The 112,909-nt window shown below is 40.8% G+C and overlaps 2 protein-coding genes across 2 annotated transcripts; both read left to right on the forward strand.

Annotated features, from left to right (window-relative positions):
• Positions 1-7,620: 7,620 nt before the first annotated feature.
• LOC124286922 lies at positions 7,621-70,921 on the forward strand. The gene is made up of 3 exons (XM_046723383.1): positions 7,621-7,738; positions 57,202-57,448; positions 70,777-70,921. The coding sequence occupies exons 1-3, from the start codon at positions 7,621-7,623 to the stop codon at positions 70,823-70,825; spliced, it is 414 nt and encodes a 137-aa protein (XP_046579339.1). The 3' UTR covers positions 70,826-70,921.
• An 11,712-nt stretch (positions 70,922-82,633) lies between these two features.
• On the forward strand, positions 82,634-112,459 carry LOC124286933 (probable inactive 1-aminocyclopropane-1-carboxylate synthase-like protein 2). Its single transcript, XM_046723392.1, has 7 exons — positions 82,634-82,740; positions 83,433-83,584; positions 87,109-87,168; positions 101,499-101,569; positions 107,568-107,638; positions 111,715-111,781; positions 112,361-112,459. Exons 2-6 carry the CDS (start codon positions 83,435-83,437, stop codon positions 111,771-111,773), a joined length of 411 nt encoding a protein of 136 aa, XP_046579348.1. The 5' UTR covers positions 82,634-82,740; positions 83,433-83,434; the 3' UTR covers positions 111,774-111,781; positions 112,361-112,459.
• Positions 112,460-112,909: the final 450 nt, after the last annotated feature.

The raw sequence follows: 112,909 nt of genomic DNA on the forward strand, positions 1-112,909 counted from the left end.
CCCATTGTACTACGTTCCATTCCACCACTACCACATCCACTTATGTCCTTCCTTCCTGTCTATTCCCACTACCACATTTATATGTCTATACCACCTTTATACATCCCTGTCTACCACCACATGTCCTTTTCTTTCCATATTTTATGTCCTTTTCCATATGTCCTTTCCTTTCCTTCCATATGTCTATTTTCCCTTCATTTATATGTATGTATACCATCTCGTCTACCTTCCATATGTCTTTTATTCATATGTCTATTTTCTTCCTTTTCCTTCCACTTTCACATGTTATACTTCCTTCACATTCATATGTCTGTATACCTCCATATATCTACCTTTTTCCCTTCACCTCCTTCCATATGTCTATTTTCACTTCCCATACCACATTTATGTCCTTCCATAAGTCCTGCATACTTCCTTATGTCTATACTACTACTATTTTTGTCCATATCTCTGTCCATCCTTCTTTGTCCTGTGTCTTCCTTTCTGTGTCTGTGTCCATGTATGTCCTTCCTGTCTGTCCATATGTCTGTACCATGTGTCTGTGCTTCCATGTCATGTGTCTGTGTCCTTCCTGTCTGTGTCTGTGTCCATGTTTGTCTGTGCCTGCATGTGGGTCTTTGTCCTCATGTCCATGTGTCTGTGTGTCCTGTGTCTGGGGTCCATCTGTCTGTGTCCATGTGTCTTCATGTCTGTTGTCTGTCTCTGTGTCTGTCTCCTTGTGTCTGTCTGTCCATGTGTGTGTGTGTCGTATGTCTGTGTGTGTGTCTCTATGTCTGTCTGTGTGTGTGTGTCGTGTCTGTGTGTGTGTCTCATGTCTGTCTCATGTGTCTGTGTGTCCATGTCCTGTCCTTGTGTGTGTCCTTGTGTCCGTGTCTCTGTGTTCCATGTGTCTGTGTGTGTGTCTCTGTGTCTGTGTGTGTGTGTGTCTGTGTGTGTCTCATGTGTGTCCTGTGTCTGTGTGTCCATGTGTCTGTGTCCATGTCTGTGTGCTCTCCATGTCTGCATGTGTGTCTGTCCTTCTTCCATATGTCTGTGTCTGTCTGTGTGTCTGTCTGTCCATGTGTCTGTGTCTGTGATGTCTGTATTCTTCCCTTCTTACACATCTCATATGTCTGTATGCTTCCTTCTTACACATTCATATGTCTGTATACTTCCCTTTACACATTCATATGTCTGTATCTGTATGTCTTCCCTTCTTACACATTCATATGTCTGTATACTTCCCTTCTTACATCCATATCTCTTATACATTCTCCCCTTCTTACACATGTATCTGTATACTTCCCTTCTGATACATCCATATGTCTGTATACTTCCCTTCTGTACATTTATATATCTGTACATCCCTTCCCCATGTACATGTCCCTTATACCTGTAGGTCGTCTGTTGTACAAATATATCCCTATATACTTCCCCCTTGTACATGTTTATACCTGTAGGTCGTCTGTTGTACAAATACATCCCTATATACTTCCCCCTTGTACATTTTTATACCTGTAGGGTCGTCTGTTGTATAAATGCATCCCTATATACTTCCTCCCTTGCTATATAGGTCAACCTGGCGGAGAACTATGACATTTGGATCTGTGCATCTTATAAAGAGAAATAGCCACTTAGTTATTAACAAATATATGTCAACTACATACTGTTTTTGTTAGTTTTGAAATAGGTAGATAGGTATGTAGGTAGGTAAGTAGGTGGGTAGGTAGGTATATGGGTAGTCAGGTAGGTAGGTAGTTAGGTTGGTAGGTGTTTCGGTAGGTAGGTCGGTAGATGGGTGGGTGGGTAGGTAGGTAGGTGGGTGGGTAGGTAGGTAGGTGGATGGGTGGGTAGGTAGGTACACACACACATATATTCGCTCAATATGAATTACATGTATTGTAAAGAGATCGTCCCCAGATTGCATGTTTGTGATAATAGTTTCAAAGCACATTTCAGACAACCGGACTTGTATATATTATATTTTGGGATATTTGGGATTACGTATTTCACGGACTTGTACAGTACAACCAGAAATTATTGATAATTTAAAGATTGTAAACTCATTACTCACGTATTAAATGTGAATATTAGCAGAACATAACTCCAGATTCAAAGACAGGTGAACAGTTAGTATTTGTCACCATGGGCAGCAATGCAGGTTTCAATGCGGCTGGGCATACTAGTGATAAAAAAAAGTGGTCCATGCTGTACCAATATCGGACCACCTCAACGTTAAATCTAATTTCACCTCACCTCTTCTGTGGCTGGTATTGTTTACAACTACCGGTGGCTAAAGTCACAGTTACAATACTGCTGGTTATTCATGCAGGAAGCTGAAATACGAATTCTGTGAGATGTTGCTATACATTTCTGTATACTGCTTCTATTGCACATTGGACATGCCTCATATGCGTCTTGTGTCGTACGTTATATATGCCAATATACACCTTCTTATTGCGCATTGAACATGCCCCATGTACGTCTTGTATCGTACGTTATATATGCTAATATCCTCTTTCTTATTGCACATTGAACATGCCCCATGTACGTCTTGTATCGTACGTTATATATGCTAATATGCTTCTTCTATTGCACATTGAACATACCTCATGTAATGTCTTGAATCTTGTAATACGTTATATATGCTAATATATTTCTTCTTATTGCACATTGAACATGCCCCATGTACGTCTTGTATCGTACGTTATATATTCCAATAAACTTCTTCTATTGCACATTGAACATGCCCAATGTACGTCTTGTATCGTACGTTATATATGCTAATATGCTTCTTCTACTGCACATTGAACATGCCCCATGTACGTCTTGTATCGTACGTTATATATGCCAATACACTTCTTTTTGGTGTACATTAAACATGCCCCATATACGTCTTGTATCGTACGTTATATATGCCAATAAACTTCTTCTTGATTGCACATTGAACATGCCCCATGTACTCCTTGTATCGTACGTTATATATGGTAATATATGTCTCCTATTGCACATTGAAAATGCCCCATGTACGTCTTGTATCGTACGTTATATATGCTAATATATTTCTTCTTATTGCACATTGAACATGCCCCATGTACGTCTTGTATCGTACGTTATATATGCCAATAAACTTCTTCTATTGCACATTGAACATGCCCCATGTACGTCTTGTATCGTACGTTATATATGCTAATATGCTTCTTCTATTGCACATTGAACATGCCTCATGTACGTCTTGTATCGTACGTTATATATGCTAATCTACTTCTTCTACTGCACATTGAACATGCCCCATGTACGTCTTGTATCGTACGTTATATATGCCAATACACTTCTTTTTGGTGTACATTAAACATGCCCCATATACGTCTTGTATCGTACGTTATATATGCCAATAAACTTCTTCTTGTTTGCACATTGAACATGCCCCATGTACTCCTTGTATCGTACGTTATATATGGTAATATATGTCTCCTATTGCACATTGAAAATGCCCCATGTACGTCTTGTATCGTACGTTATATATGCTAATATATTTCTTCCTTAATATGCCCCATGTAACATCTTATATCCTTCCATTCTATGCTAATATCTTTTTCTATTATTCATTAAACATGCCTCTATGTACATCTTTGTATCATTACGTTATATATGCTATCTACTTCTTCTACTGTACATTGAACATTTCCCATGTACGTCTTGTATCATCTTATATATCCATAAACTTCTTTTATGTACATTAAACATACCATATCCATTATCCATTATATGCCAATCCTTTCTTCTGCACATTCATTTCCATATATACATCTTGTATCCATTATATATGTGTAATATATGTCTCCTATTGCACATTCTTCCCCATATTACATCTTATATCATTATATACTATATTGCTCCTTCTATTTCTTATTGCCTTGAACATCTTCCATATCGTCTTACATTACGTTATATATGCTAATCTTCTTTCTATTCATTGAACATCCATCTTGTTATACGTTATATTGCTTCTCTTCTTCTATTCATCATATAACATCTCATGTATCTTGTCCATTCGTTATATATCTTTCTTCTTTTCTATTCATATGCCCCATGTTTATCCATTATATTATATATCTATTATAGTTTCTTCTTTCTATTATTCATACCATGTTTTGTCTTGTATTTTATTCTGTCAATTTCTTCTATTGCACATTAACATGCCCCATGTACGTCTTATCCATATATATTCATAATTTTCTTCTATTGCCTATTCATATTATATTTTTGTGTCCATTATTATGCTCCTTCTTCTCTATAGATTGTATTATCCTATATATTCTATTGTACATTATCCTGTCCTTGTATTGTAGGTTTTAAGGTTCTGATGTGTGTGACCATTATTATACGAGGGACACTGCTTCACTTGCTGTGCTGGTAATGTTGAATCCACAAACGAATGTAGCCATGAGCAACCTTTCTATTCCCATTCGCTCACAGCCCCCACCCCAAACCCCATAAAACACACACACACAGAAAACATAACAAAAAAATACCACACACACTCTTTGCATTTCTTCCTCCTCCCCGAAAACTCCTCCCATTCCTACTTCCCCTTCATTCCACCTGTTCTCCTTGGGATCCACCTGGTCATCCCTTCCAGTGTTCCTTTCTCTTCATTCCACCTGTTCCTCCACCATCTTTCCAGCACCTGTTCCTTTCCCCTTTCTCCATTTCCTGTTCTCCTTCCTTCCCACCTGTTTCCCTCCTCCTTCCTCCTCCTCCTGTTCTCCTATCCCTTCCTCAAGCACCTGTCCATTCCTTATCCTTGTCCAATTCCTCCCTCCTCCTTCCTCCAGCACCTGCCTCCCTATTCCCTTCCTTCACCTGTTCCTCCCTATCTTTCCTCCCAACACCTGGTCCCTCTTCCTAATGGCCTCCTTTACACCTGAGACCTAATGTCCATGTTGTCCCCTTCCTCACTTTTCCTCCCTATCCCCTTCTTCCAAGCTGTGTCCATCTTTGTCCACCTGTCCCCTTCCCTCACTTTACCTGAGATAATGTATCCATCTTCCTCTTTGGCCTCACACGGAGATAATGTTACCTGGAGATAATGGGTCCGTGTTGTGCTGACCTCACTTATACATGAGATAATGTATCCATCTTGTGCTGGCCACACTTTTACCTGAGATAATGTATCTGTGTTGTCCATTGCTGCCTCACTTTACCTGAGATAATGCATCCATCTTGTGCTGGCCACACTTCTTACCTGAGATAATGGGTCCGTGTTGTGCTGACCACACTTTACATGAGATAATGTATCTGTGTTGTGCTGACCTCACTTTACATGAGATAATGTATCCGTGTTGTGCTGCCTCACTTTACATGAGATAATGTATCCATCTTGTGCTGGCCTCACTTTACCTGAGATAATGGGTCCGTGTTGTGCTGGCCACACTTTACCTGAGATAATGTATCTGTGTTGTGCTGACCTCATTTTACCTGAGATAATGTATCCATCTTGTGCTGGCCTCACTTTACCTGAGATAATGTATCCATCTTGTGCTGGCCACACTTTGCCTGAGATAATTTATCCGTGTTGTGCTGCCTCACTTTACCTGAGATAATGTATCCATCTTGTGCTGGTCTCACTTTACCTGAGATAATGTATCTATCTTGTGCTGGCCACACTTTACCTGGGAGATAATGTATCCATCTTGTGATGGTCTCAATTGTATCCACCTGGGACCTGGATAATGTATCTATCTTGTGCTGGCCACACTTTACCTGAGATAATGTATCCATCTTGTGATGGCCTCTAACTTACTTAAGATAATGTATCCGTCTTGTGCTTGCCTCACTTTACCTGAGAAGATGTGTCCGTGTTGTGCTGGCCTCCCACTTTACCTGAGATAATGTATCCATCTTGTGCTGGCCACACTTTACCTGGGAGATAATGTATCCTGTCTTGTGCTGGCCTCACTTTACCTGAGAAAGTGTGTCCGTGTTGTGCTGGCCACACTTTACCTGAGATAATGTATCCAAATGCCTCCGGGTTGTGCAAACCTCCCTCTGCCCTAGATACTACGTCTCTGTTGTACTGGCCTTACGTTATCCAAATGTCTCCGGGTTGTGCTAGCCTCACTCTGCCCCAGATACTGTGCCTCTGTTCTACTGGTCTTACGTTATCAAAAGGTCTCCATGTTGTGCTAGCCTCATTCTGCCCCAGATACTGTGCTTCTGTTCTACTGGTCTTACGTTATCAAAAGGTCTCCATGTTGTGCTAGCCTCACTCTGCCCCAGATACTGTGCCTCTGTTCTACTGGTCTTACGTTATCAAAAGGTCTCCATGTTGTGCTAGCCTCACTCTGCCCCAGATACTGTGCCTCTGTTCTACTGGTACATGTTATCAAACTGTCTCAGGTTGTGCTAGCCTCACTCTGCCCCAGATACTGTGCTTCTGTTCTACTGGTCTTACGTTATCAAAAGGTCTCCGGGTTGTGCAAACCTCCCTCTGCCCTAGATACTACGTCTCTGTTGTACTGGCCTTATGTTATCCAAATGTCTCCGGGTTGTGCTAGCCTCACTCTGCCCCAGATACTGTGCCTCTGTTCTACTGGTCTTACGTTATCAAAAGGTCTCCATGTTGTGCTAGCCTCATTCTGCCCCAGATACTGTGCTTCTGTTCTACTGGTCTTACGTTATCAAAGTGTCTCCATGTTGTGCTAGAATTCCTCACTCTGCCCCAGATACTGTGCCTCTGTTCTACTGGTCTTACGTTATCAAAGGTCTCCATGTTGTGCTAGCCTCACTCTGCCCCAGATACTGTGCCTCTGTTCCTACTGGTCTTACATACATCAAACTGTTTCCTGCTGTGCTTCAGCCTCTACTCTGCCCCAGATACTGTGCTTCTGTTCTACTGGTCTTACGTTATCAAAAGGTCTCCATGTTGTGCTAGCCTCATTCTGCCCCAGATAATGTGCCTCTGTTCTACTGGTCTTACGTTATCAAAAAGGTCTCCATGTTGTGCTAGCCTCATTTTGCCCCAGATACTGTGCTTCTGTTCTACTGGTCTTACGTTATCAAAAGGTCTCCATGTTGTGCTAGCCTCACTCTGCCCCAGATACTGTGCCTCTGTTCTACTGGTCTTACGTTATCAAAAGGTCTCCATGTTGTGCTACCCTCACTCTGCCCCAGATACTGTGCCTCTGTTCTACTGGTCTTACGTTATCCAAATGTCACCGTGTTGTGCTAGCCTCACTCTACCCCAGATACTGTGTGTGTTGTACTGCCTCATATCACCTAGCGTCTCCGTGCACAACTGAAGGTTGTACTTCTGTGTTGCATTACCCTGTGGTATAGAACATAAGTGTTGTTACAAGCACCACCTTAAGTAATATAGAATATTAGTATTGACAAGTAGGCTGACCAAGCTTTACCTATGACATTGTGTCTGCATCGTGCACGAGCCTCACTTTTTTCAAACATATTTACCTTTCCTTGTTTAAGTTATACAGCTGACACAACACATGATGTAAAAGTAGTTCTTACATGGCTCAGAATAGGATGGCACACATTGTATAAAGTAGGTCACAACAGCTTGCAGGAGGTGAAGTAGACACCAATCCCTCCTAGTTACACGCTGCCTGTACAGCTCCATCGATGTTGTCAGAATTCTGCCCTAAATACCTGGCGCGGGATGAAGCAGTTCGACTTTCAACCACGCGTTACTTCTTGGCTTTCTGCCATAAATATTTCCTCAGTCTCCACTTGCTGCAAGGTATGGAAAGAAATTATGTAGAAATATGTACCTCGGTATACCTGTTTACAATGTCTACCAAGCTAAATAGGCTACTCTCCCAACAAAAGAAACGTATAATGCCGACAGAGATACTACCGTTATATTTCAACGCTGAATTTCAACTGTATTTTTATGTTTATTTTGGAAACATCTTGTAGGCTTTATGAGTCAATGAAATATAGCGAAATTGCACACTGGGAATGCAGACTTATCCGTCTTTGGCACCAACTCGAGGAAAGTCGGTTTGGAGTGTCACATGGAGACGTGTGGTGGCGCTGAAGTCAATACCTCGTGTGACCACCGTGGGCATCAGAACTGCACGGCATCGCCTCGGCATCGAACGAATAAGTCTCAGAATCTCGTGTTGCCCAATCGCAGCCCACTCTGCCTGTAGTGCCTGTGTGCGAGTTGCTGAAGTGTCTGGGGCTGAGGGTTACGGCGTCGCACCCGTCTGTCAGGGCATCCCACAAATGTTCGATCGGGTTTAAGTCCGGTGATCTTGAGGGCCAGGGGAGCACATTGATGTTGTGGTTCTGGAGGAAGTCTCTGGTGTGACGTGCTGCTGTGTGGGGCCTGGCATTGTCCTGTTGAAACAACTCCCTCTGGCGATCAATGATTGGAAGGAGGTGTGGGCGTAGGATTTCGTCACAGTACCGTTGAGCTGTCAGGTTGCCCTGGATCATCACCAAATCACTTCTCCTACGGCAGGTGATCGCTCCCCACATCATAACACTTCCCCGGCCGAATCTGTCCACCTGGGGAACGCAAGCGTCGGCGAAACATTCACGTCGACGTCTGTACACCCGCATTCTTCAATCGCGTCGTTCCAATAGAAATCGTGATTCATCACTGAACCAGATTCTACGCCAATTCGGTAGGTTCCAGGCCTGAACGTTGGTGCACCATTGAACTCGATGTCGACGATGTTGTTGTCGAAGAACAGGGCCAAAATAAGGTCTTCTGGCACGTAAACCAGCCTCTCTCAACCTGTTCCTGTCGGTCTGTGCAGAAAGCCTCATCAATCCGGGTATTTTTCGAGCGGTACTGGTCGCCGTAGCTGTTCGATGACGCAGGTGATGTACCCGGATGTAGCGATCCTGCGCCGCAGTGGTCGCTCGAGGTCGCCCACTACGAGGGGCATCTGCTTCCGCATTCTGCCGGCGATATCTCTCCCAAAGCCGTGAAATGGTGCTTTGGTGAACATTCATGCGTCGGGCAACTGCACGTTGAGACTGGCCAGCTTCAAGCAAACCAATGGCGATATGACGGTTGGCTTCACTTAGACGTGGCATTTTGCGTTCGTCAACAATATTCCAAATACAGTGAATAATCGACAGACAGCGATCAACCTTTTATACCCATCATTGAGACTATCTGATCCCCAACTTTCACGTGCATTGCATGTGAATTGTGTATTCTGTGACACTACGCGCCGAAATTGAAAATCATGCTGTTAAATACGGGTATTTTCACGGATGGTGCGTTTTGTAGTGATGTTTCAAAACATAAACACCATAGGACTCATAAACAGAGCCAAACCTTTTGTAAAATGAATCATGTTTAAATATATTGCTACATGAAATTGCTATTTTCATGATGCGTTTCTTTTGTTGGAGAGTATATATATAAAGAATATGAAGTTGAAATATCTTTGGTAAACGTTTTCCGCAGGTACATTCTGTTCTTGCTTCTTCAGGCGGTCAGGGTTAGAGAGACTCTGTAGCACTATGACGTCAGACAGGAACATATGACGTCATGTATGGCACCAATAGCATAGTATCATGTACACACAATCAGGTTTGGTCACATAAAATGATTCGTTCAAGAGTAGAACATTATCATTGCTATAATTGAGTTTATATATCGCGAATACCTTGCACTTGCCACTACCACATTTATCTAAATGTTCACTGAGAGGAAGTTTTGGGTTGATCACTGTGGGATCGATGAAGGTTCATTCTTCTAGTGTTTTTACCGGTATAGTTCTCATTACAACCAGAACAGGTAATTACATAAATAACGTTTCTTGTGTCACAATTCATGTTTTGTTTAACAACAAATGTCTCACTGGATGTAATGTTAATAGAACTTCCTTCAAGAATACTTTCACAAGTATGACAACGGGAATCTCTAGTCAAACCTAGATGAAAATAAGACTTACTTAAAATACTTTTCATTTTTGACTTGGACTTAAAAATAGAAATGTGGCGTTTGACATTAGACATTGTGATTAGGGTTGGGGGCTTGATCTCAGTTATTGTTGTCACGTTTCTAAGCTCTAAACGTTTGCCAAAGTTATTTCAACGTCATCTTCTATTTTTTTATATGTGTGGAGTTTGAACATTTAGTCAAGGCGACCGACTGTACAAGTGTAACATGCGATCAACACCATACTTTCACACACACTATGTAGCCTGTACAAAGGTAACACGCAAACAACATGCAGTCAACACCATACTTTCACACACACTATGCAGCCTGTACAAAGGTAACACAGTAACAACATACAGTCAACACCATACTTTCACACACATTACGTAGCCTGTACAAAGGTAACACAGTAACAACATGCAGTCAACACCATAGTTTCACACACATGATGTAGCCTGTACAAAGGTAACACAGTAACAATGCAGCCTGTACAAAAGGTAACAGCCTGTACAGTAACACAGTAACAACATGCAGTCAACACCATACTTTCACACACATTATGCAGCCTGTACAAAGGTAACAAAGTAACAACATACAGTCAACACCATACTTTCACACACATGCAGCCTGTACAAAGGTAACACAGTAACAACATGCAGTCAACACCATACTTTCACACACATTATGCAGCCTGTACACAGGTAACACAGTAACAACATACAGTCAACACCATACTTTCACACACACTATGTAGCCTGTACAAAGGTAACACCGTAACAACATGCAGTCAACACTATACTTTCACACACATTATGCAGCCTGTACAAAGGTAACACAGTAACAACATACAGTCAACACTATACTTTCACACACATTATGCAGCCTGTACAAAGGTAACACAGTAACAACATGCAGTCAACACCATATTTTCACACACATTATGCAGCCTGTACAAAGGTAACACACAAACAACATGCAGTCAACACCATACTTTCACACACATTATGCAGCCTGTACAAAGGTAACACAGTAACAACATACAGTCAACACCATACTTTCACACACACTATGGAGCCTGTACAAAGGTAACACGCAAACAACATGCAGTCAACACCATACTTTCACACACACTATGTAGCCTGTACAAAGGTAACACAGTAACAACATGCAGTCAACACCATACTTTCACACACATTATGTAGCCTGTACCAAAGGTAACACAGTAACAACATGCAGTCAACACCATGCTTTCACACACACTATGCAGCCTGTACAAAGGTAACACAGTAACAACATACAGTCAACACCATGCTTTTCACACACACATGCAGCCTGTACAAAGGTAACACGCAAACAACATGCAGTCAACACCATACTTTCAAATACACAATGCAGCCTGTACAAAGGTAACACAGTAACAACATGCAGTCAACACTATACTTTCACACACATTATGCAGCCTGTACAAAGGTAACACAGTAACAACATACAGTCAACACCATACTTTCACACATATGCAGCCTGTACAAAGGTAACACAGTAACAACATGCAGTCAACAGCATACTTTCAAATACACAATGCAGCCTGTACAAAGGTAACACAGTAACAACATGCAGTCAACACTATACTTTCACACACATTATGCAGCCTGTACAAAGGTAACACAGTAACAACATGCAGTCAACACCATACTTTCACACACATTATGCAGCCTGTACAAAGGTAACACAGTAACAACATACAGTCAACACCATACTTTCACACACACTATGGAGCCTGTACAAAGGTAACACGCAAACAACATGCAGTCCAGCACCATGCTTTCACACACATTATGCAGCCTGTACAAAGGTAACACGCAAACAACATGCAGTCAACACCATACTTTCACACACATTATGCAGCCTGTACAAAGGTAACACGCCTGGAAACAACATGCAGTCAACACCATACTTTCCGCACACACTATGCAGCCTGTACAAAGGTAACACAGTAACAACATGCAGTCAACACCATGCTTTCACACACACTATGCAGCCTGTACAAAGGTAACACGCAAACAACATACAGTCAAACACCATACTTTCACACGCACACTATGCAGCCTGTACAAAGGTAACACACGCAAACAACATGCAGTCAACACCATACTTCACACACACTATGCAGCCTGTACAAAGGTAACACAGTAACAACATGCAGTCAACACCATACTTTCACACAGACTGTGCAGACTGTACAAAGGTACACGCTAAAACAACATGCAGTCAACACCATACTTTCACACACCATGCAGCCTGTACAAAGGTAACACAGTAACAACATGCACAGTCAACACCATACTTTCACACACATTATGTAGCCAATGTACAAAGGTAACTCGCATAAAACAACATACAGTCAACACCATACTTTCACACACATGGAGCCTGTACAAAGGTAACACGTAAACAACATGCAGTCAACACCATACTTTCACGCACATGCAGCCTATATAGTAAAGGTAACACAGTAACAACATGCAGTCAACACCATACTTTCACACACACTATGCAGCCTGTACAAAGGTAACACACAAACAACATGCAGTCAACACCATACTTCACACACACTATGCAGCCTGTACAAAGGTAACACAGTAACAACATACAGTCAAAACCATACTTTCACACACACTATGCAGCCTGTACAAAGGTAACACGCAAACAACATGCAGTCAACACCATACTTTCACACACACTATGCAGCCTGTACAAAGGTAACACGCAAAACAACATGCAGTCAACACCATACTTTCACACACATTACGTGCAGCCTGTACAAAGGTAACACAGTAACAACATGCAGTCAACACCATACTTTCACACACACCATGCAGCCTGTACGAAAGGTAACACAGTAACAACATGCAGTCAACACCATACTTTCACACACATTATGTAGCCTGTACACAGGTAACACAGTAACAACATACAGTCAACACCATACTTTCACACACACTATGTAGCCTGTTCAAAGGTAACACCGTAACAACATGCAGTCAAAACCATACTTTCACACAGACTATGCAGACTGTACAAAGGTAACACGCAAACAACATGCAGTCAACACCATACTTTCACACACATGCAGCCTGTACAAAGGTAACACAGTAACAACATGCAGTCAACACCATACTTTCACACACACATGCAGCCTGTACAAAGGTAACACAGTAACAACATACAGTCAACACCATACTTTCACACACACTATGCAGCCTGTACAAAGGTAACACGCAAACAACATACAGTCAACACCATACTTTCACACACATTATGGAGCCTGTACAAAGGTAACACGTAAACAACATGCAGTCAACACCATACTTTCACACACATGCAGCCTGTACAAAGGTAACACAGTAACAACATGCAGTGAACACCATACTTTCACACACACTATGCAGCCTGTACAAAGGTAACACACAAACAACATGCAGTCAACACCATACTTTAACACACATTATGCAGCCTGTACAAAGGTAACACAGTAACAACATACAGTCAAAACCATACTTTCACACACTATGTAGCCTGTACAAAGGTAACACGCAAACAACATGCAGTCAACACCATACTTTCACACACACTATGCAGCCTGTACAAAGGTAACACAGTAACAACATGCAGTCAACACCATACTTTCACACAGACTATGCAGACTGTACAAAGGTAACACGCAAACAACATGCAGTCAACACCATACTTTCACACACACTATGCAGCCTGTACAAAGGTAACACAGTAACAACATGCAGTCAACACCATACTTTCACACACATGCAGCCTGTACAAAGGTAACACAGTAACAACATGCAGTCAACACCATACTTTCACACACATTATGCAGCCTGTACAAAGGTAACACGCAAACAACATACAGTCAACACCATACTTTCACACACATGGAGCCTGTACAAAGGTAACACGTAAACAACATGCAGTCAACACTATACTTTCACACACATGCAGCCTGTACAAAGGTAACACAGTAACAACATGCAGTGAACACCATACTTTCACACACACTATGCAGCCTGTACAAAGGTAACACACAAACAACATGCAGTCAACACCATACTTTAACACACATTATGCAGCCTGTACAAAGGTAACACAGTAACAACATACAGTCAAAACCATACTTTCACACACACTATGGAGCCTGTACAAAGGTAACACGCAAACAACATGCAGTCAACACCATACTTTCACACACACTATGCAGCCTGTACAAAGGTAACACGCAAACAACATGCAGTCAACACCATACTTTCACACACATTACGTAGCCTGTACAAAGGTAACACAGTAACAACATGCAGTCAACACCATACTTTCACACACACTATGCAGCCTGTACAAAGGTAACACAGTAACAACATGCAGTCAACACCATACTTTCACACACATTATGTAGCCTGTACACAGGTAACACAGTAACAACATACAGTCAACACCATACTTTCACACACACTATGTAGCCTGTTCAAAGGTAACACCGTAACAACATGCAGTCAAAACCATACTTTCACACACACTATGGAGCCTGTACAAAGGTAACACGCAAACAACATGCAGTCAACACCATACTTTCACACACACTATGCAGCCTGTACAAAGGTAACACAGTAACAACATGCAGTCAACACCATACTTTCACACACATTATGCAGCCTGTACACAGGTAACACAGTAACAACATACAGTCAACACCATACTTTCACACACACTATGTAGCCTGTACAAAGGTAACACCGTAACAACATGCAGTCAACACTATGCTTTCACACACATTATGCAGCCTGTACAAAGGTAACACAGTAACAACATACAGTCAACACCATACTTTCACACATTATGCAGCCTGTACAAAGGTAACACAGTAACAACATGGCCAGTCAACACCATATTTTCACACACATTATGGAGCCTGTACAAAGGTAACACAGTAACAACATGCAGTCAACAACATACCACTCTTCACACACACTATGCAGCCTGTACAAGGTAACACGGTAACAACATGCAGGTCAACACCATACTTTCACACTATGCAGCCTGTAGCAAGGGTAACACGCAAACAACATACAGTCAACACCATGCTTTCACACACATGCAGCCCTGTACAAGGTAACACGCAAACAACATGCAGTCAACACCATACTTTCACACATTATGCAGCCTGTACAAAGGTAACACAGTAACAACATACAGTCCAACACCATACTTTCACTATGTGAAAGCCTGTACAAAGGTAACACGCAAAACAACATGCAGTCAACACCATACTTTCACACACACTATGCAGCCTGTAAACAAAGGTAACACAGTAACAACATGCAGTCAACACCATGCTCTCACACAGACTATGCAGGACTGTACATAAAGGTAACACGCAAACAACATGCAGTCAACACCATACTTTCACACACATGCAGCCTGTACAAAGGTAACACAGTAACAACATGCAGTCAACACCATACTTCCACACACACATGCAGCCTGTACAAAGGGTAACAATAAGTAACAACATACATTCAACGCACCATGCTTCCACACACACTATGCAGCCTGTTACCAAAGGTAACACGCAAAACAACATGCAGTCAACGCCATGCTTTCGCACACATGGAGCCTGTTACCGGGTAACACGTAAAACAACATGCAGTCAACACCATACTTTCACCGCCTATGCAGCCCCTGTACCAAAGGTAACACAGTAACAACAATGCAGTGAACACCATACTTTCACACACTATTATGCAGCCTGTTACAAGGTAACACAGTAACAACATGCAGTCAACACCATGCTTTAACACACATTATGCAGCCTGTACAAAGGGTAACACAGTAACAACATACAGTCAAAACCATACTTCTCACACACACTATGTAGCCTGTAAAGGTAACACGCAAACAACACGTGCAGTCAACACCATACCTTTCACTATGCAGCCTGTACCAAAGGTAACACAGTAACAACATGCGGTCAACACCATACTTTCACACAGACTATGCAGACCTGTACAAAGGTAACACCGCAAACAACATGCAGTCAACACCATGCTTTCAGCCACACACTATGCAGCCTGTACAAAGGTACACACAGTAACAACATGCAGTCAACACCATGCTTTCACACACATGTAGCCTGTACAAAGGTAACACAGTAACAACATGCAGTCAACACCATACTTTCACACACATTATGCAGCCTGTACAAGGTAACGCAAACAACATACAGTCAGCACCATGCTTTCACGCACATGGTTCTGTACGAAGGTAACACGTAAACAACATGCAGTCAACACCATATGCTTTCACACGCACATGCAGCCTGTACTAAAGGTAACACAGTAACAACATGCAGTGAACACCATACTTTCACACACACTGTGCAGCCTGTACAAAGGTAACACAGTAACAACATGCAGTCAACACCATGCTTTAACATTGCATTATGCAGCCTGTACAAGGTAACACAGTAACAACATACACAGTCAAAACCATACTTTCACACACACTATGTAGCCTGTACAAAGGTAACACGCAAACAACATGCAGTCAACACCATACTTTCACACACACACTATGCAGTCTGTACCAAAGGTAACACGCAAAACAACATGCAGTCAACACCATACTTTCACACACATTACGCAGACTGTACAAAGGTAACACCGTAACAACATGCAGTCAACACCATGCTTTCACACACATCTTTATGCAGCCTGTACAAGGGTAACACAGTAACAACATGCAGTCAACACCATACTTTCCACAGACTATGCAGACTGTACAAAGGTAACACGCAAACAACATGCGGTCAACACCATACTTTCACACACATGCAGCCTGTACAAAGGTAACACAGTAACAACATGCAGTCAACACCCATGCTTTCACACACATGCACCCTGTACAAAGGTAACACACCGGTAACAACATACAGTCAACACCATACTTTCACACACATTATGCAGCCTGTACAAAGGTAAACGCAAACAACATACAGTCAACACCATACTTTCACCACACATGGAGCCTGTACAAAGGTAACACGTAAACAACATGCAGTCAACACCATACTTTCACACACATGCAGCCTGTACAAAGGTAACATTGTAACAACATGCAGTGAACACTACTTTTCACACACACTATGCAGCCTGTACAAGGTAACTGCAAACAACATGCAGTCAACACCATACTTTAACACACATTATGCAGCCTGTACAAAGGTAACACAGTAACAACATACAGTCAAAAACCATACCTTTCATTAATACACACTATGTAGCCTGTACAAAGGTAACACGCAAACAAACATGCAGTCAACACCATGCTTTACCACACACACTATGCAGCCTGTACAAAGGTAACACGCAGTAACAACATGCAGTCAACACCATACTTTCCACACAGACTATGCAGACTGTACAAGGTAAACACGGTAACAACATGCAGTCAACACCATACTTTCACACACACACTATGCCGGCCTGTACAAAGGTAACATTGTTATAACAACATGCAGTCCAACACCATACTTTCACACATTGCACAGCCTGTACCCAAAGGTAACACAGTAACAACATGCAGTCAACACCATGCTTTCCGCACACATTATGTAGCCTGTACAAAGGTAACGCGCAAACAACATACAGTCAACACCCATACTTTCCACACATGGAGCCTGTACAAAGGTAACATCGCAAACAACATGCAGTCAACACTATGCTTTCACACACATGTAATATAATACCTGTACAAAGGTAACACAGTAACAACATGCAGTGAACACCATACTTTCACACACTGTGCAGCCTGCCAGCCGCAAAGGTGGCTAACAAACAAACAACATGCAGTCAGCACCATACTTTAACACACATTATGCAGCCTGTACAAAGGTAACACGCAGTAACAACATACAGTCAAACCATACTTTCCGCACACACTATGTAGCCTGTACAAAGGTAACACGCAAAACAACATGCGAGTCGAACACCATGCTTTCCACGCATACAATGCAGTCTGTACTGAAAGGTAACGCGCAAACAACATGCAGTCAACACCATACTTTCACACATTGCGTAGCCGGTACCATACCGAGGTAACTTTACCGTATTAACAACATGCGGTCAACACCATGCTCTCGCACACTATATAATATTGAGCGCTTACCGACAACATGCTATCAACACAGGTAACACAGTAACACCAGTAATACGTACAGTCAACACCATACTTTTGCACACTATGCGATGCCGCAGTACAGAAGGTAAACACAGTGAAACAACATGCAGTCAACAACATACTCTTTCACACACTATGCAGCCTGTACGAAGGTAACACGCAAAACAACATACAGTCAACACCATACTCACGTTATACGCACATGCAGCCTGTACAAAACGGTAACACGCAAACAACATGCAGTCAACACCAGTAACAACATGCATCAACACATTACGCTGGCAGCCTGTACAAGGTAACACAGTAACAACATAGCGAGTGAACACCATACGTTCGCACGCACTATGTAGCCTGCCACAAAGGTAACACGCAAACAACATGCAGTCAACACCATACTTTCACACACACTATGCAGCCTGTACAAAGGTAAATACAGTAACAACATGCAGTCAACACCATACTTTCCACACAGACTATGCTTAGACTGAAAATAAAAGGTAACACGCAAACAGCATGCAGTCAACACCATACTTTCACACACACTATGCAGAAGCCTGTACAAGGTACCACAGTAACAACATGCAGTCAACACCATACTTTCACGCACATGCAGCCTGTACAAAGGTAACACAGTAACAACATACAGTCAACACCATACTTTCACACACACATTATGCAGCCTGTACTAAAGGTAACACGCAAACAACATACAGTCAACACCATGCCTCTTTCACCACACATGGAGCCTGTTACCGGGTAACACGTAAACAACATGCAGTCAACACCATTAACTTTCACTGCATTGCAGCCTGTACAAAGGTAACACAGTAACAACATGCAGTGAACACCATACTTTCACACACACGTAATGCAGCCTGTACAAGGTAACACACAAACAACATGCAGTCAACACCTCATGCTTTAACACACTATGCGAGCCTGTACGAGGTAACACAGCAACAACATGCAGTCAAAACCATACTTTCACACACACACTATGCAGCCTGTACAAAGGCAACACGCAAAACAACATGCAGTCAACACCATACTTTCACACACACTATGCAGCCTGTACAAAGGTAACACAGTAACAACATGCAGTCAACACCATACTTTCACACAGATTATGCAGACTGTACCAAGGTAACACGCAAACAACATGCAGTCAACAACCATACTTTCACACACACTATGCAGCCTGTACAAAGGTAACACGTGGTAACAACATGCAGTCAACACCATACTTTCACAACACATGCAGCCTGTACAAAGGTAACACAGTAACAACATGCAGTGAACACCATACTTTCACACACTATGTAGCCTGTACAAAGGTAACACACAAACAACATACAGTCAACACCATACTTTAACACACACATGGAGCCTGTACAAAGGTAACACGTAAACAACATACAGTCAACACCATGCTTTCACATGCATGGGGCCGCAACAAAGGTAACACAGCAAACAACATGCAGTCACGCACACTTTCACACACACTGTGCAGCCTGTACAAAGGTAACACACAAACAACATGCAGTCAACACCATACTTTCACACACATTATGCAGCCTGTTACAAAGGTAACACGGTAACAACATACAGTCAAAAACCATACTTTCACACACTTATGTAGCCTGTACACAGGTAACACGCAAACAACATGCAGTCAACACCATGCTTTCACACACACTATGCAGTCTGTACAAAGGTAACACGCAGTAACAACATGCAGTCAACACCATACTTTCACACACTACGTGAAAGCCTGTACAGTTAAGGTAACACCGTAACAACATGCAGTCAACACCATACTTTCACACACGTTATGCAGCCTGTACAAAGGTAACACAGTAACAACATGCAGTCAACACCATACTTTCACACACACACCTATGCAGCCTGTACAAAAGGTAACACGCAAACAACAATGCAGTCAACACCATGCTTTCACACGCTATGCAGCCTGTACCGAGGTAACGCGCAAACGACATGCAGTCAACACCATGCTTTCCGCACACGCTATGTGGGCTGTACAAGGGTAACGCAGTAACAACGTACAGTCAACACCATGCTTTCACGCACATATGAAGCCGCAATACCAAAGGTAACACGCAAAAATAACAGTCAACACCATACCATACACTATGTAGCCTGGTACAAAGGTAACACGCAAACAACATGCAGTCAACACCATACTTTCACACACACTATGCAGCCTGTACAAAGGTAAATACAGTAACAACATGCAGTCAACACCATACTTTCACACAGACTGTGCAGACTGTACCAAAGGTAACACGCAAACAACAATGCAGTCAACACCATACTTTCACGTACATGCATGCAGCCTGTACAAAAGGTAACACAGTAACAACAATGCAGTCAACACCATACTTTCACACACATTGTGCAGCCTGTACAAAGGTAACGCGCAAAACAACATACAGTCAACACCATACTTTCCGCACACATGGGCCTGTACAAAGGTAAGGCACGTAAACAACGGCAGTCGGTCACTATGCTTTCAACACATGCAGCCTGTACAAAGGTAACGTAACAACGTACTGTGAACACCATACTTTCACACACTATGCAGCCTGTACAAAGGTAACACATAAAACAACATGCAGTCAACACCATGCTTTAACACACATTATGCAGCCTGTCGTAAAAGGTAACACAGTAAACAACATACAGTCAAAACCATACTTTCACACACACTATGTAGCCTGCAATAACAAAGGTAACACGCAAACAACATGCAGTCAACACCATACTTTCACACACTATGCAGCACTGTACAAAGGTAACACAGTAACAACATGCAGTCAACACTCCACTTCTCACACAGACTATGCAGACTGTACAAAGGTAACCACGCAAAACAACATGCAGTCAACACCATGCTTTCACGCACACCATGCAGCCTGTACAAAGGTAACACGGTAACAACATGCAGTCAACACCATGCTTTCACACACATGCACCCTGTACAAAGGTAACACAGTAACAACATGCAGTCAACACCATACTTTCACACGTTACATTGTAAGCTGGCCTGTTACCAAGGTAACACGCGCAAACAACATACAGTCAACACCATGCTTTCACGCACACATGGAGCCTGTACAAAGGTAACACGTAAAACAACATGCAGTCAACACTATACTTTCCGCACATGGAGCCTGTACAAAGGTAACACATTAACAACATGCAGTCAACACCATACTTTAACACATTATGCAGCCTGTACAAAGGTAACACAGTAACAACATGCAGTCAACGCCATGCTTTCACGCACACTATGCAGCCTGTTACAAGGTAACACGCAAACAACATGCACCAGTCAACACCATGCTTTCCGCACACACATGCAGCCTGTACAAAAGGTAACACGCAAACAACATGCAGTCAACACCATGCTTTCACACACATCATGCAGCCTGTACAAAGGTAACACAGTAACAACATACAGTCAACACCATACTTTCACACACACTATGTAGCCTGTACCGCAAGGTGCCACGCAAACAACATGCAGTCAACACCATGCTTTCACGCACACTATGCAGCCTGTACAAAGGTAACACAGTAACAACATGCAGTCAACACCATACTTTCACACACACTATGCAGCCTGTACAAAGGTAACACGCAAAAAAAATGCAGTCAACACCATGCTTTCACACACACTATGTAGCCTGTACAAAGGTAACGCACGCAAACAACATGCAGTCAACACCATGCTTTCACGCACACTATGCAGCCTGTACAAAGGTAACACAGTAACAACATGCAGTCAACACCATGCTTTCACACAGACTGTTACTTCAGACTGTACCAAAGGTAACACGCAAAACAACATGCAGTCAACACCATGCTTTCACACACATATGCAGCCTGTACAAAGGTAACACGTGCTAACAACATGCAGTCAACACCATACTTTCACGCACATTATGCAGCCTGTACAAGGTAACACGCAAACAACATACAGTCAACACCATACTTTCACACATGGAGCCTGTACAAAGGTAACACGTAAACAACATGCAGTCAACACTATACTTTCACACACATGCAGCCTGTACAAAGGTAACACGGTAACAACATGCAGTGAACACCATACTTTCACACACACTATGCAGCCTGTACAAAGGTAACACACAAACAACATGCCAGTCAACACCATACTTTAACACACATTATGCAGCCTGTACAAAGGTAACACAGTAACAACATACAGTCAAAACCATGCTTTCACACACACTATGGAGCCTGCACAAGGTAACACGCAAACAACATGCAGTCAACACCATACTTTCACACACACTATGCAGCCTGTACAAAGGTAACACGCTAACAACATGCAGTCAACACCATACTTTCACGCACACATTACGTAGCCTGTACAAAGGTAACACAGTAACAACATGCAGTCAACACCATACTTTCACACACACTATGCAGCCTGTACAAAGGTAACACAGTAACAACATGCAGTCAACACCATACTTTCACACATTATGCAGCAGCCTGTACACCAGGTAACACAGTAACAACATACAGTCAACACCATGCTTTCACACACACGCTATGTAGCCTGTTCAAGGTAACACCGCAAAACAACATGCAGTCAAAACCATGCTTTCACACAGACTATGCAGACTGTACAAAGGTAACACGCAAAACAACATGCAGTCCAACACCATACTTTCACACACATGCAGCCCTGTACAAAGGTAACACAGTAACAACATGCAGTCAACACCATGCTTTCACACATAACATGCAGCCTGTACAAAGGTAACACCAGTAACAACGCCACAGTCAACACCATGCTTTCACACATTATGCAGCCTGTACAAAGGTAACGCGCAAAACAACATACAGTCAACACCATACTTTCACACATGGAGCCTGTACAAAGGTAACACGTAAACAACATGCAGTCAACACCATACTTTCACACATGCAGCCCTGTACAAAGGTAACACAGTAACAACATGCGGTGAACACCATACTTTCACACTATGCAGCCTGTACAAAGGTAACACACAAACAACATGCAGTCAACACCATGCTTTAACATCACATTATGCAGCCTGTACAAAGGTAACACAGTAACAACATACAGTCAAAACCATACTTTCACACACACTATGTAGCCTGTACAAAGGTAACACGCAAACAACATGCAGTCAACACCATGCTTTCACACACACTATGCAGCCTGTACAAAGGTAACACAGTAACAACATGCAGTCAACACCATACTTTCACACTATGCAGACTGTACAAGGTAACACCGCAAACAACATGCAGTCAACACCATACTTTCACACACTATGCAGCCTGTACAAAGGTAACACAGTAACAACATGCAGTCAACACCATACTTTCACACACATGCAGCCTGTACAAAGGTAACACAGTAACAACATGCAGTCAACACCATACTTTCACACACATTATGCAGCCTGTACAAAGGTAATACGCAAACAACATACAGTCAAACCATACTTTCACACACATGGAGCCTGTACCAAAGGTAACACGTAAACAACATGCAGTCAACACTATACTTTCACACGCATGCAGCCTGTACAAGGTAACACAGTAACAACATGCAGTGAACACCATGCGCTTTCACGCACTATGCAGCCTGTCCAAGGTAACACACAAACAACATGCAGTCAACACCATACTTTACACACATTATGCAGCCTGTACAAAGGTAACACAGTAACAACATACAGTCAAAACCATGCTTTCACACACACTATGGAGCCTGTACAAAGGTAACACGCAAACAACATGCAGTCCAACACCATACTTTCACACACACTATGCAGCCTGTACAAAGGTAACACGCAAACAACATGCAGTCAACACCATGCTTTCACACACATTATGTAGCCTGTACTGCAAAGGTAACACAGTAACAACATGCAGTCAACACCATACTTTCACACACTATGCAGCCTGTACAAAGGGTAACACAGTAACAACATGCAGTCAACACCATGCTTTCACACATTATGTAGCCTGTACACAGGTAACACAGTAACAACAATGCAGTCAAAACCATACTTTCACACACACTATGGAGCCTGTACAAAGGTAACGCAAACAACATGCAGTCAACACCATACTTTCACACACACTATGCAGCCTGTACAAAGGTAACACAGTAACAACATGCAGTCAACACCATGCTTTCACACATTATGCAGCCTGTACAAAGGTAACACAGTAACAACATACAGTCAACACCATACTTTCACACGCTATGTAGCCTGTACAAGGTAACACCGTAACAACATGCAGTCAACACTATGCTTTCACACACATTATGCAGCCTGTACAAAGGTAACACAGTAACAACATACAGTCAACACCATACTTTCACACATTATGCAGCCTGTACAAAGGTAACACGGTAACAACATACAGTCAACACCATATTTTCACACACACATTATGGAGCCTGTACAAGGTAACACAGTAACAACATGCAGTCAACAACATGCTTTCACACACACTATGCAGCCTGTACCAAGGTAACACAGTAACAACATGCAGTCAACACCATACTTTCACACACTATGCAGCCTGTACCAAAGGTAACACGCAAACAACATACAGTCAACACCATACTTTCACACACATGCAGCCTGTACAAAGGTAACACGCAAACAACATGCAGTCAACACCATACTTTCACACACATTATGCAGCCTGTACAAAGGTAACACAGTAACAACATACAGTCAACACCATACTTTCACACACACTATGTAGCCTGTACAAAGGTAACACGCAAACAACATGCAGTCAACACCATACTTTCACACACACTATGCAGCCTGTACAAAGGTAACACAGTAACAACATGCAGTCAACACCATACTTTCACACAGACTATGCAGACTGTACAAAGGTAACACGCAAACAACATGCAGTCAACACCATGCTTTCACACATGCAGCCTGTACAAAGGTAACACGGTAACAACATGCAGTCAACACCATACTTTCACACACATGCAGCCTGTACAAAGGTAACACAGTAACAACATACAGTCAACACCATACTTTCACACACATTATGCAGCCTGTACAAAGGTAACACGCAAACAACATACAGTCAACACCATACTTTCACACACATGGAGCCTGTACAAGGTAACACGTAAAAACAACATGCAGTCAACACCATACTTTCACACACATGCAGCCTGTACAAAGGTAACACAGTAACAACATGCAGTGAACACCATACTTTCACACACACTATGCAGCCTGTACAAAGGTAACACACAAACAACATGCAGTCAACACCATACTTTAACACACATTATGCAGCCTGTACAAAGGTAACACAGTAACAACATACAGTCAAAACCATACTTTCACACACACTATGTAGCCTGTACAAAGGTAACACGCAAACAACATGCAGTCAACACCATACTTTCACACACTATGCAGCCTGTACAAAGGTAACACAGTAACAACATGCAGTCAACACCATACTTTCACACAGACTATGCAGACTGTACAAAGGTAACACGCAAACAACATGCAGTCAACACCATACTTTCACACACACTATGCAGCCTGTACAAAGGTAACACAGTAACAACATGCAGTCAACACCATACTTTTCACACATGCACCCTGTACAAAGGTTGTAACACAGTAACAACATGCAGTCAACACCATGCTTTCACACACACACTGTGTAGCCTGTACAAAGGTAACACACAAACAACATGCAGTCAACACCATACTTTAACACACATTATGCAGCCTGTACAAGGTAACACAGTAACAACATACAGTCAAAACCATACTTTCACACACACTATGTAGCCTGTACAAAGGTAACACGCAAACAACATGCAGTCAACACCATACTTTCACACACACTATGCAGTCTGTACAAAGGTAACACGCAAACAACATGCAGTCAACACCATACTTTCACACACATTACGTAGCCTGTACAAAGGTAACACCGTAACAACATGCAGTCAACACTATGCTTTCACACACATTATGCAGCCTGTACAAAGGTAACACAGTAACAACATACAGTCAACACCATACTTTCACACACATTATGCAGCCTGTACAAAGGTAACACAGTAACAACATACAGTCAACACCATATTTTCACACACATTATGGAGCCTGTACAAAGGTAACACAGTAACAACATGCAGTCAACAACATACTTTCACACACACTATGCAGCCTGTACAAAGGTAACACAGTAACAACATGCAGTCAACACCATACTTTCACACACTATGCAGCCTGTACAAAGGTAACACGCAAACAACATACAGTCAACACCATACTTTCACACACATGCAGCCTGTACAAAGGTAACACGCAAACAACATGCAGTCAACACCATACTTTCACACACATTATGCAGCCTGTACAAAGGTAACACAGTAACAACATACAGTCAACACCATACTTTCACACACACTATGTAGCCTGTACAAAGGTAACACGCAAACAACATGCAGTCAACACCATACTTTCACACACACTATGCAGCCTGTACAAAGGTAACACAGTAACAACATGCAGTCAACACCATACTTTCACACAGACTATGCAGACTGTACAAAGGTAACACGCAAACAACATGCAGTCAACACCATACTTTCACACACATGCAGCCTGTACAAAGGTAACACAGTAACAACATGCAGTCAACACCATACTTTCACACACATGCAGCCTGTACAAAGGTAACACAGTAACAACATACAGTCAACACCATACTTTCACACACATTATGCAGCCTGTACAAAGGTAACACGCAAACAACATACAGTCAACACCATACTTTCACACACATGGAGCCTGTACAAAGGTAACACGTAAACAACATGCAGTCAACACCATACTTTCACACACATGCAGCCTGTACAAAGGTAACACAGTAACAACATGCAGTGAACACCATACTTTCACACACACTATGCAGCCTGTACAAAGGTAACACACAAACAACATGCAGTCAACACCATACTTTAACACACATTATGCAGCCTGTACAAAGGTAACACAGTAACAACATACAGTCAAAACCATACTTTCACACACACTATGTAGCCTGTACAAAGGTAACACGCAAACAACATGCAGTCAACACCATACTTTCACACACACTATGCAGCCTGTACAAAGGTAACACAGTAACAACATGCAGTCAACACCATACTTTCACACAGACTATGCAGACTGTACAAAGGTAACACGCAAACAACATGCAGTCAACACCATACTTTCACACACACTATGCAGCCTGTACAAAGGTAACACAGTAACAACATGCAGTCAACACCATACTTTCACACACATGCACCCTGTACAAAGGTAACACAGTAACAACATGCAGTCAACACCATACTTTCACACACACTGTGCAGCCTGTACAAAGGTAACACACAAACAACATGCAGTCAACACCATACTTTAACACACATTATGCAGCCTGTACAAAGGTAACACAGTAACAACATACAGTCAAAACCATACTTTCACACACACTATGTAGCCTGTACAAAGGTAACACGCAAACAACATGCAGTCAACACCATACTTTCACACACACTATGCAGTCTGTACAAAGGTAACACGCAAACAACATGCAGTCAACACCATACTTTCACACACATTACGTAGCCTGTACAAAGGTAACACAGTAACAACATGCAGTCAACACCATACTTTCACACACACTATGCAGCCTGTACAAAGGTAACACCGTAACAACATGCAGTCAACACCATACTTTCACACACATTATGCAGCCTGTACACAGGTAACACAGTAACAACATGCAGTGAACACCATACTTTCACACACACTATGCAGCCTGTACAAAGGTAACACAGTAACAACATGCAGTCAACACCATACTTTCACACACTATGCAGCCTGTACAAAGGTAACACGCAAACAACATACAGTCAACACCATACTTTCACACACATGCAGCCTGTACAAAGGTAACACGCAAACAACATGCAGTCAACACCATACTTTCACACACATTATGCAGCCTGTACAAAGGTAACACAGTAACAACATACAGTCAACACCATACTTTCACACACACTATGTAGCCTGTACAAAGGTAACACGCAAACAACATGCAGTCAACACCATACTTTCACACACACTATGCAGCCTGTACAAAGGTAACACAGTAACAACATGCAGTCAACACCATACTTTCACACAGACTATGCAGACTGTACAAAGGTAACACGCAAACAACATGCAGTCAACACCATACTTTCACACACATGCAGCCTGTACAAAGGTACCACAGTAACAACATGCAGTCAACACCATACTTTCACACACATGCAGCCTGTACAAAGGTAACACAGTAACAACATACAGTCAACACCATACTTTCACACACATTATGCAGCCTGTACAAAGGTAACACGCAAACAACATACAGTCAACACCATACTTTCACACACATGGAGCCTGTACAAAGGTAACACGTAAACAACATGCAGTCAACACCATACTTTCACACACATGCAGCCTGTACAAAGGTAACACAGTAACAACATGCAGTGAACACCATACTTTCACACACACTATGCAGCCTGTACAAAGGTAACACACAAACAACATGCAGTCAACACCATACTTTAACACACATTATGCAGCCTGTACAAAGGTAACACAGTAACAACATACAGTCAAAACCATACTTTCACACACACTATGTAGCCTGTACAAAGGTAACACGCAAACAACATGCAGTCAACACCATACTTTCACACACACTATGCAGCCTGTACAAAGGTAACACAGTAACAACATGCAGTCAACACCATACTTTCACACAGACTATGCAGACTGTACAAAGGTAACACGTAAACAACATGCAGTCAACACCATACTTTCACACACACTATGCAGCCTGTACAAAGGTAACACAGTAACAACATGCAGTCAACACCATACTTTCACACACATGCACCCTGTACAAAGGTAACACAGTAACAACATGCAGTCAACACCATACTTTCACACACATTATGTAGCCTGTACAAAGGTAACACGCAAACAACATACAGTCAACACCATACTTTCACACACATGGAGACTGTACAAAGGTAACACGTAAACAACATGCAGTCAACACTATACTTTCACACACATGGAGCCTGTACAAAGGTAACACAGTAACAACATGCAGTCAACACCATACTTTAACACACATTATGCAGCCTGTACAAAGGTAACACAGTAACAACATGCAGTCAACACCATACTTTCACACACACTATGCAGCCTGTACAAAGGTAACACGCAAACAACATACAGTCAACACCATACTTTCACACACATGCAGCCTGTACAAAGGTAACACGCAAACAACATGCAGTCAACACCATACTTTCACACACATCATGCAGCCTGTACAAAGGTAACACAGTAACAACATACAGTCAACACCATACTTTCACACACACTATGTAGCCTGTACAAAGGTAACACGCAAACAACATGCAGTCAACACCATACTTTCACACACACTATGCAGCCTGTACAAAGGTAACACAGTAACAACATGCAGTCAACACCATACTTTCTCACACTATGCAGCCTGTACAAAGGTAACACAGTAACAACATGCAGTCAACACCATACTTTCACACACATGCAGCCTGTACAAAGGTAACACAGTAACAACATGCAGTCAACACCATACTTTCACACACATTATGTAGCCTGTACAAAGGTAACACGCAAACAACATACAGTCAACACCATACTTTCACACACATGGAGCCTGTACAAAGGTAACACGTAAACAACATGTAGTCAACACCATACTTTCACACACATGCAGCCTGTACAAAGGTAACACAGTAACAACATGCAGTGAACACCATACTTTCACACACACTATGCAGCCTGTACAAAGGTAACACACAAACAACATGCAGTCAACACCATACTTTAACACACATTATGCAGCCTGTACAAAGGTAACACAGTAACAACATACAGTCAAAACCATACTTTCACACACACTATGTAGCCTGTACAAAGGTAACACGCAAACAACATGCAGTCAACACCATACTTTCACACACACTATGCAGCCTGTACAAAGGTAACACGCAAACAACATGCAGTCAACACCATACTTTCACACACATTACGTAGCCTGTACAAAGGTAACACAGTAACAACATGCAGTCAACAGCATACTTTCAAACACACTATGCAGCCTGTACAAAGGTAACACAGTAACAACATGCAGTCAACACCATACTTTCACACAAATTATGCAGCCTGTACAAAGGTAACAAAGTAACAACATACAGTCAACACCATATTTTCACACACATTATGCAGCCTGTACAAAGGTAACACACAAACAACATGCAGTCAACACCATACTTTCACACACATTATGCAGCCTGTACAAAGGTAACACAGTAACAACATACAGTCAACACCATACTTTCACACACACTATGTAGCCTGTACAAAGGTAACACGCAAACAACATGCAGTCAGCACCATACTTTCACACACACTATGCAGCCTGTACAAAGGTAACACGCAAACAACATGCAGTCAACACCATACTTTCACACACATAATGTAGCCTGTACAAAGGTAACACAGTAACAACATGCAGTCAACACCATACTTTCACACACACTATGCAGCCTGTACAAAGGTAACACAGTAACAACATACAGTCAACACCATACTTTCACACACATTATGCAGCCTGTACAAAGGTAACACGCAAACAACACACAGTCAACACCATACTTTCACACACATGCAGCCTGTCCAAAGGTAACACGCAAACAACATGCAGTCAGCACTATACTTTCACACACATTATGTAGCCTGTACAAAGGTAACACAGTAACAACATGCAGTCAACACCATACTTTCACACACACTATGTAGCCTGTACAAAGGTAACACAGTAACAACATACAGTCAACACCATACTTTCACACACACTATGCAGCCTGTACAAAGGTAACACGCAAACAACATACAGTCAACACCATACTTTCAGACACATGCAGCCTGTACAAAGGTAACACACAAACAACATGCAGTCAACACCATACTTCCACACACATTATGCAGCCTGTACAAAGGTAACACAGTAACAACATACAGTCAACACCATACTTTCACACACACTATGTAGCCTGTACAAAGGTAACACAGTAACAACATGCAGTCAACACCATACTTTCACACACATTATGGAGCCTGTACAAAGGTAACACAGTAACAACATACAGTCAACACCATACTTTCACACACATTATGCAGCCTGTACAAAGGTAACACAGTAACAACATGCAGTCAACACCATACTTTCAGACACATTATGTAGCCTGTACAAAGGTAACACAGTAACAACATGCAGTCAACACCATACTTTCACACACACTATGCAGCCTGTACAAAGGTAACACAGTAACAACATGCAGTCAACACCATACTTTCACACACACTATGCAGCTGGACAAAGGTAACACGCAAACAACATGCAGTCAACACCATACTTTCACACACATTATGCAGCCTGTACAAAGGTAACACAGTAACAACATACAGTCAACACCATACTTTCACAAACACTATGTAGCCTGCACAAAGGTAACAAGCAAACAACATGCAGTCAACACCATACTTTCACACACACTATGCAGCCTGTACAAAGATAACACGCAAACAACATGCAGTCAACACCATACTTTCACACACACTATGCAGCCTGTACAAAGGTAACACAGTAACAACATACAGTCAACACCATACTTTCACACACATGCAGCCTGTACAAAGGTAACACAGTAACAACATACAGTGAACACCATACTTTCACACACATTATGCAGCCTGTACAAAGGTAACACGCTAACAACATGCAGTCAACACCATACTTTCACACACACTATGCAGCCTGTACAAAGGTAACACGCAAACAACATACAGTCAACACCATACTTTCACACACATGCACCCTGTACAAAGGTAACACGCAAACAACATGCAGTCAACACCATACTTTCACACACATGCAGCCTGTACAAAGGTAACACAGTAACAACATACAGTCAACACCATACTTTCACACACACTATGCAGCTTGTACAAAGGTAACACGCAAACAACATGCAGTCAACACCATACTTTCACACACATTATGCAGCCTGTACAAAGGTAACACAGTAACAACATACAGTCAACACCATACTTTCACACACACTATGTAGCCTGTACAAAGGTAACACGCAAACAACATGCAGTCAACACCATACTTTCACACACACTATGCAGCCTGTACAAAGGTAACACACAAACAACATGCAGTCAACACCATACTTTCACACACACTATGCAGCCTGTACAAACGTAACACGCAAACAACATGCAGTCAACACCATACTTTCACACACATTATGTAGCCTGTACAAAGGTAACACAGTAACAACATGCAGTCAACACCATACTTTCACACACACTATGCAGCCTGTACAAAGGTAACACAGTAACAACATACAGTCAACACCATGCTTTCACACACACTATGCAGCCTGTACAAAGGTAACACGCAAACAACATACAGTCAACACCATACTTTCACACACATGCAGCCTGTACAAAGGTAACACGCAAACAACATGCAGTCAACACCATACTTTCACACACATTATGCAGCCTGTACAAAGGTAACACAGTAACAACATACAGTCAACACCATACTTCCACACACACTATGTAGCCTGTACAAAGGTAACACGCAAACAACATGCAGTCAACACCATACTTTCACACACACTATGCAGCCTGTACAAAGGTAACACGCAAACAACATGCAGTCAACACCATACTTTCACACACACTATGCAGACTGTACAAAGGTAACACGCAAACAACATGCAGTCAACACCATACTTTCAAACACACTATGCAGCCTGTACAAAGGTAACACAGTAACAACATGCAGTCAACACCATACTTTCACACACATGCAGCCTGTACAAAGGTAACACAGTAACAACATGCAGTCAACACCATACTTTCACACACATTATGCAACCTGTACAAAGGTAACACGCAAACAACATACGGTCAACACCATACTTTCACACACATGCAGCCTGTACAAAGGTAACACGTAAACAACATGCAGTCAACACCATGCTTTCACACACATGCAGCCTGTACAAAGGCAACACAGTAACAACATGCAGTGAACACCATACTTTCACACACTATGCAGCCAGTACAAAGGTAACACACAAACAACATGCAGTCAACACCATACTTTCACACACATTATGCAGCCTGTACAAAGGTAACACAGTAACAACATACAGTCAAAACCATACTTTCACACACACTATGTAGCCTGTACAAGGTAACACGCAAACAACATGCAGTCAACACCATACTTTCACACACACTATGCAGCCTGTACCAAGGTAACACGCAAACAACATGCAGTCAACACACATACTTTCACACATTACGTAGCCTGTACAAAGGTAACACAGTAACAACATGCAGTCAACACCATGCTTTCACACACACACTATGCAGCCTGTACAAAGGTAACACAGTAACAACATGCAGTCAACACCATACTTTCACACACACTATGCAGCTGGACAAAGGTAACACGCAAACAACATGCAGTCAACACCATACTTTCACACACACTATGCAGCCTGTACAAAGGTAACAGGCAAACAACATGCAGGCAACACCATACTTTCACACACATTATGTAGCCTGTACAAAGGTAACACAGTAACAACATGCAGTCAACACCATACTTTCACACACATTATGCAGCCTGTACAAAGGTAACACAGTAACAACATACAGTCAACACCATACTTTCACACACACTATGCAGAGCCTGTACAAAGGTAACACGCAAACAACATGCAGTCAACACCATACTTTCACACACACTATGCAGCCTGTACAAAGGTAACACAGTAACAACATGCAGTCAACACCATACTTTCACACACATGCAGCCTGTACAAAGGTAACACAGTAACAACATGCAGTCAACACCATACTTTCACACACATTATGCAGCCTGTACAAAGGTAACACGCACAACAACATACGGTCAACACCATACTTTCACACACATGCAGCCTGTACAAAGGTAACACGTAAAACAACATGCAGTCAACACCATACTTTCACACACATGCAGCCTGTACCAAAGGCAACACAGTAACAACATGCAGTGAACACCATACTTTCACACACACTATGCAGCCTGTACAAAAGGTAACACACAAACAACATGCAGTCAACACCATACTTTCACATAACATTATGCAGCCTGTACAAAGGTAACACAGTAACAACATACAGTCAAAACCATACTTTCACACACACTATGTAGCCTGTACAAAGGTAACACGCAAACAACATGCAGTCAACACCATACTTTCACACACACTATGCAGCCTGTACAAAGGTAACACGCAAACAACATGCAGTCAACACCATACTTTCACACACATTACGTAGCCTGTACAAAGGTAACACAGTAACAACATGCAGTCAACACCATACTTTCACACACACTATGCAGCCTGTACAAAGGTAACACAGTAACAACATGCAGTCAACAGCATACTTTCAAACACACATTATGCAGCCTGTACAAAGGTAACACAGTAACAACATGCAGTCAACACCATACTTTCACACACATTATGCAGCCTGTACAAAGGTAACACAGTAACAACATACAGTCAACACCATATTTTCACACACATTATGCAGCCTGTACAAAGGTAACACACAAACAACATGCAGTCAACACCATACTTTCACACACATTATGCAGCCTGTACAAAGGTAACACAGTAACAACATACAGTCAACACCATACTTTCACACACACTATGCAGCCTGTACAAAGGTAACACGCAAACAACATGCAGTCAACACCATACTTTCACACACACTATGCAGCCTGTACAAAGGTAACACAGTAACAACATGCAGTCAACAGCATACTTTCAAACACACATTATGCAGCCTGTACAAAGGTAACACAGTAACAACATGCAGTCAACACCATACTTTCACACACACATTATGCAGCCTGTACAAAGGTAACACAGTAACAACATACAGTCAACACCATATTTTCACACACATTATGCAGCCTGTACAAAGGTAACACGGAAACAACATGCAGTCAACACCATACTTTCACACACATTATGTAGCCTGTACAAAGGTAACACAGTAACAACATGCAGTCAACACCATACTTTCACACACACTATGTAGCCTGTACAAAGGTAACACAGTAACAACATACAGTCAACACCATACTTTCACACACACTATGCAGCCTGTACAAAGGTAACACAGTAACAACATGCAGTCAACAGCATACTTTCAAACACACATTATGCAGCCTGTACAAAGGTAACACAGTAACAACATACAGTCAACACCATACTTTCAAACACACTATGCAGCCTGTACAAAGGTAACACGTAAACAACATGCAGTCAACACCATACTTTCACACACATGCAGCCTGTACAAAGGCAACACAGTAACAACATGCAGTGAACACCATACTTTCACACACACTATGCAGCCTGTACAAAGGTAACACACAAACAACATGCAGTCAACACCATACTTTCACACACATTATGCAGCCTGTACAAAGGTAACACAGTAACAACATACAGTCAAAACCATACTTTCACACACACTATGTAGCCTGTACAAAGGTAACACGCAAACAACATGCAGTCAACACCATACTTTCACACACACTATGCAGACTGTACAAAGGTAACACGCAAACAACATGCAGTCAACACCATACTTTCACACACATTACGTAGCCTGTACAAAGGTAACACAGTAACAACATGCAGTCAACACCATACTTTCACACACACTATGCAGCCTGTACAAAGGTAACACAGTAACAACATGCAGTCAACACCATACTTTCACACACACTATGCAGCTGGACAAAGGTAACACGCAAACAACATGCAGTCAACACCATACTTTCACACACACTATGCAGCCTGTACAAAGGTAACAGGCAAACAACATGCAGGCAACACCATACTTTCACACACATTATGTAGCCTGTACAAAGGTAACACAGTAACAACATGCAGTCAACACCATACTTTCACACACATTATGCAGCCTGTACAAAGGTAACACAGTAACAACATACAGTCAACACCATACTTTCACACACACTATGCAGACTGTACAAAGGTAACACGCAAACAACATGCAGTCAACACCATACTTTCACACACACTATGCAGCCTGTACAAAGGTAACACAGTAACAACATGCAGTCAACACCATACTTTCACACACATGCAGCCTGTACAAAGGTAACACAGTAACAACATGCAGTCAACACCATACTTTCACACACATTATGCAACCTGTACAAAGGTAACACGCAAACAACATACGGTCAACACCATACTTTCACACACATGCAGCCTGTACAAAGGTAACACGTAAACAACATGCAGTCAACACCATACTTTCACACACATGCAGCCTGTACAAAGGCAACACAGTAACAACATGCAGTGAACACCATACTTTCACACACACTATGCAGCCTGTACAAAGGTAACACACAAACAACATGCAGTCAACACCATACTTTCACACACATTATGCAGCCTGTACAAAGGTAACACAGTAACAACATACAGTCAAAACCATACTTTCACACACACTATGTAGCCTGTACAAAGGTAACACGCAAACAACATGCAGTCAACACCATACTTTCACACACACTATGCAGCCTGTACAAAGGTAACACGCAAGCAACATGCAGTCAACACCATACTTTCACACACACATTACGTAGCCTGTACAAAGGTAACACAGTAACAACATGCAGTCAACACCATGCTTTCACACACTATGCAGCCTGTACAAAGGTAACACAGTAACAACATGCAGTCAACAGCATACTTTCAAACACACATTATGCAGCCTGTACAAAGGTAACACAGTAACAACATGCAGTCAACACCATACTTTCACACACATTATGCAGCCTGTACAAAGGTAACACAGTAACAACATACAGTCAACACCATATTTTCACACACATTATGCAGCCTGTACAAAGGTAACACACAAACAACATGCAGTCAACACCATACTTTCACACACATTATGCAGCCTGTACAAGGTAACACAGTAACAACATACAGTCAACACCATACTTTCACACACACTATGCAGCCTGTACAAAGGTAACACGCAAACAACATGCAGTCAACACCATACTTTCACACACACTATGCAGCCTGTACAAAGGTAACACAGTAACAACATGCAGTCAACAGCATACTTTCAAACACACATTATGCAGCCTGTACAAAGGTAACACAGTAACAACATGCAGTCAACACCATACTTTCACACACATTATGCAGCCTGTACAAAGGTAACACAGTAACAACATACAGTCAACACCATATTTTCACACACATTATGCAGCCTGTACAAAGGTAACACGGAAACAACATGCAGTCAACACCATACTTTCACACACATTATGTAGCCTGTACAAAGGTAACACAGTAACAACATGCAGTCAACACCATACTTTCACACACACTATGTAGCCTGTACAAAGGTAACACAGTAACAACATACAGTCAACACCATACTTTCACACACACTATGCAGCCTGTACAAAGGTAACACAGTAACAACATGCAGTCAACAGCATACTTTCAAACACACATTATGCAGCCTGTACAAAGGTAACACAGTAACAACATACAGTCAACACCATACTTTCAAACACACTATGCAGCCTGTACAAAGGTAACACGCAAACAACATACAGTCAACACCATACTTTCACACACATGCAGCCTGTACAAAGGTAACACGCAAACAACATGCAGTCAACACCATACTTTCACACACATTATGCAGTCTGTACAAAGGTAACACAGTAACAACATACAGTCAACACCATACTTCCACACACACTATGTAGCCTGTACAAAGGTAACACGCAAACAACATGCAGTCAACACCATACTTTCACACACACTATGCAGCCTGTACAAAGGTAACACAGTAACAACATGCAGTCAACACCATACTTTCACACACACTATGCAGCCTGTACAAAGGTAACACACAAACAACATGCAGTCAACACCATACTTTCACACACATTATGCAGCCTGTACAAAGGTAACACAGTAACAACATACAGTCAAAACCATACTTTCACACACACTATGTAGCCTGTACAAAGGTAACACAGTAACAACATGCAGTCAACACCATACTTTCACACACACTATGCAGCCTGGACAAAGGTAACACGCAAACAACAACATGCAGTCGACACCATACTTTCACACACTATGCAGCCTGTACAAAGGTAACAGGCAAACAACATGCAGGCAACACCATACTTTCACACATTATGTAGCCTGTACAAAGGTAACACAGTAACAACATGCAGTCAACACCATACTTTCACACACATTATGCAGCCTGTACAAAGGTAACACAGTAACAACATACAGTCAACACCATACTTTCACACACACTATGCAGACTGTACAAAGGTAACACGCAAACAACATGCAGTCAACACCATACTTTCACACACACTATGCAGCCTGTACAAAGGTAACACAGTAACAACATGCAGTCAACACCATACTTTCACACACATGCAGCCTGTACAAAGGTAACACAGTAACAACATGCAGTCAACACCATACTTTCACACACATTATGCAACCTGTACAAAGGTAACACGCAAACAACATACGGTCAACACCATACTTTCACACACATGCAGCCTGTACAAAGGTAACACGTAAACAACATGCAGTCAACACCATACTTTCACACACATGCAGCCTGTACAAAGGCAACACAGTAACAACATGCAGTGAACACCATACTTTCACACACACTATGCAGCCTGTACAAAGGTAACACACAAACAACATGCAGTCAACACCATACTTTCACACACATTATGCAGCCTGTACAAAGGTAACACAGTAACAACATACAGTCAAAACCATACTTTCACACACACTATGTAGCCTGTACAAAGGTAACACGCAAACAACATGCAGTCAACACCATACTTTCACACACACTATGCAGCCTGTACAAAGGTAACACGCAAACAACATGCAGTCAACACCATACTTTCACACACATTACGTAGCCTGTACAAAGGTAACACAGTAACAACATGCAGTCAACACAATACTTTCACACACACTATGCAGCCTGTACAAAGGTAACACAGTAACAACATGCAGTCAACAGCATACTTTCAAACACACATTATGCAGCCTGTACAAAGGTAACACAGTAACAACATGCAGTCAACACCATACTTTCACACACATTATGCAGCCTGTACAAAGGTAACACAGTAACAACATACAGTCAACACCATATTTTCACACACATTATGCAGCCTGTACAAAGGTAACACACGAAACAACATGCAGTCAACACCATACTTTCACACACATTATGCAGCCTGTACAAAGGTAACACAGTAACAACATACAGTCAACACCATACTTTCACACACACTATGCAGCCTGTACAAAGGTAACACGCAAACAACATGCAGTCAACACCATACTTTCACACACACTATGCAGCCTGTACAAAGGTAACACGGAAACAACATGCAGTCAACACCATACTTTCACACACATTATGTAGCCTGTTCAAAGGTAACACAGTAACAACATGCAGTCAACACCATACTTTCACACACACTATGTAGCCTGTACAAAGGTAACACAGTAACAACATACAGTCAACACCATACTTTCACACACACTATGCAGCCTGTACAAAGGTAACACAGTAACAACATGCAGTCAACAGCATACTTTCAAACACACATTATGCAGCCTGTACAAAGGTAACACAGTAACAACATGCAGTCAACACCATACTTTCACACACATTATGCAGCCTGTACAAAGGTAACACAGTAACAACATACAGTCAACACTATATTTTCACACACATTATGCAGCCTGTACAAAGGTAACACACAAACAACATGCAGTCAACACCATACTTTCACACACATTATGCAGCCTGTACAAAGGTAACACAGTAACAACATACAGTCAAAACCATACTTTCACACACACTATGTAGCCTGTACAAAGGTAACACGCAAACAACATGCAGTCAACACCATACTTTCACACACACTATGCAGCCTGTACAAAGGTAACACGCAAACAACATGCAGTCAACACCATACTTTCACACACATTACGTAGCCTGTACAAAGGTAACACAGTAACAACATGCAGTCAACACCATACTTTCACACACACTATGCAGCCTGTACAAAGGTAACACAGAAACAACATGCAGTCAACACCATACTTTCACACACACTATGCAGCCTGGACAAAGGTAACACGCAAACAACATGCAGTCAACACCATACTTTCACACACACTATGCAGCCTGTACAAAGGTAACACAGTAACAACATGCAGTCAACACCATACTTTCACACACATTATGTAGCCTGTACAAAGGTAACACAGTAACAACATGCAGTCAACACCATACTTTCACACACATTATGCAGCCTGTACAAAGGTAACACAGTAACAACATACAGTCAACACCATACTTTCACACACACTATGCAGCCTGTACAAAGGTAACAGGCAAACAACATGCAGTCAACACCATACTTTCACACACTATGCAGCCTGTACAAAGGTAACACAGTAACAACATGCAGTCAACACCATACTTTCACACACATGCAGCCTGTACAAAGGTAACACAGTAACAACATGCAGTCAACACCATACTTTCACACACATTATGCAGCCTGTACAAAGGTAACACGCAAACAACATACAGTCAACACCATACTTTCACACACACATGCAGCCTGTACAAAGGTAACACGCAAACAACATGCAGTCAACACCATACTTTCACACACATATGCAGCCTGTACAAAGGTAACACAGTAACAACATGCAGTCAACACCATACTTTCACACACACTATGCAGCCTGTACAAAGGTAACACACAAACAACATGCAGTCAACACCATACTTTCACACACATTATGCAGCCTGTACAAAGGTAACACAGTAACAACATACAGTCAACACCATACTTTCACACACACTATGTAGCCTGTACAAAGGTAACACGCAAACAACATGCAGTCAACACCATACTTTCACACACACTATGCAGCCTGTACAAAGGTAACACGCAAACAACATGCAGTCAACACCATACTTTCACACACATTATGTAGCCTGTACAAAGGTAACACAGTAACAACATGCAGTCAACACCATACTTTCACACACACTATGCAGCCTGTACAAAGGTAACACAGTAACAACATGCAGTCAACACCATACTTTCACACACACATTATGCAGCCTGTACAAAGGTAACACAGTAACAACAACATGCAGTCAACACCATACTTTCACACACATTATGCAGCCTGTACAAAGGTAACACAGTAACAACATACAGTCAACACCATATTTTCACACACATTATGCAGCCTGTACAAAGGTAACACACAAACAACATGCAGTCAACACCATACTTTCACACACACTATGCAGCCTGTACAAAGGTAACACAGTAACAACATACAGTCAACACCATACTTTCACACACACTATGCAGCCTGTACAAAGGTAACACGCAAACAACATGCAGTCAACACCATACTTTCACACACTATGCAGCCTGTACAAAGGTAACACGGAAACAACATGCAGTCAACACCATACTTTCACACACATTATGTAGCCTGTACAAAGGTAACACAGTAACAACATGCAGTCAACACCATACTTTCACACACACTATGTAGCCTGTACAAAGGTAACACAGTAACAACATGCAGTCAACACCATACTTTCACACACACTATGCAGCCTGTACAAAGGTAACACAGTAACAACATGCAGTCAACAGCATACTTTCAAACACACATTATGCAGCCTGTACAAAGGTAACACAGTAACAACATGCAGTCAACACCATACTTTCACACACATTATGCAGCCTGTACAAAGGTAACACAGTAACAACATACAGTCAACACCATACTTTCACACACATTATGCAGCCTGTACAAAGGTAACACACAAACAACATGCAGTCAACACCATACTTTCACACACATTATGCAGCCTGTACAAAGGTAACACAGTAACAACATACAGTCAACACCATACTTTCACACACACTATGTAGCCTGTACAAAGGTAACACGCAAACAACATGCAGTCAACACCATACTTTCACACACACTATGCAGCCTGTACAAAGGTAACACGCAAACAACATGCAGTCAACACCATACTTTCACACACATTATGCAGCCTGTACAAAGGTAACACAGTAACAACATGCAGTCAACACCATACTTTCACACACACTATGCAGCCTGTACAAAGGTAACACAGTAACAACATGCAGTCAACACCATACTTTCACACACACTATGCAGCCTGGACAAAGGTAACACGCAAACAACATGCAGTCAACACCATACTTTCACACACACTATGCAGCCTGTACAAAGGTAACAGGCAAACAACATGCAGTCAACACCATACTTTCACACACATTATGTAGCCTGTACAAAGGTAACACAGTAACAACATGCAGTCAACACCATACTTTCACACACATTATGCAGCCTGTACAAAGGTAACACAGTAACAACATACAGTCAACACCATACTTTCACACACACTATGCAGCCTGTACAAAGGTAACACGCAAACAACATGCAGTCAACACCATACTTTCACACACACTATGCAGCCTGTACAAAGGTAACACAGTAACAACATGCAGTCAACACCATACTTTCACACACATGCAGCCTGCCTGTACAAAGGTAACACAGTAACAACATGCAGTCAACACCATACTTTCACACACATTATGCAGCCTGTACAAAGGTAACACGCAAACAACATACAGTCAACACCATACTTTCACACACTATGCAGCCTGTACAAAGGTAACACGTAAACAACATGCAGTCAACACCATACTTTCACACACATGCAGCCTGTACAAAGGTAACACAGTAACAACATGCAGTCAACACCATACTTTCACACACACTATGCAGCCTGTACAAAGGTAACACACAAACAACATGCAGTCAACACCATACTTTCACACACATTATGCAGCCTGTACAAAGGTAACACAGTAACAACATACAGTCAAAACCATACTTTCACACACACTATGTAGCCTGTACAAAGGTAACACGCAAACAACATGCAGTCAACACCATACTTTCACACACACTATGCAGCCTGTACAAAGGTAACACGCAAACAACATGCAGTCAACACCATACTTTCACACACATTACGTAGCCTGTACAAAGGTAACACAGTAACAACATGCAGTCAACACCATACTTTCACACACACTATGCCGCCTGTACAAAGGTAACACAGTAACAACATGCAGTCAACACCATACTTTCACACACATTATGCAGCCTGTACAAAGGTAACACAGTAACAACATGCAGTCAACACCATACTTTCACACACATTATGCAGCCTGTACAAAGGTAACACAGTAACAACATACAGTCAACACCATACTTTCACACATTATGCAGCCTGTACAAAGGTAACACACAAACAACATGCAGTCAACACCATACTTTCACACACACTATGCAGCCTGTACAAAGGTAACACAGTAACAACATACAGTCAACACCATACTTTCACACACACTATGCAGCCTGTACAAAGGTAACACGCAAACAACATGCAGTCAACACCATACTTTCACACACACTATGCAGCCTGTACAAAGGTAACACGGAAACAACATGCAGTCAACACCATACTTTCACACACACATGCAGCCTGTACAAAGGTAACACAGTAACAACATGCAGTCAACACCATACTTTCACACACACTATGTAGCCTGTACAAAGGTAACACAGTAACAACATACAGTCAACACCATACTTTCACACACACTATGCAGCCTGTACAAAGGTAACACAGTAACAACATGCAGTCAACAGCATACTTTCAAACACACATTATGCAGCCTGTACAAAGGTAACACAGTAACAACATGCAGTCAACACCATACTTTCACACACATTATGCAGCCTGTACAAAGGTAACACAGTAACAACATGCAGTCAACACCATACTTTCCGCACACATTATGCAGCCTGTACAAAGGTAACACACAAACAACATGCAGTCAACACCATACTTTCACACACATTATGCAGCCTGTACAAAGGTAACACAGTAACAACATACAGTCAACACCATACTTTCACACACACTAATGGAGCCTGTACAAAGGTAACACGCAAACAACATGCAGTCAACACCATACTTTCACACACATTATGCAGCCTGTACAAAGGTAACACAGTAACAACATGCAGTCAACACCATACTTTCACACACATTATGTAGCCTGTACAAAGGTAACACAGTAACAACATGCAGTCAACAACATACTTTCACACACACTATGTAGCCTGTACAAAGGTAACACAGTAACAACATACAGTCAACACCATACTTTCACACACACTATGCAGCCTGTACAAAGGTAACACAGTAACAACATACAGTCAACACCATACTTTCACACACATGCAGCCTGTACAAAGGTAACACGCAAACAACATGCAGTCAACACCATACTTCCACACACATTATGCAGCCTGTACAAAGGTAACACAGTAACAACATACAGTCAACACCATACTTTCACACACACTATGTAGCCTGTACAAAGGTAACACGCAAACAACATGCAGTCAACACCATACTTTCACACACACTATGCAGCCTGTACAAAGGTAACACAGTAACAACATGCAGTCAACACCATACTTTCACACACATTATGCAGCCTGTACAAAGGTAACACAGTAACAACATGCAGTCAACACCATACTTTCACACACATTATGCAGCCTGTACAAAGGTAACACAGTAACAACATGCAGTCAACACCATACTTTCACAGACACATTATGTAGCCTGTACAAAGGTAACACAGTAACAACATGCAGTCAACACCATACTTTCACACACACTATGCAGCCTGTACAAAGGTAACACAGTAACAACATGCAGTCAACACCATACTTTCACACACACTATGCAGCCTGTACAAAGGTAACACGCAAACAACATGCAGTCAACACCATACTTTCACACACATTATGCAGCCTGTACAAAGGTAACACAGTAACAACATACAGTCAACACCATACTTTCACACACACTATGCAGCCTGTACAAAGGTAACACGCAAACAACATGCAGTCAACACCATACTTTCACACACACTATGCAGCCTGTACAAAGGTAACACGCAAACAACATGCAGTCAACACCATACTTTCACACACATTATGTAGCCTGTACAAAGGTAACACAGTAACAACATGCAGTCAACACCATACTTTCACACACACTATGCAGCCTGTACAAAGGTAACACCGTAACAACATGCAGTCAACACCATACTTTCACACACATTATGCAGCCTGTACAAAGGTAACACAGTAACAACATACAGTCAACACCATACTTTCACACACATGCAGCCTGTACAAAGGTAACACAGTAACAACATGCAGTCAACACCATACTTTCACACACATTATGCAGCCTGTACAAAGGTAACACAGTAACAACATGCAGTCAACACCATACTTTCACACACACTATGCAGCCTGTACAAAGGTAACACGCAAACAACATACAGTCAACACCATACTTTCACACACATGCAGCCTGTACAAAGGTAACACGCAAACAACATGCAGTCAACACCATACTTTCACACACACTATGCAGCCTGTACAAAGGTAACACACAAACAACATGCAGTCAACACCATACTTTCACACACATTATGTAGCCTGTACAAAGGTAACACAGTAACAACATGCAGTCAACACCATACTTTCACACACACTATGCAGCCTGTACAAAGGTAACACAGTAACAACATGCAGTCAACACCATACTTTCACACACATTATGCAGCCTGTACAAAGGTAACACAGTAACAACATGCAGTCAACACCATACTTTCACACATTATGCAGCCTGTACAAAGGTAACACAGTAACAACATACAGTCAACACCATACTTTCACACACATTATGCAGCCTGTACAAAGGTAACACACAAACAACATGCAGTCAACACCATACTTTCACACACATTATGCAGCCTGTACAAAGGTAACACAGTAACAACATGCAGTCAACACCATACTTTCACACACACTATGCAGCCTGTACAAAGGTAACACGCAAACAACATGCAGTCAACACCATACTTTCACACACACTATGCAGCCTGTACAAAGGTAACACGCAAACAACATGCAGTCAACACCATACTTTCACACACATTATGTAGCCTGTACAAAGGTAACACAGTAACAACATGCAGTCAACACCATACTTTCACACACACTATGTAGCCTGTAAAGGTAACACAGTAACAACATACAGTCAACACCATACTTTCACACACACTATGCAGCCTGTACAAAGGTAACACAGTAACAACATGCAGTCAACACCATACTTTCACACACATTATGCAGCCTGTACAAAGGTAACACAGTAACAACATGCAGTCAACACCATACTTTCACACACATTATGCAGCCTGTACAAAGGTAACACAGTAACAACATACAGTCAACACCATACTTTCACACACACTATGTAGCCTGTACAAAGGTAACACGCAAACAACATGCAGTCAACACCATACTTTCACACACACTATGCAGCCTGTACAAAGGTAACACGCAAACAACATGCAGTCAACACCATACTTTCACACACATTATGCAGCCTGTACAAAGGTAACACAGTAACAACATGCAGTCAACACCATACTTTCACACACTATGCAGCCTGTACAAAGGTAACACAGTAACAACATGCAGTCAACACCATACTTTCACACACATTATGCAGCCTGTACAAAGGTAACACAGTAACAACATACAGTCAACACCATACTTTCACACACATTATGCAGCCTGTACAAAGGTAACACAGTAACAACATGCAGTCAACACCATACTTTCACACACATTATGCAGCCTGTACAAAGGTAACACAGTAACAACATGCAGTCAACACCATACTTTCACACACACTATGCAGCCTGTACAAAGGTAACACGCAAACAACATGCAGTCAACACCATACTTTCACACACATTATGCAGCCTGTACAAAGGTAACACGCAAACAACATGCAGTCAACACCATACTTTCACACACACTATGCAGCCTGTACAAAGGTAACACGCAAAACAACATGCAGTCAACACCATACTTTCACACACATTATGTAGCCTGTACAAAGGTAACACAGTAACAACATGCAGTCAACACCATACTTTCACACACACTATGCAGCCTGTACAAAGGTAACACAGTAACAACATGCAGTCAACACCATACTTTCACACACATTATGCAGCCTGTACAAAGGTAACACAGTAACAACATGCAGTCAACACCATACTTTCACACACATTATGCAGCCTGTACAAAGGTAACACAGTAACAACATACAGTCAACACCATACTTTCACACACATTATGCAGCCTGTACAAAGGTAACACGCAAACAACATGCAGTCAACACCATACTTTCACACACATTATGCAGCCTGTACAAAGGTAACACAGTAACAACATACAGTCAACACCATACTTTCACACACACTATGCAGCCTGTACAAAGGTAACACGCAAACAACATGCAGTCAACACCATACTTTCACACACACTATGCAGCCTGTACAAAGGTAACACGCAAACAACATGCAGTCAACACCATACTTTCACACACATTATGTAGCCTGTACAAAGGTAACACAGTAACAACATGCAGTCAACACCATACTTTCACACACACTATGCAGCCTGTACAAAGGTAACACAGTAACAACATGCAGTCAACACCATACTTTCACACACACTATGCAGCCTGTACAAAGGTAACACAGTAACAACATGCAGTCAACACCATACTTTCACACACATTATGCAGCCTGTACAAAGGTAACACAGTAACAACATGCAGTCACCACCATACTTTCACACATTATGCAGCCTGTACAAAGGTAACACAGTAACAACATACAGTCAACACCATACTTTCACACACACTATGCAGCCTGTACAAAGGTAACACACAAACAACATGCAGTCAACACCATACTTTCACACACATTATGCAGCCTGTACAAAGGTAACACAGTAACAACATACAGTCAACACCATACTTTCACACACACTATGCAGCCTGTACAAAGGTAACACGCAAACAACATGCAGTCAACACCATACTTTCACACACATTATGCAGCCTGTACAAAGGTAACACAGTAACAACATGCAGTCAACACCATACTTTCACACACATTATGTAGCCTGTACAAAGGTAACACAGTAACAACATGCAGTCAACACCATACTTTCACACACACTATGTAGCCTGTACAAAGGTAACACAGTAACAACATACAGTCAACACCATACTTTCACACACACTATGCAGCCTGTACAAAGGTAACACAGTAACAACATACAGTCAACACCATACTTTCACACACATGCAGCCTGTACAAAGGTAACACGCAAACAACATGCAGTCAACACCATACTTTCACACACATTATGCAGCCTGTACAAAGGTAACACAGTAACAACATACAGTCAACACCATACTTTCACACACACTATGTAGCCTGTACAAAGGTAACACGCAAACAACATGCAGTCAACACCATACTTTCACACACACTATGCAGCCTGTACAAAGGTAACACAGTAACAACATGCAGTCAACACCATACTTTCACACACATTATGCAGCCTGTACAAAGGTAACACAGTAACAACATACAGTCAACACCATACTTTCACACACATTATGCAGCCTGTACAAAGGTAACACAGTAACAACATGCAGTCAACACCATACTTTCACACACATATGCAGCCTGTACAAAGGTAACACAGTAACAACATGCAGTCAACACCATACTTTCACACACACTATGCAGCCTGTACAAAGGTAACACAGTAACAACATGCAGTCAACACCATACTTTCACACACACTATGCAGCCTGTACAAAGGTAACACAGTAACAACATGCAGTCAACACCATACTTTCACACACATTATGCAGCCTGTACAAAGGTAACACAGTAACAACATACAGTCAACACCATACTTTCACACACACTATGTAGCCTGTACAAAGGTAACACAGTAACAACATGCAGTCAACACCATACTTTCACACACATTATGCAGCCTGTACAAAGGTAACACAGTAACAACATACAGTCAACACCATACTTTCACACACATGCAGCCTGTACAAAGGTAACACAGTAACAACATGCAGTCAACACCATACTTTCACACACATTATGCAGCCTGTACAAAGGTAACACAGTAACAACATGCAGTCAACACCATACTTTCACACACACTATGCAGCCTGTACAAAGGTAACACGCAAACAACATACAGTCAACACCATACTTTCACACACATGCAGCCTGTACAAAGGTAACACGCAAACAACATGCAGTCAACACCATACTTTCACACACATTATGCAGCCTGTACAAAGGTAACACACAAACAACATGCAGTCAACACCATACTTTCACACACATTATGTAGCCTGTACAAAGGTAACACAGTAACAACATGCAGTCAACACCATACTTTCACACACACTATGTAGCCTGTACAAAGGTAACACAGTAACAACATGCAGTCAACACTATACTTTCACACACATTATGCAGCCTGTACAAAGGTAACACAGTAACAACATACAGTCAACACCATACTTTCACACACATGCAGCCTGTACAAAGGTAACACAGTAACAACATGCAGTCAACACTATACTTTCACACACACTATGCAGCCTGTACAAAGGTAACACAGTAACAACATACAGTCAACACCATACTTTCACACACATTATGCAGCCTGTACAAAGGTAACACACAAACAACATGCAGTCAACACCATACTTTCACACACATTATGCAGCCTGTACAAAGGTAACACAGTAACAACATACAGTCAACACCATACTTTCACACACACTATGTAGCCTGTACAAAGGTAACACAGTAACAACATGCAGTCAACACCATACTTTCACACACACTATGCAGCCTGTACAAAGGTAACAGGCAAACAACATGCAGTCAACACCATACTTTCACACACATTATGTAGCCTGTACAAAGGTAACACAGTAACAACATGCAGTCAACACCATACTTTCACACACATTATGCAGCCTGTACAAAGGTAACACGGTAACAACATGCAGTCAACACCATACTTTCACACACACTATGCAGCCTGTACAAAGGTAACAGGCAAACAACATGCAGTCAACACCATACTTCACACACACATTATGTAGCCTGTACAAAGGTAACACAGTAACAACATGCAGTCAACACCATACTTTCACACACATTATGCAGCCTGTACAAAGGTAACACGCAAACAACATACAGTCAACACCATACTTTCACACACACTATGCAGCCTGTACAAAGGTAACAGGCAAACAACATGCAGGCAACACCATACTTTCACACACATTATGTAGCCTGTACAAAGGTAACACAGTAACAACATACAGTCAACACCATACTTTCACACACACTATGCAGCCTGTACAAAGGTAACACAGTAACAACATACAGTCAACACCATACTTTCACACACACTATGTAGCCTGTACAAAGGTAACACGCAAACAACATGCAGTCAACACTATACTTTCTCACACATTATGCAGCCTGTACAAAGATAACACAGTAACAACATACAGTCAACACCATACTTTCACACACACTATGCAGCCTGTACAAAGGTAACACAGTAACAACATACAGTCAACACCATACTTTCACACACACTATGTAGCCTGTACAAAGGTAACACGCAAACAACATGTAGTCAACACCATACTTTCACACACACTATGCAGCCTGTACAAAGGTAACAGGCAAACAACATGCAGGCAACACCATACTTTCACACACATTATGTAGCCTGTACAAAGGTAACACAGTAACAACATACAGTCAACACCATACTTTCACACACATTATGTAGCCTGTACAAAGGTAACACAGTAACAACATACAGTCAACACCATACTTTTACACAAACAGTATGGAAGCGGGACAATGCCTTGACAAACAAGCAATATGCGTCGTGGATGATAGTATAACACATAAGTAATAAGCAACCTAAACTGTAGTATGTAATTCAAACAATATGCAAATCAATCTGTAGTTTGTAAATCAAGTAGTATGCAACCTAAACTGTAGTATGTAGATCAAGCAACATGCAACATAAACTGTAGTAAGTAGATCAAGCAACATGCAACCTACACTGTAGTATGTATATCAAGCAACATGCAACCTAAACTGTAGTATGTAGATCAAGCAACATGCAACCTAAACTGTAGTATGTAGATCAAGCAACATGCAACCTAAACTGTAGTATGTAGATCAAGCAACATGCAACATAAACTGTAGTTTGTAGATCAAGCAACATGCAACATAAACTGTAGTATGTAGATCAAGCAACATGCAACCTAAACTGTAGTATGTAGATCAAGCAACATGCAACATAAACTGTAGTATGTAGATCAAGCAACATGCAACATAAACTGTAGTATGTAGATCAAGCAACATGCAACCTAAACTGTAGTATGTAGATCAAGCAACATGCAACATAAACTGTAGTAATATGTAGATCAAGCAACATGCAACATAAACTGTAGTATGTAGATCAAGCAACATGCAACATAAACTGTAGTATGTAGATCAAGCAACATGCAACATAAACTGTAGTATGTAGATCAAGCAACATGCAACCTAACCTGTAGTATGTAGATCAAGCATAGTAATATGCAACCTAAACTGTAGTATGTAAATCAAGCAACATGCAACATAAACTGTAGTTTGTAAATCAAGTAGTATGCAACCTAAACTGTAGTATGTAGATCAAGCAACATGCAACCTAAACTGTAGTATGTAGATCAAGCAACATGCAACCTAAACTGTAGTATGTAGATCAAGCAACATGCAACATAAACTGTAGTATGTAGATCAAGCAACATGCAACATAAACTGTAGTATGTAGATCAAGCAACATGCAACATAAACTGTAGTAAGTAGTTCAAGCAACATGCAACATAAACTGTAGTATGTAGATCAAGCAACATGCAACATAAACTGTAGTATGTAGATCAAGCAACATGCAACATAAACTGTAGTATGTAGATCAAGCAACATGCAACTGTAGTATGTGATCAACATAAACTGTAGTATGTAGATCAAGCAACAGTAATATGCAACCTAAACCTGTAGTATGTAGATCAAGCATAGTAATATGCAACCTAAACTGTAGTATGTAGATCAAGCAACATGCAACATAAACTGTAGTATGTAGATCAAGCAACATGCAACATAAACTGTAGTATGTAGATCAAGCAACATGCAACATAAACTGTAGTATGTAGATCAAGCAACATGCAACCTAACCTGTAGTATGTAGATCAAGCATAGTAATATGCAACCTAAACTGTAGTATGTAGATCAAGCATAGTAATATGCAACCTAAACTGTAGTATGTAGATCAAGCATAGTAATATGCAACCTAACCTGTAGTATGTAAATCAAGCATAGTAATATGCAACCTAAACTGTAGTATGTAAATCAAGCATAGTAATATGCAACCTAACCTGTAGTATGTAGATCAAGCATAGTAATATGCAACCTAAACTGTAGTATGTAGATCAAGCATAGTAATATGCAACCTAAACTGTAGTATGTAGATCAAGCATAGTAATATGCAACCTAACCTGTAGTATGTAAATCAAGCATAGTAATATGCAACCTAACCTGTAGTATCTAAATCAAGCATAGTAATATGCAACCTAACCTGTAGTATGTAGATCAAGCAACATGCAACCTAACCTGTCGTATGTAAATCAAGCATAGTAATATGCAACCTAAACTGTAGTATGTAGATCAAGCATAGTAATATGCAACCTAAACTGTAGTATGTAAATCAAGCATAGTAATATGCAACCTCAACTGTAGTATGTAGATCAGGCATAGTAATATGCAACCTAAACTGTAGTATGTAAATCAAGCATAGTAATATGCAACCTAAACTGTAGTATGTAGATCAAGCATAGTAATATGCAACCTAAACTGTAGTATGTAAATCAAGCATAGTAATATGCAACCTAAACTGTAGTATGTAAATCAAGCATAGTAATATGCAACCTAAACTGTAGTATGTAAATCAAGCATAGTAATATGCAACCTAAACTGTAGTATGTAGATCAAGCAACATGCAAATAAACTGTAGTATGTAAATCAAGCATAGTAATATGCAACCTAAACTGTAGTATGTGTATCAAGCATAGTATGTAGATGCAACCTAAACTGTAGTATGTAGATAAGCATGGTAATATGCAAGTAATATGCAACCTTAAACTGTAGTATGTAAATCATAGCATAGTAATATGCAACCTAAACTGTAGTATGTAGATCAAGCATAGTAATATGCAACCTAAACCTGTAGTATGTAGATCAAGCAGCAGGTAATATGCAACCTAAACTGTAGTATGTAGATCAAGCATAGTAATATGCAACCTAAGCTGTAGTATGTAAATCAAGCATAGTAATATGCAACCTAAACTGTATGTAGATCAAGCATAGTAATATATGTAAATCAAGCATAGTAATATGCAACCTAAGCTGTAGTATGTAAATCAAGCATAGTAATATGCAACCTAAACTGTAGTATATAGATCAAGCATAGTAATATGTAATATGCAAGCATAGTAATATGCAACCTAAACTGTAGTATGTAAATCAAGCATAGTAATATGCAACCTAAACTGTAGTATGTAGATCAAGCATAGTAATATGCAACCCTAAACTGTAGTATGTAAATCAAGCATAGTAATATGCAACCTAAACTGTAGTATGTAGATCAAGCATAGTAATATGCAACCTAAACTGTAGTATGTAGATCAAGCATAGTAATATGCAACCTAAACTGTAGTAGTATGTAGATCAAGCAATAGTAATATGCAACCTAGCCTAACCTGTAGTATGTAAGATCAAGCATAGTAATATGCAACCTAAACTGTAGTATGTAAATCAAGCATAGTAATATGCAACCTAACCTGTAGTATGTAAATCAAGCATAGTAATATGCAACCTAAACTGTAGTATGTAGATCAAGCAACATGCAACCTAACCTGTAGTATGTAAATCAAGCATAGTAATATGCAACCTAACCTGTAGTATGTAAATCAAGCATAGTAATATGCAACCTAAACTGTAGTATGTAGATCAAGCATAGTAATATGCAACCTAACCTGTAGTATGTAAATCAAGCATAGTAATATGCAACCTAAACTGTAGTATGTAGATCAAGCATAGTAATATGCAACCTAAACTGTAGTATGTAAATCAAGCATAGTAATATGCAACCTAACCTGTAGTATGTAAATCAAGCATAGTAATATGCAACCTAAACTGTAGTATGTAAATCAAGCATAGTAATATGCAACCTAAACTGTAGTATGTAAATCAAGCATAGTAATATGCAACCTAAACTGTAGTATGTAGATCAAGCATAGTAATATGCAACCTAAACTGTAGTATGTAGATCAAGCATAGTAATATGCAACCTAAACTGTAGTATGTAGATCAAGCATAGTAATATGCAACCTAAACTGTAGTATGTAAATCAAGCATAGTAATATGCAACCTAAACTGTAGTATGTAGATCAAGCATAGTAATCAAGCATAGTGTATGCAACCTAACCTGTAGTATGTAAATCAAGCATAGTAATATGCAACCTAAACTGTAGTATGTAAATCAAGCATAGTAATATGCAACCTAAACTGTAGTATGTAGATCAAGCATAGTAATATGCAACCTAAACTGTAGTATGTAGATCAAGCATAGTAATATGCAACCTAAACTGTAGTATGTAGATCAAGCATAGTAATATGCAGCCCTAAACTGTAGTATGTAAAGATCAAGCATAGTAATATGCAACCTAAACTGTGTAGTATGTAGATCAAGCATAGTAATATGCAACCTAAACTGTAGTATGTAATAGATCAAGCATAGTAATATGCAACCTAACCTGTAGTATGTAAATCAAGCATAGTAATATGCAACCTAAACTGTAGTATGTAGATCAAGCATAGTAATATGCAACCTAAACTGTAGTATGTAGATCAAGCATAGTAATATGCAACCTAAACTGTAGTATGTAGATCAAGCATAGTAATATGCAACCTAAACTGTAGTATGTAATGCAACCACCTGTAGCATAGTAACTGTATGCAACAATATGCAACCTAACCTGTAGTATGTAAATCAAGCATAGTAATATGCAACCTAACCTGTAGTATGTAGATCAAGCATAGTAATATGCAACCTAAACTGTAGTATGTAATCAAGCATGTAGTAAACTGTAGTATGTAAGCATAGTAATATGCAACCTAAACTGTAGTATGTAGATCAAGCATAGTAATATGCAACCTAAACTGTAGTATGTAAATCAAGCATAGTAATATGCAACCTAAACTGTAGTATGTAGATCAAGCATAGTAATATGCAACCTAACCTGTAGTATGTAAATCAAGCATAGTAATATGCAACCTAAAGTAGTATGCAACAAGCATAAACTGTACTATGTAGATCAAGCATAGTAATATGCAACCTAAACTGTAGTATGTAAATCAAGCATAGTAATATGCAACCTAAACTGTAGTATGTAGATCAAGCAACATGCAACTAAAACAATAATAAAAAATATTGCACCCAGACAATACGTACAGACAATATTCGACCTTTGACACTTTAAATGTGTTCTCAAATTTAGATCATTGAATTACACACACGCTATTGCTTGTATTGCAATGGTTCCGTAATTAGAGCTGTAGTAGTAATAGAATGGTCCTCTAATTTTACCCTTATTGGTGGGAAATTCACAAAATTTGAACTGTCGTACAGCAGATGTTCTGTAATGTCAAGTGCATGACTAAGTGTATGTTTATTTTCAAGTGGTGTACTCGAGAGTTTGTGTAATGTCACGTGTTGCACAGCTGTGGTCCTTATCTGTGGTACTGGCATCGTGCTATTGTACTACATGTAATATTGGCGAGTTGTATATCTTTTCCATACCACCAGTGTTTATTCCAAGCAGCAGGTTTTCAGCAACCCATGCTTGTCGTAAGAGGCGACTTACGGGATCGGGTGGTCAATGACTTGGTTTGGCACATGTTATCGTGTCCCAATTGCGTTAGATCGATACTTAAGCTTCTTTGAGTGGCATTTTAGAAGTTGGGAAGTACAATATAGAACAAACTTTGCCCCTTCTTCATGTCCCATTAGCTTGACAACTGTACAAGAATCTGTATCGAAACGTCGCACTCACGAAAAAAAGAAGTTGTTATCCATAAAGTTTGTTCTATATGATACTTAAGCTGTTGATCACTGGATTCTCTCGTACAATCGCCATGTAGCTGGACTGCTGAGTACGGCGTTAAACAACAACATCAAACTGTAGTGATGGTGAGGTTCTGTTATATCATTTATGGAGATTGGCGTACAAGTATTCTAGCACACGTTGTAATAGCCCAGCGTTGGCTTTACTTGCATCCGTCCATTTGGTTTAGAAAACCGTTATTCGTTTAAGAGAGCGGCAGTCGTCAGGATGTGGCTGTTCAACGTGTTGCTGGCAACCCAAAGGATGTCCTCCGTCACGACACACACACTCTGGCCAGGCTTCAGTTTGGGAAGGATCTGTTAGACGACTACTGCAAGAAATATAGGATGGCTGTAGCACAGGGCCTGTCTGGGTGCAGAAAGGATCAGCACCCTCACTGTCTGGCTAATGGATCAGTGGTGCTAGGCAGCTGCCGCGTCAAGCGAGCTGTGTGTGTGTAAGTAATTACTTATGTACAATTGTCAGGCGTGTGTGTGTGTGTATGTGTGTATGTATGTATGTATGTATGTATGTATGTATGTATGTGTGTGTGTGTGTGTGTGTGTGTGTGTGTGTGTGTGTGTGTGTGTGTGTGTGTGTGTGTGTGTGTGTGTGTGTGTGTGTGTGTGTGTGTGTGTGTGTGTGTGTGTGTGTGTGTGTGTAATACAACATGCGCTTCATTACAATGTTATATTCATACAATTACTTAGAAATGTCCGTCAAGCGAGCAATGTGTTTGTAAGTAATAATACATTGCAATGATATTTTCAAGTCATTACATACAAATGCAGGTCGAGCGAGTAGTGTATGTGTCATTTTACATCTGCTTCATTACAATGATATCTTCACACAATTACTTACAAATGTCCGTCAACCGAGCTGTGTGTTTGTTGGTATTATACATTGCAATGTTAGTTTCATGTCATTACTTACAAATGTCCTTCAACCAATTATTGTTAAATTCTCAAACTTTAAAGACAAACAAAGAGTCGTAAAATCTTCCACACAAATTTTCAAAGGTGACAAACAACATCGTGTGTCTGAAGATCTCACTGAGAGGGTACGGTGGGTGAGATCTCACTGAGAGGGTACGGTGGGTGAGATCTCAACTATTCCCAGTGATTGAGAAGGCCAGAAGTGAAGGAAAGTTTTCATTTCTCAGTTATGATAAACTTATCATTGAGGGTCAGTGTATGCCTACGATGATTCCAGTGGAGAGATCAAGCAAGTCGATCAGAGAGAACTGGGACAGACGAGATCCCCCTGCAGCCAAGTCATCGACACGCCCTGACAGCCAGTCTACATCGACACGCCCTGACAGCCAGTCTACATCAACACGCCCTGACAGCCAGTCTACATCAACACGCCCTGACAGCCAGTCTACATCAACACGCCCTGACAGCCAGTCTACATCAACACGCCCTGACAGTCAGTCTACATCAACCTACTAGGGGACTGGCCGTGTCCCAGGGCACACAGCTTCTAGACAATGCAAAGACATTACACTGAGTCTACATCAAAGCTAAATAACCCAGCCTTTACTAACTCTAGTAATTGTGATACAACGCAAACTGAACAAATGTCAAATAACAAAATTGATAGACAATCACATGATACTGACAACACACAAACTAATCATAGTGACTGGTTTATTGTCTTTTCTCTCTTGGAATATTCATGGCCTGCAATCAAAGATAGAAAATTATGACATTTGCACATTTTATAGAAACCATGTGCCCACACTCATTTGACTTATCAGCTAAACTTAATGATATATTTCAGCATTATAGGTATTAAATTTCAGACGCTAGACGTGCTAGTGATCGTGGAAGATTCTCAGGAGGGATCAGTGTGTGCGCTAAACAAAATATTTCATCTTACTTTCAGAGATTCTATGAACAATGGTCCAACATAATTGTTTTCAATATGAGTGCATTTTCGGAAAATATATTAGTTTTGTTTTTGTGTATTCACCCAGAATATGCAAATGTGTACGCAGACTCAGATGATGGTGGTATATCCTCTCTTGAAAAGAAATACTACACATTATGTCAGTCTTCGGAGATGATATTAAATTGATAATTATTGGTGACTTTAATGCACGGACTGCTGAAGAATCAGATTTTATTTTAAACGATGATACTCAACATTTGCCACTTCAGGAAGACTATAGGGAAGACTACAGGGAAGACTATAGGGAAGACTATAGGGAAGACTATAGGGAAGACTATAGGGAAGACTATAGGGAAGACTATAGGGAAGACTATAGGGAAGACTATAGGGAAGACTATAGGGAAGACTATAGGGAAGACTACAGGAAGACTATAGGAAGACTATAGGAAGACTATAGGAAGACTATAGGAAGACTATAGGGAAGACTACAGGGAAGACTATAGGGAAGACTATAGGGAAGACTATAGGGAAGACTACAGGGAAGACTACAGGGAAGACTACAGGGAAGACTACAGGGAAGACTACAGGGAAGACTATAGGGAAGACTATAGGGAAGACTATAGGGAAGACTATAGGGAAGACTACAGGGAAGACTATAGGGAAGACTATAGGGAAGACTACAGGGAAGACTATAGGGAAGACTACAGGGAAGACTGGGGAAGACTACAGGGAAGACTACAGGGGAAGACTACAGGGGGAAGACTATAGGGAAGACTATAGGGAAGACTATAGGGAAGACTATAGGGAAGACTACAGGGAAGACTATAGGGAAGACTATAGGGAAGACTACAGGGAAGACTATAGGGAAGACTACAGGGAAGACTACAGGGAAGACTACAGGGAAGACTATAGGGAAGACTACAGGGAAGACTACAGGGAAGACTACAGGGAAGACTATAGGAAGACTACAGGAAGACTATAGGGAAGACTATAGGAAGACTACAGGGGAAGACTACAGGGAAGACTATAGGGAAGACTACAGGGAAGACTATAGGGGAAGACTATAGGGAAGACTATAGGGAAGACTATAGGGAAGACTATAGGGAAGACTATAGGGAAGACTACAGGGAAGACTATAGGGAAGACTATAGGGAAGACTACAGGGAAGACTATAGGGAAGACTATAGGGAAGACTACAGGGAAGACTATAGGGAAGACTACAGGGAAGACTACAGGGAAGACTACAGGGAAGACTACAGGGAAGACTACAGGGAAGACTACAGGGAAGACTACAGGGAAGACTACAGGGAAGACTACAGGGAAGACTATAGGGAAGACTACAGGGAAGACTACAGGGAAGACTACAGGGAAGACTACAGGGAAGACTATAGGGAAGACTACAGGGAAGACTACAGGAAGACTAATAGGAAGACTACAGGGAAGAAGACTACAGGGAAGACTATAGGGAAGACTATAGGAAGACTACAGGAAGACTACAGGAAGACTACAGGGAAGACTACAGGGAAGACTATAGGGAAGACTACAGGGGAAGACTACAGGGAAGACTATAGGAAGACTATAGGGAAGACTACAGGGAAGACTACAGGGAAGACTACAGGGAAGACTACAGGGAAGACTACAGGGAAGACTATAGGGAAGACTACAGGGAAGACTACAGGGAAGACTACAGGGAAGACTACAGGGAAGACTACAGGGAAGACTATAGGGAAGACTACAGGGAAGACTACAGGGAAGACTATAGGGAAGACTACAGGGAAGACTATAGGGAAGACTGTTTTGACATAAAAAGATTATCATGTGATAAACAAACAAATAATTTTGGTAGAAGTCTCCTCAACTGGTGCAAAGTGTTTAGCCTTCATATTGCGAATGGAAGGAAACCGGGTGATATGCTTGGCAATTTTACATTCATCTTGCATTCTGGAGCCAGCGTCGTTGACTATGTACTAGTATCGAGTGAACTATTTTCTAGAATTCACGACATGAGTGTAGTACCGAGATCAGAGTCTGATCATCTCCTTATATCATGTCACCTTAGTGACGTCATCAAGCCTGTGACGAGCCAAGCTGCACCTAGTATACCTCTTCTGAAAGTGCCAAGATATGTTTATAGCAATAGCGATAGACAACATTTCATTGATGTGTATACTTCTGACAAAGTGATGGGGATGATTTCAGAATTCATGGAATATTTAGATGGTGATATCAACCGTGCTGTCGGCAAACTGTCATATATTGTCGCTGCTACAGGGAGACAACTCACATCGACCGTTTTTAATGTTCGAATGACTATTAAACAGCCACCCTGGTTTGATAACGATTGCCAACAACTAAAAGTAATGAAATATAGATGTCTTCACAAATTAAGGAAATTCAACTGTGACGATAATCGAAGGGAGTACATAGAATCAAAATGAGCCTTAAAAAGCGTTGCACACTTAAGAAAATCGAATTTGATAAGAAAGAAGCAGACGAGATCACCGATGCAGCAATTCATGGAAATTGCAAGGAATTTTGGAAAAAGGATAAAACAAACATTTCCTTCAAGCAATGATTCATGGATTCAAGCTTAGGACTGGCAGAGTTACTTTAAGAAGTTATCGAATCCTACAGTAACTGAAACGAACTCTGACTTTGATGAACATGTTAAAAACGTTCTAGAACACCATTCGTACCATGACTGTGATGGGTTAGCTAACCAGGACATCTATCTCGATGGGGAAATTTCTGAAATAGGAATCAAAAATGCAATTTCTAACCTGAACAATGGGAAGACACCTGGTGTAGATGGGGTACCACCGGAACTTCCTAAACTATCAGCGGAATTTCTAATCCCATATCTGAAGTTGTTATTTAATAAGATCTTAGATGAGGGTATATCCCCATCACACTGGAATATTGGAACTATCTTGTCTTTATTTAAGTCCGGAGATAAGACGGAGCCATCAAATTACAGAGGAATTTCACTACTAAATATTATGGTCTTTACAACAATAATCGAATCACGACTTAGAAAATGGATTGAACTTAATGAATTAATATCAGAAAGTCAAGCAGTATTTCGTCCCCAATATTCTACTACAGATCATTTATTTACCAGACAGGCATTGTGTTCCAAATATTTGGGTAAAATAAAAGGTCACTTCTACTGCGGGTTCATTGACTTTAAAAAAGCATTTGACTTTGTGGACAGGGATAAATTATTTTATGTATTAATGCAACGTGGATGTCATGGAAAGTTACTGATCTTACTTAAAAGTATGTACGCATCAGTGAAGGCCTGTGTCAAAGTTGGTAATTCAAGAACAGTAGCGTTTGTTACCTCCCGTGGAGTAAGACAAAGATGTATCCTAAGTCCCATGCTTGTTATTAATGAAATAATATCTTAGTATCGTGTTTTCATCAAGATTAATATAGACAAAGGCGTGTGAAACTCTTGGACAACAAGCAAACAAAGCCTGTCTTTCATTGTTTAGAGTCTTTAAGAAAAAACAGGAAATTATTGATTATTGAAAATTGATTGGGCGTCAAGTGTGAGATCTATTTTATTCAAAAACGGATTTTCACATGTATGGTTAAACCAAGGTGTTGGCGATGTGCAGCTATTCATCCTAACCTTCGAACAACGCATCAAAGATATAGCCTACCAGACTTGGCATAATGATATTTGCAGCTCAACGTTTCTCAGCCACTATTCACAATTTAAATATGACCTTCACTTGGAGCCGTAGATCACTGAATTGAAAAACAAATACTTAATACGTGCGTACTGCAATTTCCGAATTTCCCATAACAATCTGAAGATAAACAAATTTAGATGTAAAAAGATATCCCCATACCAGACTATTTGTGCACTGTATTTAATGCATTGGAAGTTGAAGACGAGAATCATGTCTTTTTTTAATGTAAATATCACGAATGTTGGCGTGAAACATAGTTGGTACAACTTCGAAAAGCGTATAAAGGTGTATTAACCTTAGAATCTATTTTCAAATCAAGAAACAATCAGGTAATATTTTTCATTGCTTTATTTCTGCATAATGTATTCCAAACAAGAGCTGGATACAGTTGACCACTGAACATCGATTTATATAACTGTATAACTGTATGATAGGCCACTAGGCCGATATTACGCAAATATATCTCTCTGTCTGTCTGTCTGTCCTTTAACCGATCAGTGTGTGTGTCATTTTACATCTGCTTCATTACAATATCTTCACACCATTACTTACAAATGTCCGTCAACCGAGCTGTGTGTTTGTTGGTATTATACATTGCAATGTTAGTTTCATGTCATTACTTACAAATGCCCGTCAAGCGAGGAGCGTGTGTGCAAGGAATAGCACAAGGGATCCTGAAGATGGGGTGATTGGGGAACCATAAGATGGGATAAATAAGAAAAAATAAATAGGACAACGCCATGCCAATGTATGCTTTCCTGCCGAAGCAAAATCACATGCTCGGTGAGCCAGTTTAACCCTCAACTGGTGCCTGTCAGGAACCTTTGTATTAACAGAATGCTCAACTGGCAGCAGACCCAATATTTCTAATGGACGGCCATGTCAACCTTCTTACCCCTTCCGACATAAAGAAATTTCATACCCTCTCTCTTCTTCTTCCTCAGTTGCAGATATTTCCGAAAATCCTGATTACATTTTGTTTAACTCTATTTATGAAGACATTTGTGATTTACTTTCAGAAAAACGGAGGCCAAAAACGCTGTTGGTCTTTCCCAAATATGAAATTGATTTTCTTAATGATGCTATTTCTCTAAAACGTCCTGTGGAATGTTCATTATATGACGTTAATTGTTGTGTCTGTGTTGTCGCTCGAAATTTGGAGGACCTTCACACAGTTTTCAAAGAAATAACATCTAATGATCATACCAAAAGACCAAAGAAAATCCGGTTTCTAGTAACACTTAATGAAACTAGAAGAAACATTTCCTGGATAGAGCTGTGCCTTACAATAAGATCGTCAGGGAACCTAATGTCTAAAAGACAAAAGTCAATTTGGAGAAAATATCAGTATAGAACGGGTACGCACATACTGCGTTTACCGGATCCATCGAATCCGTGATTAATATGATTAATCAAGAAGGTGAATGAAACAGTGTTTGATCTGGTGCTCTCATGCTATCTTGCATAAAACCTTTCATGAAACGAAAACAATGCACAGTCCAAATGACACGAGGTAGTAATGTCACCCTGAATTGTATATCACACTGAATGCACCTGGGTTTCAAAAGGCCCGTGCTCAGTGTGGACGAGGTGGTCACGTGACCCTGTTGTTTAACCGACTGTGCGATTTAGTCTATTCAAAGGATAGAGTATTTTTATATATTGAAAATGCATACAGGGAGTGACTTGAAAGTTCATAATAGCACAATGTTGACTAAAGGCTGGTGTATGAGGTTAGGCTTGACTTACCACTGTTCACGGATATGTAAATATGTCCTGCAATCGGAATGTACAGGAAAGGGACAAATACAGTAGTACACACACACACACACACACACACACACAGATTGAGAGCTGCTCCACAGTTCAGTATAAGATGTCCCACCTCTGTGACACATGCCTTGGCCTCCTCCTCCTCTTCCTCAGGACAGACAAGCTCCCCGGGAGGATCCACACTGTGCTCCTCCTCCTCCAAACACCAGCAGTATGAACGATTCCGATACCTGATTCTCTCAAATGTGCGCGTAGTTGGACCTAGTGGGTGGGGAAAGTCTGTGTTTACCTTTCATCTGCTACCACATGGCTTGATCCAACCCCTACCAAACTGCATTGTTTGATGTTTTACTCAGTGGCAGCCATTTTTCAGCGCATCAGAGAGCAGCTGTCTCATGTGAGGTTTGTGAAAGGAATTCCCTACGACATATTGGACAAGGATTACTTTAATGCTTGTCAACCGAACGTGGTGGTCTTGTATGATTTTCCCTCACAAATGGCAAAAAATGTCCTGATCTTTCTTCTACTACAAACCCTGTTTCCAGGAGGCAAAGAATCGAGAGACATTGCTTTGAAGGCTCATTATGTCAGCTTATTTCATTCCCACATAGATCAACAACAAATCAAATCTTTGCCCGGAGAATTTTCCCCGAAAATATGGATCAATTTATGGATGTGTATGAAAACGACCAGTTCGCTTCAGATATTCCTCTAAAGTCGACTTCCAAGACAAGACCAGAGGTTGCCTCCCGATCCTCAACTCACTCGACTGCGTGGTGCTCATAGATAACATGCACGACTTACAACTACATATCAAAACTTGGTGTCCTGAAAATGCCATGAAAGCAAAGAGAAAACGTGCCAGATACGAGAGCGAGGACGACAGTGCCGATGATGATGTCAATGACTTTCCCTCCCAGAAATGTGGCAGTCTTGCTGTCAAAAGGGACAGCCAATATTTATTGACATGGAAGCTGAGTATTGTCAAAACGTGGGCTTACAACGTATCTGGAAGTGTCCGTACGACATGAATCGTGAGATGATGAAACTCACGAGAAAAAAGTACAAGCAGTAGGGATGAACAGAAGAATGGATATAGAGAAACATGAAACAGCTGTGGGAAAATAAACTATCTGGTAGTCTAGACTGCGTGGTGGATAAAACTACATGAACATTCATTCATACTTCACCACTATTCATTTAAATATATTTAACACCGGTTACATTTATGACAGATAACACATACACAACAAATAAACAAAGGTTCAAGTAGGTGAAAACCCATGATCTCTTTGATTTAACCACCTTCAAAATAAAAATGTACAATGCATCTACTCTTACCTATAATGTAATATATACCGTAAATGTATTGCTTCACTGGTTAAGCAAACGAGTGTGTCATGAATAGATTGAATAAATGTTACGACTTGAATGAATCGGCTAGGTGAGACCACTATTCAATTACGGTATTAACCAAACTGTTTAAGCAAGACTCAGTAGGTAATTGCATACCTGACCATATCTCTTCATACTGTTATTTGTGTAACTGCTGTATTTATCCATTCCCTGTACATTCCGACTCCAGGAAATATTAACGTATCTGTGAACTGCGATAAGTCATGTGTAACCTATACAGCAGCCTTTAGTCAACACTGTGCGATTATGAACTTTCAAGTAACACCCTGTATCCATTTTTCAATAGAAAGCTGGAGAAAATAGGTCGCACGATATGGCAAGCGCCGGCTTTTTTAAATCCGGCTGCATTCAGCGTTATATATAATTCAGGGTGACATGATTACCTCATCACTGTGCACATCATATCAACCGTGCTTTGTTTTTCATTTATATTATGCAAAATAGCATGAGCGCACTCGATGAAACAATGGTTCATTTATCTTTCTGACCTGTGACGTCATGCATACATTTCCATATTAATCAGTCCTCGTGCATAGTAATCTCCCTGATCCACCTGATCTAAATGACCCCACTAACCCCTCTGATGCCCCAGTCGCATTATGTGCGGACCCGTTCTATACTACTAATATAAGACAACAAAAGAAAAGGCACATCATCAAATTGTTGATTTGCTTAAGGCAAAATTAAAGGTTTGGACTCAAAGAAAGAAACAATGGGAAAAGAAGAGCAAATTTATCAAACAAAATAAATTCTTTAGAAAATGAGAAGCATTTTTACAGGCAACTCAAAACAAAGGGTGGTGGCGAACATGATAAACGGCCTACCATGGGCGCCAATGAAAGTTTCTGGAAACAGTTGTGGTCTGTACCCGGCGACTGTTACCTTGAGGCACCATAGGTCCATGATTACGAGCATGCAATGCATTAGAAAATAACTAGGTCATTTTTCTGTTACATCTCACCAGATTGTCTGGAAAGGGTTATCCAAAAGTCCATATCTAATACAGCTCCTGGGCCTGATGGTATTCGAAACCGGTATTGGAAACTGTGCCCAAGCACCAATACTTCACTCTTTTAGTTCTCTCATAGACACAGGTGATGTTCCTCCATGGTTCTGCAAAGGTCGCATAATACTCCTTCCCCCCAAAAGGAGATTTGACTGACCCCAAAAACTTCCGCCATATCACATGTTTGAATACACAATATAATATATTCACAGGGTGTTTGACAAACCTCTTGTCAACTTACTGCTCTTCCAATGATATAATTTACAGAGAGCAGAAGGAGGCAAGAAAGGGATGTTTGGGGTGCAAGTATCAACTTCTTGTACAAAAATGATTTTGGAGGAGGCTAAAACATATCACCGCATCCTCTCCAAGTGCTGCATTGAATACAAATAACCCATACGACTCTTACTTGTCTTTAATGGGTTGCTGGTCGACTCAACTTGAGATGTACTCGCAATGGCAGGTACAGACTTTGGAATCTATTCCAATCAGAAGGGGAATATTCTAGCGAGATTCCTTTGCATCCTTTGCTTGTCTGTAAAACCTTTCTGCTGATTAGGGATCACCCTGGACCCCCCTCAGCACAGATCTCCAACACCGCTTACTCATCTCCTTTACATGGATTAAATCGAGTTCCTTGCCAAAGGAGCTAACAATTTGAAAGAGCAGTTCTCCTTCTCTCCGGTCCTTTTCTAATGATATTAGTATTACATTTGGACTCAACAAATGTAATATTCTTCATTTGGAACGTGGCAAGGTAATTAATGATGGATCAGTCAAGTTACAACGGGGAGGAGTTATTGAGCATCTTGTGGAAGATCAGGCCTACACCTATCTTGGAATGCAAGTTCGAGACAAGTTTCAAGTTTTGCTCTGCCAGTCCTTTCCTATTCCGTTGGACTAGTCGATGGACAAAACAAGATATCCAGAGTCTTGACCGCCTGACCAGAAGAATCATGTCTGATAACAGAGCACACCACCCTCGTTCCTCCCTTAATCATTATAAAATTTTGTCAATCAATTCTGAAGGTCGGGGTTTGATTAATGTGGAGGTCCTTCATTATAGAATTTTATAAATTAATGTACTTTTGCACAGATTCATTTATCGGATGATCCTCTGGTGATGCATGTCAAAACTCATGATAAAAGCAAGGAATTCCACACCTTTTTAAGCGTGCCAAGGCTGTTGGAAAGAATCTGAAATTTGCGGTTGATTTTGCTGATGGTGATGTACTGCTGGACGGTACAGCGATGGGAGTAAACCAGGTGAAGTCCTTCACCAAGTCTCCCCAGGTTTTTTGCATTTGCGGAGAAACTTTCTGAGAAACCATTACATCGTGTTTCCATGCAGTGTGTGGAACAGAACAGTAATCCAAGCGACTCGTTCGCCTGGATAAAGTCGGTTGTTCTTAAAGGTGAAACTGAGGGCTTTCTTTTTGCTGCCCAGGATCAGTCACATCCCACTCGCAATCACCAAAATGTGATTCTTAAATAAAAATATAAATATGAAATGTCGACTTTGCAATGAATTTACAGAGACTATCAACACTTTGCCAGTGGATGCCCTTCCTTGGCACAAACAGTACATCTTGAAACACATGATGGCATGCTTCTACCACAGTCTTTGCGATGCCTGTGGTTTTAACTCCGAGGTCCATCTATGGTACGACCCTGAACATGTCCAGGGCGTCATGGAAAATGATGCTCTTAAACCTCTTTGGAATAGGCCCATATACAGTCACAGAAGAATTCCTGCCTTGAAAGAAACCTGATCTTGTTCTTTTCATAAAGCAAATGAATATATTTATGTTATTGAATTTTCTATCCCTTTTGACAGCATTGTGATTGGCAAGATTCACGGAATGCATGCTAAATATGCGGACCTCGCATTTGAAATGTCTCGCATTCATTCCAAGTGCACTGTCGTCAGGCTTCTCATTGTTCTTGGTTAGGGAGTCCAATTCATGTGGTTACCCCAATTAACGAGATCTTGACTTCTACCCCATCAACGAGGTCTTGACTTCTACCCCATCTAGTAGTTCTTGACTTTTACCCAATCTACCAGTTCCCGACTTCTACCATATCTACCTGTTCCAGACCTTTACCCGATCAACGAGTTCTTGACTTCTACCACATCTACCAGTTTTTGACTTTTACCCCATCTACCAGTTCCCGACTTCTACCATATCTACCTGTTCCCGACCTTAACACCATCAACAAGTTCTTGATTTCTACCCCATCTAGTAGTTCTTGACTTTTACCCCATCTACCAGTTCCCGAATTCTACCATATCTACCTGTTCCCGACCTTTACCCAATCAAAGAGTTCTTGACTTCTACCCCATCAACGAGGTCTTGACTTCTACCCCATCTAGTAGTTCTTGACTTTTACCCCATCTACCAGTTCCCGACTTCTACCATATCTACCTGTTCCCGACCTTTACCCCATCAAAGAGTTCTTGACTTTTACCCCATCTACCAGTTCCCGAATTCTACCATATCTACCTGTTCCCGACCTTTACCCCATCAAAGAGTTCTTGACTTCTACCCCATCAACGAGTTCTTGACTTCTACCCCATCTAGTAGTCTTGACTTTTACCCTATCTACCAGTTCCCGGCTTCTACCATATCTACCTGTTCCAGACCTTTACCCCATCAACGAGTTCTTGACTTCAACCACATCTACCAGTTCTTGACTTTTACCCCATCTACCTGTTCCCGACCTTTACCCCATCAACGAGTTCTTGACTTCTACCCCATCTACTAGTTTTTTACTTTTACGCCATATACCAGTTCCCGACTTCTATCCCATCTACTATTTCCCAACCTTTACACAATCTATCTGTTCCTTGATTTTGCACTTGCAACTAGAAAACCAGTACATAACGGTAAACTGTAAGACTGGCAGATGGGTGATGGGCGGGAAGAGGTCTAGGCAGGGCACAGTTGTTTCTGTTTGTGTGTTACATCCACGTCAGCATGGTTCAGTGTGGCAGGTTCAGTTCAAGATGGTTACGGTTCTTAGAGGTTCCAGATACTGGTGGCTTCAGTCCGTAGTAGTTACAGTTCAAGCGAACTTTATCCACAAGGCTTCTCCACTGCCCCTGTAGAGAGTATAGGCCATGGTAGTAATAATTCATAGCTCATCTGGTTTTTGATCATGGTGAGTACATTTCATGTGTTTACAATTCATGGTGATTACAGTTCATGATAATTGCAGTTACAGTTCATGGAGGGGCAGTAGGCTTTCTCAGAGGAAGTGTTCGTTCGTCACGACGATGACCCGGGTTTTACTCCCCGCATGGGTACAATGTGTGAAGCCCATTTCTGGTGTACCCCGCCGTGAATATAGGTTACAGGTCTTGAAGGTTACATATCATTGAAGTTACATGCCATTGAGGTTACAGTTCATGGAAGTTTCAATGCATGCAGGTTACAGGTCATTGCAGTTCCATGTCATCGTTGATACAGGTCAGGGTGGTCACAGGTCATTGAAGTTACAAGTCATGTTAGGTGTAACTCATGTAAGTTACATGCTATATTTGAAGCAGGACATGGTGATTATAGTTCGTGGAGGAAACAGGCAATGTTGTTACAGGTTATGGTGGGTACAGTTCATGGATGTAATATGTAATGTTACAGATCATGGAGGTCATAGGTCAGATTGGTGACAAATACAAATACACACGTGATACCGATATAATGTTCTTTTGCCTTCCGGTACTTGCCTTTTTTCGCGCATACAGAGTGGCCAAGATAACAATACTGCCATAAAGACCAGCTTAGGTATGACAAACTGGTTTAACTTACGACAATGACAATCATTCTACTAGTGATGTCTACTTCTGAGTAGCTGTCGTGAACTATGTTTACTGTGTTGATTAATCTCGATCAATCCACAAAGGAAGACAGTTTCAATAATTTATGCACACGAAAGTATGCAATGTTGTTTTGTAATTATGCAATTGTTAAATCTAATTTCAATCTAATTTTCAGGGGAGAATGTACTTGAAGACTTTGGCTGGCTCTCCTGTGCCCTTCAGTAAAGCTATCCATTGAGTGCTTGTCTACCTGTTATCACCGGCCACCCAGCACCACCATACTCTATGGAATCGTCTGCCTGTTATCGCCGGCCACCCAGCAATACCGGACTCTGAGCAATCGTCTACATTTTGTCACCGCCCACCCAGCAACATCATGCTCTATGTAATCGTCTACCTCTTGTCACTGGTCACCCAGCAACACCAGACTTTATGCAATCGTCTTTCTGTTGTCCCTTGGACACTAAGGTGCGGGCATGGTCCCTGTCATTCATGTGTAATCGGACACTACAAGCATATGGTTAAGACAACAGTAGGTGACGAGTGGTCGTATATGTCTTACGTTTAGGCCTTCTGGACATATATTAGCATGGAAGTTTATAGTTCTTCTCTGATGTGATCAGTAGCATGTGTTGGTGTATCGCAAGTATTGATGACTACTCCGAAACACATACCCATACTGACAAAAGCGTAAATAGGTACGTGGCTGGACAACTTGCATAGGGTCATAGAGACACACTGATTTCTGCACTGATACACATTCTGTCGGCTCTTGTTGATACACATATACACAGAAGTAGCTGTAGCTGCAGAGAGTTACATAACGAAACCGGTAAAACACCTCTCAAGAAAATGGGATAAAACAAGCCACTGTGTGTATATTATATAATGATGTTATCATTGCTTCGGAATGTCTCTGAGAGTTAATTCCATATAATATAGACATACATCATCATTACAACATCTTTTCAAGACCATGTTTCGCATTATGTCCATTCTTCCAGTTGCTACTCGCCTTTGGAATCTAGTACCAGATGAATGTAAGAATAGAAATAATAATAGTGGAGCTTTGGAACATTTGAAAATCGTAGAGATTTTTACTGTCACTTGCCCACAGTGGTTTCCGAATTAAATGTAGTAATCTTTGTAGTCACATTGTTGAAAGACATGTTTCAAATGCTAATCCCCAACTCACATCTTACACGAAGGGATATGAAACAAGTAACGGGAAATTAGCCACAAGATATCTTATAGGTATGTTTGTCCATGAATTCATCGGATAATACATGCTATAGTCCCATATGTTGACTGTAGTGCTGGTAACACAGACGTCCCTTTCCCAAAACACAACGTAAATAGTTTGTCATTTATCATGAAAACTACACTTTTGTAGAATCGCACGAGCACCAGTATAAAATACGGTCAACTGACACTGTTAGTGATATCTCTGTTAAAGACACACATTGTGAAAGTGCTAACATTATCAGTAGCGGAGCGAGAATGAGCCATTGGAATGTCGGCGATGGGAGCTTGGAACAAGCAACCTGCCAGAAGGTTCGGCTGTACAATGTAGACCATCAACACAAGAGCATTCTCCATCTTCGCAACCAGATGCTCACAGTGACGTCGTCAACAGCGTTGGACATCGTATCAGCACTAACACATTGACTAGACGTGTGCATGATGTCGGGCTCTTTCGACAATTCTGGGCATGGCATTAACCTGTCAGCATCGAATGAATCGTGAAGAGTTGGGTACGATATCTGAGGTGTTAGAGCAGCACGTACACAATGTAACTCACAATAAAACCTCCGGTTAGAATATTTCCGTGTTTCCGTGGAGAATATTCCCAAAGTACCAGATTTATTGTCACGTGTGTGTGTCAATCTATATGTCTTGTATTCTTCCTGCATGACCTGCATTCAACTGAGCATATATGAACCAACTAGGCCTGTATACAGTCACCTGCAATTTGAATAAAATATATCAAAACTAAAGCAAGGATTTTATGCAAGTTACTGCTCCATTGCTCTATATGAAGAGTGTGTCCAGTAACAGGTACTCTATTCAGATATTACACAACAACACCGGAAAGTTATCAGGTGCCAAAGAGGTGGATCACTGAAATTCAGCAACGACATTAGAAATTGGTGAGCACTTCTGTCATCCTCATGATGAAAAACAAAGAGAGAAACGCATAGGTGTATTTTCACGAATTTAATCTGCTAACTGTAAAGTGAGATAACACATGTCATTCAGGATCGGTTGGAGCCAAAGTTCACAGTATGTAAGATCTAATGTCCGTTAACATGTATAGTTGCCCTCAATATAAATGAGGCCACCATGAGCCCAAAAGCCTGCTCTGCGCTGTTTCGGCACGGACTAAATACGTCCATTCAACTGGATGCAATCCCTGCGACAGTTGATTTAACGTCGCACGTTGACGTTCACGTACGCGTCGGCTGAGGTCATCCCACAAATGATCGATAGGGTTGAGAACGATTAGGGAGGCCATTGAAGCAATGTAATGTTCTCATTCTGAAGATACCAAATAGTGACATGTTCTGTGTGAGGCCTGGCATTATCGGACTGGAACAACTTCGTCTGCTGGTCAATTACAGTTAAATTGCCCAGAAGGGAGGACAAAGTTACATTTCTGCGTGAAGGATATAGCTCCCCACATCATGACACCTCCACTACCAAACTTTATTAGAAAATATCAATATAGCTAAAGTGGATTTGGAAGAAACAGAAAACCAATTAACTCGAGGCTCTTTTATCAGATCTAAAGCGAAATGGATAGAGCATGGGGAAAAACCAATGACACATATTTTCTACACTTAGAACATGGAAAGTTTTTAAACAAATCCTTTAAAGAATTACATAGAAGCGATGGGAAAATATTGAAAGGCCCAAATGAAATTCTAGAGGAGACAAAACATTATTACGAAAAGCTATAAACTAGTGAAGAATGTGAAAGAATTCTTTCTGATCTCAAATACTAAAAATGGTAATATAACATACTTACCCTGGGAAAATAGCTAAATAATTCTAAAAAATGGAGACCTATATCTCTTTTAAACACATCCTACAAACTAGCTTAAGCAGTAATTGCAATCCGAATTAAACAGATTTTACCACAAATTATCCACGCGGACCAAAAGGTTTTGTTGAAGGAAGATACATAGGGGAAATAACCTGGCTTACATCTATTAATTGAATTTGAAAAAACTTTGATCCAGTGGATAGTCAATTTATGTAAAATGTCCTCAGGTTTTTCAATTTTGGCCAGAGTATTCAAAAATGGATCACACTAATCTTTTGAGGGTATAGAATCCAGTGTCTTAGTTAATGGCTATATGAGCTCCATTTTCCCCATATCAAGATCCATTATCATGAGTGAGTGTTTAGAGAAGTCCTAGCATTACATATAAGAAAAGATAAAAAAAAAAAAAAGGTGTTACTGTGGGCAATATAGAACATATTTTAGAACAATTTGCAGATGACAAAACTCTTACATTAAATGGATCAGAATGAGGATTACATGCTGTTTTCAACATTTTAATTTCTTTTGCAAGATTTTCAGGACTAAAAGTCAATACCGAAAAGACAAAATTGACCTGGATTGTTTTAAAAGATGTCTCGAATAACAAACTATGCAAAGATATGAATTTAGATTGGAACCAGAATTTTACGAATTGACTTTGATATAGATCTGGGAAATATGCAAAACCTAAACAATCTTAAAATCTTTACTACTTCCTAAACTAAATCACTTAATAATATTGTACCAAAACCTCCGTTTAAAATCATTGACGGATTCCAAAAGAAATGTTACAACTTTATATGGAATGGAAAAAAACTATAACGTAAAGAGAAGTATAGTGATAAAGAAATCCTGCTAAATTTGGAGGAACTGGGGTACCAGACAGAAAAGACACAATCCTTGCACAGAAATTGAATTGGATAAGAAAATAATGCAAAATCCATTAAACTTTAAATATATTTCATGAGAGATATATCAGATATTAGTAGTTTGGCAGACCCGGTTTACATAAAACGAATGTCATTCCAACTGTTTGAAATACTTTCTGGAGGGATTTACTACAGGGATGGCCCAATGTTTTAGGTAAACACTATGGAAATATTGAATGTTTTCTGAGGTACTCTGTCAATCCGTCTGGTGGAATGACAACATAAAAATGGTTGAAAACCTGTATTTTATTTAGAATTATTTGAAAGAGGAATCAGTTTAATATATGATTTTATGAATGTTGACAGACTCTATAATTTTGCTGAATTTCAAGACAAATATGATATGACAATATATTTCTTTAAATATCAGGGCTTGCGCTCATCCATTAATAATTTCATTGAAACTCAAACACAACCCAAAAATGCACACAGAGTGTTAACTTGAAGTGGTTTCAGTTCAACCTTGTACATAACAAACACAACCTTTTGTCAACCTTTTACAAACACAACCTTTTACAAATACAAATTTACAGAATAGTTGCTATGTAGACGCAAGATTGTGTAAATTCTGTGAATCTGAATCTGAAACAGTTATTCATCTCTTATGTGAATGTGAATATACAAAAAGATTATGAAGTTACTTGTCGGATTGGTTAAACACTGTAACTGCAGGAAGAATTGGTTTCACAAATGAAAAAAAATATTCTTGGATTTGAAGGGAAACATAACAATCCATTGAATGCGATCAGTATTCTTGCCAAGCAAAATATCTATGAATGCAGTAAAAGAAAATCAAACCTTGCAGGGCAAATCTTATGGATAACAACTTCTTGATTTATTTTTCACAACGTTTCTGAAGAACGTTTAAAAAATACATCAAGAAATTGTTATCCATAAGATTTGCCCTGTATTACTACACCAACTTCTAAATGCCTTTGAAGAATTTCATAAAATCAAACCATGTTTTAACATGTTAATAAAGAGATATACTTAACTACTATCAGGCAACAAAGATAAATTATTTCCAGAATTTTCTTCTCAAATTTCTTCAATTGCTGGTTACATTTCACATTATGTTTGCGGAGACATGAAAAATATCTTCCCCAGGGATAATTATCCCAAAAATCTCTGTTCTTGAAGAAAGTGACAAATTCTCTACACCACTCTCGGTATTTTCTGTACATCATTGCAAATCAATAACAATACTTATAATACTTACATATTGTGATTTGTATAAAACTATTTGTACATCATAATTATAACAATAACCTCACTTGAAATATGCCATGCTACCATGCCCAACAACTCCGTTATGTACTTTCGCACATGTTACTTTATATCTACATTTTGTTATACATGAAAATGGGAAATAAAAGACTTAAATTAAACAAACAAATAAAAATAAAACTATTACTCCCGACAATGAATGTTGGAAAACCAGTATCATTATTACATTCAATAAAGAATGTTAGGCAAAATGTATCATTGTCACATTCAATAAAGAATGTTAGGCAAAATGTATCATTGTCACATTCAATAAAGAATGTTAGGCAAAATGTATCATTGTCACATTCAATAAAGAATATTAGGCAAAATGTATCATTGTCACATTCAATAAAGAATGTTAGGCAAAATGTATCATTGTCACATTCAATAAAGAATGTTGGAAAACCAGTATCATTATCACATTCAATAAAGAATGTTAGGCAAAATGTATCATTGTCACATTCAATAAAGAATGTTAGGCAAAATGTATCATTGTCACATTCAATAAAGAATGTTAGGCAAAATGTATCATTGTCACATTCAATAAAGAATGTTAGGCAAAATGTATCATTGTCACATTGAGTAAAGAATGTTAGTCAAAATGTATCATTGTCACATTGAGTAAAGAATGTTGGGCAAAACGTATCATTGTCACATTGAGTAAAGAATGTTAGGCAAAATGTATCATTGTCACATTGAGTAAAGAATGTTAGGCAAAATGTATTATTGTCACATTGAGTAAAGAATGTTGGGCAAAATGTATCATTGTCACATTCAGTAAAGAATGTTGGGCAAAATGTATCATTGTCACATTGAGTAAAGAATGTTAGGCAAAATGTATCATTGTCACATTGAGTAAAGAATGTTGGGCAAAATGTATCATTGTCACATTCAGTAAAGAATGTTGGGCAAAATGTATCATTGTCACATTCAGTAAAGAATGTTGGGCAAAATGTATCATTGTACATTCAGTAAAGAATGTTGGGCAAAGTGTATCATTGTCACATTCAGTAAAGAATGTTGGGCAAAATGTATCATTGTCACATTCAGTAAAGAATGTTGGGCAAAATGTATCATTGTCACATTCAGTCAAGAATGTTGGGCAACGTGTATTACTTTACTCTCTATAAAGAACGTTGTACCATATGTATCATTATTAATTTCTGTGAAGAAGGTTGAGCAACGTGTATTACTATCATTCCCTTTAACGAATGTTTGGCAACATGACTGTATCGCTATTATTCTCAGGGAAGATTGTTCGGCAACAGGTATAATTATCTATCCAAATAAAGAATGTTGGGGGACATGTATCAATTTCACTCCTTTTGTAGAATGTTGTGCAGCATGTATCATTATGACGAATGTTCTGAAACTTGCATCCTTAACATTTGATTATGTGATATGAGAACCGACGTAACATGTGAAGATGATATTGAGTTCACTGGGAAGTGATATGAGAACCGACGTACCATGTGAAGATGATATTGAGTACACTGAGGAGTGATAAAAGAACTAATGTGAATTGTGAAGACCGTATCGAGGCGACAGTACTCTGAGAACTAAAATAGCTGAGAAAAATAACATAAATCTGTGAATACGATATCATGGTGCCTGGTCTGAGACGCATATCAGGAGTAGTGTGTCATACGAAAATGACATCGCAGTTCCTGGCCTGAGACGCATATCAGAAGTAGTGTGTCATACGAATACGACATCGCTGTGCCTGGTCTGAGACGCATATCAGAAGTAGTGCGTCATACGAATACGACATCGCTGTGCCTGGTTCTGAGACGCATATCAGAAGTAGTGCGTCATACGAATATGACATCACTATGCCTGGTTCTGAGACTCATATCAGAAGTAGTGCATCATACGAATACGACATCGCAGTGCCTGGTTCTGAGACTCATATCAGAAGTAGTGTGTCATACAAATACGACATCGCTGTGCCTGGTCTGAGACGCATATCAGAAGTAGTGCGTCATACGAATACGACATCGCTGTGCCTGGTCTGAGACGCATATCAGAAGTAGTGCGTCATACGAATATGACATCGCTGTGCCTGGTTCTGAGACTCATATCAGAAGTAGTGTGTCATACGAATACGACATCGCTGTGCCTGGTCTGAGACTCATATCAGGAGTAGTGCATCATACGAATACGACATCGCTGTGCCTGGTCTGAGACTCATATCAGAAGTAGTGTGTCATACGAATATGACATCGCAGTGCCTGGTCTGAGACGCATATCAGAAGTAGTGTGTCATACAAATACGACATCACTGTGCCTGGTCTGAGACGCATATCAGGAGTAGTGTGTCATGCAAATACGACATCACTATGCCTGGTTCTGAGACTCATATCAGAAGTAGTGTGTCATACAAATATGACATCGCAGTGCCTGGTCTGAGACGCATATCAGAAGTAGTGCGTCATACGAATACGACATCGTTATGCCTGGTTCTGAGACTCATATCAGGAGTAGTGTGTCATACGAATACGACATCGCTGTGCCTGGTCTGAGACGCATATCAGAAGTAGTGCGTCATACGAATACGACATCGCTGTGACTGGTCTGAGACGTATATCGGAAATAGTGCGTCATACGAATAGGACATCGCTGTGCCTGGTCTGAGATTCATATCAGGAGTAGTGTGTCATACGAATACGACATCGCTGTGCCTGGTCTGAGACGCATATCAGAAGTAGTGCGTCATACGAATACGACATCGCTGTGCCTGGTCTGAGACATCGCTGTGCCTGGTCTGAGACGCATATCAGAAGTAGTGCATCATACGAATATGACATCGCCATGCCTGGTTCTGAGACTTATATCAGGAGTAGTGTGTCATGAGACGCATATATGCCTGGTTCGACTCATACAGTGCGTCTACGAATACGACATCGCTGTGCCTGGTTCTGAGACGCATATCAGAAGTAGTGCGTCATACGAATACGACATCGCTGTGCCTGGTTCTGAGACGCATATCAGAAGTAGTGCGTCATACGAATACGACATCGCTGTGCCTGGTTCTGAGACGCATATCAGAAGTTGTGCGTCATAGAATAGTGCTGGTCATACGAATACGACATCGCTGTGCCTGGTTCTGAGACGCATATCAGAAGTAGTGCGTCATACGAATACGACATCGCTGTGCCTGGTTCTGAGACTCATATCAGGAGTAGTGTGTCATACGAATACGACATCGCTGTGCCTGGTCTGAGACGTATATCAGGAGTAGTGTGTCATACAAATACGACATCGCTGTGCCTGGTTCTGAGACTCATATCAGGAGTAGTGTGTCATACGAATACGACATCGCTGTGCCTGGTCTGAGACCCATATCAGGAGTAGTGCGTCATACGAATACGACGGTGCCACGGTCCCAATGCTATATTTGATTCTGCATACTTCCCTGAAGCATGGTCGTTGGGAATCATTGTTCCCTTGCACAAAAAGGGGGATACTCAATCCTTAATACTTTCCGAGGAATTACAAATTTAAGCATCTTTAGTAAAATGTATGTATCTATTTTGAAAAGACGTCTTACATTTTGGACAAATGCCTATGACAAACTTGTGGAATCACAGGCAGGATTTCGTCAGGGATATTCTACCATTGACAATATATTTAATTTACATTCAGTCATTCAACGGTATTTATCAAAGAAAAGGGGACAATTTGTGCCGTATTTGTAGATTTTTCAAAAGCTTATGATTTAGTGAATAGGTCGAAATTATGTATGGTTTTGATAAAGAGAGGGGTTTCTCCAAGAATGTTAAACGGAGTACAAGCTCTATACAATCGAGTACGTTCATGTGGTAAGGCTAATAATCTGTATTCGGATGTGTTTGACTGTGATTTTGGTGTACGGCAGGACTGAGTCCTTAGCCCATATCTGTATTCTATTTTTATTTATGAATTAGAACAGGAAATTGAAACCACGTGTAAACCTGGAATTCAGCTTCATCCAGAGATGATTGAACTGTTCATATTATTGTTTGCCGACGATGTCATTTTGGTATCAGACACAATCTTGGGTCTCCAGAAAAGAATAGACGTTCTCGCATCATATTGCAATAGGTACCAGTTAACAGTTAATTTGGATAAGACTAAAGTGGTTGTTTTCAAGAAAGGGGGTATTCTCTCGAGAAGGGAAAATGATATTATGGAAAGAAATGTCTCGAGTGCGTCCCATTCTATAAATATTTGGGTAATACTTTTACTAAATCATTGTCGTGGGATAAACATACCAAAGGTGCAGCTACTCAGGCTCGAAAGGTTCCGTTAGGTATTTTAAGGTCATTACATAGATTTAAACCAATTCCGTTTGAATTATTATTTAGGATATTTGACACTAAAAGTTTGCCTATTTTACTCTATGGGGCTGAGGTTTGGGGTTTAGATAGTGTAACGAATATAGAAACCATCCATATGTTTGCGTGTAAACGCTTCCTTGGAGTGAAGACATCGACACCAACTTACCCAGTACTGGCTCAACGTTGCAGATATCCTTTGTACATTTTTGCATTTAAACGTTCCATAAAATTTTGGATTAGATTACTATATATGCCTAATGTAAGTTACCCAAAGAAGTGTCATAACACGTTATAACATGCTTTTTCAAAGAGCTTATAATGGTAAAAATAATTGGGTTTCCAAACTGAAGTACTAATTGTTTCGACTAGGATTTGGCTATGTATGGGAGTCACAAACAATAAGTAGTAAAGAATCCTTTATCGCGGAAATTATGGCAAGATCAAAATGTTCGTGTGAACAGGACTGGCACTCCTCTCTTTTCAGCAGTTCTAAAACTAGAAATTATACTTTCTTTAAAGGTACCTTTGGAACGGAATTATATCTCAAACGATTAACAATTGCAAAATCCCGCGTGGCCATGGCGCAATTTCGTTCCAGTTCCCATGGATTCAAAATACAAACAGGCAGATATGTTTATATTCCTGTAGATGAAAGGGTGTGCACTGTGTGTAATGAAGGCTACATCGAAGATAAATACCATTTTTTGATGGTTTGTCGTAAGAATTACATACCTACTAAATTTGTATCATACCCTACGCGTGATAAATATAATATAACGGACGGCTAAATTCCCTGAGGCTTGATATGAGATGTGACATGAACAAAACTATTTGTAAGGTGGTTAAAACCTGGTGCCGTCGCATTTTAAGCTGTTGATATTTCATTACGCTATTTTGAATTAATACGTTGAAGCTGAAAATCATGATCAAAATCATCATACCTAACCTACCACGTTATTGTCACTGCAGCATATAATTGCATTGGATTAATATCAGTTTGCTGTTTCAGCAAAGATGTTCTATTAAAGGTCACATGCAACCAAAATCAAATATAATTAAAACACAGTTATCACTTATTCATGACATATAATATACATTGTTGGTTATGAAAAAACATATAAACAAAATTATAAGCGTACAATCGCAAATCAAAAGTGCAATAGTGTGTACTTGGGTTTACTTCCCAAGAAACGAAGCAGCAGGGATACCGAACCCAGTCAGAGCGGGTGGGTGTGCACTCAAGTGTAACGGCTGGTTCATTTACATATGCCCTCACGGCTCATTGTGGGTGTATATATAGAGATGTTGGGTTTTGTAAATACATGCCCATTTTTTGTGTATAACATTTTGCAATTGTAGCAGGGCGTGGAGTCACCCCCACAGATGACATCCTTACCTTGTCAGCTTGCTGACGGGGTTAACCTCTTTGGTCATGTGGACAAGGCGTCCGACTTCGCATCAGAAGGTCCGTCGTTCGAATTCCAGCACGGGACTCGGAAATTTTATGGCCGCTACACAATCAACAGACATCTTAACATGTCATGTGTTCAAGTATCACACCTGCCTGTCTGTGTAATTACATAATGTGACAGAGACCGAACTCGGGCTATAAATCAATGCGTTTTGTTTATGGTGTATAGCCTGATTGGTGTTAAGTTCAAATTGCATGTGGTCAGTGATCGCAGTTGTATATTGAATATTGTCATTAGCAGACTGGCAGGCAGACACACAGGTGTCAATAAAACAAGACATTGAGTTTTGTCTGTGACAACCACATATCTATATCACAGTTAGAAATTCTGTCAACGCTAAATAATGGCATTGCTTTTAAGTATCGAATTGAGAAAGTGACTCGGTAAGAAGAACGTGTGGTGAAATAGACAAATGAAATTATATAAACAGTTTATTTACTGTCATAACATATTAAAAGCTCTCGCCTGTGAGATATCAACAAAACATTAGGAAAATAGCTCACACCAAAGCCTTCACAGAGTATTCACCGGACAGCCCGCTTCCAAGTTGCGCGAACCTATTTCACTGCGCACGTGCTATGAGCGCAGCCCAGCTGTTGAAACCAGTTTTTCCCGAAAAGTCGGGGGAAAATTAGTGAATCGTTTGAACTCCAATTTCGCGCGGTTTTTTTCATCGCGTTATTTTTCAACTTTTTAAGTTGAATTTGCATTTTTGATGATTTGTTTCGGTAAGTCCATACCGAAAGGTATCAGAATCTGCAAAGTTGTGTTTTACGTTGCATGTGACCTTTAATATTGAACCATGCCTCTTACTGCCATCGGTTATAATACGCGTAAGATAAGCATTATCACCGGAACCCCGAAAAGAACGTATCTTGTAGCCGTGCTGACATTAATATGGGCCACAGCTGTACACAGTAATAAGACCATTCATCAGAGTCAGATTCGCGTTTGTGTAGATAAGATATCAGCTATCTGGAACGTGAGTGACCTTTAACACCAAGACATAACTTTGGGGACACTGAAGACACGTGATCTAATTTTATTCAGGGTCGCAAACATTTGGATCCAAGTCACGGTGGTGTGAGCCTTCATGAATAAGTACACCGTAAGTAGTAATGTACAAAACCTCTTACGTAAATCAACGTTGCACTGTTTTACCTGTTGCTGCTTCTTTGTTTTGGTGCTTTACTACGATTATAAAACTGTATATACATTGAAGCACTAATGGCGTACAATTGCCACCTGTTTCACGCATACATAGTTTAAGTACATTTATATCATTGCATGTAAATGTTGAAATAGAACTGATATAGTTATCTGATTTGTGGCATAGATTGAACAGGATTTAAACCTAGATACTGTGTCAGAAACATTAGGATACACATGGCGTATTAGACATCTGTTATTTTGATTTGAAGTGTAGTGTTTTCATTTACACTGATCTTTATTCTTCATTCAACATATTGAACTCATATTGACAAGTTGGTATTTGGGTACATGAAATCATGCTCAACTTGTTATGCGAGATACATTGAAATACAGACAAAATGTTTTATGAATGACATCATCTTTCTTACATCATATTCTTTGTTCGAGGTAAAACTATGGGCATGTGCATTAATGTCTTATTGATTTATGTGGCAAGATCCAGCTCGCAAACTCGGGAAGGGATGGTGGATCAGCCCTCTTAAAGTCAGCTCGGTTGTGGGCATAAGGAGTGGGAACGAACGTTTACAGACAGCTTCACTACATTGTTTGGTATAAGGACAGCATGTCTATAACCTATCTTTATCTTAGAAATGGCCTCGTCATTGGTGAAGGAGATTAGAATGACGTCTGACAACCTACTTTCAACGAGGGGCTGCAAGACAATGCTGGTCCCAAGTCCCCTGGTCAAGTACACCCAGCTGGTCTGCAATGATCCGTACGACAAGAACACAAACCCTGAGGTAAAGTGAAAGGATATATTCCGATATATGTCCAAAAACGTTAGTCCAGATAAACACTATGGTAACACTAGTTTTTACCCCAATAGGCTCGTGTACGCACATAATATGTTAAATAATATCATGCTAGATCCTTACTGAAGTGGTGTATATAGGGCAATGCCACATGTCTACTGGAGCAGCATATGCAACAGCATGCACCAACTACTATATATATACACTTATCCTAATTTGGAATAGGTTGCTGATGACGCATCAATGGCCTAAAGGAAACAGAGCACCAATTCAAAGAAGGCATTGATTATTATACTAATAATATGATTTGTTTGTTGCTTTACGGAGCACTCAGTCATATTCCAGCTGTATGGCGACGGTCTGTAAAGAATCGGGTCTGGACCAGACAATCCAGTGATCAACAGCATGAGTATCGATCTACGCAATTGGGATGCGATGACATGCGTCAACCAAGGCAGCAAGCACGACCACCCTCTCACAAGCATGGGATGCTGAAGGCCAATGCTAACCAAGGATCTTTACGTGTATTAAATTATAGGAACGAAGTAGGGAAGAGCGAAGCTGGTGGGCTACATTGTCTGACATAATTTGTAGTGTAAGAATCAATGCTCTAAATTTCTTGTTTCGTCCAATGAACACCACTTAGATATACTGAACCTAAAAAAACCCGTCACTTTTAAAAACCAAATGCACAATCTCGATCTTACAAGATGGTGTTTTTATTATGATACTGGTTTGTTTAATAACATGGGTTTCAATCCGAATTGACAGTTATTACCAACGTCAGTGTGTTTTCTGATGGAAAAGCATATCGTCCAACTAAAAACACCCATAAAGGCAGACGTGGTAAAAGGTTCCGTATGACATTCGTGAAAAATGCACGTGCATATCGTGACAACCCTACCAATGAAAGCAGGTCCCAAACTCGCCTGAAATCATTCTTGTTTTGGCACAATTGCCATGCCACGACTTACGAGAGACGAGAGGAACCAAGCTTTGGGACGATTGCAAGTTGGCCAGACTGCACGGGGCACAGCCAATCATTTCAGTGTTCATGTTAGGACAATCTACCGACTGCAGGAGCGGTATCAGGCCACCAGCAGAATCCAACACCGTCCTTCAGTAACATCACAACGTCAAGACGGACAGATTGTGCGCAACCATCTGCAGGATCGCTTCACCAGAGCGACGGAAACAGCACAACAGACCACTGGGACTCACAACAGACCAATACAGTGCGTCGACGTTTGCGCGGAAGAAACCTCTGCTGTCACATACCATAACGTGGCCCTATCCTCACCGCTCGTCACCGCCAAAACCGACTGCAATGGGCAACTCATCATCGATATTGGCTTTATCGACAATGGAGAACTGTGCTTTTTTCTGATGAAAGTCGATATTGTGTTTCGACAGTTGATGGCAGAGTGAGAGTATGGCGCAGGCGTGGGGAACGAGTTTCCACTCGCTGTGTGTGTGTGTGTTCGTGCGTGTGTGTGTGTGTGTGCATCATGGTGTGGGGTGCAATCCGTCTGAACCAGAGACTTGACCTCGTGATGTTCCAGAATCTAGGTCCAGGACGAGGAAATGACAGCTGCACTCTATATTGACCATATCATAAGACCTCACGTTGCACCACATTTTGGACATCAGAGAAATGACATCTTCCAGCAAGGCAACGCTCCTGCTCACACTGCCAGAGCAACATTGAACTTCCTAAGACAACATGGCATTCAAACCCTACAATGTGCTGCATTCCGTCCGGATTAAGTCCAATGGAACAGCTTTTGGACGAGATTCAAAGAAGACTGAATGACCCCCAACCAAGACCAGGCAGAGTAAGGATCCAGTGCCTATGGCCTTCATCAACTGGCTCATTCCTTATATGTACAGACGATGCAACGCCGCCATCGATGCCCATAGAGGCCACACACGATGCTGACTTTGAGGTATCCTAATGGTACCGCTTTTGGTGATTTTGTTTGTGTGAACTCTAAATGTCATTCCCGAAAAAATGTTTCCTTATTTATCAAGTTTGAACTCAATCATCCGTTTTGATGTTTAATTAGAGAAATTGTGTGTTTTAAGAAAACTATTTCGGTGTGGCGTTTCTTTTGTGGTTCAGTATATATACTACGGACTGGCCCGACATAAGTATGTGTGGCTTTGGTTTTTTACCCGCGTTCTGCTCTAAACTCCAGATTTACATCTGTATGTTGCCCGAAGCGTATCTTTTATGACGGCATTCTGGAGTCAACCTAGAAATTAACCAAGGGGTTACTTTTAAAGAAATATCAAGAAGAATTTATGTTTTCGTACAGAAAATGTGCTGAAGAAGAGACATAGTTAATATTTCCAGATGAGGTTTGTGTCCTTCCTTAAACATCTTTGATTATGACGGGCGGGGTTTGCGTTATCCTCCTCATGGGCAGGTCTACGGAGTTAGTATCAGGTCATATTGTAAAACTAATCTCGTATATGGGGAGACATTCTAGTATGTTCAAGAAATAATTGCCTAAATGGAGAGTTGTTCTGTAACATTTCCCATCGGCTTGCGTGTAAAATCAAGAGCAACGGTATAAGTGCATAGTTGACATCGAGAACATTCACTTATCCATCCGCCGTCACATTTCGTTGACGGTGTAGACGGGTCATGGCCACTCCACGGAAGGGGTGGTAGGCTCGCATACCAGACATAACAAGTCCTCGAACGACTGTTCGTCTGCTGATGGCATGTCATAGTGCTGCCGTCGTGGTTGGCGTCGCCTTCACGAATCTGTTCCGGAGGTGGATCTGCCGGATGTATCGGTCTTTGGCCGATGTCGTGACTTCTAGTCTTCCAGATCTTGGTCGGTCTTGGTTTATCCTGTTTGTTGGTAGCGGTTTATCAATTCGTTGATGGTGGCCTTGGTGCAGTTGAAGGTTCCTGCCAGCTGACGTTGTGAAGCCCCCTGTCTCGATGCGCTTGCGTATGTCTTGGCATTTCCGTGGTGGTTTTTGGTTATTGCTTGCCTACTCTGTCCAACATCGGTATTTATGCCACAATCATGCACGTGCATTTGGACCAGTGCCCCTCAATTACTTTTTCCCCCGTATTGAAAAATGCACGATTCCTGCGAAGGTTTTGGACAGAGGCGTTGTTATCAGGAACATGCTGCGTTTGGGCGAATATTTTCTATTGGGTTGAAACCTGTACTAGAATTTTTTTTTAGATACAATTCCTTTTGCCCGGAAGTGTATAGAGATGTTGAGCAGATCTAGAACCATGTGGCAGCTCCAATGACTACTTTCTCAATATGACCATATATATCATCACAATTTGAAAAAGTATTTTCGCATTAATTTTTTCAGAGACTGAATAATTGTTTAGTTTAGAGCAAGTTAACACTATTTGATTTAGTTTACAGCACGTTAACACTATTGGAGAACAATGGCTATGTTTAAGATCTTCTGATAAGCAATTATGATCACGCTTTTATAGAACTCGTATGATACATATGCAAACTTTAACACAGGGTTTTGTCGACCTTGGAACCGCCGAGAACAAGTTGATGGAAGATATCATCCTCCCTAAGGTATGTGCTATGTAGTGTTATATGTACTACCGACTAGGGATGAGAGGGAAACAACTATTGTGATAGCGATAGTCTGTTGCAACAAACTATTGCGACAATACTATTGCATACAAATGACTAGTTAAATAACCAAACTATCGACAGTTTTCCGTTCTACCATCGATTAATTGCTATGGATCGATAGGTTGATGCATTGTTACAACCCAACTGTACCGACACAAAGTAAGTCAATTAATAATTTATACGTAGTTGAAATATTAATGTATTTAAGTCAGAGCCACAAAGTACTAGATGCTACACTGCCTATACAGTACTACATGCAACACAGTCTATAGAATTCTAGATACTACACTGGCTATACAGTACTAAGGTACTTTAGATACTACACTGGCCATACTGTACTAGATGCTACACTGCCTATGGTGTACTAAATGTTACCCTAGCTATAGGGTGTACACTGCCTATGGTGTACTAAATATTACCCTGGCTATACGGTACTAGATGCTACACTGCCTATGGTGTACTAAATGTTACCCTAGCTATACGGTACTAGATGCTACACTGCCTATGGTGTACTAAATGTTACCCTCTCTATACTGTACCAGATGCTACACTGCCTATGGTGTACTAAATGTTACACTGGCTATACTGTACTAAAAGCTACACTGCCTATGGTGTACTAAATGTGACACTGACTTTACTGTACTAGATGCTACACTGGCTATATTGTACTAGATGCTACACTGGCTATACTGTACTAGATGCTACACTGCCTATGGTGTACTAAATGTTACCCTGGCTATACGGTACTAGATGCTACACTGCCTATGGTGTACTAAATGTTACCCTAGCTATACGGTACTAGATGCTACACTGCCTATGGTGTACTAAATGTTACCCTCGCTATACTGTACTAGATGCTAGACTGCTACACTGTACCTATGGCTATACTGTACTACTACACTGCCTATGGTTACCCTAGCTATACTGGCTATACTGTACTAGATGCTACACTGCCTATGGTGTACTAAATGTTACCCTACATACTGTACTAGATATATGGTGTACTACATATTACCCTGGATACGGTGCCAGATGCTACACTGCCTATGGTGTACTAAATGTTACCCTAGCTATACTGTACTAGATGCTACACTGCCTATGGTGTACTAAATGTTACACTGGCTATACTGTACTAAAAGCTACACTGCCTATGGTGTACTAAATGTGACACTGGCTGACTTTACTGTACTAGATGCTACACTGGCTATACTGTACTAGATGCTACACTGGCTATACTGTACTAGATGCTACACTGCCTATAGTGTACTAAATGTTACCCTGGCTATACGGTACTAGATGCTACACTGCCTATGGTGTACTAAATGTTACCCTAGCTATACTGTACTAGATGCTACACTGCCTATGGTGTACTAAATGTTACCCTAGCTATATGGTACTAGATGCTACACTGCCTATGGTGTACTAAATGTTACCCTAGCTATATGGTACTAGATGCTACACTGCCTATGGTGTACTAAATGTTACCCTAGCTATATGGTACTAGATGCTACACTGCCTATGGTGTACTAAATGTTACCCTAGCTATATGGTACTAGATGCTACACTGCCTATGGTGTACTAAATGTTACCCTAGCTATATGGTACTAGATGCTACACTGCCTATGGTGTACTAAATGTTACCCTAGCTATATGGTACTAGATGCTACACTGCCTATAGTGTACTAAATGTTACCCTGGCTATATGGTACTAGATGCTACACTGCCTATGGTGTACTAAATGTTACCCTAGCTATACTGTACTAGATGCTACACTGCCTATGGTGTACTAAATGTTACCCTAGCTATATGGTACTAGATGCTACACTGCCTATGGTGTACTAAATGTTACCCTGGCTATATGGTTCTAGATAGTACACTGCCTATGGTGTACTAAATGTTACCCTGGCTATGTGGTTATAGATGCTACACTGCCTTTAGTGTACTAAATGTTACCCTGTCTATACGGTACTAGATGCTACACTGCCTACAGTGTACTAAATGTTACCCTGTCTATACGGTACTAGATGCTACACTGCCTATAGTGTACTAAATGTTACCCTGTCTATACGGTTCTAGATAGTACACTGCCTTTAGTGTACTAAATGTTACCCTGGCTATACGGTTCTAGATAGTACACTGCCTTTAGTGTACTAAATGTTACCCTGTCTATACGGTTCTAGATAGTACACTGCCTATAGTGTACTAAATGTTACCCTGTCTATACGGTACTAGATGCTACACTGCCTATAGTGTACTAAATGTTACCCTGTCTATACGGTACTAGATGCTACACTGACTATAGTGTACTAAATGTTACCCTGGCTATACGGTTCTAGATAGTACACTGCCTATGGTGTACTATATGTTACCCTGGCCATATGGTACTAGATGCTACACTGACTATTGTGTACTAAATGTTACCCTGGCCATATGGTACTAGATGCTACACTGACTATTGTGTACTAAATGTTACCCTGGCTATACTGTTCAATTTCTTCATTGTTGTTACCTTGGCTTTAATGTAATACCTGTTACACTGGCTATACCGTACTAAATGGTACCTTGGCTATGCAGTACTATAGGTTACCCAAGCTGAGCAGTGCTAACTGCTACCCTGGTCAAGCATTACAGACTATTTCCGTGCTTTTGCAGTACTATCTGTTATCTTTGTTATGCAGTCCTAAATAAAACCTTGCCTTATTATTCTGTTACTTTGTCTATGCTGAGCTGTTTAATACTTTGTACATCAGTTCTCTATTTTTCAATGAGTAGATGAATCCTGGTGCAGAAAACCAAACAAATGATCATAGATTTCAGAAAGTCAGCTAATTCTTTAGGGCCTATTTCAATCAGTAATGACGAAATCGAAATTGTGAATAAATACAAGTATTTAGGCACTATCATTGTCTGTAAGCTTATTTATGGTATTTGCCCTTATTGTACTTGCTCTTAAGGTACTATTTTACAAAACATTTATACAAAGCAGTTTAACTTTTAACCTACTTTGTTGGTTTGGTAACCTGTCTGTTCAAAATAAAACTATACAACAAAATCGTTAACACAGCACGCAAAACCATTGTCACAGATTCAAAAAAATCTATCGGCCTTCTTTATGACCAGCACATTGTCAAAAAGTGCTGAGAATTGTAAATGATAGTTCTTATATTCTATTTTACGATTCTGAAGTTCTTCCATTAGGACGTCGTTTGCGCAAGCCAATAGCTATACACAAACAGCTTCCGCCATTCTTTTGTACCAGCCAGTATTAATTATCTGAAAAACAGTTAATCTTCATATTCATATTATCATCTTACCTTCATGTAAACCACTTTACACCACTGCTACTTATATCTCATTACATTAAAGCAACCTTCACACGGTTGACAACACATGTTGAACAGTGTGCACAGTCCAACAACGCGCCACCAACACCAGTTGAGTTGTCAAACTGTTGTCGAGAAATAGTATCGGTCTCTATTCTCACCAACTTTTCCTGCAAACTGTCGATGTTGTCAAACCCGAGTTTGACGTATGAAGTGTTGTCAGACTCGTGTTGTTCAGAAACAACCAATCGCAGTCAACGAAATTGTCACGTGATGTTTTGGTCATCTGGTCAACTCGACCTACAAAATGGCATCAACAATGGAAAGGTCTGACGAAGAAAGGCAACTATGCAGTTCTTAGAGGAGATCCAAAGTCACCCATGGCTCTGGAATGCATCCTCAGCTGGATACAAAGACAAGAATGCCAACCACAGGGCCTTGAACGAAATATCTAAGAAATCGGGAATGAAAGGAGGTGGGTTATTGTGACATTTCAACTCAGAACGATTTGTTGCAGACAATTTTAATAAATACATGTAACATGATATGTAATTAAATTAGAAAAAACATACTGTAATTTTCATACAAAAGGGTTGACTTTTTATTAACTTATGAAATTCTTTTTAAATACAATTCCAATATTTTGAGTTGTGCAATTTGTTAGAATAAATATGTTGATCTCATAATTCAGTGGCAGTATTTGCTAATATAAATTGGGAATTACAATCATTCTAACATACGAATGATTTGAGAAATGGTTGAACTACATGTTACCAGCCAAGGAAAAGCTATCCATTTTCTAAAACTGGTGTTCGAAAACTGAACTCAATGGCATTGCTTACATCAACAGAACACAAACGTGACTAGGAAAGTATACGAATACCAAATGCCTATATAACTTGTTTAAATGTGTTAAAGTCACGTAAACATAAACATCTTATTGTACCAGATCTCAAACAGCAATTGCTGACATTTTTCATTTCATTTCAAAATTGACGATTCCAGTGTACATATGGTATATAAGTGGTCATTAGGGCCTTCTGTATAACAACAAAATGTAATTTTCTGAATAAAATTGATATTTTATACTTATCCTGACTCATGCTTAATTGCTTGTCTTCTTCCTCTTGCGAAGATAGTGGAACACTTGTATCTCCTTATTGAAGCTCCCTTCAATAAAAGCGTACGTAAAATCACTAATCACTACTCACCAAGAGTTGCCCCTCTTTGCTGCTTTTGACGGGAAATGGCGCCACTGTTCCCCACATGCTTCACTCTCTCCTGAATATGAGCCCGACACTTGAATTTGCAGGGAAATCCAAAGTGTCTTGTGGGGAGGTTGGGAGGGCTTACCTCATGAGTCAGGATAAGTATAAAATATCAATTTTATTCAGAAAATCACATATTTTTCCTTATCCTGACTCATGCTTAATTGCTTGTAGAATCCGACGGAAAAGGAGGTGGGAAAAAGTACTTTGGATTAAATTTGTGAATTTTACGTCAATATAAACCCCCCTATGGGGGGTTTATATTGACCCAGAGGTCGAATGCTAATTTCTGCTGCTATAGCACATAAGTTCTTTCAGCTGCCTTTTAGATGGGGGGACCACAATAGTTAACTTTTGGTCCTACTTCTGTTAACATTAAAATGTGGATTTAGCGACTCCAAAGTGGAGAAGCGACCCAACTGTACGAGTAAACTTACAAGTACTGGGTTTAATACTTATGCTAGTCTTGAGACGTGCATAGAGACTGAAGCAAAACTCTGCAGAGTTGTAGGCTTGATAAGTCATGAGATAACAGAGCGAGACTACGTCTCATCTTCTGTGGGGAACTGTCAACTGCTGTGCGACAACCAGAGGGTCAAAATGGTGAATGCCTGAGACGTCCTCGGTGGCGATATCTCTCAAGTAGTGGTTAGCAAACACCATGTCCGATTTCCAGAAACAGCCCTCCATGATCGTATTCAGCGATCAATTCCCAGTTAGAGCGAGTGTTGATGCCAGTGCTCTAATTTCGTGAGGGTTAGAGGCTCTTGGAGGATCGAGTCCTGCAGCCTTGTAGGCTGGTAGTATGACAGTTCTAATCCAGATTGATATCGTAGTGCGGGAGACTTCTGTCTGTGTCGCTGTTGATATCGGGACGAAAAGTCGTTTGAATTTGCGTCTCCTCATTCTGGATCGTTGTAAATATACTTTTAATGCTCTCACTGGGCATAATGATAAGTCAAGCGTATCATGAGGTCCGAGTACGGAGGATAGTTCTGGGACGTGGAATTGTCTGTCCGGTTGACCTGGCAGTTGATTCTTGGCGATAAAATCCCATCGCAGTCCAATATGCACTGTGTTTTGATTTTCGTCAAAACGTGTTCTCTCGTAATCTAGAGCATGAATTTCAGACATCCTGGCTGCTGTTGTTAAGGCTAGCAGGAACAGCGTTTTCTGTGTCAAGAATTCAAAGGATGTTGTTTCCAGTGGTTCTCACGTCACTTGTGAGATGTTTGAGAACGATATTGAGGTCCCATGCTGGAGCGTGAAATCTCTGTTTTTTGATCCTACAGTTTATAAGAGCATAACAAGGCCAGTAACTCTGGTACCTTGGTTAGTTTTGCACCCGTCCTCATAGTGATCACTGAACTCAGTGCCACTAGGTACGTTGAAAGTGTAGACCCTTTTAGACGTTTGGTTTGTCGTAGGTGACAAAGATAGTCACTTGAGGATGTGTAGCATTTCTAGCTGTAAATCCCTTTTTAGCAGCGTAGGTCTCAAAACTGCGCCACTTGTCGTCGTACAAGTTGTGTGTAGAATTGCGTAAAGCAAGCGTGACTGCTTTCGCCGCTCTGGCTGAGTAACCTCTCTTGTTTAAACATGCCTTGATACAGTCCACACGTGTAGTTGGAATGCTCCTGGGTTGCCGTGCGCTTGGTTTGTGTGAGGATGTACTAGTAGATTCGACCGCTCTGGTAGTTGCAGTATTGGTGGTCTGAGTTCTTGTATGAGAATGGGGAACCACATTCTCGCTGGCCAGTAGGGCGCGACCAAAATCATTTGGAGGCCCCTTGTCTGGCTGATTTCCTGTAACTCCCTCGGTAGTAGCGCTGGCGGAGGAAATGCATACGCGTTGAGGCCTTCCCAGGAAATGCTGAGAGCGTCCGTTGCCCACACTCGTGGATCTTGGACTGGAGAGACGAATGTTGTTAGCTGATTGTTGAAGCGTGTGGCAAATAGGTCTATTAACGGAGCTCCTATTTCCTTGATAATCTGTGTGAAGATTTCTGGATGGAGCATCCATTCTGTCGGTGATGGTTGAGTTAGACGGGAGAGTGCATCTGCTAAGACATTCTGGGAGTGACATGCTCTTACATGGATGTTCAGATCGTCGATTAGGTCGAACAGTTGAAAGCAGAGATTTAGTAGGTTCAATGATCTTGTTGAGCCTTGCTTGTTTGTATAAAACGCCACTGTTGAGTTGTCTGTGTGTACCATGAATTGCGCATTTTGTGGAATGGTGCTCCAATGGAGTAAGGCGTTGATGACTGCTTACATCTCTAGCATGTTGATGTGCAGACTTCTCTCTTCCTGGTTCCATATCCCTGCTGCCGTCTGGTTGTCGAGATGTGCTCCCCAACCTTGGAGTGACGCGTCTACTTATAGATGGGTCTTGAAATCCGGCTCTGCTAAATAGATGCCTTCGCAAACATTCGACCTCTGGGTCCACCATAGTAGATGAGGTCTGAGGTAATTTGGTAGACCGAAGGGTTGTAGGTCGTCGAGATGAGCGTTGATGAGGACCTGTAACGGGCATAACTGTAGTCTGCCTCTGGCTGTCATGTCTTGTGCGGACGTGAGGAGACCCAACAGACTCTGTCACTGTTGTAGTGGCAACGGAGAGAGTAAGGCTTGAGGGATCATCTGTTGAATCTTGAGCCATCGGTCCTCTGGCACGACGATACGGTTCTGCGTTGTGAGAAATCTGATGCCTAGAAACTGCAGGTCCTGCGTAGGTTCTAGGTCCGACTTGAGTAGATTCACTAACCATCCTAGCTGTGTGAGTAGATTGATGGTGAAATTCAACTGTAGTTTGAGAGGCTCTGGATCTTGATCTACTTGATTCCCGTCGTCGATGTAGAATGCACTGCGTAGCCCTCGATGATGTAGATATGTGACTATGGGTTTCGTTACTCTTGTAAACAACCAGGGGGCCGATGATATTCCAAATGGCACGACCTTCCATTGGTAATGTAGCCCGTCCAGTGTAAATCTGAGGTACTTTCTCGAGTCGGGATGTATCGGGATATGCAGGTAAGCATCCTGTAGATCTATACTGGCCATGTAGTCCATCGGACGGACGAGGTGGGTTAGTTGAGGTACATGTATCATGCGGAACATGGGCGGTCTGCGTAGATAATCCCTGTTGAACGTGCTCATATTGTAGATGAGTCGGAACTTTTCTTTGGGATTTTTCTTTGGCACTAGGAAAACTGGGGAGTAGAAACCTGGTTCGATGTTGACTTGATCCACGATTTCTATGGCCTGCTTGGTTAGAAGAGATGAGACAGCCTCTCGTAAATTCTCTATCTGATGTGCCTTGAAGTCGAACTTGTGAGGGTTGTAGAGACTGTTGGATAGGCGTGGCCCGTAGTTGGATGCAATATCAATGTCTTAGGCTGTTGGATACGTATGGATCTTGTAGTATTCCCCAGTTCTCCCAGTGGAGTTGTAGACGTCCACCCACTTGTGAAGGTTGTACAGGAACGGCTGGGGATGGAAGACTCCAGTCGTTCCGAACCCGTCTTTCATCATTGATAATTGCGGGAGCCTCTGGGTGCCCTGCCTCGTCCGGATCCTCCCCTGTAGTTGCCGGATGGGCGGCAAAAAGAGTCCTTTCCGCCTCTGGAGCTAGCCACTTTCCTGTCTCGTGCCCTCTGTAGTCCAGGAAACTTGGATCTTCCTGAATAACGCTGGGTTGTCTGTCTGATGACGCTGGCCAGAGTGTCTATAGACTTTATCATGAGGACTTCTCTTGAATCCTTGGTAACTTCCTTAGCAACCCTGTCGATTTCTCCAGCGAGGATGGATGGAGTTGACCACGGGCTGTGTAGAGTGATGACGTAAACTGTTCACCCCAACTGCAGGCTGCGAGTAGACCTTGATGACGAGCCAGAGTTAGTGCTGCGGAGATGGATGAAAGGTGATCTGTCATGAACTGTTGGTCCTTCTTCTGCATAAGGAGGGCCGAATAAATCATTTTCTCTTCTTCCGCAGTGGAATCTCGAAACTTGGCGATGAGCGTTTCGTTGATTGTCCTAGATCTGTTGAGGCCGAAGAACAGTCTTCTGGTCATAGTCTCTACTTGAGCCAGCTTGCAGTCCTCAATCTTGTATGACTTGGCCTTGGCATTGCTGATTACTTTAAAGTTCTCATCTATATCCTGCGCTTTAAGGAAGGGATCCATATTATGGGCGGAGAACTTCCTGGCGTTGAACTGTGGTAAGTGCGGCGCCTGGGCTTTAGTGGCTGTCTTGAAAGCTGCATCCAGGTTCTGTGGAACCGCTGCGATGGGATCGATCAGAGGCAGAGTGAGAGTGTCGACATCTTCCTCCCTCATAAGATGGTGAAGCCAAGTCCAAACCATTAGCCATCCAGTAACGTATTTCAGAGTCCGAGAATATGATGCCCCCATCATCTTCAGTAACAGGAGTGCTGATAAAGGGGCGTTGATACTCCTCAGACGGTGAACGAGGTGGAGTGCTGCGTGACTGTGGTGTCCTGGGTGGCGATCTACGTGGAGACCTCCGCGGAGACCTTCACGGAGACTTGATGGGCGAACGTCGTGGCGAAATTCGTGGAGACCTGCGTGGAGACCTGCTTGGGGATCTACGAGGAGATCGGCGTGGAGAATGGCACGACGAACTGTGCCTATACTGTGACCTGCGCGGAGACCTGCGCGGAGATGAGCGGCTGTAGGTTTGCGAAGGTCCTGGGGAATCCCTCGACGATCTACGTGACGAAGATGTCTTGGATACTGTAGCTGGTGTCCTTCGCGAAGGCCTTCGTGAACGTTCATCTGAGTCCGCATCTGGGGAGGGACGACTGGTCCTTCGCGAAGGCCTTCATGAAGGCCTTCGTGAAGGCCGGTTGTCCGAGCCAGATTCCGGGGATGAGCGATTCCTCCTTCGCGAACGCCTTCGCGAACGTTGATCATCCGAGTCCGAAGCAGGTAGCCCTTCGCGAACGTTGATTGTCAGAGTCCTCCGCAGGGGCTGGCTGAGTCGACCTTCGTGCAGGCTGGTCCGTAGGTGTAGGTCTGTTAGCAGCAGTCACGTTGATGGGAGGTCCCTCGGGGATGTTGTCTGCGTTGGAGCCTTCGCTTGGGCCCTGGGCTGGCTGTTTCTTTTCCAGGTCGTAACGCTCCTCCATCATCTCCATTATCTGCTGGGAGAACTGCTGCATAAAGTCGCCCGGGAATTATAAGGTCTGCGGTGGTGTTGGCGCTGCCCTTTCTGCGTTGATGGCGACGGGGCCCACGGGATGATCATCTGTCGTCAGCGTTGATACATCAGGTTGAGAATGGATCTGCGCTGAAGTCACCGTAGCTGAGACCGGACGTTTCTTGTGATGAACCTCTGGGATGATGATCGGCTGATCATCGTACAGGCCCTGTTCTGCGACGGGAACAATCTCGGCCGAGAAAGTTCTAGTAGTCTGCGCTGACTTCCCCTTGGTGGTGGATGCTGCCCTGGGGGTGCGAAGTCTGCGCTGAGTGGTTGACGCCCTCCTAGTCTTGGACTGCGACGACGGGATGTCTGGCGATGCAGGTCTCTTCTTGGAGGTGGCAGACTTCGTCCCACGCCTCTCCTCCGAGGGAAACTCCAGCGGAACACCAGATGGTAGGGGGTCGTCCGACAGCAGTTGACTGGTGAGGGACTCAGCAGAATTATCCATGACTGGATCAACCCTCTGCGACCTATCTGCGGCACGTCTCAAGACGAAAAGAAGATATTTATTTAATGCACAAGTTGATAAATTTTTGCAATAATTGCAACGTGAGCTGAAAGAACATGGTACAGTACAACTAGGGCATATTAGGTGCGGGTCAGCAGCAGAAAAAAGTAACTTGCATACAGAACAGATTTTCATGAACGTAACCTACTGAACAAACACAGAATACACCGTGAATAAACAGTGGTAAATAAGAATAAATATCAAATCATATTGATGAAGGATACTAGCTAAACCTCTATAAAGGACTTATAGTGGTAATAAACTAAATAATAAAAGGATATAGTGCCGTAAGGAGACACAGGCGCTCTCACAACCTGCTCACTGGGCGAAGAAGGAGAGAGTGAAGCATGTGGGGAACAGTGGCGCCGTTTCCCGCCAAAAGCAGCAAAGAGGGGCGACTCTTGGTGAGTAGTGATTAGGTGATTTTACATACGCTTTTATTGAAGGGAGCTTCAATAAGGAGATACAAGTGTTCCACTATGTTCGCAAGAGGAAGAAGACAAGCAATTAAGCATGAGTCAGGATAAGGAAAAATAACATAACTAGCATACTACAGGTCTCACATACAATACTAGACATGAAACAATTGTTCAATGGAGTTACTGGAGCATCCAATGTTTACAAGCGTAACAAGGTCAACCTAGATTAATGAGAGGTTACTCTGAGATACGTCAATTTCAAATTCATGGGATGATTTTATGAAGTGCTATGAATAATTAAATTTTGGATTAAATTGACATATCTATTTGTTGTTGTTGTTGTGAAGTTATAAATATGCGTGATGTTTGTAGATTTCTTATATTCTTTAGCTGTGTACCACAATATACCAGTAGTTGCTTGTTATGACATCTTTTTTATATATAGCTAAGTAATTAAATATATCAGGCAGTCCTTTAAGTGAAGATACATTGTAAAGAAATCAAAACATTGTTGAAGGCATTTCTGTTTTCTTTCCAGAAGAAGATGATAAAAGAAAAATAAATAGTCTACGGACATATTACAGCAAAGAGAACAGAAAGTTAAGAACTCGAGGAAAAGTGGAGCTGGAACAGATCTACCAATCAATATGGACTTATTTTGATGTCCTTGATAATCTTCTAAAGGACCAAGCACAACCCAGGAGGACTCTGTCAAATCTTGTATGTTCAATTTATACAAAACTCAACTGCTACTCAACCTGTCCATTTGTTAAGAAATACTCTTGAAACTCATTTCTAATTTCTCTGTGGCTTGTTAGGAGCTCCTGTTTGAGCCTTGCCGGCTGACAGGCACGAGAGATGCGTCAACTCTACATTCATTTGTATTGCTATTGTCATGTTCCAGATCAGAGCATATCCATCATTCTTTGTGTGCAGATAATTGTGGAGAGACACTGCCGCTAGTACGATTGACTGAACTTTCTCAGGTTCCAAATTGATAGTCGGCTTGAAAATCTGAACGGCTTGAATATCTGAAATCTGTGAACAAGGATTCCAAAAGAATTCTCACTAACTCTCCGAGCTCGTGACAAATGGTAGTTGAAAATCCTTTTCATCAAGTTGTCCTTTAATGGAAATGCTTCATCGCCGACCATGACATAGGGAAATCTTGTATGTCCACCATGTAGGCAGGTTGGGGACAGGATGCCAAGAGTATTGTCATTCAGGGCTTGATTCATGTAAAACTCCCCCATCACTCCCGCGCCCATTGCACCCAACATCAACAAAAATGAACTTGTAATTGGCATCCACCAGCGCCAGGAGGACAATGCTCAAGTGACCTTCATGACAGTAGAATACACTGCCACTTTTCTTTGGGGCTTTGATAGCGATATGCTTTCCATCTAGTTAGGAAAGTTCCACTTCGTCATGAAATCATGTGCAGTTGTGTCCCACTTGTCAGGTGACGTTGGAACCTGCAATATAATGCAAACATTTAATCATTCTTTTCATTTATCATACTTACCCTATCTTTTGTATCCTCAGACACCAACAGACGATGAAAATGAGGCCAGTGAACTCTGATTCAGGCCTTAATCATGTCTAGACTAGATTGTTGTAACAGTCTCCTCTATGGCACCAACCACGACCTTCTTACACGCCTTCAAAGACAACCAAAATACTGCAGCAAGAACTGTCACCAGGACGTCCAAGAGGTCACACATCACCCCAGTTCTGAAAGACCTTCACTAGTTGCCCGTAGAGGCACGGATCCATTTCAAAACGTTATGTCTTGCTTATAGATGTCAGCATAACCTAGCTCCAGCATATCTCAGTGAACTAATCTTAGATCACAAGGCCCCCAGAAATCTCCGGTCAGACCACCAACATCTCTTGTCTGTTCCAAGAACTAAACTGACACTGTTTGGAGAAAAAGGCTTTCAGTGCATCAGCCCCAATACTTTGGATCACTCTCCTTCCTGCCATAAAGAATTCACCAACTATCGTCTCTTTTAAGTCCAAGTTAAAAACCCACCTCTTTGCTAAATATTGCTCTGAGTGATCTCTTCCAGTTCTGTTGAGACTTTTTAACTGTTTGTACAGTATATCAGCAGAGGAGTGTGACACTTCCACAAGCGCTTTGAGCATGCATGCTGGACGGACTATAGCGCTATACAAATACCCATATACATATACCTACTTTTTTCGCCTGAGAGGGGTCAGTGGCAGAAATGCTGTAACTTCTAGGTCACAAATGCCACTTCTCTACCAGTGTACCATAAGCAATCTCTACTTTCACAGTGACCATGTGTTGACCTGTTGTAGAACATTGTAAACCAAAAGTCACCGTGTTCTTTAATCTGATTGGTTGAAAAAACGTGATCAAATGGTATTTGATTCCCGGAAATTCTCTGCGTATTAATACATACAAACATCGCTCACACCATTGTATTGTTACGTCGTCAGCTGTGACGACGTCATTAAAATCATATCGTGACGTAAAGTCCAAATGACGTCACAAATGAGCAGTTCCAGATGCTACCATGGGAGACAGCCCAAACGGCCGACTGATGACATTTCACTGCTGTACCCGTACTCGATGTCAATGAGAGCAGACACAAAAAAACGTGTGTGGACCTTTTGGTTTACTTTTGTGTTTACAATGTCAATAAACATCATGTGTTGGCGAATTTCCAGCTGTTATTGAGTATTTGAAGCACGAGAATATTTCATTTGAAACCTCCGGCTGACGCTGTTGGTTCCAAATGAATTCCCATGCTTCAAATACTCAATAACACCCGGAAATTCACCAACACATGATGTTTATCTCCTAATTGACACGTTTACAGTAACCTCTAGTGCTCACCTAACCTCGATACCCAAGTTGATGTTAACAGTGTTGCAATTGCTTATGTTGTTAGACATGTGTTATTAAAGAGTTCCTTAAAGGTAAAACATTTTTTGACATTCTAAGGTGGAATGTCTGCACAAAGTGATGTGACCGTTCAAATGCAGATAAGAAATTGCTGTTTCAGCTACCGTTTGGTTAATTTGTATAAATACTTTATTTCAGTCTAGAACCGTTGGACGGTACTAAACCAATCAGTGCTGAATGCAATGGTATGAACCAAAACATTGTACGTTCATAAATAAAGTTATACTGACACAATCGGCCGCCATTTTGATTGTCTCATTCTTTCAGTCCAGGTTTAAAGCATTTTGTGAGGGTGCTCGTCGAGTTAAATTCATTACCATGTGTTCCACTCGTGCACACTTCGTTCTCGTTTGGTATATAACTCGTACACATGATAAATATCCATATCAAACTCACAAACACATGGTAACTTATAATAACTTACTCTTTCACTCTTTTAGTGCCCTTACCTATGTATTTGTTTATTATTTTGGTGCTTGTTGAAATGTATTGTGTTGTGATTTCATGATTTGTTGTGTTCTACGTGTTTTACGATGTAACCAAAAGTTCCCTCGGGATAATAACGTATTGTCTGATCTTATTTCAGCTGGCCTCTTTATCTGACAGTGACGAGGACCCAGTGCAGCTGTATTACCAAAACCTGAAAGGTATATTCAGGTATGCATTTACAGAATACTATACTTCTACTACTACTACTACTACTACTACTACTGACGACGACGACGACGACGACGACGACGATGATGATGACATTTATATTTACATTCTGATGCAAAATCACACATTGACCGTTTCAACAGGGAAGTGCCATGCACACTAAGCAGCAAATGTAAAACACATTGTGATCCACTTTTCAGGCACTCCGACATTAAATAAATTGTTAAAAAAAAAAAAACGCACGTAGAAAAATAAGGAAATGCATTTAAAGTATGTCTTAGTTTTAATGGCAGATCATTCCAGGGTCGTGGAGGATCGATCTCCATAGGTGGTGGTCCTTGCGTGTGAAACACACAGCATGCCTTGTCCCATGGATCTAAATGACCTCGCTGGCTTGTACTCCTGGAGGTGTTCCTGGAGATACATGTACACAGAGGCTAGGCCTGTCCTTGCTTTGAAGGTTACACTTTATAAGTGATTCTGTCAGACACCTTCAACCAATGAGGTTTCTTTAGTACTGGAGAAATGTGGCTGTCTTTCTTTGCCTTTGCTACAAGTCTAGCTGCACAATTCTGCAGCTTTGCTATCAATTGCTTTGGTAATCCAATAAGAAGAGCTTCACAGTAATTTAAATGGGGCACATCACAGCACTGGACAAGAAATGTTACAGTTTTTAGATTTAGAAATCGAGGTATTAGGGCAATGTGGGATTCATAGCTGAATCAAATACAAATCTCAGATTACGTCTTTCTTTGCTTGGATCAGTGATGCAAACTCTAATGTCAAAAGTGGGCAGAGCAAGTTTGGCTCTCGTTGACTTTGAACAGAGAAACAGCAGTTCCGTCTTCTCACTGTTGAGCTTGAGAAAGTTGATTGTCATCAAGTCATTGATGTCCTTAATACAATTCATCAAACAACGATATGTATCCTCTACTGATGTTCTGTTGGAGGGCTTGAAGGCCAGATACAGCTGTGTATCGTCAGCGTAGGGGTGGAACGAGAGATTATTGGCGAGAGCAATGTTTCCAAGAGGTGATGTGTAGGTAGTGCACATTGGTCCCAGTACAGAATTCTGTGGAACTCAATACTTGAGGCTAACTTTCTCTGACATTTGCCCATTGACTCTCAAAGCCTGAAATCGTCCTGACAGATAGGACTCCAGCCAGGAATAGGCTTCAGTGGTAACACTGAGTCTCTTTTTCAATCTGCTGACAAGAATGGACTGGTCAATTGTGTCAAAAGTGGCTGACAAATCGAGCAACACCAATACTGCTGCACCATCTGAATCAATTGTTTGTAGCAATATGTTAACACAAAGGGGCGTTGAGGTCAGTACCTGGTGACACCACACCTTGCATCTGTCACTGCTGGACACCACCTTGGAAGGAATGCACAAGTCGGACTTTCTGCATGAGAAATTCTTTGCCATTCCTCACGCTGGCAAGTTCTGCAAGTGATACTGAACCTAATGGTTGATAACTCAGGTAATCAACTGAAGATTGATGATAGCTTAGGGACCGTTCATAATTTATGGCTGGGGGGTGATGATTTTATGGAGAAGGATGTACAATGTGAATGAGCCCCCTACAAATAGTATGTAAAAAGTAAGTGACCCCCCTGCATGTCCTGTACAAAGTAAGCGACCCCCACCCCCCACCCCGCTTTTCATATATTTAAAGCATAATTTTTAAATATTCTAATGTATAAAATTGCTGACCCCCATAGAAACATATGTACAAAATTGATGACCCCCTCTACCTCCCCAGAACAAAATGGGTGACCCCCTTGAAATCATCATCACCCACCCCCCAGCCATAAATTATGAACTGTCCCTTATTCTTGGAAGCCTTTCTGGTTAAAGTCAGAGGAAAATCAATTTCTTTTTCACCTTTTCTTTAAAAGAAAACAATAGAAACGACAGTGAATTGGAAATTAAAATCAAAGATTGTTAAGATACTATTGGAAAAGATTGTTAAAATATGAATGAAGCCCTACTATCTGAACTTAAAAAATTTAAATTGGCATTGCAACAAATTAAAGGAGAAGAAATAAGAGGCATTCAACTCAGAAACAGAATCTTATGGTTTGAAGAAGGAGAAAAAGCAACCCAAAACATTTGCCATTTAGAAAATAAAAAAATGTTAGAAAATCAATAAATAGAATCATTACAGATAAAAATGAGAAAATTACTGACAGTAATTCAATATTAAATGAACTGAAAGAATTTAATAAAACACTTTATTCTTCAGATAAAAATTATGAAAATGATTACCACTTGGACAATGTGATAACTCCAATTTTGAGTGACTGACTTAGATAATAATTCGAAAAAGAAATAGACATGAATGAAATACCACTGGCAGTACAAATCATGAAGAATAGCAAAAGCCCTGGAATTAATTGATTTCCTAGATATTTCTTCAAGTATTTTTGGAGAGAACTTAAGATTTGGATTCTTAAATTTATCAAAGATCTTTTAGAAGAGATAAGATGTCTCTTACCACGAAGACAGGAGTTAAATCACTAATATAAACAGGATCCTGTTAAAGACATGGAGACAAATTACTTTATTCAATGCTTTGTATAAAATATTTAGGGCATGTATCTCTAACCGTTAATAATCATCTCAGATTCTTTGATCTATAATAATCAGACCGGGTAGAACACTTAGTGAAATACAGGTTATATGATCTTATGTTTGAAACAAAGGAAAGAGATATCCCTACTCTGTTGATTTCAATTGACTTCGAGAAAGCTTTTGACACAGTTTCTAAACATTTTATCAACGAAGTTTTACAAAACTTTGGTTTGGGGCCACAGATTATATGCTGGATTAATTTATAAACTTATGGTACACCTTCAAGTGTTACTCAGAATGGACATCTCTCTGATTCCTTCGGTAATGAGCGGGGTTGGAGCCAAGGTGATCCAATATCATCATATTTGTTCCTTTTTGTTGCTGAAATCCTTGGTGGAGTCTACTAATGCCTACAGTGAATAATGCCTACAGTGTTAAATAAACAACTTTACGCACCAGTGCTGCTGATTGCACCTGCCTTCAACCTTTCAATAAAGTGGCATGGTCCTATTTCAAAGTGCACTAATGCCTACAGTATATAGAAAACAGTAACTTTCTATGTTGAGAGACATTTTATTTGGTCATTCATATACATATGTACATTCATATACATATCTTTCACATTGTTGTCATATTTTTCTTAAACTTTATTCATATCTTTCACATAGTAGTTTGTTTTGAGATAAATAAATTTACATAAATAAACATAATCATTTATTTGGATTAAAATGTAATTAAAACTTAATTTGATTCATGATTATATATACATATATACATCTTTCACACAGTCAACTACCACATTCATTAATAAAGTCATTGTGGTAACCAAAAGTAATTTACATGTATAATTTTAAAGCAATACATTTCCTTCTCCCTTTAATAATCTCTCTATTAATTACTTTACTCTTCAATTTCCTTCTCGTGTGAGAACTAAATGCGTATGGAATTATCAAAACATAAGCTAGCTAATGATTTAATACTCTTGATCTTACTCTTTATTCTCCTTGCTGGCCTCCCCTAATCCCTTTGTAGGCAATAGTGCACACTAAGTGGAACAATCTACTTGTGTGCAGGTAAGCGTATCGCTGTCACTGCAAATGTTGTAGCTATTATTCCCTGTAGGCATTATTCACTGTAGGCATTAGTAGACCTAACCAAATCCTTGGATGTATGATAAGGCAAAATTATGATATAAAGGGTATTGTAATTGATATTCGGGAATATAAACTAGGACAATATGCTGATGATACTGAATTATTTTTGGATGGCTCAGATGAAAGTTTGTTTACTGCCATTGATACCATTAATACTTTTACAGTATGTCAGGGGTGAGGATACATATAGACAAGACTAACGCAACCTTGATAGGCTCCAATGCAGGTAGCAGATAAATAATTTATCAATAATTGAAGAGGCAAAGAATAACAAAGAAAGGAATTTGAAGTTTTGGATATTAAATTCACACCTGATCTGAATGACTTATTGGTAATCAACACAAGAAAAAGACTTGACGGAATTGATAGATTACTGGCAACATAGAGGGAAACAATTTTGACACTGATTGGCAAAATTGGTTCTTTCAAAATAAGTTCACATTTTCAATTCTTTACCTAACCCACCTGATGAATTTATCACTTCCTTTGAGAAATATTTTCCATATATATTTGGAATGTCAAAAGTGACAAAATCAAAAGGAACAGTTTCAAACAAGATTACAGAAAGGGGTTTAGGCATGACAGATATTAAAACCTCTGTTAAAGCCATGAAATTATCTACACTCAGAATCTAGTTGAGAAAAAACACATGAGTAATCCAAGCAATTTCCATTAAATGATCTATACTCAGTGCCATTATTGAAGGGTCATGTAGCAATAAGGTAATATAATGCTAAATAAGTATGCTGTGACAAGATTATGGAAAGAAGAGACAGTTTATTAACTGAAGAGAGTGTTTGGTGCTATGCTGTGAGAAAAGGATCAGGACTGTATCAACACGGACACCAAACAAAGGAATACCTCCAAAATGGAAAGTCACAACAATAGAGTCCATGACCAATCAGTTCTTTGTATCTGGTATCCACGCCATTCACTTCCCTTGTCCTCTTGTTAACACAGTCCAGCCTAGTATCCATGCCATTCACTTCCCTTGTCCTCTCTCTTGTTAACACAGTCCAGCCTAGTATCCACGCCATTCACTTCCCTTGTCCTCTCTCTTGTTAACACAGTCCAGCCTAGTATCCACGCCATTCGCTTCCCTTGTCCTCTCTCTTGTTAACACAGTCCAGCCTAGTATCCACGCCATTCACTTCCCTTGTCCTATCTCTTGTTAACACAGTCCAGCCTAGTATCCACGCCATTCACTTCCCTTGTCCTCTCTCTTGTTAACACAGTCCACCCTAGTAGTATCCATGCCATTCACTTCTATTATCCTCTTATTAACACTGTCTAAGACCACTAAGCTAAGTAATAAATTGGCCTGAGCAATGAGAAAAATATCAATGGCGATATCAAGATACTTGTGGGACAATTGTGACACAGGGATGCAGAAAGTCAAAGCCAATAGTCACTTTATTTTGAGAAAGGTGAATGGTTCTGTTAATCGGAGGAAAGGAGACGTGAAACTAAGCTTGTCTGTGTTAACCAGAGTACACGTGATGTAAAACTAAGCTTGACTCTGTTAACCAGAGGACAAGAGAGGTGAATGTGTTAATAACCAGAGGACAAAATGCCCTTGCCAGGTGAAATTAGGGCCAGTCAATTGAGTAGATTATAATCAGTGACTACCCTGACTAACTATGTGGTCTGGAAGTGTTATCTTACAGTTCAAGATTTCTGTCGACAATGATATTTTTGGGTATACATTCACATTGTGGTTACTGTTAGCACCGATGTTGCGACAGGACATCCCTGCGTCATGCACTGCCATAACTTGTCATCTTGTATTTTTTCAACGTCTACGTCATGCACTGCCATAACTTGTCATCTTGTATTTTCTCAACGTCTACGTCATGCACTGCCATAACTTGTCATCTTGTATTTTCTCAACGTCTACGTCATGCACTGACATGTCAAGAAACTTTCATTCTTGGTTCTGATTGGAGAATGAACACTTTTATCGCACTGTGCTGGGTGGGTTTGCAGCTCGTGAACATACGGACCATAGGTTTTGAGATATGCTTTACATGTGTATTCAAGTATACAAAGATACAACCGCCTGTTTGGCCCAGCACTTACAATATTGCAAGATGTTGGTGCATTAAAAATGCTCAAGTGTACATATCACGAGCTGTTCATGTTTGATGTGACAGTACAGATGTGATTGGATGCAACCACACGGTATTGTAAATTTAACCATCAACAATAGCTGTATTGCATTGCTATCAAACAGGCATTATTGACTAATCCTTGACGATGTGTTTAGTTTCAGGAAGGAGCTGAAGTATTTCTTTGAGGAACGATTTCAACCAATTTATGAGATCGATCCGGGAAGAGGTATACTGTCTTGCCTTCAAAGTACTGCTTTTAACAACATACCAATGTAATCATTACTCAATAACAATTAACTTGATTTTACACACTTTACCATGACATGGGTAAATGTGATCACCCTATAATAGATCCTAGAAGTTGAATTACAATCATAAAAACATATTTAGCTTAAGACAGAAAACTTCTCTGCCTTTATCTAGCATGTAATTCCTCCACCTCTCATAGCTCCAACACGTATATGTGTTTTATCTGTTGCATGCACCCTTATTACCTGTTTACCTCTTCCATCTATTTTCATCCAACATGGAATGACCACACCAATGATATTGTACGTAAAGTTCATTCCAGGATCAGTTAGAAAACTTACATCTTGATGCTTTGAGAACTATATGGGGTGCTGTTCACAAAATCCCTGGAATTCCTAGGGATTTAACAAAATCCCTGAAAATCACAATTTTTTTACATATTCCCTGAAATGAATATATCGCATTCTCAGTGTTTGTTTTGACAATACTGCTTGTAAATATTGCATGTGTATACAGTAACCAAAGATAAACAATATAAGGAAGTTAAAAATACTCATGTTTTACATACACTGAACGCCAAAAGAAACGTTACCCTCCTTCCTGAATGAATTTCTTAAAATCTGCTGAAGTGAGGATGAAACTTTCAGCTGCATTTTATGGCCAAACAATATGGAATCATATGGTCACTAAAGATTTTGAGAACATTGGTTGATTTTTCTGCTGCTGCAATGATATATTAGGTTAATTTCATAGTCCAGTTTTCGATCACACACAAAAGGACAACAAAACAATGTAAAGTTCATAATTTTGTTATTTCATGACTTTTTCAATATCTAGTGTGGCTACCATTGGCATGCAAACATGCCACAACACGTCTCCTCACAGAAAATGGCAATCGTCTGATGAAGGCAGCTGGAATACGGCGCCATTCTTCTCTCAGAGCAGTGATCAGTTGCGGTCGAGTGTGGGGCTGTTCTTGATGTGAGCAAACCCTGCAATTTAGATAGTACCACAAATGTTCATGTCTGACAATTCTGAAGGCCATGGCAAAACGTTAACGTTGTTGGCGTTGAAGAAGTTTGTCATCAATCGTGCAATGTGAGGGGTGCATTGTCCTGTTGGTAAAGCATGTTTGGGTGACGCTGCAAGAAAGGGAGAACCACAGGTTGGACAACCTGGTCAATGTAGGCTCGTGCCATCAATGACGACAAGGTCGGTGGCAACGTCGTCCCTGATTCCGACCCGAACCATCACACTGCCTCCCACTTGTGGAATGACGTCCTGAACACAGCATGGGGCTTCTCTTTCACCCCGACAACAGTACACCCTCCTTCTCCTATCTGCATGGTGGATCATAAAACGGCTTTCATCGGTGAACATCACTCGCTGCCAGTTCTTGTTCTGCCAACGTCGGACATTATGTGCCCACACAACCCTGTTTAGACGGTGCTGACGCGTCAGCTGTATCCCCTGCCTGTCTATACGGCCATAAACCTTGGACACGAAGTCTTCTTCTAACTGTTGTCGAACTGATTTGACATCCCAGAGCTGTCCTTACTGATGACGTCGCCGGTAGAAATCTGTTCCTCAGGTGTATTTGATGAAGGTACCTCTCTTCACCTGGCCCGGTGATGCGTGGACATCCACTTCTTGGCCTATCTACGGTGACCCCAGTCTGTCTGTAGCGCTGCATAAGTCTTATAACAATGATACGGTGGCATCCGAGGGTGTTGGCAACAGCATTGTACATCGACCCCATCTGCACCATCCCAATGGCTCTTTCTCTCTCTTCTGCTGTTAGACGAGGCATATTTCTCGTACTTGAGTATCATATCATGCATTCTTGGCTCTCTTTATACCCTAAATAATCATTTTATACGTGAAATTGATGCTACGTTTTGGCGATTGATTCTGGTATGTGTAAACAGAAAATGGAAAAATGTTCCTTTGCAAGCAAAAATGTCAACAAAAATAATTTTTGGTGTTCCTAAACACTTTTTCACAATATCACAGACACTTTGTACATGTTTTCACTAATGCAAATCAGCAGAAAATGTTATAAAAGACTGAAATCATATGAATGATTCTTTTACAATTTTACATACTCTACAACAGTTGTTTCTTGTTGTAATAGTTGAATAATGGTGACTTTAAATGGGTTATCTTTATCACCTAAATATGAATGCATTTGAACAATATTTTTCATGATCTGCATAAAGCTGTGTTATAAAGCTTTCTTGTAAACTAATACTTTCTAACATATCTTTGATAGTTTTTCAGTACTTCATAAAGATAGGTGGGTAACGTTTCTTTTGGCGTTTAGTGTATATGCTTACTGCCTGTTTAGCTGAACACAACACAACGGATTGGACCATGGGCTGGAAGTTCGTCCAGTTCCAGAAGAACTCCAGTTATCACAGTGGCATCAAGATGACACCCTTCACTGTTTTCACTGGCTCTGATGCCTCTGTTGGTCTCAACTCGTCCAGTCTCCCAGAAGAGGTTAATGCTAGACTTCAAATGACCTACTCAACCCCCTGTCGTCAGATACAGTACATTTGGCAGATCAACAACGAGAATCAGATCATCTTGAGCAAGAGCAATCAAGAGCCACAAGAGCAATCAAGAGCCGCAAAAGCACAACAAGAGCCACAAGCACAACGAGAGCCACAACCAGAACGAGAGCTGCAACCAGAACACTCTCCATCAACAGACCTTGTTGCTGAGAGACATAAAGACATCAGTAAACACAGGAAGAGGGCAGCAAAGTCGCAGATTCTTCAAGCAGAGAGAATGGCGAAATGGAGCAAGACTGTTCTCTCTGAGGTTGCAGTGGGTGACAATGTTACAATACTAATTCCTGGTGTTGACAGGGGGAGAGACGATCATAGGAGTTGTAATGGACATTACTGACAACGGCATGTACACACTTGCTGTAAAAGCCGGTGTCTCATGTGGAAAGTATTCACGCAACCAGTTTGATGTGTCGACTGAGAAACTTGTATCGCTGAGATCTGCAGTCCAGTCAGAGTCTGTATGTGGTGGACAGGGTTTTGTGAAACATAACTGTAGTGGCACAAAAAGTTGTCAGACACCAAGGTGCAAATGTCACAAGGCTCGGGTTATGTGTAGGTTCGATGCTCATGCTGTTCATCACTGGATTGTCTGGTCCAGACTCGATTATTTGATTATTTACAGACCGCCGCCATATAGCTGGAATATTGCTGAGTGCGGCATAAAACTAAACTAACTCACTCACTCACAAAAGGTACTCTGACCCATTGCATGATTATAGTAATTGAACACTGATGCAACATCTGATAGTGATAGATATTGTTTTTGTCACTTACATATTTATGCAACTATTTTAAATCTATAAAGGTTATTTTCATGTCAATGCAGAAAAATAATATAAAAAAATTTACCCGATTTTGTCCTTACTTATTACAAGCAGTATTGTCAAAACAATCACTGAGAATGCAATATATTCATTTCAGGGAATATGTAAAAAAATTGTTGGGATTTTCAGGGATTTTGTTAAATCCCTAGGAATTCCAGGGATTTTGTGAAACCACCGAGTAAATCAGGAATTTTTATAAAATCCCTGAAATTTTCAGCGATTATACAAAATCACTGATTTGATATATTCAGTGTAACATATATATCTTTACCTCTTCCATCTATCTTTGTCATAGTTTATATACATATAGGTGATTAAGTCATGTCCTGTTGACGTCTTTTTCTTGTAATAGGTTAATGATTAAGTCATGCCCTGTTTTTATCCTACAATGGGTTAATGTTTAAGTTTAATTCATCGTTATCCTAAAATGCTTACATCTTTTATTCGTGTCCTAATGTAATCCTAATATAAGTAAATGTGCAATTCCTGCTGAGTGATTTGAATACATGTTTAAACGTTCAACAGTCTCCTATCAGTTAATAAATGTCTGTTGAAATAAACTTCCCATATTTTCCTTCAGATAAGTCCAATCCTGGAAAATGTGTCGACATGTATCTTATTTATAATGGTTTTGATTTTCACCTCTGTTTTAGCTAGTGGTATCAAGTGGTACAACTTCGATTCTCGAGACCCTAGCATTCGCCATTGCTGAACATGGCGGTGAATATACTCCACATCCTTCCATGTTGTTTTGAGTATTCTTCTGATACCTCACTGACACCTTTACAAAAACACACCATGCTCATCATAAGAAACATATTGTTGCACCAAATTATTTATGCAGGGTGTAAGGGGTTGGGGTAGGGGGAGTCACACTTATATAAATCAACATCACCGAGTGGAAAATTCACAATGAATATTCATCCGTCTGTCCATCTGAACCCAAGTTATGAGACGACTTATTCAAGATAATGAGTGATAATATGAGAACAGAGAGCGAATGAAACATTGTCACACGACTGATGAAATACTGCATTATTTCTACTGTCAATAGAGGCGACAAAACTAGAACTCAAGGAGCAAATCAGCCAATGTTATTTCCTCTGTTCTTGTGGGTTTGAATTTGTAGGATGTAGTGTTTGCAATATTTGGTGAACCTGACGACTTTTGCTCTTATTGTAGTATTTAACACATTTGTAAAAACGGTATGTACTCCACTGATGAAATTCCACATTATATTCTTTGAGTCCTTGTGTCTTCCTGTTATGTGCCCATGTTCTGTTTTGTTTCACACTTTAGACTGCATCCTTGTGCCGACCCCATACTATTATCGTATAGCAAACGACTTCATGGAACGCGCTGGCGTAGAGTGTTGGCCTGTACCCCTCCTCAGCCAGGTAAGGCCTGTACCCCTATTCAGCCAGGTAAGGCCTGTACCCCTACTCAGCCAGGTAAGGCCTGGCCTGTACCCTACTGCCACCTGTACTCAGCCAGGTAAGGCCTGTACCCCTACTCAGCCAGGTAAGGCCTGTACCCCTACTCAGCCAGGTAAGGCCTGTACCCCTACTCTGCCAGGTAAGGCCTGTACCCCTACTCTGCCAGGTAAGAACATCTCGACATAGTTATAGGCTCCGTGTTTCAGGCAGTAGTCAGCATGGTCCCATGTTTCATGAGTATTCCTGTCTGCGGCGATTCATTGGTTCCGAATCAGAAGGGATGGGCTTCCCACCTGTTAAAGTAGACTTCTGTGCTTCAAAACTGGAACGGCTTGTCTTCGGACCTGGCGCCAATTCAATTCAATTCCTTTATTCTCATTCAACCACCATCGTGGTACAATTGAAGACAAGA

Source organism: Haliotis rubra, unplaced genomic scaffold, assembly GCF_003918875.1.
Source record: "Haliotis rubra isolate DU_JTF1 unplaced genomic scaffold, ASM391887v1 Scf1103, whole genome shotgun sequence".
NCBI lineage: Eukaryota > Metazoa > Mollusca > Gastropoda > Lepetellida > Haliotidae > Haliotis > Haliotis rubra.

Excerpts from the sequence above, each read along its gene's own strand:
- LOC124286922 (XM_046723383.1), top strand. The coding sequence starts at position 7,621 with ATGTTGTCAGAATTCTGCCCTAAATACCTGGCGCGGGATGAAGCAGTT. Across the intron at positions 7,739-57,201 it reads CAGTCTCCACTTGCTGCAAG|AGAGCGGCAGTCGTCAGGAT; the intron begins GTATGGAAAGAA and ends TATTCGTTTAAG. Across the intron at positions 57,449-70,776 it reads GTCAAGCGAGCTGTGTGTGT|GGAGAATGTACTTGAAGACT; the intron begins GTAAGTAATTAC and ends CTAATTTTCAGG.
- LOC124286933 (XM_046723392.1), top strand. The coding sequence starts at position 83,435 with ATGGCCTCGTCATTGGTGAAGGAGATTAGAATGACGTCTGACAACCTA. Across the intron at positions 87,169-101,498 it reads AAGATATCATCCTCCCTAAG|CTGGCCTCTTTATCTGACAG; the intron begins GTATGTGCTATG and ends ATCTTATTTCAG. Across the intron at positions 101,570-107,567 it reads AACCTGAAAGGTATATTCAG|TTTCAGGAAGGAGCTGAAGT; the intron begins GTATGCATTTAC and ends CGATGTGTTTAG.